Raw genomic sequence first — 144,179 nt, forward strand, 5'->3', positions numbered from 1 at the left:
TACTATTGGTTGTGTAACACAATCGTAGGAAGTGATATTTATCAAATGAATATAAACGATATACATAAAAAAAAAAAATGAAGTATTAACTAATTACAGAAAACAAAACCCGAATAATGCAAAAATATGTAAAATATATTTATGCATTGCACATGTTGCAATATTTGTTTTATTACGAGATATCATCAAAGAGATTCATACTACCGGTGAAGTATCACAATACTAAGAACTCACATTTGATAGCTGATATATACAGCGCACGTCTGAACTCACATTTGATATGTGAGACATACAGCGCACGTCTGAACTCACATTTGATATCTGATATATACAGCGAATGTCTTAACTCACATTTGATATCTGATATATACAGCGCACGTCTGAACTCACATTTGATATCTGATATATACAGCGCACTTCTGTCCTCAGATTTGATATCTGATATATACAACGCACGTCTAAACTCACATGTGATATCTGATATATACGGCGCACGTCTGAACTCACATTTGATTTTTGATATATACAGCGCACGTCTGTACTCAGATTTGATATCCGATATATAAAGCGCACGTCTGAACTCACATGTGATATCTGATATATACAGCGCACGTCTGAACTCACATTTTCCAAAATTCCTAATAATTAATCTCACATTTTTTCAAACATCGCAAATAAAGGCAACAGTAGTATACCGCTGTTCAAAACTCATAAATCCATGGACAAAAACCGAAATTGGGGTAACAAACTTAAACCGAGGGAAACGCATTAAATATAAGAGGAGAACAACGACATCACACTTAAATGTAACACACACAGGACCGAGCATCAGACAAAATCCCACGAGAATAACATATATAACATATTTAACAAAATTCTGAAATACTTTTGATTGAGTAGATGATGAAAGTTAGCAAAATTTCCAAACCAAAAGTATAATCACGAGAGTAAACAATCAAAATCACCGTCTTATTAAAATATCATAAACTTGAAAGCCGATATATATTTCTACGAAACGTGCGTCTCAGACATCAACGAGAAGTGTGTAAAACTACTACTAATATGCTTAAGAAAATTAACAAGTTTAAACAATAGATTAGCTTGAATAGTGTAAGGACCTCACAACTGTTTGGTTTACATTCATTTTGTACCCAGTTTTAAGACATGAGAATTATTTGTAAATCGAAGAGAGCAGTGAACCTATTCTTACCTCTTTAAACGGAATGTAATCGATAATAAAAGTTCATAATCTCCATAGAATGTAAAGATGTATTGATAAAATTCAGAGTATAAATCAATTATAGTTGACCGAAGTTAAAATACAAATTGATCAAAGAGTTATAAATCTAAAATCATTGAAATTCTTTGCAATATATTTTTCTAACCAAATGCAACATTTTGAAATCAATTTATCATTATGATCGATATCAAACTATTTGAGAAAAAAAAACAATAATACGAGTTTTGTAAAGATACCAAAACAAAAAGATATTAAACCAAAACAAATAAGGACTAAAGGTATAGACAAAAGCGACGCAAAAACAATAAAGGTAGCATGAGGGAGTTACATTCCTTAATTTAATTAATTAATCAGTTAATAAAACATTATCTATATTGTCATGCCGATATCGAAGTATACTGTCATATAGGATACAATGAAATGTCAATACACTGTTCTTAATTCAGAATAAGAGTTCAAGAAATCTAACGCAACAAGCGATAAAGTTGTTCTTAGAATATTGATGCTTTCAATAACAATAGTTACATGTTAAAATTCTCACAAAATACATTTGATAATACATTAATCACATATGTAATATAAAAATGAAGAACTGTCACTCAGTCAAGACGTTATACATGGACCTGTAAGATTATATAGACACTCGGACTTTGGTCTTTATCAATATCATCGAAACAAATAATTGATAACTATGAAAGAGATGTTTACATACGAAATGGTGTACGAAAGATACCAAGGTATATTCAAACTCTTAAATCGGTAAACAAAATAACAATGCACTGGCAAAAAAAAAGAAACACCACTACCAGACAAACAACAATACATAAAACACAACATAGAAAACTTAAAACGGAGACAATCAAAACCCAGTCCAGGTGTAATCTAAGGTGCTGTGGAAATCAACAGAAAGCAGAATCTGCACCTCTTGTAGCACTCGTCGTAATGCTAATCTAATCACCAACCCGATGTAAAGTCTAATTCAGATGTGATTTGTGTGTATCCTAAACTTGCTATCTATGATGTGTATTGGTATTGTTATATAATCTAATTTTGGATGTAACGCGTCTTTTGATTGGCTGACGTTATTTTGTTATCAGCCCGTAGACATAATTTAATCAACGTTTTTTCTTGTTTTTTTTTATGGTTTAAAATGGAATTTAGAATTAAATTATAAAAAAAAGGACTGTAATAAAAAATGTGGTGCACACTGTTCAATAACCCGCTACGCGCGTTATTCAGTGTGCACCAAATTTTTTATGTTATTTCTTCAAAGACAGAAAAAATATTACAATATTCCTTAAATATATATTGATATACATGTGTATCTGTTTTTGTTTGATTAATTTTAAATTATCTCCCCTTGACTTAGGTTGTAATTTATTTCGTGATTTTGTCCAACATGTCATGCCTGACCTTTATCTGTTAATGATCTCTGTTGGCCTCTGCTTGTACCTCTCATATTCAACAACATTGTATAGATAGTGATGCATGTGGCTAGAGGAGAAGGCTGAAGCCTTCATTAACCTTATAAATCAGCATATTTAGGTATTCTAATCAAGAGTGAAAAATGATGAGTTTGATATAGTAGATAATTATAATATATCTATATTATACAATAAGCATATCTAATTATTTTTTAGTTAAGACTGCTATTGAAAAATTGAATATAAATACATGTGTTATGAATCATCTATATATTTATGTATCACAATGCTTGTTGGTTTTTTTCAGACGAAATAAAAATAAATTACAAAAAGATGTGAATATGTGAATGTTTAATAATAACTAAATAATCTAAGTTCAAATTGTCCTGCAAATTTCTAGCATAAGCCTGTGTGGCATAATTTATTTACATAAACCAAATTAGAAAACCTGGATCCAAAAGAATACAATGAACAATCTTTATTTGTCTTTTTTGTTGAATTAAAAAAAAATCTTCTATTTTCTTAAGATGTTTTCAGACATCAATTAAGCCTTCCTTTAACGAAACACAGTACCAAATATTGCACTAAAGCAAAAACAGACACACACGCCCATTTAAAAAAAACACTGAGAAAACGGAGTAATCCCATAAAAACAAAAAACAAAATTCCACCACATTATTTATTTCACGTTTTCATACATTTAATAACGTTTATCAACTTGAAACTGTTTTAAATTATGGACTTGATATTAGGCACCAAACATACATACCTCTTACAAGGTACTTAATAACAAAAATATGCTTTTTTTAAACAACGCGTTTGATTTTATTTCATTTGGCATTTAAAGAACATAAATGGGAACACAATCTTCTGGCCTTTAAAGTACATAAATGGGAACACAATCTAAATGTCAATAATAATGTATTTCAAAACTATTTTTGTCAATAATCAAAGGCGATGGGTTATATGTTAATCAAAACCAAAACCACTTGCCATGAAGAAATAATTACTTCAACCGTGCGATATAGGCTTACATCAGTTTAAAGATGTCTGATTCGGGATGAAAAATCTTTGTTTTGTGCTACCTTAAAGCTAGAATTAAAAATATATATGGACAAAGCAGTTGTCATAGCACTGCTTCTTAAATATGTTCATTTACTGTATAAAATTTAAATCAGACTTTAATTAATATCTTGTGACCGAATCTTTTTTTCTTTTAGAATTACCATATTTTGGAACATTATGTTTTACTTGTTATACAAATTGAAGTACTTAGTATCTAAACTCGGAAAAGGTTATATGACCAGAATGGACATAAAAATAGCCAATAGTTATCAAAGGTATCAGGATTATAATTTTATACGCAAGACGCGCGTTTCGTCTGCATAAGACTCAAAATAGTTATAAAACCAAACAAGTAAAAAGTTGAAGTGCATTGAGGACCCAACATTCCAAAAAGTTGTGCCAAAAACGACTAAGGTAATCTATTCCTTGGATAAAAGGGACATAGAAATAGCCAAAAGTGACTTAGTTAAATTTTGCCTATATGAGTTGAAACATCCATGTTTTTTTTTATATTCGGCGAATGTAGGAAGAAGTTATAGATAATGCATATTTTAAAGTTTTTACTAAGTATGTGGGTGTCAGGATTGGTAAAATGAAAACCGACAACAAATACAATTTTGTGCAAATATTTTAGTATTTTCATACTACTTTACCGACCACCATTAAGTTGGATATTTGCTGCCAATGTTTTCCAAAATGATGTATATAAATAAGATTTTCACAATCCTACACACAAATGTGTTAAATCATGTTTGGTAATGACAAGTTTTGTATAATGAAATTCAAGTGACTGTAAAGTAGATATTGAGCCCAGTGATGTACTAGCCATCCATAGAATACATGGGAAAGATGGTTATCAGATGCCTGTCATTGTTAAGGTAAAGAATACTGAAACTAAAATACGGATAATGCGACAATGTAGACGAAAAAATGAAAAAGAAATTAAAAGATGGAAATTAATTAGGTTTTTTTAAGTCTGTTACACCTGTTTATATTTTGGGGAAAATGAACAGCTTTTATAAATATAAATAGACAGATATAAATGTAAAAGATCAATACTGAAGTGTTTCATATCAATTCCGAATTACAAAATCCTGTATATATAGTAAATTAATATACGAGATTATTTTTTTTTTATATATAAATTATACTGTCACTTTAAAGTATAAGGGAAATAACTCTAAAATTTATTATGAAATAAATATGTAATATAATCTCCCCTTACAACATATATTCCTTTACTAGATTTATTCATAACTAAATAATGCCATACTGTAAATATAGATTCTTACCTCAATATGAGTGAATTATCGGAGTTCTCCAATCGAGGTAGTTAAATTATGAAATTTTAAGACCGAGCCTTTGGCGAGGTCTTCCTTATACTTTAAAGTGACAGTATAATTTATATATATAAAAAAAAATCTCGTATATTATTTTACTATATATACAGGATTTTGTAATTTGGGAAATCTAAACTACTTGTCTTTAGAGATCTGGAAAAAAGATGTGTTCTTTCTATGGGACGTCGTCAATCATGGTCGCCTTTTTTCAGTGGAGGATATAATATGTAAATTATGTAACACTGAAGTTGAAGATGAAATTCATTTTCTTCTTCAGTGTCCTGTTTTAGAAAATAAAAGATCTGAATATATAGATTACTTAAATAAGGTTAACAAAAACTTTAAAAGCCTCCCAAATAAATCAAAATTAATATGGTTAATGTCATCTGAGGATAATGTTATAATAAAAAAGTAAGTTTATTATTGTGTACTTTATTCAAAAAGAGAAAATCAATTCTAGATACAGTTTAGTCACCGGTAGTTTGTCCATCTATATTATATTGTAAAACTATATATATATTTATATATATTCATCTTTTTGGCAGAAATTATTTGGGTGAAAAAGACTTGACTTCGTTTAATTGTTAAATAATCAATGTAATCAATATGTAATCACTTGTATGAAATTGAACTTAATTGTACTGCTCAAATTATTGGGCGTCATAATTGACAATAACAAAACTTTGTATTTGTATTGTCGTCACAATAGTAAATTCAGAGGAAAGCAAGAAAATTCGACGTCACAATCGGATTTTAACCAATGAAGTACTGAGATCAAAGAACCACACGTTGATTAATTTTTTTTATACAATGGTTGCAAGAAGTGATAAATTAACGAAGAATTAGAGAAATTAGTTTATACATTCAATGTTGAATGAAGAAAGTAAAATGCGATATCTTATATTTGTAAGTGTGTATGTTTGTGTATGTCTAATTTGTTACAATTGTATATTTGTAGTTATGAACTTGCTAATATGTTTTATAAATCATCACTTCATGGATAATAATGTAATCCAACCACTATTACAGAAACTAGATTGTCAGTCTAGTATAGTTGAAACACAAAAGCAACAGTTAATTAAACAATTTATACAACTCTCGTCATTGCAACGCACCATCCAAGACCAAATCACATCAAACAATGAACGTGAAAAAGAAATCAACTTTCTCTATAATAGGGTCGCTCTACTGGAAAACAGGCTTGAAATTCAGGAACAGTACTCTAGAAGGAAAAGCCTGCGTTTCAATAATGTTGCTATTCCCGCAGACAGAATTCAAGGAGCAAAAATCGTTCATCCAGTCGATACTGATAGCATCATCCTAGATATATGTAACAACAAACTTGGACTCGACATTGGTATTCGAGACATTGGACGATCCCATGTCATCGGCAAGCTCAAACAAGGAAGGTCTCAAGTAATTGTCCGATTTATTTTATACAAAACTAGACAACTGGTATACACAATTTATTGAGAGTACATTAAAGTCTCGGTTTTTTTTTGTTTTTTTTTTTTTTTAAAGGTTCATTCATTCTTATTCTTAAACTTGGAAAACACTGAAGTAAAGATTCATTTGAAAGAAAAATCAATTTAAAAAACAAACAAAAAACAGTAGCTAGTACTGTTAGTTAAATAATACACATTCCAACTTAGTATGTGTGTATATTCTCGATACACAGTTGTCGGAATCCGTAAAACTTGTTTTAATATGTTTTTTTTTATTTTGATTTGTTTTTCTTTGGTTAGAAAGGAACAAAAACTAAATCCAAAAGTGTCCCTAAAATCATAGCCTTTTTGTTACCTTATATTACACTTATTTTGACCTTCACCACTGTATTTAATATTTATAATTGCATGTTATGTTGTTTATATGTATATATTATGTTTATTAGGTGCATCTAAAAATTGAACAATTTTGTTAATTTTATTGCAGGCACTAACTTGACAGAGACCTAATGAGACTCTTTTTTAAAAATAAATAATTATAGCCCATTTCATTAAAAGTCTTTAAAAAAAATACATCGATTGAACATTTCCGTTTGCCGTAAATTTTATGTTTATCTATGAGTACATACTCTAACCAGTCTACTGACCACAGGTGTCAACAATAGATAATTGTGGTTAAGCTCGAGTAATTTACCATTTCGAAACCGTTATACATTGCCTAGAGATTCACGAATTAATTGTAGTTCACCCACAAACAAAATCTAACCGAACTACATACAGATGACCGCTTTAAACTAACATAATACCATATTAAAAAATATTAACTTTTTGATAAGAATAAGAAAAAAGTTAAACATGTCGAGAAATGGGGAAATCCCATATTTCACTTACTAAGTTTTTCAAGCATCACAATTCATTGTTCAATAGTTAGATAAGCCTTTTGAAACAACTATAAATTGAACGGGATTTCTGCAAATTGTAAATTGACGTACTAACCTATTGTGTATCATATCATAATTTGTTATCTAATGTTTATAGCCTGTCTATATAAGTTTTAACTCTATTAAGCTAACAGCATTTCTGGAAGTTTGTGATAATAGTCATAACACAAAAACATTTGTTTTGTTTAGCCAGTATCTGAAAACTTTGTTTTAGATACAAAACTATTAATATGCGGACACTTGGAACTTTCGAACGAACAAAATATTCAAATTTTCAAACATGTTCAGAATTACATAAAAAGGTCAAACAGATTTCTTATGCCTTGATAGAGCGTTATTATTGCTGACACAGGACGTCATCGTTGTCATCAATCCACAAGTCATCGTCACAGAAGTATACGATTTTTCAAACTTTCTTTTTCCTTTTTTACTTTGTCTCCTCTTTGTTCACCTATGATAGCTAGTATTATATTGTATGAACTGTTTGTTTTATATGCATGTCCATTATATTATACTATTATTGTAACTTTATATTGTATTATGGAGAAGACTTCATAAGTATGATTTACTTGTGTCTAATCCATTTTGCTTTAATTCAGCAAATAAAATATGTTTAAACTAACGATATTATCGATGAATGTGAGGGTCTTTTTTCAAAATGCAAAAAAAAGTAAAATCACAAAAATACTGAACTTAGAGGAAAAGCAATTCGGAAAGTTCATAATCACATGGCAAAATCAAATAACAAAACGCATCAAAATCGAATGGACCAGAACTGTCATATTCCTGACTTGGTACAGGAATTTTCAAATGTAGATTTTCAAAAAGAGGGCAGATGTTTTTGATTGGGCTAGGAGTAAAAATACTTCAATAGCGTGGTTTCACGAAACTCATAGAAATAAAAACATTGGAAAATACAGCTGGGAAGATGAATAGGGAAATAAGTGCTTTTTCAATCATAAAGACAGTAAAAGTCCAGGTGTCTCTGTTATCTTTAAAAAGGGTCTGGATTTTATTGTGCATAATACTATTATTGATGATAATGGTCGTTACATTTTTTTAAGATATAACAATTGTTCCACAAAGATAAAGTTTTGTATGTTTGTATGGTAATAATACAGACGAACCTTCAGTCTTTGACACAATAACGCAGTATTTTAACCTTTAAAAACACCAGTGTTTTATTATGTGGTGACTAGAATGTTGTATAAGATAAATTTATGGATACATATAATATTAAACATAAAAGAAACCCTAACTCCCGAAAAAAATGATGAAATCATTAATGTTTTTGAACTACTTGATCATTGGTGTACATGCTATCCAGAAGATAGGAAATATACCTGGCGTCAGTTCTCACCAATAAAACAAAGTCGCCTTGATTATTTCTTAATTTCAGAAGACCTTTTCCATTTATGAAGAATATCATTATCATTCCGGGTTTTAGAACAGATCATTCGGCAATTCTTTTCACTTTCTCAGCTTGTATAGAGAAACGGGGCAAAAGTTATTGGAAATTTAACTCTCAGTTGCTTAGAGATGCAGATTATATAAAAAAGGTTAAATTATGTATTAAGGATACTATTTTAAAATACCATCTGTCAGGTGATATGGAAAATCTTCTTTCTGTTGAGTTGTCATATAATGATCAAACCTTTTTTGAAATATTGACAATGCAGATTAGATCCTTGTCCATAAATTACAGCTTTAATAAATCCGGAGAGGAAAAAAATGTCACTCTCAAACTTGAAAATGGTATTTTATATTTTGAAAGTAATATGAACATTCTCCAAATGATGAGGTTAAAAATCTTTACTTGATAAAAATCTTGAACTAGAAAATTGTAGACAAGAAAGTTGAAGGCTTGCTGCTTAGATCCCGAGCTAACTGACATGAAAATGGTGAAAAGTGTACAAATTATCTGTGTAAATTCGAAAAGAAAAAATTTATTCAGAAAACCATAACATATTTCAGAGCAATCAAAAATTCTGATGGCACAACAAAATTTTTATAAAAATTTGTATTCAAGCAAAAAATTAGATTGCATTGATACGTCATTTTTTTTTATCAAAACATTAAGCTTACGTATTTGGCACAACCTTTTTGGAATTTTGGATCCTCAATGCTCTTCAACTTTGTACTTTTTTGACTTTGAATATTTTGATATAATCGTCACTGATGAGTCTTATGTAGACGAAACGCGCGTCTGGCGTACTAAATTATAATCCTGGTACCTTTGATAACTATTTACACCACTGGGTCAATGCCACTGCTGGTGGACGTTTCGGACCTGAGGGTATCACCAGCCCAGTTTCGGTGTTGACATGAATATCAATAATGTGGTCATTTTAATGAATTTCCTGTTACAAAACTATTGAATTTTCGAAAAACTAAGGATTTTCTTATCCCAGGCATAGATTACCTAAGCCGTATTTGGCACAACTTTTTTGAATTTTTCATCCTCAATCTTCAACTTTGTACTTGTTTGACTTTATGAATATTTTGATATGAGCGTCACTGATGAGTCTTATGTAGACGAAACGCGCGTCTGGCGTAATAAATTATAATCCTGGTACCTTTGATAACTATTTACACCACTGGGTCGATGACACTGCTGGTGGACGTTTCGGACCTGAGGGTATCACCAGCCCAGTTTCGGTGTTGACATGAATATCAATAATGTGGTCATTTTAATGAATTTCCTGTTACAAAACTATTGAATTTTCGAAAAACTAAGGATTTTCTTATCCCAGGCATAGATTACCTAAGCCGTATTTGGCACAACTTTTTGGAATTTTTGATCCTCAATCTTCAACTTTGTACTTGTTTGACTTTATGAATATTTTGATATGAGCGTCACTGATGAGTCTTATGTAGACGAAACGCGCGTCTGGCGTATTAAATAATAATCCTGGTACCTTTGATAACTATTTACACCACTGGGTCGATGCCACTGCTGGTGGACGTTTCGGACCCGAGGGTATCACCAGCCCAGAAGTCAACACTTCGGTGTTGACATGAATATCAATAATGTGGTCATTTTAATGAATTTCCTGTTCAAAAATTAGATTTTTCGAAAAACTAAGAATTTTCTTATCCCATGCATAGATTACCTTAGTCGTATTTGGCACCACGTTTTGGAATTTTGGATCCTCAATGCTCTTCAACTTTGTATTTGTTTGACTTTTTGAATATTTTTATATGAGCGTCACTGATGAGTCTTATGTAGACGAAACGCGCGTCTGGCGTACTAAATTATAATCCTGGTACCTTTGATAACTTTTATACGATGATGACTGATGAACCCATATTTTGACTGTTTTATTAATTTTGCCTGTTTATTAAACGCATCATTTAAATATAACGGAATTTGATGAGATTGTTATTAAAGTGAGAGGGTTAACGCTATAGAACCAGGTTTAATCCACAATTTTCTACATTTGAAAATGCCTGTACCAAGTCAGGAATATGACAGTTCTTGTCCATTCGTTTTTGATGCGTTTTGTTATTTGATTTTGCCATGTGATTATGGACTTTCCGAATTGATTTTCCTATGAGTTCAGTATTTTTGTGATTTTACTTTTTGATTCCTTGGATTGGAATGGTTATTTTTAAAATATTCTTTGAAAAGCTTTAATTTTGGGCCTTCTATATGTAGAAACTTTATACTCAGGGGCGTCAAGTTGTGTTATAAATAATGGACACATGTCTACGTTATTTTCATTAAGAAATAGGTTACCTTTGATAACTATAATTGCAGACAAGGAGATCTTCTTTCTCCTTATTTATTTATAATTGGTGTTGAATTATTATCTTTGAAATTAAAAGGTAATCCTGACATAAGGGGAATTACTATCAATGATAATGAATCACTTTTAAGCATGTACGCAGATGACACATTCCTTATGTTAAATGGAAGGGAATTTATCATTTGTTATTCAGATCAGAAGTAAATGTACTTGTTTTTGTACGTTCAAACTTTCTGTCAGCCAGTGAGGTCTAATATGCAATGTTAAAATGTTCAGCAGAAGAAAGCAGAAGGATTAGTTTCGACATGAAATGACAACCACTTTATTTGAACTTTATCAGTGTTAATACAAAATTGTAAATATAAATCATAATTCACATATGTCACGAATGATTACTTTAAGTCCTTCTCTTATATATAGATTTATATTTATTCTTTTGAAAATATGCTTTCAAAAAAAACTTACAACAACTGTTCAATCTACATTTTAGAAATTGATGTTACAAAAAGAGTCTTCATAATTATGTCTTAGGACACTTATTATCTTCACGTGTAGGTCTATTTATACAATTATAGGAATTACAAATTATGTCATCTTAAAAAGCTTATAAGATGTTAGTCCGAAAACCATGACAACGAAGTTGTAAACAAGACCTCTGGCACTTTTTCCTGATTTTTTTTTATTTATAAATCATGCTAAAACGAAAGAAGAACAGACAAACTAGTTCTTAGCTGATTTGGGTCATAAATTATTACTCCTAACAATACAGAAACAAGTCAATAAATGGGGCATAAGTATTCTCGGTCATTGAAATACCAATAACTTTTTAGTGAATAACCAGATGCTTTGCAGAGCGCAGCTTTATACGACCACAGAGTTTGAACCCAGAACAGTTGGGGCAAGTATGGACACAACATTCAAGCTTGATACAGCTCTGAATTTGGATTGTGATTTAATATTTGACACAACATAGGTTTCTGACACAGAATGAATGTGTTCTAAGAACTTAAACTTAAAAACTTAAATATTTTAATTTGAACATTTACCTATTATGGTCCAATATCCAAAATCTAAATACATGGTTAGATACAGCATATCAAAGAACCCCAAGAATTCAATTTTTGATGATATCAAATAATGTTCAATTTTAGACCCTTTAGAACTCAATGTGGACCAATTTGATAACCGGGCCCAAATATAAAAAAAATCTTAATACATGGTTAGATTCAGCATATATCAAAGAACCCTGTATATTCAATTTTTGTTGAAATCAAACAATGTTTAATTTTGGACCCCGATTGGGACCAACTTGAAAACTGGGCCTATAATCAAAAATCTAAATACATGTTTAGATTCAGCATATAAAAGAACCCCAAAGATCAGAGTTATTTTTTGTTGATTTCAAACAATGTTAAATTTTGGACCACAATTTGGACCAATTTAAAACTGGCCCTATAAGCAAAAATCGTAATACATGTTTAGATTCAGCATATCAAAGAACCTCAAGGATTATTTTTGTTGTTGAAAACAAGCAAAGTTTTATTTTGGAACCCAATTTGACAACTGGGCCTATACTAAAAAAGTACAAGTTCAGATTCAGCATATCAAAGAACCACAAGAATTCAATTTTTGTTAAAATCAAACTAACTTTAATTTTGGACCTTTTGGACCCTAATGTAGACCAATTTGAAAATTGGACCAAAAGTTGAAAATGTACATACACAGTTAGATTCGGCATATCAAAGAACCCCAATTATTCAATTTTTGATAAAAACAAACAAAGTTAAATTTTGAACCCTTTGGGCCCCTAATTCCTAAACTGTTAGGACCAAAACTCCTAAAATCATTCCCAATCTTCCTTTTATGGTCATAAACCTTGCGATTAAATTTCATAGATTTCTATTTATTCATACTAAAGTTATGGTGCGAAAACCAAGAAAAATGCATATTTGGGCCCCTTTTTAGCCCTGAATTCCTAAACCGTTGTGATCATAACTCCCAAAATCAATCCCAACCTTCCTTTTATGTCCATAAACCTTGTGTTTAAATTTCATAGATTTCTATTAACTTATACATAAGTTATAATGCGAAACCAAATTTCTTCGGACGACGACGATGACGACAACGACGCCAAACGCCATACCAATATACGACCAAATTTTTTTCAATTTTTGCGATCGTATTAAAATGTTATCTAGTAAAAATTCAATAGAGTATTGGTATCTAAATAGCTCCAATTGACAAAGTACTGTTGTTTGTTATTTCTAAAAAATGGCATAAAAGAGGTGGAACATATATTCGCATTCTGACTTTTTAAATGCTGTATTGCTCAACAGAGTTCATATTTACGCATCAAGTTAATATTCATAATGTATGATTAAGAAGATGTGGTATGAGTACCAATGATACAACTCTCCATTCAAGTCAAAATCTGTAAAAGAAAACCACTAAAGGTCAAAATATCCCTTCAACAAGGAGCCTTGGTTGACATCGAACAGCGAGCTATAAAGGACATCAAAATTGCTAGTGTAAAACAATTCAAACAGGAACATCAACAGCTAGGTCTGTAATACTTGCCACTGTCAGACATAACATAAACCAAGCAATGCCTAACTTCTTGCAGGTGCATGAGTTTCTCATCTTACGAAGTTTTACAATGTACTCCTTATATAACACATTATAAGATCAGATCTTTAGAATGAGAGTTGATGATAAGGGTTAAGGGTATGCAACTCAGAGATGGTGTGTTGTGTTGTAGATTTGTTCTTTGCTCACAATTTGTTTTCTTACTTGTTGCTAATTTTATCACGGCTGATGGTGGGTACTTCAATATCTATTTGATAAATGGTACAACTTGGATTCTGTTAACCCCCCCCCCCCCCCCCCTGTTTCCATATATATAGATTTTATAAATGTGTACTTTTTCATATATAGTGTACATGTGTAGATAAAATTTGGTGTGTTATGATGTTAGAGTGGAAAATCAAAGTGTCATGAGAAAAATTGGTTGATAAAAACACAGCAAGAAACACTTTAGTAAGATGGCAAACGAAGAAGTTGTTCGAAATTTATTGACCTCTCTATATATTTCTGTTGTTTTCTAGAGCTATGCACAAATCATCAAGCTTGGAAAGGTGACCTATTCTAGCGCCAAGTCATATCACCTTATATTATATAGCAAGTGCACCTTCTCCCTCCCTCATTTGCGTCATAAGTATTTGATACCGGTCCTTCTTATTCAGTCTTGTTTTATCTCTCTGAAAAAATCAACATCAAGTACTTTTACGTATAGTGTTTTATTTTTGAGTTTTTGGTTTGTTTTTTTTTAATAACAAGACAAGACAAGACAGGAACGTACGAATACCAACACTGTCTACCCTGCTATAGACAAGGATTGCTGCTTATCACATACTTATATAGGGACAATAAAGACACTGCTACTTTTATATAAGTTTAAATAAGCAAATATGTCATTTCATATAAATAAAAATTAAATTTTTAAACTACTGGAAGAGGTTTTACACAATGATTGTCTAACCTGTTACTTTAAACAATAGCAACAATAGTAACAGGATAGCAGTTAGAGTAACAGGATAGATATGACTTAAATATATTCTAGACTTATCAAAATAGATCTAAATCATGATTATTATTAAATGTGTAACGCAAATTGGTCATAGTTCATTTAATTCGATGTAAAATACCAGTTGTCTTTTCCTATTTATTGTGTTCTATATGTATACAAGTTTCTCCATAGTTGGAGCACCATCTATTACTTAAAATACCCCTAAAATTGGTATAGTCTTGATTTTCACCCCTTTACGTATAATGGACCGTTCCATATCGTAGTATATAAGCCAGCTCAAGACAGAGAAACTTTGTCAGTTATATGTGGACCGTTGAAGTGTTAACATCAGGATTAAATATTCCAACTGGTAAGTAGAGTGAAATAAGTGATTCCAAAGGATATATATAAATAGTGTTCGGATTTATATGTGGATGTTGCAATAGTGATTGTGATACAATGTATAAAGTGAATCTGATATATATAAGTGATTTGTATTAATGAGAATACAAGGTGTATACTTGCTGGTGTTGCAAGCTGTACTATGTGGAAGTGTGAATACTTCATCAATTTGTATTAGTGAGAATACAACGTGTTTACTTGCTGGTGTTGCAAGTTGTAATATTGTGGAAGTGTATTAGTGAAAGTGCACTGTGTTAAACCTTACCAGTTGGATAATATTCATTGTGTGTGAACTCAAGGAGATAGTTAGTGCGTGAGTTCAGCTGTGTTTATATATATATATTCCTTGTGCATTGAAGGATTTGTGCATGTGTAAAGGTGTCATTGTGTTATTGTGGTTAGTTGTTTAACAAGGTGATACTACTTATTGGTGGACATTGTAAATAGAAGTTGTATATATGTGATTTTGTGTTCATACGTTTTGTGTGATACGTACATGATGCATGTTGCAAAGTAATCTGTTGGTGACATGGTGTAATAAAGGGTCGTATGCATGTTGCATAATAATCTGTTTGTGACATTGTGAATAAATCGGTCCGATACATGTTGCATAGTGATTGCATTCTGTTATGATACAGTGTGTTTATGGATTGTGAATGAGTTACTTCACCTTGCATTTTGATTTATGTGCATTGTGCTGTGTATATAGTTTTTGTTGTGAATCAATTTAAGGATGTGTTAATTATTTTGAATAGGACAACTGGTTGTGGTGAAAAATTGAGTTGAACACTTGAAATCTTGATTTATTCAGATACGGATCCATTGATCGTCCGGTTACACGTTACAAATTTGGTGGCAAGCGGTGGGATTTCATATGTTGATTTTGCTACTGTAAATATTTATATGATTGAACCAGTTGTAATATGATAGTTGTGTTTGTAGTCAAAGTCTTGTACATTTTAGTAAGAAGGAACATTTAGTCAGTTGAAATGGCAGAAAATCTGTTTGATTTGGAAATTGGACATCAAGTGAAATTGAAAAATTGGAATATTGTTTCAGACAAATTTTTGTGCAAATTCATCCTCTTGTTCTTTACAAAAGGAAAATGATTCAGGAATGAAAGATGGTGTTGAATTAATAAGATATACTGTAGTGTTTGGAAGAAAGTAACCGTGAGCCTGAAAAGAGGAAGCATTTTGGGGTAGAGATCAATGTGTATGTGTATATAGTGTACATAGTTAAATTTGAGTCCGTCGGATGGGGACGTTAAAACCGAGGCCCCATGTACAGGCATATGTCACGCCCTGTGCATGTAAAAGACCCCTCCTGCAGATTTCGTCAAGAGAAGGCTCCTTGGGGCCGCTGCAGAGGCAAAATTTGTTAGGGACCGTTTAAATATATTCTTTGGCAGTGACACTGTAAATTACAGACGTTATTAGGAAAGAGGTTCATTGTTGGAAACAGAGATATTTTGAAATAGGAAGTTTTAAATTGTTTTATTCGGAAAAGAAAGAGAAAAACTGTGAATAGTGGTTGTGTACAAGAAGAAAGTTTAATGTGTTTTGATATGGCTGACAGGAATTAGGACATAGGTGGACTTTGTTTCTACGGGTTGTGCCTTGTGATGTCATCAGTTAAGACCTGATTGACAAAATGGTAGGCTGACGTCGACGTTGTGGTCAGCAGATATGTCCAATGGAAATAGTGACTGCACTATGGTAAGAGTTTGGGTATGAAAAATGACCACTTTGATAGATGATTTATCAGCATGTCAGATATATTAAAGGAGTCATGTGAGGACGCATGATTTTTGAGGCGTGGGTAGTGTAACGAAAATTGGTCATAGTTCATTTAATTCGATGTAAAATACCAGTTGTCTTTTCCTATTTATTGTGTTCTATATGTATACAAGTTTCTCCATAGTTGGAGCACCATCTATTACTTAAAATACCCCTAAAATTGGTATAGTCTTGATTTTCACCCCTTTACGTATAATGGACCGTTCCATATCGTAGTATATAAGCCAGCTCAAGACAGAGAAGCTTTGTCAGTTATATGTGGACCGTTGAAGTGTTAACATCAGGATTAAATATTCCAACTGGTAAGTAGAGTGAAATAAGTGATTCCAAAGGATATATATAAATAGTGTTCGGATTTATATGTGGATGTTGCAATAGTGATTGTGATACAATGTATAAAGTGAATCTGATATATATAAGTGATTTGTATTAATGAGAATACAAGGTGTATACTTGCTGGTGTTGCAAGCTGTACTATGTGGAAGTGTGAATACTTCATCAATTTGTATTAGTGAGAATACAACGTGTTTACTTGCTGGTGTTGCAAGTTGTAATATTGTGGAAGTGTATTAGTGAAAGTGCACTGTGTTAAACCTTACCAGTTGGATAATATTCATTGTGTGTGAACTCAAGGAGATAGTTAGTGCGTGAGTTCAGCTGTGTTTATATATATATATTCCTTGTGCATTGAAGGATTTGTGCATGTGTAAAGGTGTCATTGTGTTATTGTGGTTAGTTGTTTAACAAGGTGATACTACTTATTGGTGGACATTGTAAATAGAAGTTGTATATATGTGATTTTGTGTTCATACGTTTTGTGTGATACGTACTTGATGCATGTTGCAAAGTAATATGTTGGTGACATGGTGTAATAAAGGGTCGTATGCATGTTGCATAATAATCTGTTAGTGACATTGTGAATAAATCGGTCCGATACATGTTGCATAGTGATTGCATAGTGACATTGTGTATATGTATTCTTTTATGATACAGTGTGTTTATGGATTGTGAATGAGTTACTTCACCTTGCATTTTGATTTATGTGCATTGTGCTGTGTATATAGTTTTTGTTGTGAATCAATTTAAGGATGTGTTAATTGTTTTGAATAGGACAACTGGTTGTGGTGAAAAATTGAGTTGAACACTTGAAATCTTGATTTATTCAGATACGGATCCATTGATCGTCCGGTTACACGTTACAAATGTTCTGAATCATAAATCCTACGAATTTTCATTTAAATACAATAACAAATACAATTTTTAGCATGGGTGTACTAAAAAATTCGACATTTGTTTTTAAATGACCAATATATTACATTTTGATTTTTCTTAATAATTTGAAAACCATGCTGACCGCATGTAATAATAGGGACGAATACACTGCTGCACAAACTTGTTCAATGTCTCAGATTAATTATCTAAACAAAAAAATAATGATAATTTAGCAATTTCCCTGATTTGAATTAGTCAATCTATAAGAGCTTAATTATATTAAACTGGTCCGCCATTCTATCTATAACCTTGTCAGTGTAGCAGTAAGTGAACACAACATGAGTCCAGTTTATAATTATATAAGACCTTTAATGGAAATAATAATCTTTTTCTTCTGGATGTCATATAAAGGGACATAACTGAAGAATTGTTAAAATGACACTAACCCAATTTGAACTTGATCTAAGCTTTGCCGTGGTTATTTATATCGTGTAAAAGTTTCTTAACATTAAGGTCAGGCTAACTGAAGTCAGAGAATGTTTTTCCATTTACATAGGGGTATGACTCTAGGGTTAAAGTGACGCCACCGAAATTCAAACAGGGTCGGTGTTTGTTGTAATTAGCATTATTTATACGTTGACACTTGGTTGAGGGAAACTAAAGTAAGAGAATAGAAACTAAAATTCACATATTTTTTTCTATTCATAAAGGTGCATAACTCAAGAACAGTATGAGTGACGCTACCGAAATTCATACTTGATCTGTGTTTTGTGGTTATAAGCATTATGTAAAAGTTTCATAACATTTGGTGGAAGCAAATTAAAGTTAGAGCACGAAACTAAAAATTCAGCAATTTTTCCATTTATGAAGGGGAATAACTTTAGTATGGTTAAAGTGATACCCCCAAAATTCAAACTGGATCTGTGTTTGTGGTTAGAAGCATTGAGTATAAGTTTCATACCATTTGGTTTACATTCATGCATACTATATGAGTCTTTTTCCCACCTTGCAATGCAGCACCACCCTTTGTGGTCTTTGCAGTTAAGCTATATACATCCAGTTTATTGCCAATTCATTTCAAAATATTTTGTTGGAATGTTCCTGAGAAGGAGGGAATACATATATTCATGTTTTGTGTAGTTCATTGTGTTGAAATTGTATGTATAAAAGACTGTTGTTAGCTTCTTTCTGATATTCTCTTATATTGAATTTGTACTGAGCTCCATGTGAGCCCATTTGATGGAAATGAACATTTGGTTTACTTTAATGCATACTATATGAGTGTATCTACCACATTGCAATGGAGCACTATCCCTTTGTTGCTTTTGAAGTTAGGCTATACATCCAATTCATTGCCAAATTATTTAAGAACATTTCCATGTTGGGGTGTACCTGAGAAGGAGGGAATATAAAAAAAATATATTTATGTATTGTGTAGTTCATGATGTTCAAAGTGTATGTATATTAGACTTTTGTTAGTTTCTTTTTGTTATTGTCTTATTCATGTCGTATATTGTACTAAGCTCCTTGTGATACCATTTAATGGAAATAAACATTCTTCTTCTTTTTCTACATATCATATTAATGACATAACTGAAGAATGGTTAAAGTGTATATCCAAATTTGAACTTGATCTGAGCTTGTTGGTTATTATTGTGTAAAAGTTTCATAACATTTGGGTGAGGCAAGCTGAAGTCAGAGAATGGTAACTAAATTTTACCAATTTTTCCATTTGTAAAGAGGCATAACTCTAGAAAGGTTGAAGTTACACCACCAAAATTCAAGCTGGATCTGTGTTTTGTGGTAATAAGCATTGAGTATAAGTTTCATAACATTTGGTTGAGAAAAGCAAAAATTCAGCAATTTAAACTTTGACCTTTCTGACCCCTTGTCAGATTTACTATAAATGCTTTAGTTATGTATATTTTGAGATATAAGCCAAAAACTGCATTTTACCCCCATGTTCTATTTTTAGCCATGGCTGCCATTTTGATTGATGGGCATTGACATCTGGGTCTTTTTTGAAACTAGATACCCTTAGGATGATTTAGGCCAAGTTTTATTTAATTTGACATAGTTGTTTCAGAGAAGAAGATTTTTGTACAAGTAAACGGAGGATAATAGACATCAAGTGATGAGAAAAGTTACTTGGTCCTTTCAGGTCAGGTGAGTTAACATGGAGGGACAAACAAACAAACAAACAAATGGACATCCCTATATATATATACATTGTGTACCATTGCTTCAGTAGATAGTAAAATAAGTTAGAAAATAAATCATCTTATTTCCTTTTTCCATGATTCTATAGTTGACTGTTTTTATTTTGTCATAAAGTAACATAAGTGTAGACTGTGTGGTACATGTAATTAAGTAACAATGACTTTGTTGTACATATAATAAAATAACAAATTATCAATTTGTTGCATTTTTGTGCATTGACAAGATACAGAAAACCATGAAGATATTGTTCCCTTTTCATTAATTTATCCCACTTTGACCTTTACTTATAATTACCATTGACCTTTGTATGAAATGTTTAAATCATAAGTGTACAAAAAATAACAGAGGATATATATAATCAAATAATCTGAGCTGCGATAGAAATCATTTTTATGCAAGTGCATGTTTACATGTATAAGACTTTTGACTTTTGATTGATTTTGGAACATCCAAATACCAAACAAAAGATGAACTTCAGTCTGTTTTGCAGTTTGCTTTAACAGAAGGGTTCAAGGAACGAATATCTTCATGTAAATGTTACAAACAAAATATTATAAATTGTAAACATGTAAATAAGACATACAATGTCAGGTCGGACAATAAAACATAATATCAGGTTAGACAATAAAACATATCAGGTAAGACAATGGCTTGTCATCTACATAAGGAATGATACTTAAAACATGATAAATCAACAAATGTTTATACAAGTTTGTAAATCCACAAATGTTTGAACTTGTAAATCCACAAATAATTGCAACTTGAAAATCTACTGAATTTGATTATTTTTTAGTTTAATCCTTCAGTATCAGAGGTAAACTCAAGGATTTCAGTAGCAGATCAACTGGGAGGGTTCCAGGGGTTTGAGCATGCTCCCCCTTTTTTTGACAATCAATGCATTTGAATGGGGATTTATGGTTGGAACCCCCCTTTTTCCTGGGTTGGGAACCCCTCTCTTGAGAATGACTGGATCCACCCCTGAGATTTTCAAAAGCAACCTTGTCAAAGCAATATTTAATAAATAAATTTTGAAATTAGCCAGGGAAACAACCCACATTAGTATTTGAAGATTATGTTTTCCATAAAAGCTATATATACATACAATGATCTGGTTATAATGTGTTTTTACATTTTTATTTACCTTTACATATATCCACTTGAGATATGCAACGTAATAAAATAATTCTGCATAAATCTGCAGATTAGTCAATAAGTTATCTTGGATTTTCAAAGATTGCTTTCATTGGTGTCATTCCTTTTTTTTTTTATTAAAATCTTATAACTTTTAGATATCCTTCATTCAAAACAATTTGAGGGATGCAATGTAACTCAATATTTCTCTATAAAAAAATCATGTGACTGATATTCATTTACTTGACATTGATACTTTGCTCAAAACTGTCAAAAAACAATCCCACACAGATAACACAGATCTTTGTTTCTTAACACTGCAATATACAAACATGATAAAAGAGAAAGAAAAAAAAAGAAGAAAAAACATAACATATGTCTTCATCAAGTGTAAATATATACATGTTATAATACAATGTCACAATAAGACAATAGAATGTAATGACTATTAACACAAACAAACCATGACTATTAACACAAACAAAACCATGACAGCACTACAAAAAGTAACATCTTACAGGACTTTGACATAAATCAATATAACATCATGGTAGCAACAAAATAATCAATTCAGAATAAGTGAATAGTCCACACAGTGACCATACTACACAAATATCCCAAAGGCCAGTTATTTGACCAATATGCATGGGGTTAATTTCTTCAAAATATGAAGTGTATGAGCTGATGACTAGAATGTTAAAAAAGGTTTTCTACAAAAAAAAATTATTTTATTACATTGATTGTGAAGAAATACCGCAATTCCCCAGTGAAATAAAAACCGATTATTCACATGTGCTCAAGGGTACAAAAAATCCAGCAAATATTTAAAAAAAAGATTTTCATTACAAATTTTATTTATTACACAACATTGTAATAGTTGTTACTATATGATATGGTACAAAAATCAACCCCAAAAAAACATATTTTTTTTGCCCAACATTACTTTTAAAATGTTTAAATCATTGAAAAAGCTTCAAATTATCTCCCTTTAGTGAAAAAATGCATTTTTTGGGGCATTTAAATTGAAATATCTTTTATAACTCATCGATAACCTTTATTCTTTTATTTTTTTCAAATAATTGTTGATTTATCCCCATGAGCCCCATTAATCTGTTGTTCAAAGTTACTGGATGAGTATTTTTCTATATTGAATTGATTTCTCTGATTAGTTGTTCTATAAATAATTCTGGAGGTACCATAATTTTGTGACGAAATATTGATGTACATGAACTTCTATCACTGAGGTAAAAAGAAAAGGGGGACTATTTCTTTTTGAATCAGAAATGTAACATGTGTAAATATCTTAACTTAAGTACATTTCAAGAAAGAGTTGGCCAAATTTGTATAATGACAACTAATTTATTTTTAATTTATTTCATAACTCATAAAATATAAAATATAAAAGCAATAGAATTTGAGCTTAGACTTCTACAATGTTTTAATCCAATTAAATTCAGAATATAATATAAATGCAGTTTTACTGAAAAGGTAAATGTTTTGTTCACAGTCAGAAGCTTAAATAAAAGTGCATTGAAACCATTGAAACTGTTATAAAACTTTCTGTGCCAAAACATTGAATGAGTATATGTATATCATTCTCTCAAATTCATAAAGAAAAAGAAAACATTTCATATATAAATGATATATAATGAAATTGAATTACATTACACTTTTGATATAATTTAATTTTCTTTTTTTGGTAAATTTTGTTTCCGTTGTAACTTTTGATTTCTATAAACAGGATAAAATGAACAATAACTGTAACCATGGTAAAATGTAACAAATGAAAGACAAATTGATCAATATTTTTGGCAATAACAATTTATACATAACACACATGTACATGTATTTGACAATCTAGTGGCAGTATAATTGGTTTACACAACAAGGTATATAATACAACCACATACAACAACGTGGGTTCTGAGTATTTCCGTGTCACAGTTTTTGACCAGTGTGTCTCGACTATCATCAGTGTACATGAACAGATATCTATTATTTCTGGTTAGGTGAATATGACTGAATCATTGTACACTAAATCCAAAGATTTGTTTTCTTAACTTGGAATAAAATTTAATCTAGCTCACGCCATCGGGAGTCCCAAACTAACTCCTGCTCAATCACTCCCTGTGTACATGATGTACAGGGTGTTCCCGGTGTACATGGTGTACAGGATGTAGAGTTTGTGATAAATAATTGGCAGTTCTCTTGAAGAGTTTATCAATCGGACCATCAGTTTTCTTCTGATTCGAGTTCAAGAGTTCATCAACCTGACTATCAACAACAGACATTGCAATCAACACCTGGGCAGCGTAATATGTTAGCATGATTATCTGGTGTGCACACGGTACATCAAAACAAAACTTATCCACTGCTATTGTTAGATCAGACAGGACAAAGAACATAGCTCCTATACAACCAAACAGCTTGCCCCAAGTCGTCCATAAATCGTCTAGTAACTGGAACCTAGCTACTGCTCTACAACCCATTATACAAACAAGCGTAATGAATAGGGCAACTAGATACATGTAGGACACCATGTCGCCAACATATGTACTTAAAAGATAGTACACAGCTGACCCAGGAACCGCAATCAATCCGCCAACATACAGGTTCAAACTTTTCCATCCAAAAGCATGTGCGTATTCGATTTGAGCAACTGCAAACAGAACCAATCCAAAGGGCAGTTCAAAGTTTGTAGTTTTAGAAAGGAGACAGAAAATAGCTGCAAAACTACCACATAGCTTGCACCAAGTTCTGAAATCATCGAATATCTGGACTCTAGCGACTGCCCTCCAGGCCATTGTACAAATAAGTGTGATGTACAGGGCCACTAGATACGACATTATACCGTCCAAACTTGAACTTAAAAAGTAGTAAACGGCTGCACCAAGTATTGCAAACGTTCCACCAGCATACAGATTGTAAGGTCTCCATCCAAAAGCACGTGCATATTCAGTTTGGGCAACAGCAAACATGAGTAGTCCAAGTTCAAAGTTCATGCCTTTATGTTTCCATACCAAAAATACATCACCAAAGCATGAAAATATCAGTCCAATCAAAATTCTTCTGGAATACCTGTAATATGATTCGGACAAGCTCATTCCATCCAGTAATATAAATAAGATTAATGATATGACGGGAAGACATTTCAGTATACAATAAACTATCCCACATGCTGCTGGTTCATTGCCATACAAAACAAAGAAAATAGCACAGGTCTTGAAGAAAGGAACCAACTTTGGACCAACACTCTTCAACTGAAAAATAATTGAAAAAAAAATGAGATAATATATATATATTATACATGTATGTAATTAAGTTTTAGAAGTTTTAGCATTCAACCATCCCTTGAGAGGGTACAAAACAGACATGATACATGTATCAGTTGAAAATTAAAGAAAATACAATTCTTTGGAGAAATTAATTAGCATGTTTATAAATAAATCATGTATAGACAAGATTAACAAAGCTTTGATCATTTACCAACATGACCAAGAAGCTTACTTGATAGGCAAATGATAGGATATAAGAAGATTACTTTTTTTAAAAGATTAATTTAGTATGACAGGATACATCATTTTTTAGACAAACAAATATTTCATATTTATTTCTATTATTAACTTAATTTATCTATTCATTCATTTTTGGGTTTTGTCATATAAATTTGAATGACATATTTTATTGTTGTAAAACTTTAAAAAATGCATATTACCGTGCCTGAATACCACACTCCTATGGGTGGGCAGAGTGGACAAGCAAGAAATTTTGCCACCTGGTTCCCACTCCCACTGTGGACAGGTGGACAAAGCAAAATTCACATGAGCTGTAGTACTAGTGTATGTTGTTTTCAGATAATATGCCTTTTTTTTTTAAAGCTTCATGACATTTAGTCGAGGCAAACTAAATTAGAGAATGGAAACCGACTTTGGGACATGTACACAACATGTACAGATGGACAAGGGTAAAACTAAATGCCCCCTCCACAATATATGGTTGGAGCAAAAAAAAGAAAATGTACAAGTAGTAGTTACTTTTAACTATAATGTTATAAACAGCTGTTTTTCAGCATGTTCAGTTACAAATGTACTATAGTGCTCAGAGTAAGGTAAAAAAAAAAGAAAAAGAACAAGGATAAAAATCTATCAAAAATTATAATATTCCATTTAGTGTTACACTGACTATTTGAGTATTTCTATTTCTAAAACAAAGTATATCAGATAAATCTGCATGCTGTTAAATAGTAAACTGTACATTCTATATATGATCATATATGGATATGGTTGTTGTGTTTTACCACGTGACATATCAATAGTTTCATCACATGTTCATTAGTCATTTATAATACTTAAAATGTCTCTGATCAGTGGTGTAATCTATGGGATTGAAGAGATTTTTCACTGATTTAAATATTTAATGTCCTGACTCAAAATATTAAGGCAATCATCGATACATGTGAAGTGTGAACAAACACTTATGTATGGGTTTTTTTTGGGGGGTCAATTTTGGCAACGTTTCAACTTCTGCTCTTTGTTGACGTTGTAACCACTAAAATGCGTTTATATCAGGTTGCATAATCAATATATCAATCTTAATGATCAAAACTTAACTATGTAGAGAAACCCTTTTTTTTTTAGTCGTAGAAAGCTGTAAATTACATGTAATTTATTTGTTTACAAATAAATTAAGTGGGTCACAGAACTGACCTTGAATGGTTATTTACGTATATTTAAAAAGAACAAAATATCATAAAAAATACGAAGCTTTTGAATTGCAATAATACTGAAAAATTACCACTGTCAAAGGTTTTGTCATCGTTGATCTTCTAAGTCTCTCGTTTTATTTAATATTGCAGCACTCTTCCACACAAAAATACAGCTGTTTATTTCCTACTGTTTACATCTGATTACTAAAAATAACGTCACAAAGATGTAAACCCGGGGCTTTCATTGGCTTACTTTAAGTAAGACATCCAATCATTATCAAGTTAACAAACGTAACACTTTCGATTAGAAATGTGTATTCGTTCGATAAAAATATTATCTTTTGACCAATCAAATTTGCCGATTTAAAAATGAAACTAGATGGAGCTGCTGTATTATTCAGGAAGTGGATAAAATGATGGAGAAAAATGGCTTTATTTAAAATAAAAAGTGTCATCAGTAGCAAGGATCAGGATCTTCTTGAGGCAGCCAAATCTGGAGATGTTGAAGCTATTGTTAAAATTACCTCCAAGAAACGTCAAAGTACAGCCAGTCAAGTGTTTACAAGGTGACAAACTGCCCCTCCTCAAGATTTTACTCTACATCCTGTGTTATCTTAACATTTATTTTTATATATTGAATATATAATTTTGTGGTCTTAACCTGTTGAGTCTTAATACAAAATATGCAATACTATGGAAAGGTATCAGGTCTGTTCGCCCTGTGTATGTTCGCCCTGAGTTTTTTCCCCTGAGATTCTGCTCGCCCTGAGATTACGTGCACCCTTTAAAAAAGTTGTAGTTGATGAAATTAGTAGCGGTTACCGGTAAAAATAACAGAACTATCAACCACGTTCACTCGTGATATAGTTTTTCACATTTCATTCATAAATTGCAACAACAAAAAAACCCACTATACTGACCTACCTTTTAAGTGATTGTGGTCTAAATTTTCTATCGTGTGCATTATTTACCATTCTACATGTAGATAAATTTTCCTGTCTACAATGTAAATCTATTATTGTATTTTTCGGAAATTTACTTTCATTCTTAAAATAAAGTGGTCAATTTGCCGTTTCAGAATCTAATGCATTCTGGGTTATATTTTCAAAAACGTACACCAAAACGTTGTGATTGGTTTAAAATGCGCTAAACAATGGAAATTCAACCAATAATGTAACATTATTTTCATTTTGGTGTATGAACAATGAGATTAACCATAGTCCTTTAGATTCTGAAACGGCGAATTATTCAGTTGATTTTAAGTTGTTACAGTTTGAATTTTACCCTGCTTGTCTCTTTTTCATATCTGTATCTCTGAAATTAACATGATAAGGACAAGTTAAAAAAATAAATATTTCAAGACCATAAGCATGACAAGTCAAGGAGGTCGAAAAAAAAGCCCAACTACATGTACATGTAGTAACATCAGTTTGTTAGAGACATAATAGATCTGTGATGTTCTTACTTCTTTGATGTCGTTTATTCTTTGAAAATACTACTAAATCAAATCATACATGTGCCACAAAGTTTCTGAAAAGATATTTTTGCATGCTAGGAAAGAAAAGTATAAATGTGAAAAAATAAAGTTCTTTAATTTTTACACTTTTTTATTTCAGTTTTTTGAAAGGATCAATTAATATCAACTGTGTTGATAGGGAGGGATACACACCATTGCACCTGGCAACACTAAATGGACACAAGTAAGTCATGTAATTCTCACCACTACACCTGGCAACACTTAATGGTCACAATTAAGTCATGTGATACTCACCACTACACCTAACAACACTTAATGGACTCAAGTAAGTCATGTGATACTCACCACTACACATGGCAACACTTAATGGACACAAGTAAGTCATGTGATACTCACCACTACACCTGGCAACACTTAATGGTCACAAGTAAGTCATGTGATACTCACCGCTACACCTGGCAACACTTAATGGACACAAGTAAGTCATGTAATCACATGTACACATGGTACAGGGCCCCTTTTGGACATTACAAAATTTGACTCTATCGTTTACATTTTCATACCAATCCTTCTAATTCTGCTTGCTCTGATTATGTTATTTACAATGTACATACAGTACCTTACATGTAATTTTCACAAGTAAGTCATGTGTTACACACAATTAAACTTTTATGTTAATCCATATATTTTAGCGAATTAATGGGACATTTTATCATCAGAGCATAACTCATTTTAATCTGAAATCTTTTTGCTGAATTTAGCAAAAAACAAAATGAAAAATTCCTATTTTGATGAAACTTATTTATCCTCTAAACATTCTAAATTGGTCATAAAGATTTCCACTTTTTTACAATAATTGGATAATGTTTACAACTCACAAGAAGCATTTAGTAAGACATTAGAGTTACAGGTAAAAATATGTTGGCATGTTCACTGAAGTTTTTTTTTCCCTAAAAAATTGGAAACAACTTTACAAGCTGACTTAACCTACCCCTGATAAATCAAACGTTTTTAAGCAGTTAAGCTGCCTTATGCAAGCACCCTGGATTTGTGTGCTACCAAATAAATGCTGAAATACGTGCCATTGTTATCATCTAGCTGGCTTCTATATTATTTATAACTTATTGGACAGTTTTTTCATACTTTTCATTTTGGATTACAAAAAATATGACCAGAAAAACCTTACAATGATCGTCGGTTTTCCCAAAAGTTTTGAAGTTGCACATAGGAAGTAGAGCACATTAGGAATCCTTATGTAGTTTATTATCCCCTGAGCTTTTGGCTAAGATGTCAAAGAACAAATATATGAAATATTTAATCGCCGAAAATCTCTAAAGACAAGCAGTTAAGATTTCCCAAATTGCAAAACTCGTAGGAATATTGTTTGTCGTCAATACGTAGTCAACTACGTATATAAGTTCAACTGATCACGCTGTTGGCGGCAATTTTGAATTAGAAGACGAAATTTTCGTATCTTTTTAATTTGGACGCAGGGGTTCAAATTAGCAGTGGTCCGGGGTCTGTGACCTTCCACTTTTGCAGTGGACTTTCTACTAAATTACTAGCTACGCCCGACGGACCTTAAAAGAAAATAAAAAAATAACTTGCAAACATTTTTACCAAAGTTTCCTAAAAAAACGATCCCAAACTTATTTTCATCATTACTATTTATGACAGCGATGTTCAATTTGTTCCACCGCTAGCTTTATACAGATAATCGCAGATAAATAATGTGTAAATCCGAGTAAAATCGTATCTCACTTTCTGTCAAAAACAACATTGTAAACAAAATGGCTGCCGCGAGATTACAATATCGGATCTGATTCCGGAATCGGATAAGGGTAATCCCGGGTTTAGGGCTATCAACTAAAAAAATCCAAACAGGTGACAAAATACAGCTATGCATGGTAAATAAATATAAACACTAGAATTGAAAACAAAAAATTTTTAAAAGGAAGAAAAAGCAGAAAATATTTTGTACACCAATTGTAATGTCAAAATCCAATACACGAGACAGCTGGGAACAGTTTATCTAACAATATATATGTTCCTGGTAACAGTATAATTTTTTTTATCAGTGATAAATGTTGGTAATGCATGTTAAGGTGGTACCTAACACTACAGGGAGATAACTCTGTAAAATCAGCTCAACGTTTTAATTACGTTGTGTTGTAAAGGGAATAATAAGCTTTTCAATGATCAAAACTGGTGTTTGTCAAACTACTATATGACCAGTGTAATTTTTCTGACAAAACGGTTGGTTCAAAATTTTAGAAATTTTCATATTTTTGTTAAAGGGTCAAAGTAAATACTTTGTCAAATTTTTATGAAAATTTAACGAGCCAAATTTATTTTAGCGCAAGTGTTTTTTTCATTAAAAAGGGGGGTCCGTCAAGGGGATCCTCTGTCTCCTTACCTTTTTATTTTAGTGCTAGAATTACTAAGTGCAGCTATTAAAAATGACCCTGAGGTTGCAGGTGTAACAATTAATGACTCTGAATTTCTGTTGAGTCAATACGCAGATGATTCTTCCGTAGTCCTGGATGGTAACCAAAAATCCCTAAATCAGTGTTTATACTTGTTTGATAAATTTTCAGAATGTGCTGGACTTAGGTGTAATGTTGACAAAACCGAAGCTGTATGGATTGGGTCAAAAAAGGGTAGTATGGAAAAACTTTTGCCAGAAAAAAATCTTGTTTGGAACCATTCTGGGAGGTTTAAACTACTAGGTATATGGTTTGAACTTGCTAAAATGGATAAAACTCTATGTAATTTTACAGCCAAGATAAACAGTATCAAGTCATTACTCAATACTTGGGCTTATAGAGAACTGACATATATTGGGAGGGTTGTAGTTATTAAGACTTTAGCACTTCCCATTTTGGTCCAAGTTCTGACTGTCCTTCCTAACCCCCCAGAAGGGGTTTTGAGGGAGATTCAGAATATATTTTTTAACTTTCTATGGAAAGGAAAACCTGATAAAGTGAAAAGGGCAGTGATAATGTCCGAACACTGTGATGGTGGTCTTAAGATGCCCAATATTTATTATTTTTGCTATAGTGTAAAAATGTCTTGGCTGTATAAATTATTAGATCCCCAAAACTACTCTCCTTGGAAAGTCTTGCTACTTAGTTATATACAAAAATTTGGGGGGGACAAGATTTTACACTTAAGTCAGGAAGGTTTACTTTATTTAGCAGAAAAAGTTAATCCATTTTGGCATGATATCCTGGTAAATTTTTCCAAGTTAAAAAATAAGCTTAAAGTTGAAAACAATACTGAAATTTTGACCCAGTCCATATGGCTGAATCCAAACATCAAAATAGATGGCAAGATGATTTTGAGGTTCAAATATGTTGAAAATAGTATATTCTTCATTAATGATCTTATGTCAGATAAAAATACATTATTCTCATATGATGAATTTAAAAAAAAGTATGATATCAATACTAACTTTGTAGAATTTTATAGTATTTTAAGTGCGATTCCAAAGAGATGGAAAAGTATGATAGAAGGTAGTTCAAAACTGGAAATTATTGAAAATAAATTAATAGATAAAGTTAAAAAGGAACCAAAATGTTGTAAATTTTTCTATACATTATTTTTGGAGGATAATAAAGTGTTATCTTTATCTTCCCGTGAAAAATGGGATAGAGATTTAGATATGCAGATTGAGGATTGGAATGCTATTTATTCCATGCCCTTCATCATAACCAGAAACTCTTTTCTGCAAAACTTCCAATTTAAGATTGTTCATAGGATTCTACCATGTAATTCATTTTTATTGAAATGTAAATTAAAAGAAACTGAACTTTGTACTTTTTGTTCAGAAATTAAAGAAAATATTTTTCACATTTTTTGGGAATGTAATGTATCACAAAACTTCTGGCTATCCGTTATAGATTGGATTAAAAATTATGGCATTCTCCTGCCTTTCAGTGCAAAAGAAGTCATTTTAGGTGTGTCTGAGGATTTTGTCAACAGTAAAATAGTTAACAATATTTTGTTGTATTTCAAATATTATATATACAAATGTAGATGTAAGAACATATTCCCCACAACATGTGGTGGGGTAGAATATTTAAAATATTGGATTAATATAGAAAAATACTCTGTATGTTTCTTAACCCCTGTACAAAAAGTAAAAATGGATCAGAAGTGGCATTTGTTAGAAGCAGCTTTTATTTAATTTATTTGATTAATTAACAAAATCTTTTTGTAATATTTATATCTATATCTTATTATATCCATATGACTTAATTGATTTATCAAGTATTACTTTATTTTTAAAAATGTGTATCGAATACTGTAGTATGTAATTTCACATGTTTCATCATCAAAAATAAAATAATTACAAAAAAAAAGTGTTGGGTACCACCTTAAATGCTTTTCAAGTTAAACATATTACTGCAATTTCAAGGGGTATTTTTTTCTTCTCAATTTTGATAGGTCAGTTAAAATAGCTGGAAGTTTCATATATAAAAAAAAAGATGTGGTATGATTGCCAATGAGACAACTATCCACAAGAAACCAAAATGACGAAACTTGGTAACGGTCAAGATCCCCACCCCTAAACAATATATAAATATTCATGTATGGGACAATATAACAAATCATATGAAATATAGGTGGAGTTCGTTGGGCCACTCTACCCCTTTCTGTTTGAGAATTTATAACAGTCGAGATCCACAATCTTAAACAATATATATTTATGAATGGGACAATATAACAAATCAAATAAATTATTAGGGGGTCCCTATGGTCACTGTACACCTTTATGTTTGAGAACTTGGAAAAATTTGAGATCATCACCCCTTAACCATATATACTCATGTATAAAACTATATAACAAATCAAATGAAATATAGTCCCTGTGGTCACCCTACCCCTCATGTTTAAGAACTTTGAAACAGTTGGGATCCCCAACTCTAAATTAAATGAAATATAGGGGGATTTCCTGCAGTCATCTAGTTGAGAAATTGGAAACAGTCGAGATCGCCACCTTTAAATTAAACCATATATATTCATGTATGAGAACTAATCAAATGAAATATAGGGAGAGTCCTTAGGGTCACCCTACCCACTCCTGTTTGATACTTAGAAACAGATGAGATCCCCACGTCTCAACCATATATATTCATGTATTGGACAATATAACAAATCAAATGAAATATAGGGGAAGTCACTGGGGTCCCCCACCCCTTCTGTTTGAAAACTTGATAACGGTCGAGATCCCCACCCATAAACCATATATATTAATGTATGGGACAATATAGTCCCTAGGGTCACCCCACACCCTCTTGTGTGTTTTGAGAACTTGTAAAAGATTTATATACCAACACCTAAACCATATTCATTTCTGTTTTTCATTTCAAAAAGATTGAATGACATACAAGGTCAATCTCATAGGCATATCACTTTGCTAGACCCTAACACCTGTCATTTTATTCCAAACTTAGACATCGTGGACTTGGGGTGAAGATGGGAGTCATTTACATTTACTATGGACAGGTCAGTCAGACCTCACAATTGATCCCTGTAGTAGTAAACATTTGTCTGATTTGTGTCTCATAACTTTTGTACTGTAAAACACAAACTCAGTTTTCTTTCAAGGGAAGCAAGTCCATTTATACTTTTACAAGCTCGTACTAAAGTCAACTTAAACTACTAACAGTCAACTAATACGAACAATTACGCTTAACTAGAAGAACTGCAATCATTGCAAACTTGTACCACTGCTGACTCATGAAAGACTCATGACCATTCGTGGTCATGTGCGTTGCTATTGAAAACCTTGATAAATAATGAATTATTTGCCTTAATGTTTAATTCATTTAATTAATTTGGATTAAATGAACATAAATGCACAATTATATATGAATGTTTAATGTTTGTTCTTTTAAATCTTTAAAAAAAAAGTTGAAGCAACATTGCCATAGTTTTCATAATTATGTTTGCCTTGGTTTTTGGTTAACTGCCTACAGTGCTTACAGCGCTTTGATTTGTTATCATGAAAAGTTGCTACATGGAACAAGGTTCAAGGTGAAATTTATTACATGAGACAAGGTTCAAGGTGAAAGGTAATTTATGGAACAAGGTTCAAGGTGAAAGGTAATTTATGGAACAAGGTTCAAGGTGAAAGGTAATTCATGGAACATGATTCAAGGTCCAAGTTATTACATGGAATAAGGTTTAAGTCAGTTTTTCTATTGAAATAAAAATGACTCAAATGACTTTTTCCAGGATTGAATGCAAGTTCATAATGACATGAAAGTTGTATTAACTCAGGTCTTATTTTTGTCAGGTGAAGGGCTTTTGTTTTTATTGTTGTACAGATTATTGTTCTTCATTCAAAATTCTATGTCCTCTTTTGACTTGTCAGACAAGCATATATGTAAAGTATTATATTTTGTCCTCTTTTGACTTGTCAGACAAGCATATACGTAAAGTATATAATTTTGTCCCAATCAAATCTGTCTGACATTGAAAGCCTTATAAAGGATGGTTTTTACATTTTCCCAAATATAGCTTTTAATTCCTAAAACAATGTTGAAATATAAACATTTGTATACATTTACAATAGAATATGTTGGAGAATCAAATGCTTAGTCTTTTCAACCTCTAGTAAAATCAAAGCCAGATAAGACTACAATAATCAAATTGTTAGGGTAATTTGAGAATACATTTAATATCTTCAGTTGTTGATTTTAAGCCAAATGGCCTGATACAAATTATGTCTACACCAGGACATAAACCATCCCAGCATAGCAGCTATTGATTATCAAGTGACAATTCAAATGTTATAAAAATCTTCTGTCAGATAAATCAATAAATGATACAGTGTTATACCATGTATACAGCAATTATTGGCTGTCAGTTAACACAGAGTAACATATGACCATTCATTAGGCTGACAACATGTCCATATTTTTTTCTGCCTAATAAACAGAGCGTCTTACTAATTCATTTAGTACGTTCCACAAAGTTATTTGTTTTTGTGAGAATCAGTCCTCATCATTAGTTCCCTACCATGAAGTCAAAGGTGACTTTGATTTTGCACTCTGACTGTCTGTCATTCCAGCAAATAAGTTTTCCACACTCTTTTCATTCCTGCTTAAAGATATTGATTTGATATTTAATATATTGTTTTATCATGAAAAGTTACAGATTAATTTCAAATTTTGTTACAGTCTGATAATTTTGTGCAGAGTTATGGTCCTTGGACTTAGAAAATTCACTTAAATAATCATTTTCCACACTTTTTTTCGTTATGCTTGAAGGTATCAAAAAAGTTTAAGAAAGAATTTATACAGAGAAATAAATTGTGACTTGGCATGCTACAATGTATCATTCTATGTACATGAAAACTTTCTACTAACTAAGTTTTAAAAATAAAGAGTAAGCTTGGAAAAATGGAAATAATTAGATTCATACTCTTTTTGTTTTCTCTAAAAATGATTTTTATGCCCCACCTTTGATAGTAGAGGAGCATTATGTTTTCTGGTTTGTGGGTATGTTTGTCCATCCATTTGTTTGTTCATTTTTTTAAAGGCAGTGCTTTAAGGCCTGACTTTTAAGTCATGAGGTTCATCTTTTCATACGCAATCCATGCTGGGGGTCTTTTGGCCAGAAATAGATCCGGAAATGTTCGAATTTCTCCTCTTCTTTTTATGGTATGATATGGTTTTTGTTTCTTTCATTTACATTGGGGACTAAAGAAACGATCAGTGTGTATTGTTCGTTTTATAGAACTTGTTATAAGTGTGTATTTTGCATTATAAGCAGTCAACCTGACTACAAACTATCAATAGTTGTATATTCCGTGTGGAAAGAGGTCGGGTCAATTTCAAGTGTTATCTGACATCTAAAGATTCTTTAATTAGTTCAGACGTTGATATAACAATGAAAAGTCGACTGAACATGATTAATATTGCATCTTCTATAATTCAAAGCGGAATTCGGTTTATGAACGAGAAACCGTAAAGCGTTTTCAATTTCGATATTAGTTATGTATGTTATCTACGTATTATCCTGGTTCCCGGTACTACGTTCCGGGTATTAGCTATTTGATATATTTGATGTGTGACATTACAATCGGGTACCAGCCAATCTACGTGTGTATGTGTACATGATTTACCGCCAAAATGACCGACTTAAAAAATAGTCCATAAACGTTCCGTATAATGATATGCAAATTCATAATTAATCGTAACTTTTTTTATCTTTGTATAATTAATATAACAAAATGGATTCCACAAAATTGAAAATAGCATTATTTTACGAGGATTTCTCATATTTTTTTCACTTCCGGCGCAGTAATACGTATGTTTTGAAGAAGCTCGAAGAATTTGACAAAGTGAATTGAGAAGGAAACGGATAGATATACGTTCTTGCTATCAGGTAAAACAATTTAAATGTACAGAACAAACACATTTACTTCACACAAATAGTACAGGCTTAAGCTTTTTATTGTCTAGCTTATACACGACTGTAGTCAAGTGTTTAAACGACGGCGGTGACCTACAAGGTACGGGTCATACTGGGTCAAGTCTAAATATGTAAACACATATCCACGTGCTATTAGGAAGAACGCATCGTAATGCAATATCTACAATTTTTCCTCCTTTATACATCGTTTAACCAGATATATTTCTCCTTTTTACATCGTTTAACCAGATTTATTTCTCTTTCAAATACACTTAAACACGGGTTGTATGTACGTATCTTTTCTAGTGTTTTCTTGTTGTTATTAAAGTTCATTTGTTGATGTTTAGAAATTTTTGAACGACTGAACACAGATGTGAATGAATGCAACAATTATATATACTGAAGACTTGGGCTGCACAATGATAGTGTACGTATATCATACTGATAATCATTCTAGCAGTAATTATGTTAATTTAGGATGTAATGTCTAATGACAGGAATTCATGAGCTATGCCTCAGGCTTTCTGAAAAAATATCAATGACAATGTAAACAGGAACAAAACATTGACATGAATGATGCTCTCTTCTATGTTATATAGTTATTTAGGTATATGTGTTGCACAAGTTTCAATTAAACTTAAGTTATAAAACTTTTTTTCAGGGCACAAACCCACTTTAAAGAGACTTGTCTACTGCCATACCCATCCTATTTTCATGCACCATTTGCAAGCAAGAGACTGAATGGTTTGCAAAATTAAAAATCAGGACGGTGTCCAATTAAAACAAAAGAACTAAACTGGATGAATATTTTAGGAGATATCTAGACATGCTAGAGGAAAGTTTTGATTTGTGAAATTGGTTTTCCTGAAAAGTCATTCATCCTAGCCTGCAGAAAGGAACTATAACTGTCCACCACCAACTGACGAGCTAATGTTGAGCTTCACATATGGAATTACTCAAATACCATCAATGTCTATGTTTTCAGCACAAATTTCACAATTTATGACACAGCTGTGCTTTTTTTTATACCGTTAAAGAGTTGTATACCAAATTTTATTTTTTTATCAATAAATATATATTATATTAATTGTGTCATCTAAGAACAAAGTCTTGTATTTTGCCAAAAGATGCATACCAGTGAATGAAAGTGGTGCAGTTCATTTTGCTTTGGTATATAGAATTGAATTACAATTGTTCATGTTATTGGAATGCATATAAAAATAAGGAGATGTGGTACAATGTATATGATATTTAGTGAGTTTATCAAGCAAAAGTGAATAAGAAATAGGTATAAGCAGTTACAGGTACTACTGTACAATCTCAAACAAGGAGAAAAACGCATACCGTAAAGAGAATTTCATATTTACAAGTAAGTTTTGTTTTTGCGTTGAATAATTTTCTTCTATTGTTTTAATTGCAAATATGGGAAGTGGTTAAAATGCTAATGAGACAGCTGTTATGGCCACAGAGCATTAATTGAAAACTTCTTTTTCGTTCATACCGGTAGATTTTGCCTGGAGTAAGAAACATATCTGCCAACTTTTCAAAATGCACATGGGGGTTTTACGTGAAAGATGGTTCATATAGTCATACAAAACCTTCAAGGGGGCCTTCAAATGGAAGCAGGACAAGTCGCCCCACTGGCTAATCGGCCCACTTTTTAAAAAAACACCACAAACTGATTTATCAAATCACCCCACATGTGAAATTGGTTAAATCATGTTTAATATTACTCCTGCCAACTCGCCCCACATGTGAAATTGGTTAAATCATTTTAAATCAGGGTTCTCACTAAGGATTTTTGAAGGCGAGTCCAGGGACTCGTCATTTTTGGCCATGGTGAGTCATGGTAACTGTGTTCAGTTTATACAAAATATTTCAATATTGATGTATTTGTGGACTCACCAGTTTTGAAAATGGTGAGTCCAGACAGATTTTGTTGAGTCCAGGATTCATGGACTCGCCTTAGCGAGAACCCTGTTTAATATTACTCCTGCCAACTCGCCCTACTTATAAAAAAACGGTAATTTTTAGATTAATATATATATATATATAATTAAAAATAAAAACTCGCACCACTTTAATGAAAACTAATCTACACAGAATACAAACAAACCGAAAATTAATTTAATTACTATTATTGATATATACTGAAGAATAAATGTAAGTTTTGAAGCTTAGTTATTTGCATAACAATTGATAAGAAACCTGTTAATTGTATCATAATGCAATATAAGGAATTGAACTTATATTCAATGGGATAACATCTTTTTCCATACGTGGGGCGAGTTGGCATTACTAAATTCATCCTGGTTAATAATATATTTATCTAGATTTCACCGATTTCCATTAGGTGGGACCAGTTGGCAAGAGTTATATTAACAGAATTTAACTTATATACAATGGGATAACATCTTTTTACATAAGTGGGGCGAGTTGGCATTACTAAATTCTTCCTGGTTAATAATATATTTATCTAGATATTATCGTTTTCTATTAGGTGGGGCCAGTTGGCAGGAGTAATATTAACGGGATTTAACACAGTTCACAAGTGGGGCGATTTGGTAATCCAGGTTGGGGCAGTTTTTTTTTTAAAGTGGGGCGAGTTAGTGAAAAAGTGGGGCTATTTGCTAATGGGGCGATTGTCATGGATTCCCTTCAAATATATTCTAATGTCTTAAATTCTACAAACCACCTCTGTTCTATGGAAGATAATGATATAACTGGACTAGAAATACACACAACCTGTAATTAACTGCCTTTACAGCGCTTTCGCGCTTTGATTAATGAATTTTCTGCTGATAAATAAATGAGGCATATCTCTGTGTCAACAAAATAATTTTTATGTATATGATTCCACAAGTTAAATAGACTGTAAGTAGACTTTGTACATGGTGTATAATCTGATTCACAGTTATTATTTAACTTTTTGTCACTCCTTGTTTTATGACACAACAAAGGTTTAAACAGCTTTATAATCAGACTTGAACCTGGTATAATATATGACATGAAATAAAAGGCCATAAAATGTTCAAGGATAGATTTTTTGTTGTTCAGTGTAATACATTTTGTTTATGGCTTGATAAAGGTTTAATTATTGATGAAATAAGATAATTTTTATTAAGAATATGATAAATATTTAATCTTCTTTATATTCTACTTCTCAATGATAAATTCTTTCCTTATTCAGCGTGACATATTACAATGTATATAGGGAAGTTCTGTCATAGATGATAGAATGTCTTATTACACAATAAAGTTATATCGCTACATGTACTTTGAACTTTTACTTACTGGAATTGTATACAAATATATCCGGTTTATATGATCCGTTCATCCTATATATTGACTCTTAAAATTCAAGAGTTGGTCTAAAAATGAGGGTACTTTCTCTAAAAATGAGGGTACTTTTTATATGGCCTTCCAAATACCGTTTCGATCCCTAACATCACTGAAGAGACATTTATTGTCGAAATCCGGATATGGTGTACTAAAGAAATATTGACACCGAATGTTTGTGGCACAACATCCTGTCCACAAGTTAACAATTTTTTTTTCGGTGACGTATTAAATTTATATTAGGATCCATTTTGTTACATCTTGTGATCAATTTTATTTGGCAATCGTCAATGGCAGTCAGCAGGGTTAAAGAACATCAGTTGTTCGACCTGTTAGTCAAATGCGTTTTGTTTAAATATACTTTTTCACTCTTTTGGTCTTTTGGAAAATGTTGTTTGTGCTGTTTTTAGACCCTTCTACAACGAAATTTGTTTGACATGCACACGTATAAAAACTGCGGTTTTTATCCAACGCAGTCATAGGTTTGAACGTAGTTTTCAATTTAGACTCGTTTATATTTTTTGTTTGGGCATGTATCATATTTTCCCTCCGGTTTATATGATCCGTTCATCCTATATATTGACTCTTAAAATTCAAGAGTTAGTCTAAAAATGAGGGTACTTTCTCTAAAAATGAGGGTACTTTTTATATGGCCTTCCAAATACCGTTTCGATCCCTAACATCACTGAAGAGACATTTATTGTCGAAATCCGGATATGGTGTACTAAAGAAATATTGACACCGAATGTTTGTGGCACAACATCCTGTCCACAAGTTAACAATTTTTTTTTCGGTGACGTATTAAATTTATATTAGGATCCATTTTGTTACATCTTGTGATCAATTTTATTTGGCAATCGTCAATGGCAGTCAGCAGGGTTAAAGAACATCAGTTGTTCGACCTGTTAGTCAAATGCGTTTTGTTTAAATATACTTTTTCACTCTTTTGGTCTTTTGGAAAATGTTGTTTGTGCTGTTTTTAGACCCTTCTACAACGAAATTTGTTTGACATGCACACGTATAAAAACTGCGGTTTTTATCCAACGCAGTCATAGGTTTGAACGTAGTTTTCAATTTAGACTCGCATATATTTTAAACATGTATATATTTTATATATTTGTTTCAATATTGTGATACATGTAATATATATAAGTACGGCAATAAAACTATGTGAATTTTTTACCTTAAGTTTTACAATTAAATTTTGCATTTATGATTATAAGAAAGTGAATGCAACATCAATAATAATCTATAATGTTATCATGGTTATCATAAAGTAACAATTTGTTACCATGTGAACAGATTAAAAGAAGTATATGTGGGCATTTCAAAAGACAAATGTCATATTCATAATATCTTTGGTAGAAACATATAACCTCCAATTTAATTCTTACATACAGATTATGTCTTTTCTTTTATGGATTTAAAGAAAAAGATTGTCATACAATAATTCTGTTAAAAGGTGTCAAAAGTGTACTAAAATAGTTTTAAGTTTCAACCTATTTAATATACATCAGTCAAATTAAAGTTAAATCATTGAAATCCCATTCTCAGAATATATTTATAACATACTAAAATGTCTATTCAAATTAAAATAAGTCCAAATGAAACCACAATTAGAAATGCATGGACTTGTGATACTGTATGATCATTTGATGTGTATTTTAGACAAGATGCCCTCAAATAAACCATAATTATTATCTCCAAAGCATTCTAATGGTTACACATGTGTTATTGTAAATGTTGAAATTTCTAGGTTTGTTTGATTTCAAGGCCATATGTAATTTCTGCCAGTATTGGAATTAATTATGTTGGCAGAATCAGTCACCAAAGGGTTCTCTCTAGTGGCTGCCTTGTTTCCCTTTACAATGTTGACATCCTTTTCTTTTTTTTACACTAAATATGCTTACTCCATGCAAAACCCATCCCCTGAGTAAAGGGTCAAATTGAAGTTGACAATAAAACAGATTCAAATGAGTTCAAATATTGACTTGCAAGCCAATAAAATATCAGTGATGTTATTGAATTTATTTTGACAAATTATAACTTACCGACTGTTAATATACAATGATATAATAGCCAAATATTATTCCATCAGTCAAATTTTATAAATATTTGAAACAAAAATATTAAAGAATATTTTGAATTTATGTCAACTTTATACCTGATAACCTTTCATATTTAGAAATGTGAAACCTTTGTAACTTTTTTACAGATCAGCAGTAGAATGTTTGTTGACCCTGGATGCCTCGGTCAGTTCCAAAGATAACAGTGGCTGTACTCCACTACACTTGGCAGCATGGAAAGGATACGATGAAATCTGTACCCTCTTCTTAACATTTACTAATGCTATCATCCCTATAGATGTACAGGTAAATGTATAATGTTTTGTATGGGGAACCAGTATATATTTCTCCAAAGTTTGCAGCATGGAAAGGTAGCGCTGAAATCTCATAACTTTTCTTTGCATTCTCAAATGCCACCATCCCAGGGCTCACACTACTTCAGAATTATAGGGAGAAGTGACTTCTCTTTTTGAAACTGATAGGGAGAAGTGGTGAGATTTGAAAGAGAAGTGCTCTTTCGCGTGGTGCGCTACAATGTTTGGATTATACTATAGCATATATAGAATAAAGGGTCTTATGTAAATAATGTTCTTTTTATAATGTTCAATTCATATCTGAGTATACAATTAAAGCAACATTTCAAATTAAAAGTTGTTAAGTTTTACTCAGGTTCTTGTGAGAAACTACCAATTAAATATTTAGTATCTAGCACTAAAAAAAATATTTTTTTATCTTAAAAAGGTAAAGAAATTATAATATATCAATTACAATTTAACTCAAAACTATCTTGTGTTTTTCATTAAAAAAATAAAAGTTATTAAGCTGGGCCATAATATATTGATAATAGTATAATAGTCATGATAGTCTCAGAGTTAAACAACTTTAATCAATAGTTTGAAACAATCCATAAAAAATATAGAGAATTATATACACCAGTCAATTAGATGTAACCAAAAGTCTTTTAATTCGTGTGGAATACGTAATTTTCCCCTTTGGGATCAATATTCTTCTTTCAGCTGTTCCATTCTTGCGTCCGTAGTTATTATTGTAAAAGTACGGATTTTGGTCACAGCTGGTCCGGTAGAGATCCGTAGTTTAGAAATCGGTCAATGGCGGACGAATGCAAGAAAATTTACAAAAATAAACGATGTTTGACAAGTTATTTGGAAGGGAACATTACATTTTTAATGCAATAAATGGATTAAACACTTACTGTAGGCAACTTGTATCACGTTTCAATGAAGAAACAAACTTATTTTGCCGCCGAAATATAGGTTGATGTACGTTTTCGAGTATAAACAAGCACCGGAACAAGCGGAAATGCACGAAGTGATAACAAGTTGTATTTTTATCAAATAACATGCTACAGACTTCAAAGACAATGCTTCAACCTCTTTTCTTAAGATAATGAATCGTTTATGTCTAAAGTTCTTTAATATCAATAAAAAATTGATGTTTCATCAACATGGTAAAAATTGAAAATGTCCGATGACGGAAGCGACTGAAAGCGAGTATCATCAAGAACAGGGCGACTTCTTTTTGCTTTTGGGGGTCAGGGAAAGCGAAGTGACGGTCGGGAAAGCGACTTCTTCGCCCACTTCGCCTGGTAGCGTGAGCCCTGCATCCAGTTTGTTCTATATATAGATGAAGTATGAAGTACAATACTTATTTATAATTTCAGAAAAAGAAGTCTATCATGTCTATATATTAATTTAAAAAAATAAATCTTATAAGTTGTTTAGAAACATAAATATAGAAAAAAAATCATTATGAAAGAAGAGAAGTTTAAACATGTTAAACCACCAAGATTAAGTCTACATGTAAAATTTTTGTTCTTAAAATCTGTGTTTCAACAAGCAGTTACTCCAATTTCAATTAGGTTGAGTGGAATTGGAATATTTCTATTCTATAAAACCACTTTTCATAACAGAAAAGAGATATTTATTGTTACTAGTACTTATTCTGAAAATAGTAACACAATATTACTTCCTTGAAATGTTAAATTCTTGACTTTCGCATTGTTTTTCTTCCTGTATCGTTGTATTTTCATTGTTATATGTATTAATGAGAGAAGTTTTATCTCTGACTCCCACTGAAAGTAGCATCAATAAATTGACACAGCCTTTTATCTGACACCAAGACTACTATTTCCTGGATTTCAATGGAAATTAAATTAGTTTTCTTTTATCACCACTTGAATCAATTTGAATGTAAGCTGAATAATAAATTAAGTAGGATGACCCTATCCTTACAACATATATATGAAAACAGCTGATGCCTGCCTCCTGGTACTGGATTTTCTTGCTCCGTACATACCAGTAGCCAGACGTACCCCTCTTCCTCCCTTGAAAACAAATAAGCATTGTTTAAGTAAATATTCTGTTTGAATTGTGACTGTTAAAGTTTAGTTTGTGAGTACAAAAAAAGTCTATTTGGAAATTCCTGGCTACAGGCCTATCATAGAAGACCCATTGCATGGTGGCCATTAGCTGTTTTGGGCTCTTTGTTTGGGGTGTTGTCTCTTTGACATATTCCCTTTTTCAATTCTCAATTTTATGGTTTACATGTTTGCTGTGGTTTTCTTAAAAGAACTGAATTTTATTCTGTACAATCTCTGTTGTGGAAACAGCTTTGTCTGATATATAAAAAAAAGATGTGGTATGATTGTCAATGAGACACATCTCCAAAATAGATCTATATAAAATGGTACAGAAATTATCAACTATGGGTCACTGTAAAACCTTCAACAATGAACAAAGTCCATACCTCATAGTCAACCATAAAAGGCCCCGAATTGACAATGAAAAACAATTCAAACAAGAAAAGTAATGACCTAATTTATGCACTAAAAATGAACAAAAACAAATATGTAACACATAAACAAATCAGTAAGGCAGCAACCATTTGATTTTTTGGGGGGGCTATGGTTTTTTTTTGGGGTACTATATGTACATTGTGTAATGCTAAAATTGAAAGAAAAAAATTGTTTTCGGTTTGTCGCTAAAAAAATAGATCATTTTTTGTAGATTGTCATGATTGTTCTTTCGATGAAGGCAAAAAAAAAGTTTGCACAGAAAAAAAACCCATAGCCCCCCCCCCCCCCCCACAAAATCAAATGGTTGCTGCATAATGTTCTTTTACTGATGTGATGAGTCTTTGGTACATTGAACAAGTGTTTGGTGATTAAAATTTATAGTCTAGTATTTTTGATGCCAGCTACATTTACATGTACAAATGTATAACAAATGTACAATTCTGGTGACCTATTTGGTGGGAAATATGGTGCCCAAGTTAGCCATGTACTTGTTTGCTCAAGTTTTAAACTACACATAATTTGAATTTAATTTTGAGCTAAGAAATTAAGAAAGTGCTGGAGTCCAATATTTGAAAGTTTTCCTGATCATATTGAAAATTGCACAATAGACATGAAATTATTATTTATAAAAATAAGGATGATTTTTCAGCTTATTTGTGTAAAAGGATTATATATTTATATAAACAAAGATAACGTTTAAATCTGATTTATGAGTTGATTGACCTATAAGCTTTATATATGAAGCTTTACCATAAAGGGAATGTTACCTGATAAGTCAATAGGCTTGTGAGTCAGTGACTCATTACAACACATGTGCTGATATGGAATGTTTGTAATGGTGAACACTTTAGATTAACTGTTAAGCAGATAAGTTGTCTGATTGAACTTTGGAAAATTTAGAAACAAATATTGGTTAATTACCACTCCTAATGATTGTAATATTAACCCCTAAATCATACAAACAACAAAATATGACACCATTTGCGAGTATGGTCTTGAGGAAACGATGATAGTCCGTCAGAAGGGGACGATAAATGGCTGACCCGTGTTAAGAGAGAGCCATATCTCTTGCACGTTAAAGACACCCTTGTAGATTTCGAAAAAGAGTAGGCTAATGCCGCTACAAGGCAGCACTCGCACCCGCAAAGTGGAAAGGGATTGATATAAGTTGCAAAACTTGTTTCCCAATCCACTATAAACAAATATGTTTAAACTAAAACAAACAACAAAAGGTTAAGTAATATTTATTCTAGGAGTGTTACATTTTTCTTAAGCTTGTTTCTAAACATGTAAAATGATGAGGGTGGTTTTTTTTTTTGAAAAATTTTAGGTTTAAGAACCAGCTCAAATATCTGAAAATATTGGGGTATGGCTGCCAATAGCAATATCAAAGTAGAAGACTTCAGTGTGTGGATCTAAACAGCTAGAATATAGTATACAGCCTTTAATACTGAACAAAATCCATTTTGAATACATGTACTAGCATGACTAGGGTGTATAAATCGTAATTAAGACAAAATGTGAAACAATTCAAAACAGAAAATCAATTGTCTGATTTATGCTTAAACATCGAACAAATAGCTTGTTTGTAATCATGGTTATACTGTACTGCTAGGATAGTTTAAACTGTTAATTTTCTGTAAATTTTGTTTTAATCCCCAAACAGACACAATCTCATTAAAATTCAATCTCCACATTTGCTCATTTTTAATGCTTAGTCACTGCGCCTCACACAGGTCCATATATCCAGAAATTCAATTCTATATAAATAATTTTTTCAGATAACATTTAACAATCAAAAGACATATATGCTAATAGAATTGAAATAATAAACGGCAAAACTTAGGTTGGTAAAAAACCAAGCAAACAAAATCATAACAATGACCAAAAAGGTATGTTAAGATATGATGTTTAGTTATTTAATTTGTATATCATATGATTTGGAATTATATTTTTTTATTTTAACAGAACAGTCTTGGAGACACAGCCTTACATATGGCTGCCCAATATGGCTACAAAGATGTGGTAGATGTCCTCCTACAGGTAAAACTTCTGTTTCTAGGACAATTTGTTTCTTTATTTTATGGCAACCATATTTTATTAGTGGAGGAAGCCCAAGTGCCAAGAAAAAAACATCAACCTTTGTTAGGAAGACTGGCAAATACCGTGCATTACAGTAGTAACTTCTTAGACCACTTGGCCACCTAGGCACCTGAATTAAGAAGATGTGGTATGATTGCCAATGAGACAACTCTCCACAAGAGACAAAATGACATAGAAGTCAGCATAGACATGATAGATAAGTCATTGACCAGTCCTCAAAACCTATTCTGCAAGTTCAAAATAACAAACATGATATATAGGAACAAATGACAATGATTGATTTACAGGCTCTTGACTTTCAGAATGTGGCAAAGGTTGAAAACAAAGCAGACTGCCCCCCTCCTTCCTCCCTTCTCCCCCATTAAAATGAAAGTTCTAGTATACAAAGGTTCAGCTTTTAGCTACCACTGAAAATAAAATTGCATTACAAGTGCTGAATATTTGTCTGTTATTCATAATTGAGTATAATGTTGATGTTTGAAGTAAAACATAAAGCATCAATGATTGATAATATCACATTGTTATATTATATATTTCAGTACAACGTTGATGCTACTATTCGGAACTTAAAAGATCAATCAGCTTTAGATCTTGCTGCCCAGTATGGAAGACATGATGTGGTTCAGCTACTGGTTACCAAGAACCCAGATCTGGTCAAGCATACAGTCACATCACACTCCCCCCTACACCTAGCTGCCTCGTGTGGACATGTACAAATTATCAGTACATTACTGGAGGCCGGTTATGATATCAATACAACAGTAAGTACCTTTTCAACACATAATTACACTACACTTCCCCCCAACTATCTCTTGTCGACTCCTGTCTGATGACATGTACAAATAATTATTAAATTATAAATGGAAGCAGGTTATTTATATCAAACCAAAAGTCAGTACCAAGCTCTCCTTTAAACAATATAACAACACCATACTCTCTACAAAAACTCTTTCTGGCTGCCTTGTGTTGACAATTGTCAGTAAATTAATGGTATCGTGTAATGCATTAGTACATTAGTGCCTGCCTTTCTGTCATAATTTACAGTCTTTAACAATGGGCAAAGCTCATACTTTATAGAAACTTTAACATGGCAAATCAAAAAACCAATTCAAATGATTAAAAGCAACAGCCTGATTTATGTACAAAACAATAGCAATTCTGGCAAATTGTATCATCAGTGTGTCACAGTTATTTCCCTTTATAACTTGGAAAATTCTAAATATTTAAAGTCACATTGAAGCAATATAGGAACACTGATACTGTCAGTGAAATTTTGAAATTGTTTCATATATATATAATTAAGATGTATATGTAACAAGTGCTAGATATTTGTTGAATACTTTGTTCATTTCATTGCAGACGACCGGTGGAACAGCACTCCATATTGCTGCTATGTACTGTAAAACAGAAGTGGTCAAGTTACTGGTCGAAAAAGGTAAGAAATATGAGTGTAAACTGTCATGGTCAAAATATATTCTTTTCCCCCCTGTGATAATATTTGTTTGTTTGTTACAATTAATGGATTTAGAACAAGTTCCATTAAAAACAATGATTAATTGGTGAAGTTTCACAACATTGTTTTATAGATGTATTTTGCAAGTTTCATGCTTTCCTATTGTCTTCGATGAATAAGGTAGAAATGTGAGTGAAAATAAATGTTTTTACCTGTGCAAATAATAAAAAAAACATTGACTTAGCAGCAATTACTTTTGTAGCACTCATGCTTTGGTTTTATTTATTTCACAACAAATACTCAAAACTTGCAGTCTGCCGAAAAAAAATAACATGCACAAAAAAAGTAAAAACTTTTAATTTGCAGTTTGAAACAATTTGTGCACAGAAAAATCATTCTTTTTTATAATCGATCCAGCAATTCAACCACTGAAGATCCTTTTGAAATCCTCTTTTCTTCACTACACCCACCCCCAATCAACTGCTGCTAAGTTTTTATTAATGAAAAAAAATGTGAAATAATGCAATGATTTGCTTTTGCTTGTTATTTATATCATATAACAAATTTCATTTTAAGAAATGTATAATAATCATTAATTTATACTAACTCGTTTTTTGTTTTTTTTTATATAGATTAGACTTTGTTTTCCCATTTGAATGGTTTTAAACCAGTAATTTTGGGGCCCTTTCTAGCTTGTTGTTCGGTGTGAGCCAAGGCTCCATGTTGAAGGCCATACATTGACCTATTATGGTTTACTTTTATAAATTATTATTTGGATGGAGAGTTGTCTCATTGGCGCTCATACCACATCTTCCTATATCTAACACTTTTATATATGTATAAAGTAAAAACAGAAAAATACCGAACTCCGAGGAAAATTCAAAAAGGAAAATCAAAAATCAAAAGGCAATATATGTATTTGACTCTAGGTATAGATATACATGCCCAGGATGGAGAGGGTAAAACAGCTCTAGAGATTGTACTGAAGAATGACCAGTCACAGCAGAAATATGCTGAAATTGCCAAATTTATCAGAGGTAACATGAATGCATTGCATACAAAAAATATAGAATTTAACTTACTTTCTCAGACAGATATTGAACAAGCCCAACACAAATGTTAGATTTTGCGTTATTGTCTCTTATTATGAAAAACAGGATGAACACAAAAATTAGATTGTACGATACTGTCTAATGTGTTGAAAAATTGGCTCAACCGAAAATCTAAGCTATACAATACAGTCTAATCTTGCAAAAAAAATTTGGTTCAACACAAATAAAATAAGCCTAACATTATGAAAAAAGAGGATCATCACAAAAGTTAGATAGAACATTACTAAAATTTCCTTCATTATGAAAAACTGGCTAAATACTAAAAATGAAATGCATCAAAAAATAACAAGAACATGCTCAATGCTCAATACATATATTTTAGATTGTACATTATTATAAAGTTAGGTTATTATGCAGGCAAGTTTTTCGTGGATTGAGGAAAAATTGTATTAGTGTGGATATTTGATTTCCTGGTTTTGAAAACGTCCGTAGACAAACATGACAAACATTTAACTTTATGTGTGTACCCATGAGATCCACACAAATTGGTATCATAAGAATAATAATACATCCAGAATATAAGTCCTATTTTTTCTCCATAACAGATCACATAATGATATCTGGTGCAGCAGACGACCCTCATGATGATGGTAATGTGTATGACACATCATTTAATGTGAAATCAGCAACACCTCCACCATTAGCACCTGCTGTTGAGGAAGATCTCACCAAAGACCAAACAAGCAGCAGTAAACCAGAAGGAAAGGAAGAACCAGAAATCAAAACCAGACCTGTACCTAAACCCAGACTGTCTCTTGGTGATGCTGTTAGTGATGAGGAGAGAAAGTCTGCCTTGTATACCAAACCCGATAAAACTAGAAATAGGTAAAAATCAACATGACAGGTGAAATGTCAGAAATATATTCTTGCTTCGAGAAATGAATAAATTAGAATGTGATTTGAGGGGTTGAATCATTAATAAAAGTAAAATAAAGAATGAAATTTGTTTTTAGCAGCCAATTTGATTCAATAAAATCAGTTTGAGCTAGGAAATATGTTGATGAATTATTCACTTGCAAATGAATAATCCGACCTCATTAAATCCGTCATCATTTGACTTTCAATTTAACCCATTAGCTAGATATTGATTATGCATGCATAATTTGTGTTCTGCTATTAAAAAGGAAAGAATGTCAACATTGAAAGTGAAACAAATGTGAACTTTTTTGTTGACTGATTTGCTCCGCAAAAATCATTCTTATTAAGATAAAAATGTTTAATTATTTGTTTTATAACATAAAATCAATCAGACATATAAAAATCAAATTGCATGAGGTCACAATATATTTATCATGTTTATATTAAAGTCCATGTTTATATTGAATATGATAATTTAAGTCAAATCTGTGCACAGAAATTTGTGAGTGAGTGCCCCTTCAACAGTGTATACACACAAAAACACATTTAGATATTGATGTTAAAACTTTTGATTCCATGATTGATTGAAACATATTTATTTTATTGTTAACCATGTGTCCTTTTTAAAAAATACATGCATTCACTAGTAAGTAAAATATATCAATATCAACTTCACATGTTCACTTAAATCATGTATAAATTATTGAGATGGATTATATTTATTCCTGATGCTTTTGGTGTATTTCACTTAAAAGGCAACTCTATAAAAAAAATGAAGACATTTAGGTGTCAACATATTTCTGTTTCTCATATTTACCTTATTTGTTTTTAAGATACATAACAGCTACATAATTTTGTGTTTTACAGAATTGACGATTCTCCAGTGTCAGTTAGAAGTATCTCACCTCCTAAACCAGCACCAAGAGAATCAAAAGCTATTTCTCCTGATTTTAAATTTGAACATTACCCACCAGATTTACCAAAGAAAGAAAGAGATTCCGTGCCACCTCTGCCACCAAAGACAGATGATATCCCAATCCTGCCACCAAAAGTTATGTCACCAACTGCTGATATGGTCGTAGCTGATTTACCACCAGTCAGATCTAAAAGTCAAGGTTCATTTGATGGTCCTCCACCATGTGAAGGGGGGACTGTGGATTCAGAATATACAGGTAAACCACCGGTCTGATCTAAAAGCCAGGGATCATTTGATGGTCCTCCACCATGTAAGGGATGGTGTTGATTCAGAATATACTGGTAAAGAAAAATATTCTGATAAAGACTGAAAACTCAAACCATGACTTACCATGTGTTAACAATTATGAACAGATGTAATGCAAAATAAAAACAATAAGCTGTATTAAAAGATATAACAAGATCATAAGTAAGAGATTTTCAGTTCATTAAATTCCTGTTGTATTATTCAAGAAAAATTGAGTTCTCATTTGACCACAAAAATAACAAACAAAATGGCTGTGACTAACTTAATCATCAGATCCTATAGTCTTAGATAATATCTTATTGAGAAATAAGTTTATGATAAATGTAATGTGAACGCTTTCAATGGCAAATTGTGTTTAAAAACTAAAATGTCTAAGAAAATACTTATTGGCACATTATTTTACTTTTTTTAATGGTCATTTCAGAAGATATTTATGCAAATGTAACAACAGGTAAACGTTTCAAAGGTGTTGGATTTGTAAAAACAAAAAATATATACTTAATACTAATGTAAAATACACAATTATAATAAAGTTGATCAACAGTTTAACTGTGAGATACACTTAATTATATATCTAATTTGGCTGCTTTTTAGAAAAGTAACTTAATCCAAATTAATTGAATTTAGGCAAGCTTTATTTGCTGAGATTTGCTTAGAAGTCAAAATTTTTAATTGTTTTTAATTAGAATTTTCCAAAAACAATATTTATAGAAAAATCTTCAGAATCAACAAATTTTGTTATTTTATTAGATGACTGTTGGTCCTAAATATGGACACTTCCAGGAAATTTCTCATTAATTCTACCTGGAATAGGCCTTATGCTTAGTTATGCAGCTAGCTTTTGAGTTGAATGTAATTGAAGTCCTAAAGGGAAAGTATTGGTTATAAAAATGTTGCAGTATAAAATGATGAATATCTTCCTAATAGAATCTTAAATCCGATTTATAATCTACCATTTATAGAACAGAAATAGCACACTCAACATGCTCAATATATTCCGCTGGAAACTACTCGTGAATAAGTGAGATTCTTCATAAATTATTTTGAATAATAAAAAATGTTAGGAGTTGAATAAACCAGACGAAATGAAAGACTGAATGATATTCCTTAGAAGAAACAATAAAGAGTATTGATGCATAGAAATTGAATGAAAAAAAATGTAGAACTGTCAACAAAACCTCAGAATCAGTGCAATATTATTTTGAGTTGAATACATCTTGAACCGATAAAACTAAAATTATTTGATATTTTTCGTGGAAATCAAGATGTCAAATTAAAACATGTAAAAATGCTTCTGAACAGCAACTTTTCAAACCCATTTCCAATTGAAAGTGGAGTTTAAAAACAATTGATTTTTACAGGTCGAGAGAAATTGGAGGAAAGACATAAACTAACAAATTAATAGCATGCATAGCGCTTTATATATACTCATAATATTTGTATAGCTTTTTAAGTTAGGGGACATTATAATTGTCCTGTCTGACTGTTATTTGTTGATATGCAATTAAGAGCTGTGGTATGATTACTAATGAGAAAACAGTCTACATAAGTCAAATAAAAATAGATTAAAAAAGGATACAAATTGATCAGTTTCAGCATTGTTCAGAGCTAAGTAATGTATTTAAAAGAAATAATATTAACAAATCATACTGATGATTAATTCCTGGGTATGTATCTCTACAGACACAGATTAGAAATAATTTATTGGTTATTCACTCAAGACATCTAATGAGAACTTGGTTAAATACAAAGATTTTTCAAAGGTATAATCATAGGAAGGCTGAAAAGTAAAGGTAAAATAATAACAGATAACTGACTTAAAAAAAAGGTTACTGAATGGTTTTATAGGGAATTTTCATCATTGAACCATCAGAAGAAAATGTCCTGTAAATCTGTATAAAGTTGGTTACACTTATTTAAACATTTTAAGTTAAATATTTCTTCTTATAAATCTTTTATTGTTTCAGGATATTTTGTTATGACCAAACCAGTCGATACAGAAGGTTCTACATTAAGTCCTGCTTCAAAAAAGGTATGAGTTAGGCTATGTTCAAAATCAGTTATATTATAAAAGAAGATTCTTCATTTGAGACCAAATTACACAGAAACTATAGGACATCATACAGCCTTCAACAATGAGAAAAACCCATACTGTATAGTCAGCTATAAAATTCCAAGAAACGACAAATTTAAAACAATTCATACAAGAAAATCAACGGTCTAATATATGTACAAAAAAATAAATAGAAAACAAATATGTAACACTGCAACAAAGGACAACCATTTGTAAGTCATTCAAAGAAGCTATAATAAATTATGATAAAATCATCTATTTTTATTTGCACCCAACTATTTGTCATTAAAAAAGTAAACAATATCAAATTAGGAAAATTTTGAGTTAGCAAGTAAACCAAATTTTAGCAGTTATTGAAAATTCAGAAATTATAATGATTTTTTTTATTAATGTTAATAATGTGGCTAGATGAGTGTTAGGAACTTGCATTTTGATATTGTATGACCCTTTCCTGAAATCACAATATATAATTATTCTTGTTTTTTGTCCATTCTTAAAAAAATGCTGTAATAAATGCAAACAATAATTTCTAAATTAACAGTATCAAGAAATAGTAAATGAGGCCATGAATACCATAACTTATTTGTTCTTATAATTAATACATTCAAAAGTGTTTATTGTACAACCCAGTGATAAAAGATATTTGTATTTACAAAATAAATATTGTACAACAATAGAAATATTTTTATTATTTATAGAAAAGACCAGCCAAACCTCCAAGGAAAAAGAGTCCAGCACCGTCCAGGAAGATGGAGCAGAGTCCAATTAACGTTAAAGAAATAGATAAAGAGGAATATGAGACCATGTCTAATGTTAAAAAAACAGAATCTGAATCGAGTTTTACTGAAGACGTTTATAATGCTTTATTTTCTGGCTTTAAAACTGAGTCTAAAGATAGCAGTGATGCTGAATCTATAAATATGAGTACCGCATCTGAATCTCCGTCATGTGATACAGAATATACAAATATAGGTGCTGTTGCTGAATCTCTGTCGTGTGACCCAGAATATACAAATATAGGCTCTATTTCTCAATCTAGGTCATGTGACCAAGAATATACAAATAAAAACATTGCTTCCGAATCTGTTTCTAGTGACCCTGAATACACAAACACAAGCATGGCTGCTGAATACCGCTCCTCAAAGTTAACTGCTGATGATGAAAAAACTGTGCCATTTACCAAATATAGCGAACCAACATCCCCGTCAAAAGACATCAGAACTGAGAGAGTTGAATCTCATTGTACAGAATTACGGGGAGAAATTCAGAGTACGTCTAGGTCAACTAAATTAGACAGAACTTCAACGGGGTTTGGACAGACCAGTACAAGTGATGAAATACATAGTAAAGACCCATTGTCATTGTCTGTGATTGATAGTGAAAGTGATAAGACAATCCCTGAAGTGTTTGACAGTAAGGAAAATAGTAATGACTGTAAAAGCATTCCAGGGACAGAGAACTTATGTGAATCAAATAACTGTGATAGTGACATTCCAGACGGTGATATTCGTAAATCATGTTCTATAAATAAAAGCATTCCTGAAAAAAGTGATTCAAAAGTAGACATTCCAGATAATACTTTACAAACTGAACATAACATTCCAAAAAACTGTTTACAAACTGAAAATAACATTCCACAAAATACAGACATTCCACAAAAAAATGTTGAGACTGAAAGTAGTGTTTCTGTTTTATCTAGTCCAGACAAAGAAAACAAAGGTACAGATAGTGCTAGACCAGAAATAAAACCTCGACCTAAGTCATCATACAAACCCTTGGCTGATTCATCGCCCCCAGAGCTGCCACCAAAATCCAGTCTAAGTGATCTGACCAAAGATTTAGTGGTAGATGAGAAAAGGATTTCTAATGGATCAGGAGAACCAAAGGATTGTGATGAGTGTAAAAGTATTTATTCATTTCTTTACATATTTTATATATGAAAATAAGGAGCACTGGGATAATTACCAATGAGACATCTATAAGCCAGAGTTCTAATAAAGTAGATGTAAGCTATTATAGACCACTCAGGCACTGTAAGGCCTTAAACAAAGAGAAAGCTCTACCTTATAGTCAGCTATGAAAAGGCTCAACATGAAAAATGTGAAACAAGACACAAGAAAACTAATTGCCTAATTTATAACAAAATGATTTGTGAAAAACTTCATATTAGACATGAAACATCTATCTATCCTTTACAAAGATTCAAAGCTTAATTCAAATTGTGTTCAATGATGCTCAAAGAATTGTATCTTTTTGTAGATACTTTAATGTAATTTGTTGCTTATTTGTTAAAATTTATAAAATTGCACAACTTGATTTAAGCATGTTTTTTTTTAATGAATAAGATAAAGATTGGTTCAGTATAATGTATGTTTAACCATTTTGATTTTTTTGTACAGCACCAAAGCCTCATTCATTAGAGTTTACCAAGAAAAGGTTGTCGGAGCACAGATTTCCTACGACGCCAACAGGCTACCCACAACCACCAACACCTGACTTCCCACCTCCGTCCCCACACACAGCAAGGAAGGGGATAGAACAGAAAATAGCAGACATAGAAGTGCCTTCTGTAAGTCAACAAACTAATTCTAAACCAGAAACTGTGAAAGCCATTGTTTATAAGAGATCTTTGTTTTGGTTCAACTTGAATTTTATTATAAAAAGATAGAGACAATTACACATTTTATAGAAGGAAAGATAACTCTTCATATAATTGAATTTTCTCTGTATTTTCAGAATAAGAGATCATCAAGAGATATAGAGACTATTACAGAAGATTTAGTAATGGATGGGAAAACTTCTGGGGATAATTTATCTCAATCAAATACCAAAGAAATAAGTGATCAGGCAAAATTACAAAAAGTTGAGAACATTGTTCCTATAAAACAAAAGGAAAGTACAGAACACATTGAAAGTGAAAGTGAAAGAAGGTCACATGACAAGAAAGATGAAGAAGAAGTTGTTGTTTTAAGGAAGTCATCTCGGACCAGTACAGGAAGTGGAGGACAAGAAATATTAGTTGGGGATGACCTTGAACCTTTTGCTGGTAGGTCAACTTCAAAATCATGTTTCTCACAAACAGTCAACTTGTCTAACTAGCATTGCTAATACCCATATTATGTGCACACTGTAGGGAGGAGGCATTAAGTTTTATCCTTGATTTTACTCACATTTTTATCAAGAGGAAAATGTGAAACTGTTTTCCTTATTACAAATAACAAAAAAAAGGAAAGAGTTACATGTATCCATTATATTAATAGGAGATAGCTTTTCCACAGCTAATCTCTTATATTCATATTTTGGAGATTGATTCCTACCTGATTTCAGATTTTAACAGGTGATATCAAACTTTTAATTTTTCCAAAGTTTGTTGTACAAGATTATATCAGTTTATATTATATTTTTTTGTCAACTACCAGATATCCTTATTTTTACCTATATACAATGTTCTAAATTATTCTTTCAAGATTCAAATGTTCTTTCTTTTTTTCTCCCTCTTGCAAAAATCTTCTCTTTTTTATTCGCTATTTCAGTAAAACTTTAATTTGTGTGAGCAATTTGTAATTTATTTCTCTGCACTGAAACATACTATGCAGCACAGTTTTTGTGTTTAGTTCATGATATGAAATTTTTGCTGATTTATTTGCAAAATCTATCAAATGAACTAACTATTGTACAGAGGTTTTAGCAAACAACATAGGATTTATGAATTAGGAAAGAGTATAAAGTTGACATTACAATAACTCATTTCCTGTCAATAACTTATCTTACAGTTTGTCACTGAAAACCTTCTGGAATATATAAATACACATTGAAGATGTGCTTCTCATTTTGTGTACACATTCAAATAATTTTTAGTTTCCAGATGATGAATCTTAGTTAATTTTCAGTATTTGATCAAGCATTTCAGTTTTATATTCTCCTACAGTTTTTCAACTTTCAAAATATTTGTATACTTGAAGCTAGCTTTGTGTACCTATTCAAATTTTTTTTGCTAATTTTCCAGGGGAGAAACTCAGTAACTTTTTAATGAAAACTTTTTTTTTTGGGACCAGATGCACAGTGTGACAACTAGTGTTGTTTCATTGACCCCCTCATACTTTGCAACATTCTAAATGGCCATTTTCCTACCAAAAACATTTAGGAATATGATTCCCTGTACACATTTGGATAATTTTTGTAGGTTTTCCAGATGGCAAAAGGAGACACAACAAACTCAATGGAGGGTACCCATTTTTTTCTGATTTATTTTTTATAACAAATACTTTTGGGAAATTGAAGATTTTCTTTAGTTTTCGTAAAATTGTAGAAATCCAGTAGATATCACGCTCTCTCTCTAGAACTAGAGTATGTGCTCGTTTGGGCATATCCAATACTAGCGCTATTGTCATTTATATCACTAGTACTCAAGTATGTGCTTGTCTGGGCATATTAGATAATAGCGCCTTTGCCATTTTTATGGCCTTTTTAAATTACAAACTCTACTAGTTGCCTTTAACCTCTTAAGAAAATTTCCCCCTTTGCTGTAGAACTTTGTTGTCCACAAGGGAAAGTTTTTTCAAGTGATTTGTGAAGACAGCACCATAAGAGTGATTTATGTTGTGTATTGACAAAGGGAGATAACTGCTTTATTTTTACTTATTTTTAATCAGATGTTTTATCCCTGCTTTAAGCTGCTTTGAGTAACGGAGATTCTTCTAGCTGTAAGTCAATGATACTTTTGTAACGTTCAATGTTCAAACAATTCTCAACAAAATACTCATTTTATAGAAACCATTAATGTTGTCAGAAGCATCAAAATATTGGATATAATTAAATAAAAATTATCATTCTTGTTTGCTAGCCCATTTTAAAGTTTCACTATGGAAAAAAAAAGAAAGTTAGCATAAATGCTGATGTTTTGGTTTTAGATTTAAGTAAGAAAATCACAGACTTGATATAAATTTTTTTTAAATGCAATTATAAGTGATTTTAGTATTTTTTTAGAAGAAATTACAAACCATTGTGATAATATTTTGTTGAGAACTGTATTGTTGTATTTTATTTTTATTGTGGTTCCGGTTTTTCCATTTTTCTTCCGTTAACATTGTGCATGATTGCCTTTTCGATGTTCTTCCCATAACTACCCAGTTTATAATATGGTTTAGTTTATTTCTTATTTTTAATATGTTTAAAAAGGTCAAAAGTTTGACATATTTTTACTATCTGATTAAGATTAACATTAATCTGTTACTTAATTCTCTTATCTTTCCTTCTTTAAAAAAAGGGGGAGGGTGAGTAATTAGACTTAACTACATATAGCTGTAATAATAACAAAGAAAACTTCTATTGTTTTACAAAGTTTATTGAATAAAATATAGTATATAGTATATATAGTATAACTAATCGCCGTACTTGAATATAAAAAAATAAGACAACGCGTGACCGAACGACGCATGGATTAAACGAGTGCGCAGCATTATTACATTGTCAAATTGCTTCTTTTATTTTAAATTAATGTAGAAAATGTAAGGAACTATATGTTTTTCCTATGCATGTTTTGCTTCGATGTTATCGACGTCTTGACAACGCCTATTGTTGTATGACGTCAGAGAGGGAAATAACCATGTTTATTTCACATGTGAAATTATCGATTTTTATCTAACTGGGAAATCAATGTAATTCATTGCAACCAATGTAATAATATTTGTTATATTCAAAAAGTGTGCAAAAAAATGTGTGCATCAACTGAAGATGAGTGTTTCATTATGAGTTCTAATGAAAAAATAAATTTGGTAGATTGAAAGGGGTGGAAACACATTTGTTAGTTTCTGTTTATAATGTCTTAAGGTCAAGGAACAGTAAATGGGCTATGTCGCAGATTTTGCTAAAAATTTGCATACAACCTTGGCTCGTTGAACTACAACTGAAAATCGAAAAAATAATGCATTATCTCAATTATCATTTGAAATATTACTGATTGAAATGTAACAAAATGGGTGAACATTTGTATAGAAAGCACATAAAATCAGCGAAAAACCTTTTAAAATTTGTCTTGAAAACGCCAAATCTCGAATTCTACTCCATAGATTTTTCTTAAAAAACTATATATTGTTGACACATAAATTTATGTTTTAATGATATAAAGTTATCATAGGGTCACCGACTTCGTTTTTTGCCTAATACTCAATTTGTAACCTTGTTTGTAGTGAAAAACGTCAAAAATCAACGTTTTACGGCCTGCAACGCGATAACGTTACGATTATTTCGACGTTTTGTTTGATTTTTCCACATAGAACGCAACTTTAAATGATGTATACCGTAAGAACGAAGTCGGTGACCCTATCTTTATTTTGCATCATTATAACGGAAATTTATGTATCAACAACATATAGTTTTTTAAGAAAAATCTATGGAGTAGAATTACAGATTTGGCGATTTTAAGACAAATTTTAAAAGGGTTTTCGCCGATTTTATTTGCTTTCTATACAAATGTTCACCCATTTTGTAAGAATTCAATCAGTAATATTTCAAATGATAATTGAGATAAATGCATTATGTTTTCGATTTTCAGTTGAAGTTCATCGAGCCAGAGTTGTATGCCAAATTTTAATGAAATCTGTGACATAGCCCATTTACTGTTCCTTGACCTTAAGTGTTGATATTGCAAGAGAAATGTTCAAAACAATTCCCTGCAAGACATTTCAAGTCCAGACTGAGCCTGTAAATGTCAATGACCTTACTGAATTCTAAAATGTGTCAAAACTGGTATTTTACTCTTATGCATGAAAATACCTACCCATAATATCAGTGAACTACTCAGATTTTTCATTAGATTTGTATATTAATTAATGGATAGCAGCATTAAGTCTTCTGTATTTATTGTATCATAGCAGCATTGCTTACAGAGTTAGAGGAAGACCGTCTAGTAATGGATTGATGCTTTGTGTCATTCTGTCCATCTGACCTTCAGACATTGGGTAAAATTTTGTTGTCAAAGTTGTCTTGGCATCCTTGATTTGGAATGTCCTTTCATTCTTGAAATCAAATTTGAACCCCTGCCTAAGAGATTCACAACTAACATCCATCCCCTTAGTACAGAAGATCTTAGATTTGAAATATTGACTGCCCTAATGAAACAGATATAGAGTTATGTTCAGGTGAGGTCACTGATAATTAGTAGTAAAATTGTATGTTTACATCTGAAATCAAAGATTTGATCTGATAGATATTGACACATTAATACTTGGTCAGATGTTTATTTGATAGTGAAGAGGTAATTTAGATTTGACCATTGATATACCTGTCTAGACATATATAATGAGAAATCCATTTCTTACTTATCTTATTATATATATTCTATTTCTTATTCTGATTGAAATCACAGAGAAGTTTTATCTATTAATATAGAACAGAAATAGATTTACTGAAACAATACTCCATGAATTATATAGAATCATATATTTGATTATAGACAGAATGAATTCTAAAACTTAATAAAAGTTGTAGGAGATAGTGTAAACTAGTCTTGGGCATATTCTGGACAGATTAAAGTCAGGAAAATGTATAATTTTAAATAGAGTCTTTCTTTAAATTACCCAATCATATTATACAATTCATAAGACTTTCTTAGACAAATGGAAGTTTTTAACTTTCTTAGATAACTTCCATCCTTCATACAAAATGTTCTTCAGTCAACGGTTTTACACTCAAATAGAATTAGAGAGAAGCATTTAATTCTTGTTAAATGACTGAAATAAGCTGTTGATGCCATGCTTTCTCCAGTTTATTAACTTTATTCAGGTTTTCATGATGTTGCCTTCTTATAACATTTGCCTTGTTAAACTTACTGGTATTATAAAGAAAGTGTTGAATAACAAGGGGGACAACTTTGGTTTATTTTGACAGTATGATAATATTGTGATAAGAATTATAAAAACATTGATAAATTATTTAGGTTAAACTACATGTAGTAAACAAAAAGGTAGGTCATTTAGATAGTTTTAAGATGGAGATAATTGTAAACATGAGAAAGGCTGGGTAGGCAGGAGGGGATGCTATAATATTTAAAGAACTAATTCTGATGCATTGATGAATAAAAGGGAGGGGGATACACAGAAACAGCAACCTAATGACAAAAATAAACAATAACGTCTGCACACAGCCATCAACAGATGTTGAGCCTGAAATCCCCTCATAGGTTTATAAAGCTGTAGAAAATTTTTGATTCTAGAAAATATTGTGCCTCTTTTTTACAACAATTCTTTTATTTTTCAATTGTATATTATAAAGAAGCTATCTTTAGATGGATGCTCTAAAAGATGTTATCTTTTTAAGTGAATAATTTTACACTAAGTAAAATCCAAAGGCCATAACTTAAACAAAGAAGTGAAGGTGCCTGAGGTTAACTTATGATGTAAAAAAATAAGCAGCTAGCTAAATCAGAAACAGTGCCGTGTTATCACAATTATAACAACATAACAGCCATTTGAAATGCAACTTTAAAAACCACCATACCATGTTTCCTTTATCTGTTAGCACCATGTCAACAAAATGGCCATGAGAACATGCACACGATTTTTAACCCTGAGAAAATGCACATAATTTGTAACCCTGAGACTGACATGTATTTATTAATTAAAGACTAATTCAATGTAACTCCTTTATCAGAGAATCAGACAAACTTCCTATTTCTCAATGATTGATCATGTCAATTTGACAACAAGTTGTATGAACTTTGACCCTGTAGTATACATCCCCTAAAGCTTTATACAAACTTGTGAATGATATTGTTACGTCCTACCAATTAACTTATTCATGTTATCATTGTTTTCTAATTATGCACCATGTTTATAATGTTGTTTTACTATTGTGTATATATAAATAATTATTCTTGTTGACCTGTTTACCTATAGGAAACAGGTTTACATTTGTTTCACATGATTGACTTTATGTTGCTGATTTACCTTGTATGAGTGTATTATGATATCACGTGATTGGTCAGTTCTACTATAAAAGGCTTCTGAAATTACTCTTGGGTGTTCAGTCTGTCGATATACACAGAACGTTACGAACCCTTGGTGAAGGCAGCCATGGCAATTATAATTAAGTTATAATTAATTAGTAGACATTGGTTACAACCCATAATTGTGGTTAAATATACCCAATTATTGTGGTTAATGATAACCAGGAACTGTGGTATAACTATACCAATAACTCTACCGGTTATAGTATCCCACTAAATATGGTTAAAGTATACCAATAACTGAGGTTAAACTTTACCAAGAATTGTGGTTAAAACTATACCAAGAATTGTGGTTAGATGTGACCAGTTGTTTTTGTCATTGTTACTATTACTATTACTATAATTAATGCAGTCGATACTATCCGACCGCTAATAAAATCACTTATCCTTAGAAGATCTTGAGTTATCTAGCCATATTAACGATATTGGTTCATGCTCGCAACTGAGACACTTAATGCACTGAACCCAAAATTGTAGCGAAAGGCGAGCTCGTTACAATATATTTAAAAACAGATTATTTCTCTAACTTTTCAATTGTGAATGGGGTTTAAAAGTTAGACAGAAAATAAACATAACCAAATTAAGTCTTCCACCAAGGACATTTTATTATATTTTCACCAATGTTGTAAAGGCTGGGTAAGTCTGGCTTTTGTTTTGTATTCTTAGTGAAAAACAAAAAGAAATAAAAACTATTTTTTATGATTAAATTGTAAATTTCATTATAATTGGGGAGTTTTACAGACAGAATTTTTGTTTTGTTCTGTTTATGGTATTTCATGTGTTACCCTTCCAGATTGTGATAGTCTTTACAATAGATATATATCTTTAGAAGCATGAATTCTTCTATTAGTAAACCAAAACATCATGTTTTATAATTAAATGACACCCAGGCATTATCAGATGTGAAGTAATCTTAATCATGTTTTGATTGTCTTTTACATAACTAGATGTGATTAGGTATAACATATTTTATTTATGTATCTTAAAAAGATAAAAATCTATACTGTAATCATCCAAATTTAAGAATTTACTTTATTCAACAAAGAAATTTTTTACTTTTAAAAACCAATTAACCTGAATAATAAGCTGATTAAGGTAGTACTAGTGTATTTTCACCTACATTTCTGAAATACATAATAGTATTTGGTCCAGTTATACTTGAGGCGACTTTTTTAATACACATTGCTGACCTGAAAGTTTGTGCCACACTGCTCTCTCCCTTTCTAAAGTGTTACAAGTAAGTCCTGGTTCGTATACACTCTGAGAACACCTATGTTGAACAGATTTTCTTCACTTAAATTAAAAAGATAAGACTTAGTGATAAAGCTTCTCTGAAGTGACTTTACTTATCAAAGGGGATCATTTGTAAGATAAAATAATCTTAATGAGCTTACTTTAACACCAGTTGTCTTGACAAAGTGTGTGAAATTTACACACTAATTATTTACTATAACATTCCTTAGTCTAATGATCCAAATCTTAACCTCTGACCTCTGCACATGCACATTTGACTTCCTATTTGACAGTTTGTTTACAACTTGAAAAGATTTTCATTGAATGTGTAGTACATTATTTAACAGTGCAGTTATTTTAATTGTTACATGTTAAATAGTGGTAGTTATTGCTTACCATAGATAATTACAATTCATCCACTACTAATTATACCTTACAATTTATCAAGTGCTTACAAAGTGTTTTTGAAGTACACGTTTTGACATTGAGGATGTTAATTTCCCATAACTCTGATGGATTTAATTCCTATGTGGATAAAAAAAATTTATAGAAAAAGCTATAAACAGTCAATATAATAGTTTTAATGTGTTTAGTATGATGTGTATTTAAGTTCTACGATTGGACAGTTATAGGAGTAAGATTTCACAAGGATGGAAGGTTACATTGCTGAAGGCATTTAGAAGTTATTACAGGTGTAGCACTTAAGCTTTTCGTCAGCCTCAAGGTGCATTTCTACTCCACAAAAATGTATGTGCAAGTTGTTTAAGATTTTTGTTGCACTTCTGTATAATTGGCTGGTTCACGTCATCGGAGGAGAAGTCAATAACTGTTTTATCTAACTTCTAAATCATACATCTGGATGGTGAATAGAAATATTATGTCTAATATGAAAACTTAATATCGTAAATATTATTGATATAAAACGTATGGATTTATTGGAAGTCAACCATCCTTAAACAAGCCAGACTTCGGTAAATCATTGATGAATGTTTAACGAGAGCGATTATTAGTAAGATGTGCAATTCTTCATTGTGTTTATTTGGATACAAGTTTTTATAAGATTATCGTAAACCATCTGTATTACACAAACAGATAGATATCACCTGGATTATAACACCTGTGATTTATAAATATTGATCAAACAACGGAAACTTATTTCTGTGGATATAGCTTTCTTTCTTCTGTCATGTCTGTGTGAATCAGTTTTTAACGATAAATTGATCTTGAAATTTACGGAAATTATTCCTGTGTATTTCAGCTTGATTGAACACTACAAACCTAATTTAGATAGATCTTCAGCTACTTTCTTTTGATAAAATGACAGAATTTGAAGTGAATTTAAATTAAATTAGACTGACAGTTTGAATGTGTATTTTAGTAAGATAATAAATCTTCCTGAGTTAATTGACCACCTGGATAATTTCTGAAGAATCATTTAAAAAGGATAATTTCTGAAGGATCGTTTAAAAAGGATAATTTCAATTTCTGAAGGATCATTTCTAACAGATAATTATACAGTTTATAAGTAAGTTTTTAGCCTGGCATACTGTATACAGTCCATGAACACCTGAAAAAACAGAAAGAAAATTGATAAAAAAAATTACTTCAAAAAATTTAAGGGGGGGTGGGTTACCTTCTCTCATTATTTACTCAAGGTTGTTTTCTGATTATTTTGTTTGTACACATAGATATAAGCGAGTCAGTAAGTAGTCTGTACATACACTGACATAGCTCTTTGATCTGGTCAGATTAATTGTAAAAAATAAATTAGACTGTTCTTTGTTTAAAGTTTCTTCAGATGAAATATAAAAGGTTATCAAAAGAATTATGGTTTGTGCACCTAACTGCAGTGATTAGTTATCCCTGTAACAAGTCAGGTATATGATATACAATTTCCTTTTGATTCGTCTCTTGCATGATGCATCAGAAAATTAAAAAAAACAATTTTGGTCAGAGATCTTTTAGATCTAGTGTATATGCCTCCTATGAACCTTATTTGGAAAACAACTATACTTTGCTTTTATTATGTCCTTTGTTTTCATTAGTGTTTTGACATGGTATTATTGATGTGGATGTGATAAAGGTAACACAAGGTTGTGCTAAGATTCATAAATGTAAAAACCTGCTTTACCCTTTTCTCTTATGTACATCTAGGCACCTTTCATTTGTGAAAAAAAAAAAAATAGCTAAAATTATCTCTTATAGACTGTTGTAAGAATTACGGATATTGCATGTGGAGAAAGATTGACATTATAAGGTGATTACCTGTCAAATTAACTTCTCTTACCAACATGTAATCAGGATTTATATAACACCTACATCTAAGATACTGCCAAACATTCTGACAACTTTAAATGTATCTTACAATGGTTGTCCTTTCTGTGCAAGGTTTTATGCCACTTCATTGGTAGTTCTGTTAGAGAAAGTAAATCTATTGGTTTGAAGTCTTTAAACCTGACCTGCATACTTGGCATCAACTATTCAACTCGTCTGATTATGGGAAGGGTTACCCCCCTCCCCCCTTTCACTATTTGGTGAACTTTATTTATATATATAACACTTTTTACTAGTCCTACTCCTACTTTTGCCTGGGTGCCCTCTCGTCCCCTACGTTCAGTTAAACCTGCATATCAAGATAGTGGTCAGAACTATAGTGAAACATTGACCTTGAAAGAGAGGTGCCCTTTGAATTGGGGTGTATCCAGGAGAGGGTCATTACCTTGAGGTTTGGCTCTACATTGATGACCTCATTAACAGGTTTGACCGTATTATTTGATAAGCTGGCTGATATTGACAGACCAGAATGGAGTGATTATTTATTGTATTGAGTCTTTGATACTGAATTAATACTGATGTAGTCTCATCAGGTCAGCGGATGTTTGGTTGATATGAAGAATAACCTCCCTTTGGAAATAGATAATTACTTTTAATTTAATAAAGTAATAAATGAAATGTCATGTTGCTGCAGATGTACACAATGTGAACTCCCTTAACATGGTGAATAGAGAAATGAAACTGTAATACAATATCTACACCAGCCAGGCAATATAATAAATTGATTTTTAATAAAATGTTAGCCGATTATTAATTTTGATGGATTTAAGTTTTTCTTGTCACTTTATCAATAGTTGTCTGGGTAATTAGTTGACTTTAAAAGTACCTTACTTTTATCACAGTCTAATGACTTTTCTTAACACTGCCTGTAGCATGTAACTGCACAAAACCGTGACGTTTTCTTAATTGTCCACGCTGACTGTTTGAATGGAATAAAGGCTCTTAGGATTTTAAAGGTATTTAAGTCTTTAATGTTTCTGTAGGATATGTCTGGAGTTCTATAAAGTAAACTTGTGGTGCATTTTGGATTTTACTACATACATATGAACATGTATATATGGAGTTTGGTAAGTAGGTATAGGTAGTCCTAGAGGAGTTTGTACCTGGTCACCTTTACAGGTATGTTAAAGGAGAGGAAATATGTAATTAATTATCTACAAAGTCAAGTGATTACAGATCTTTTTCTTTACTTTGTTTATAATTAGAATTTAAATGGATTTTGCCATCTTGGATGATAAATTAAGTAAGATGGATTCATTGATTTTCGTTGGTACCAATGTTCATGGATTATGGGAGACTTACATGTTCGTGGATATATAATTTAATGGTTTTGACATAGTATGTAATACAAGCCTATAGGAAATTTGTTATTCGTTGACTATTTAATTTCGTGGTTCATCTGTACCCACGCAATCCACAAAAATTGGTATCCAACAATTAATAATGAATCCACAGTACATGGTTCCATCTTTTTCACCTGTCATTGCTATCTGTCAGATGATAAAGTATAATATACTTCTTATCCTTACATGTAAAATGGATTCAGGTTGACATATCTGATGAGAAAATTTGAAATTAAGTATTTATATTTTGAAATGGTCAAATTAAAAGTTTGTAGTTTTATTTCCAATTTATTTATATTTTTTTCACATCCCTTTACGGTATTGCTGTCTTTAATACAGGGAAGTTTTGGTTTACCTTCCTCTGCAATTATGATTATAAAAATTGCAACTACTATCATGACTATAGCTTTCAAATGTTTTGATATGGTTGCTACTGATGATTTTTGTGTGGACATTAAGTTTGCCTCATGCATACATAAAAATAAGCTAGTGGTTAGCTTTGGTCATTTTGTTTTTCTATAATCGTGGATTATAAAATCCTTATGAACAAAAACGTCAGTAGTAATCAAATACATGATGTTAATAAGGATGTGACACAAATAAAAAAAAGCGTGGAAAAAACCCTGTCGAAAACGGAATGACACAGGAAATCGTAACATTTCCTCCCTAGCATTTGAAACATCAAGTTCATGAAAGAGATTATAATCTAACAACTAATTATAAAGTAAGTTTTAATTAAATATAGATTTATTTGGTCTTTTTCAGTTAAATATCACATTTATATGTTTTTAATCCTGGCTGCACTGAGTCTCTAGGAAAAAGATGGTTTCAAGATTGAATTAATTCTGCAGCAATCAGTAATCTGATAATCTCAGTGCAATTTTGATGGGATTTTTTTCATAGTGATATAGATTTTTTATAGAAGTCAATATGTATGATAGTATATGAAGCCAAAAGAATATGTATATAATGATACTAACCAATTCCATTATATTATTTTATTAACAGATTACCAATAGATATAATAAACATGATAAAGAGATGTGGTTACGATGGCCAATGAGACAACTATACACAAGAGTCCATTTGACCTGTATTTAACCAACTATAGTTAAGTCACACTGTACCAATCTTCAATGATGAGCAAATCCCAACGTTCTCCTTCTCGTCATCACATTTTATCTTTTAAGTGACTTTAAAAGATGTGATAGATATATCCCTGAAACAACAACCCCAAAAACAACAATGCCTTCTGATAGGATCTATGCAATTTAAATGCATTGTATTATTGCTTTGAATTTTCTTGTCAATGTTTATTTTTATAATTTAAGTCAGGGTTTCTGGATAAAGTTTCCAAAAATCTATTTATACTGAATGATAAATGTTGTCTCTGACAGTTTACATGTGTAACAAATTAGCTAATTTAGTAAAATATCCTTGAAGTAAACAATCATTATTAAGTCTATTTATCATAGTCTGTCTGTTTGGTTCAGATGAGGGGATTTCTTACTATGGATGTGCTATATTTGGCTATGGGGAAAAGTATTTACATATGATATATATATTGACTTTGCTCTTGCAAATTTTCTAAATAGAAACTTTCTATTTAGAATCAAACTCAAAATATCCACATCTATAATGTTGAATAGTCTAAATCACTCTTAAAATGTATTGCTTCCTGAAAACATTGATAATAAAATAATCCTCAAAATGACAGCAAAACCAAAAGTAGGCTTGAGGAGTACCGGTGATAATTTCTGTAATTATGAGATTATATATATTGTAAAACAGCTAACTGTTTGCTCAGTTCTCACCTGAGTGTAATAAGTGGGCAGTTCTGCCATTGACTGAACCGGTTAGACCTATAGAGCCCATGTAAATGTTAAGAAATTGACTTTGACAGGAAATTAATAAGGAGAAGTTAAGACACTCATATCTTATCATAATATTACCACTTATTATTTGTTGAGTAAATATATAACTGCCTATTACAGTCAACTTTAAAAGTCTGCATATGTCCTCCTCTTAAAAAAGCTGTTTGAAGTCAATACCGGTAATACAAATTTTAAAGAGATGATCAAATAGTTGTCATTATTCTACAGAAGCCTAAATAATTTGGTTTGTTGACACATCTAATATTTTTTTATTTACTTTGATAAGGAGATAATGGTCTTATTTATTAAAATTCAAAAGTGTTTACAAAGTATTAAGGGAGAATATTGGATTCTTTTTTACGTAGACTATATACACAAAGTCACTTGCCTTGCAATAATTGGTTTCAAGGACAAGAGACAAGAGTGCATCAGAACTGTAAACTGTAGTATTCTGACAAATAAACCTTTAGATTAAATAAACAAAGCTTTTATTGTTGTTCTTCATCTTGAAAGTTACTGGATGAGTTTCAAGATCAGAACTGTGTCCAGATAAACAGTCAAGCTGTAATTTACAGTTCTTAAACATGGTTGAAATGATATAGGGGGGGGGGGGGTATGTCATTAAGATTCTCAGCTGAAACCCTACTTAAAACCAGACGTTTATTTTTTAGTAAAAGAGCAAAAGAAAAAATTCTCTTTGATCTGAGTGCTGGATCATTTGTACATGTTGTATATTATTATGCTAAATTTCTTGTGTAATTTAATGTCTTTGACATGACCTTTCATTAGTATTCACTGCCTTGTTTCTGGTGATGGGCAGTTCACAAAGATTTACATAGATCTGTTTTACCCTAAAGGTGTTTTTTTCTCTATTTTTGACATGGATTTTTGTGATAATTACTGATTGATTGATTGACAGGTAAAACTACCTGTCATAAACAGGTAAGGTAGTTAATTACCTGTCTTGTTTGCATTATAAATTAATTTTTAGTCACAAAACTCATAGAATATGACAAATTGATTAACCAACAAAACTGAACTCAGAGGAATATTCAAAATGGAAAGTCTCAGTGATGCATTGTGCTTTTTATAAAGCTAACCATGCAGACTGTTAATTTATCTTTTAATAATATATCTTTTTGATTGGACAACAACGCTAACCATATAAAATTGTCTCAGATGAAGAAAAAGTAAATTAACAAAAATGCAAAACTTCATCTTTTCATCCCCTTGCTGAAAAGTGAGAGAATAATTGAAATTTCTATTATAAAATATTAGTAAACTTGGTAAGAAGATGAAATATTAAATCACCACACAAAAACCATTGATATAAGGAAGTCATCAGAGATGATATGACAGGAAGGACGTTGCTTATTGTCCAGTGGAAATTACTACACTACATTTGTATATGTACAGATGGGTGTGACAAATTATATATTATCTAAAATTATAAAAAAATAGCTCTTTTCAACATATTTTACCCAGCAAAGCCTAAACCAGAATGAAATGCGTATTGTTTTCTCAAGTTAATTGTAATTCATTTTGTTTTTATCTGGGCCTTTTATAGCTTGATATGTGAGTTTTGGGGTCTTCTCATTGATGAAGGGTGTATGATGACGTATGGTCTTTAGACTAACATCTACCTCATTTTGTCTTTGGTGGATTAGTCTCATTGGCAGTCATACCACATCTTCTTATTTGATATTGAAGGGTTTATGGAAATGTATTTATATGTACACAACACTGAACTCTGGAATAATTAACTTATATATGACCACACAACTCAATAAAAGGCTCATACAATTAAATTACCAGGAACATAAAATAAAACAGGATTTGACATTATACTGTTTTATAAAATCTATAAAATATTAATAAAACTTGAAATGCAAAAGACAGTTTAATTGAACTTAATATTTTTTTATTTGTTTTTGTCATGGGATGTATGAGAAAGAACTTGAAGAATGCAGTTTACTATTTAATTAAATTTTGTTACAGATGAAAGAAATTTGAGTATCTATAAGGACATAATTGAATCATTGGTCTGATGTCTTTTGTTTTGATGTGGCATGATGAATAATTGTATTAATGGAAACTTCATCCTTGGAGACCTTCCAATTTGATCATAGATAATATTTACTAATTATACTTGATAAAAAAAAAGGTTCAAAGATGATATAGGAAGAAGTAAATAAATAAAGTGAATAAAAAATTTAAAAAACAGTTAGTGAATCTAAAATCTTTTAGGTTCTGTCTATGTTCTGTCTTTCTCTTTTGTACTTAAATCTTTTTCACTTTTCAATGGGTAACATATTTATTTGCTGTAACAACACCTCTTCCAAAGGGAGGTAATTTTAACAGTTTCTGATGCTAGTTTTGAAATTCTTGTCAGTCTTAATTATTTGGCATAATTGATTGTTACCCATTTTGACTCCGTGTTTTATTGAAGCATGTATTATCCCAGTGATTCCCCTTTTTTTAACTCCCTTGAATTATTTTGAATATAATTACAGTTCATTTTATTAAAAAAAAACGTTTATTGGATGTGATGTAGTATATAAATAACATTTAGAGTAAATAAGACGTTCAAAAAAAGTAAATGTGTTTTGACTTTAATAAGATAGGTACATAATAAGTAAATGTGTTTTGACTTTGATTATGTGTTAATTCTTTGATGAATAGCCTTAATTATGACTTTTATAGGTCTATAAAACTTAACAGAGCTATAGGTTACTAACTGAAGGAGAAATAACACTTTGTGGATAAAAGCATCTCTCTCTTTAATGCTTTTCTTTATATTGTATACTCCTCAATGGTTTGCTTGTCACCATGTGTACATACTTAAATGTCTGCTATAGCTGTATTCTACTAAATAATAAAGCAACCAGTTTTATGAATAACAGATAATTCTATTTCATGTCTCAATTTTACTTCCATCTAAGGAAGAATAAAAGTGTAAATATTTCAGATGAGACAGAAGCCTAACAATAGAACAGGCAAGACATATCTCTGTGTAACAGTCTTGTTCTCTGATGATTTTAGATTGTATGACTTTTGCCTTACTTTGTCTTAATTGCTTAGAATCAATGTAAAAAATAGGACTGTGTTTGGGAAGTTATCCTATTATCAATCATACCACACTTCCATATATTCCTGATTCTTGTTTGTTTTCTCTGGGCTTCCTCATTCAAAAAAGACTGAACACCACAGAATAGCACAATAGTGCTGAAAGTAGCATTAAACACTCAATCAATCAATCAGTATATATACTCCTGATTAAGCATATATATCATTTGTTGAAACAGTCTGATATACAAATAGTTGTTTCTGTTTATTTCAGTAGCATGCTGTTTCCCTAGATATAATAATGTTCATGTTAAAGTACACCCACTCTGTGTTAATGTCTGTCTAAAACAAAAAGTTTTGTAGTAAATTCAGAACAACAAATTACTTCACAGCTTCAACATTCTGATCCTATATTAAACTAATATACAGTTATCTGTGCACCAAAACAAAATCATTTATATTTTATTAATTACCTGCAATGTAACTTAAATCCTTAAAGTATTATATTAGGGGATCTGTATTGACAATTTATTTTGGAGGTGAAAAAAAAAAGGTTGCCTATCACATGCCTTAAGAAATTGGGCAAAATAAACATGATGAAGGCAAAATTTAGTTTCTTATCTCTATGGTTAATAAGTTAAAAGTTTGTGGTAACATAAGACTTTTTGTCTTTTTCAAAATAGAACAACATCTACTCAGGCCAGCCATAATGGAATGACTTGACTGTTGGCATACTTAAAGGGAACATTAAGTTTTGAAATTGAAGCCTTTAAAGGCTGTAATGTTTAAGATATACATGGAAGTTAAGTCCATCCTCTTTCATATCTGAATTATGTTTTACTACTGGTATAGTCTTATGACATGTAATCCCTTGTCAGATATGATAAAGAGAAAAGCTATCTATATAACAGAACGTAATCATGTTATGTAATTGTGTAATGAATAATTTAAATGGAGGATTGTTCCTATAATTAGAGTCTTACTTTGATAGGGGAGTGTAATGTTAAAGTAATGGTTGGAATTGTATTGCATCTTCATTACATGCATATTTACCTACATAAATTAATTAGAGAGGTTTAGCTAGCTATAAAACCAGGTTTAATTCTTTATAAGAAAATGCCTGAACCAAGTAAGGAATATGACAGCTGGTATCCATTAGTTTGGTGCGTTTTCAAGAGCTTTTGAATTTGGCATTTGATTATGGTCTTTCTGTTTGAATTGTCTTTTTGTAGAATGATGCCTGTTTTTAATGCACCACCTACGATAGTAGAGGTGGCATTTTGTTTTCTGGTCTGTGGGTCCGTTCATTCGTCCATCTGTTTGTTCGTTCGTCTGTTCGTCCGTCTGTCCGTTCGTCCCCCTTCAGGTTAAAGTTTTTGGTCAAGGTAGTTTTTGATGAAATTAAAGTCCAATCCACTTGAAACTTAGTACATTTGTTACCTATGATATGATCTTCTTGATTTTAATGCCAAATTAGAGTTTTTACCCCAATTATACAGTCCACTGAACATAGAAAATGATAGTGCGAGTGGGGTATCCATGTTCTTTAGACACTTTCTTTGTTCTTCCTAAAGCAATCTGTGAAATATACAAGAAAGCCATCAACAGTTAGACCACTATGACTGTTTGATAACAGGTGTATAATGTATTGACAATCTAAGAATGCTGACAGAAAATGAATGGAAATTACTTTTATATCAAATTGTATATTTTTAAAACAAAAAAAAACAAATTGAAGTATTTTAGATTTGTTATTTTGACCTCATCAATCCTGCATGGGTGATTGGTTGGTTATTTGAAGATATACTATAGACAGATGTGTTTGACGTTATCATTCAATAAGATAGATATGTATATAGTAAGTAATCAAATAGATATACATCATTCTCTTCTGGTTATCTTGTTCAAACATCTAAAGTCAAACTTTCAATTTCTGTGTTAACAGAAGTTTTAGATTTTTTGTTGAATTGATGAGCTTGAATACAGTATTAATGCATCAATGTATCAAAATGTATGATAAGGAGCCTGTGAAGTTAGCAGGATAGACTAAATTAAGTAAATAAAGGGTAAAGGACATTTTGGATGCGCCTGTCCATAGTCAGAAGCCTGTAATTCAGTGGTTGCATTTGTTGATGTGTTCATATATATTTGTTTTTTTTGTTCAAGTAACAGGCCATTAGTTTCTCGTTTAATATGTTTTACATTTGTCTTTTCAGGGCTTTTTTTTTATAGCTGAAATGCTCATTGTTAAAGGCTGCAGGGTGTCCCATTGGTGTTAATTTTTGTGTCATTTGGTCTCCTTTTTGGCATCTTCTCTTTATGCCCCATTTATGGTCGGTGCGTCCGTTTGTCCCGCTTCAGGTTAAAGTTTTTGGTCGAGGTAGATTAGTAAACATGTTCCCAATGATATGATCTTTCTAATTTTTATGCCAAATTAGAGAATTAGCCCATTTTCACGGTCCACAGAACATAGAAAATGATAGTGCGGATGGGGCATCCATGTACTTATATTCATGGAAACATCTACAGAGTCTGGGAGCTGCAGATAAATCAGTGACAGTAGAATAAAAACCGAGGATTTTGGTATCAATCCTTTTGCTAAGTTAGTTCTTTATGAAGTAGTTGGGGAAGTTATGTTTGTCTTGTTTTTGTCTTTCTCTCCATTTCACATGTCAGTTTCTCTCCAACTTATGTAATCTCTGCCTCTTTTTAAAAAAAAAAACCCTACAGACTTCTTGCTATATGGTCCGAGTACACAGTTATCGTCCTTTGATTTTCGTTGTCCACGAATATAGTCCTTAGTGTGGACAGTGTGTTACTTGTCAATATTTGTTATACCCCTTCCAAATTTATTTCTTCATGTTTTATGCCTCATATAGCAAGTTGGGGGATGAAATGACACTGTAAAAAAATTTGGGTCATAAATATTTAAGTAAAGTAGTGATTAGGTCCAGCTGAAAAAGGTCAAAAATTAGCACTTCGGAAGGTGTCAAAAGATTTCAAGACCCCCTTAACATACAATTGTCCATATTTTGAGTTAGAGCTGATGAAGTTTTCTATAATTTTGATATAATTTGTCCCAAAAGTAGTACAACACACTGTAAAAATATTATTGAGAAAGCGCAGGTGGGATTTTTTTTATTTACATTTATTGTCTAAAAGAAATGCACTACGAAATAACTGTGTACTCGGACCATATAATTCATTTTAGTGCCTTAATAACCATGCAAGAAGAGTTTTATGTTGTATTTTATGTATTTTTGATATTTTAATTTGTTTAACAGAGTTTTTACAACCCATCTTTATAGATAAGGGGTGCTTTGAAAACAATTACTGTATGATTTCTGCTTTTTATGTTGACTAAAGTTTTTACCATTAGCAGTAATTGTATGAAGTGTATCTTTATTTTGCCTACAAGTTGAAGTATCTCAAATTAACTTGGTATAATGATGTTTCATAAGTAAGAGTAAAATCTATTCTGTCATTTCTTGAATGTTCTTGAAATTGAAATGCCATAAGAAAAGCAAATTGCTGTATGTTCCTTTCAAAATGATTTGTGATAAATTTCAATATGACTTTTGATGACTTATTTGTTTTTAAAAGTAGTTAGTACAGAGTGCAAGCTGCATTTTCAGAAAAAAATATATATTTCATAAGCATATATATGTTCTAATAAAACTTTTTTTTTTATCCTGAGTTTCCTCCTGTTTTAGAGTTTAATTGCCAGGTGTTGATTTTAAATTATCAAACAGAGATTGATTTATGGGATATATGTATTTTGAAACCAATTAACCAATTATTTGGTACAACTTCTAATTTTAAGGTTACCATAAGGCATGTAAGGGTAGTTGTGGGTTGTTTGAGAAAGATTATGATGATGAAAAAATGTTGATATTCATAAGCAAAGAAGAAGTTTTTGAAAATAAAATCAACAAAACTGTATAACTTTTCCTCAGACTGTTACCAACTTTCTCCCTCAATTGCAATCAGTTCATTCAGTGATGAGGCTATGGCTTGATGGGAATTACAGAGACAAAAAAATACTGCTGAGAACTTCATTATTTCTGCATCAATTCCTTAAGTACACCAAAAAATGTGCTGTACATTAGTAGAAACCTAAACAAACTACAAACATGACAGAGGAAAAGGGAATCCTGTTTATATTAATGAGTTTATGATGTTTTTGATTCTGTGTGAGGGGGTGGTTTATAATGTTCTATGGTTTCCTGTTCCGTCTGACTACCATGTATCAGTGATTGTGTCTGGCAGATTTTCATTCAAAATCAGTTTACAAAATTTAATTGATACCAGAAAATTATGTTTGTTCATTAGCCAATGTTAGATATAATATCTTATTAAGATGTTGATAGTATGATTGTTGATATATTATATTGATTTTGTCTGTTTTATATTCAGTGTTATATCATATTTACATGGAGTTGCCATGCTAAATTGTCTTCAAAACACTATTACATTCAGGTGTCATCTCAATGAAAGCTAGTAGTGTGGTGTTTTACTTACATAACTGAAGGCCACTTCAGGGGTATTTATGTTGTAAGCTTCTGAAAAATACCTATACCACTGTCCCAGGTTAGGGGGAGGGTTGGAATCCCGCTAACATGTTTAACCCCGCCACATTATTTATGTATGTGCCTGTCCCATGTCAGGAGTCTAATTCAGTGGTTGTCGTTTGTTTATGTGTTACATATTTGTTTTTCGTCCATTTTTATACATAAATAAGGCCGTTAGTTTTCTCGTTTGAATTGTTTTACATTGTCTTATCAGAGCCTGTTATTGCTGACTATGCGTTATGGGCGTTGTTCATTGTTGAAGGCCGTACAGTGACCTATAGTTGTTAATGTTTGTGTCATTTTGGTCTTTTGTGGATAGTTGTGTCATTGGCAATCATACCACATCTTCTTTTTATGCCCCAGCTACAATAGTAGAGGGGCATTATGTTTTCTGGTCTGTGTGTTCGTTCTTCCGTTCATCCATCCATCTGTCCCGTTTCAGGTTAAAGTTTTTGGTCAAGGTAGTTTTTGATGAAGTTGAAGTCCAATCGACTTCAATCTTGGTACACATGTTCTGTATGATATGATCTTTCTAATTTTAATGCCAAATTAGAGATTTCACCCCAATTTCACGGTCCACTGAACATAGAAAATGATAGGGCGAGTGGGGCATTCGTGTACTAAGGACACATTCTTGTTTATATTAAATCTAAGTTGAAATGTTATTTTCCAAAGTTTTAAAATCATTTCCATTCTTGCAACTGTGTTTTACATCATTGTACTGGCATACATGTGTCATGTGATCTCATGCATGGATGTATTGTGAATGTTTACCAATGATAGATGTCTTTTATTTAGGTGCTTTGTTTCACCCTTGGTTTAAGAGCCTCATACTAGAGTTTCCTGTCCACTCTGAGTTTTATTGTAGTTGTCCTTCAAACCTTTTATTGTTACCATTGTTTATGAAAGGAAATAACAATTACATACTTAACATGTGACCTATTTAAATCCTAAAACTCTGATAACATTTTAAAACATCAGCAGTTAGAACTAGGAAGAAACAACCACCTTAAAACACAGAAAATAAAAAAAATCTATGAAATACAAAATTTCAAGTTTTTGGTATAGGTAGATGTAAAGTTTCGTAACTCTTGTTATTTAGGGTAAAAGAAAAAACTATGTGAATTAAGTTTTTTTATCCTACATTGAACTTTTGATGTTGTCCCTAACTAAACAGAAATTATTATTCAAAATGAGAATGTGTTTTTGATAAAGGTCATGTAAGGCATGCTTAAAAAACACCCAAGGTTGTATTACAGAAGTTGTCTAATGTTGACAGACCTACACAAAACAATGTATTTGATAGTGCCTTTTTTTTCAGGAAACTTTGTATGTCATGCTTTTATAATCCACAATTGTTTATTTTTTAACACATTTTATTTTATCATTTTCAGGTCTTTTGAGAGGATCAGTAATTGGTGGACCAAGAAAAGTTGTTTCTCAAATTTATGAACATGTGGCTGTGCCACTCAAAAGGACAGGTGGTAAGAGGACCTCACTACCACTAAGCAATATGACCTTTGAACCTGTAATGGAAAGAGAAGAAGATGGTGGCCATGACAAGAGACCAGACGTTGATAAGTCACATGACTTGAGACCCATTAAACTCTCAGGGATGAAAGAGGATAGCTCATTTGATGATAAAGATGAATGGGACCAGGTAGGCTATAGTTTGGAATATCACTGATTAAAACCATGACTTGTGAACACTTATTAAAATCATAACTTGTAAACACTGATTAAAACCATGACTTGTATACACAGAATTGTTCAAATAAATGGCATACATATTGTGATTCTGAAAAAAAATCATATGTATTGTAAAAGCTACATATAAACTGCAATGAAGAGAAACAAGATTTCTCTGTGCAAAGGAAGGATTCTTTCTGTTATACTAGGAAACAAAATTAATCACTCTAAGAAAAAAGTAAAAGCTCTAATTATTTTTTTTCTAACATATTGCAGACATTCATTTTTTTTTTTCATCTTTGAATCTATATACAAAAAAGTGAAATATTTACTGTATTATTTAAAGAACAGATTAATTTGAATCCGTCCATGAATAAATAATGTGTATTGAGTAATTATTGACCTGATTTACCCTTTACAGATAGCAGACATTGTGTCAAGTTTTGGAGGGAAACTGTCTCATGATGAATCTGTGTCAGTTAATGACACGGACATGAACCATCTTTTAGAAGGTACAAACAGTCTGGTGATCCTGAACAGTGACTGGTTCCCTATTGACTAATTTAATGTTTTGTTGCCTTGCTTGAATATTTGCTTGAGAAATGATTTTATCAAGCCAATTCTTCAGCTCTTTAACACAGAACAAGTAGTGCTTTAACTGAAAGCGTAACAGTTTAAAATTATTATTTGAAGGTTATTTAGCAATCAGTATTGTAGACAGGATTAAAGGTCAGAGGGGCACACTTTTATGAGGAAGGGCAGGTTATCACCTTTCTTTGAAATAGACAAAAATGCAATTGATTATAGATTTATGCTTTTGATGGATTTTTTTTTAATTTAATTGAAAAAGCTTATTCTAAAGCTTGAACAAAATTTTTTCTCATTGAAAAGTATGTTCCATCTGATACAAAACTATAGAGGAGTGATGTGCCCCTTTATTTAGGGCTAGCTAGAACACTGGCAACGCTTTAAACTAAACTCAAATTGCTTACTGCAAGAGCTTTGGCTTTTCAGAATTGTGTCTAATGCCTCAGCCAATTAATTTGACTTTTAGTAATAGATTTAAAGAATGTGCAAACATGAGTAAAATGGCAGAAAGAATTTAGAGAGACAAATTAATGAGCAGGAAATATTAGGAGAACGAAATACATCAACATATTTGACATTTCTCTTGGCAATATTCTGGTAATATAATTTGTAAAAACTCCCATTACATAATATACATCTGTGTTTATATAGCTAAGAACTGGCTTTATAAAACAGAATGACTTTCTATACATTTTTAGGTGGAATGTTTACGAACTTTAAGCATGTTGGGTATAATGTTCTTTCTAAAGAGCAGTCATTCTGGAATGTTTTAGACCTAGCATGTTAAATCACTTTCCACTTCTTACAGGTACAGATTCAGCATGAATAATGTGCCTGTTTAGGGGATGCACCTGGGATGGATTTGTAAAGGTATCAATACTGGCGGCTCCTAACCTTATTTTCACATGTTGCCTCCTGTATTGGTTCTTTTACGGTAAATAATCCTTTTCATCCTAGGTGCATTCCTGTTGATTTTCACAAGTAATAGTTTATCACACTTTGATGATTATAAGTATAACTATTTTCTTAATTTAAGGATCTATGTATTGATAACTTTAATTTAAGGATCCATGTATTTGTAACTTTAACTATAAAAGATACTCAAATCCTTCCTAGCTGATCGAGTTTCCTCTTGATTATAAAGTCCTTGGACTTTTACTTACTAACTCAGCATATAAAGTTCTGGGACAGGTCAATTTCTGTACCTACCAAAGTATACCATCATTTTCGTTCAAAAAGAAAAATTCAAAGACCATCTTCTAAAAATGTTTAAGTTACATAATTGATAAATTTATTTTATTATCAAATATGCATTAAAAATGATCAAACAAGAAAATCAATTGAGCATATTTTAAAAAGACGGATGTCTTTTCATGTTAAATTCATATTTTGCAAAAATATTTCTAACTGTTGCAAGTGTGGTAGACATTTATTTGTAGTGACATCTTCATCTTCCATTACTTTGAAGAAAACAACAGGATTTTAATTTTTATTTCAATAATAATAAAAAAGATCATATTAAATTAGAAAAGATTTTGTTTATCTTTATAGTGTAATGATCTAATAAGTAAAGTGATAATATCTACAACTAAAATTGAGTTTAATCAGGAAATCTGTCCTTTATTCAAGTATCCACCATCGTGTCCTGTTGTCTTCTGCTTGTGTGCATGTCTCTGGAATGTTTTAAATTTATACAAATCTTGTAATAAAATCTAAGAGATGGATCGGATTTCTGTTAATATTTCGGACCAAAAAGTAAGTCTTAAAAAGTATTAAGGAATTCTTTTTTTTTATTCGAAAATGGTTAAGAGTTTAACTTGTAATTAACAGATTAAAATGTTTATTTTCACTTAGAATTTGTTTACAAGATTAAATTTTGAATGTGGTAGATTTACTGGGATCAAAAATATTAAAATAATTGTAACTCTTAAATGACAACTTAAAAGGTTACTGTGGATTCATTTATTTTTGTGGTTTGAGGAAAACTTGCATATTTATGGATATTTGTTTTCATGGTTTGAGGAAAACTTGCATATTTATGGATATTTGTTTTCATGGTTTTGGCAAAGTCTGATTCCTTTAGAAAATTTGTAATTCATTGATGTCATTTAAATTTGCAATTCCCCATCACCCACAAAATCCACGAAAAATTGGTATCCAATGAATATAAATGAATCCACAGTATGTGAAGAGGGAAAAATACCTGTTTTTGAATCTTTATAAAGATTGTGTTTTTGATCCCTGTAAGTATTGACTTAGTTCACCCTCTGGCATGTAAACTATCACCTGGCGTATTCTACTCTAGATTGCTGACATTATGGCCTCCTTTGGTTCAGGGATAGAAAGAGAATCAGTGTTTGTAGAAAAGTTTGAAGCTTTGTTTACTAAACATCTGGCTGCTCCAGGTAAATTTAATACTTACTGCTAAACATTTGGCTGTTCCAGGTAATTTACTTACAGCTAATAATTTCAGGCTATTTCACATTGTTTGACTTCATGTTATCATCCTGATCTAGAAACATTTGTGGTTCTCCCCAGCAACCAAATAAAACACATCAACCATCACAGCTTAATTTAGATCTAAAGCTTGAGTTTCTGCCTAACAATTGGCATAGCATTGGCTTTATGCAGCTTACAGTATTATTCCAAGTTCTTAGTACATCAACTAATACATATAAAGTTTTGTGTTTTGATAAGTCCAAATTTAAGTAAACACAATTAAAGATAGAGATACACATAGTTAATTATTAGGCTGAATTTTATATTTTTACAAACATTGTAAATTTTCAGAGCCAAAATACTAAAATAAATAATGTTTCACTTAAAGTAGTAGATTGTTAGTATATTTTAGTAATTATTACCTTTACAATAGTTTTACTTGACAATAATAGAAAATGATACCAGGTGAACATCATATGAGACAGCAAAACAGCAGCAAAACAAAACCAGAAGAAAACATTTGGTCTGATAGTTTCTCCGCTAATTTGAAGAAAAAAAATCATAACAGTTTCTGAAACTAATTTGGATTGGAGGAGTGCATGCTGTTGTCAAGTGTTGCTAGAAAGTATGCTCTTGGATGCCCAGCTTCCATTTTAAACCAACACTATTGTATATATATGACCTAAAGAATGATACGATTTGTGATGCAAGCTTCTTTAAACATGCTAGCTATTATGTACTCATTCTTTTCTACTCTATTGACAGGTTCAAATGCCTCAATCCATAGTGTTGGAGAATGGTTGGAGTCCCTTAGTTTGGGCCAGTATGAAAATACTCTGTATGCTAATGGCTTTGATGATACAGATTTTCTGGTAAGTCAGCTGTTCATTACAGACAGATAGTCAGACTTGCTTAAGGTTTCGTTGAGGTACAAAATTCACCTTAAACACAAAAAATGTCAAGGACACACTTAGAATGTTAAGGACACTATTAAAAGTCACAGACAATATAAAAATGCTAAAGATTGATAAGATGTGTCTACTAAACAAGACTCTCCCATTGCAATTGCTTGGAAAGCCCATATAAGCCACTTACAGACCAGTGGTTTGTCCCTAGCAAAATATGACTAGATCATTATTAGAGCATATTAAATATACAAAATCCAATGTCTTTTTATCAGATATGAGATATAGAATATTCTAGGTTGCACTTTGTAAATACAGCTGTTGCTCAAAACACGCCTCTTTTGGGGAGTAATTGAATATTCATAGAAAATAAATTTTGTTCATATACTGGTTCCCAGTTATGCTCTCTGTGTTCCATATCACAGAGACAGAACTTGGGAATGTTCCCAGTAAATAAACAGGTGCATATTGTTTACATTGAAATCTGTGGTAACCTTTCATTTGAGGTAGGGGAAGTTAAGAACATTAGTGTAAGTTTAAACTCTGAGACGTTCAGGGCATATAAACGTTGAAAATATGCTGCACAGCCCTATATTTTGTGGTGCATATGAACTTTGAATTCTAGGATAAGTTTTTTTTCAATGCATCATAGTAAAAGTGGTACAGTTTTAGCCGTAAAAGGAGTTGTTGACCTTCTGCTGTTGTTTTTTTATTTGGTCGGGTCGTTGTCTCTTTGACACATTCCCCATTTCCATTCTCAATTTTATCCTATGGGAAATTGCATTGTGAATATTTACAGAAATGCAACCTCTAGTGTATGGACAGGAGACAAAATGTACCTTAATGTTCTTCTAATAAAGTATGTTCTTTTCCCTACTGTCCATTTTTGACATGTAAGTGAGACCCCTTGAACTAATAATTGAATGATCAGAAATCTTGGAATACTAGTAAACATAAATATAAATGTTCAAACAAAAAGGAATTAATGAATTATTCGAATATTATACAACTGTACTTATACAAAATTTTATAGATTGTAAGATACAAAACTGTTTGTTTTTTTCTAAAGGGGGAGAAAATCATGGAAGAACAAGATCTGGAATCTATAGGTATCTCAACATCTGACCACAGAAAGAAGATACTGGACCAGGCAAAGAGACTTCCACAGATTAAACCTATAAGTATGTGGTATAAGTTGTAATATATCTACTGGCATAGTATAATATAGATTTAAGTGCTGGCAATACATAGTTTCCTTCAGATAAAATAATAAATATGTAACGAAGCACCAAAAAAAAAAAGTGAAACAATTTTTAAATTTTATGTATGATAAACTTGATATTTTATTCCTAGATAAATACACTGACAAAAAAAATCACAATTTACATCTTAACCTAGATCAGTTGTCCTTTTCTGAGAATCCTGTTAAAATCAAGGGCAGATAATTATACTGAGTTTAATAGGACAATATGTGTATTTTGGACTTTTCAAAAAAATAAGATGGATCCCCTATTTTCATTTGATATTTCAGAAGTATTTATGAAAGAATTTTATGACCCACCTACGATAATAGAGGAGCATTATGTTTTCTGGTCAGTTCGTCTGTCTGTTCGTTCGTCTGTTCTTTCGTCCCAATTCAGGGTTTAAGTTTTTGGTCAAGGTAGTTTTTGATGAAATAAAAGTCCAAATAACTTGAAACTTAGTACACATGTTCCCTATGATATGGTCTTTCTAATTTTAATGCCAAATTAGAGTTTTTACCCCGATTTCACAATCCACTGAACATAGAAAATGATAGTGTGAGTGGGGCATCCATGTGACATATTCTTGTCAAATTTTTTGTATTTATTAATAAGAAGATATGATCATATGAAAGCAGATGTAAGCAACTTTAAGTCAGTGAATGACCTTCAACAATGAGCAAAAACCATACTCCATAGAAATCTATTTTAGAAACCAATACAATACAATATAAGAATCCACTACAATATTTTAATTGCCATCAACACCAAATCTTGTGATATAAGGCTTTAAGTTGAGATTTATAGATTCTTCAAATATTAGGATAATGTTTGCAAAGCTGTTTATTACAGATGCTGATTGTCCACCAGTGTCCGTGGAGGTTTGGCTGAACAGTTTACGATTACCTCAATACCTAGATAAATTTATATCTCATAAATATAATACAATGGAGAGAGTTTTACAAGTCTGGGAGTTGGAACTCAGTACAGTAAGTAAAACGTAGAGAGTAAATAAAGCTAAGTTTAAAAGTAGTTTTTATGACAGTGGTGAATCTCAAATACTTAGAAGGAGTGTTCATTTACAAAACCAGATTATTTACTGACGATCCATTTATTTTTCGTAGGAACCAATTTTTGTGGATTGAACAAAACTTATACTTTCGTGGACATTGAAGTTCGTGGTTCTGCCAAGTTTTATACAAGCCTCTGGAAAATTTGTTATTCATTGAACATTTAAATTTGTAGTTCAACTGTACCCATTGTCTTTAACAGTGTTTATTTGTTTTCAAGGGGGCGTCGTCGGAACCCCCCTGGCTACGGGTATGAGTACCCAGGGTTAAGAATATGTCAGGTATTAGTCAATAAGACAGTAACCTAAGATATCTAAATAGAAACATACATTCTGCCATAGTATACAGGTGTCCTTACAATGGGTCAGGCTCTTAATCATCTAAAGTTTGTATAATTGTGTATACTAATTATCTTTATTGTTTTCCAGGTTTTAGATCTTTCATCAATGGGTCACAGAAAGAGAATATTGGCCTCATTAGGGGACAGATCTCCTCCAGAACGACAGTTTGCTTCATTGGTAAAAAACTTTATTAATGAGCCATGTTAGAAAATATACAAAAGTAAAACAAAGTAGACCCAATTTCTTTTCACTTTTGTTTGAGGATTAAAATTGAAAATTGTGTGTCAATTCCTGGTTCTGCCTTGATTTTGCTGTGATATATTTCATGTAAAATAACAAATTCACATCTTAAGTAGTTATCAAAGGTACCAAGTTCTATTTCAATAAGCAGTAGCAGAATTTTTCACTTTAACAGTGAGCTCAACATTTGTAACATTTTGTGTTGAGGTAGTCACGAGTATCTGCGGTTAAGAGTTTATTAAAAAAAGAACATATCTATCTTTTAAATTCATTTTCTAAAGACGAAAAGTCAACAACAAATATACCTGCATATGTTAAGATTATATAAAAGGTCATCAATTAAAAACTTGATTGGAAGCGGAGGTATACAAAAGATAGTTGGTCAAGTTTTTAAAGTTTTTTACAAGATCTTTGCTTAAGGGGAGTTAATTCTTTACAAATCTTTTTGCTTGTACATTATACCAAAATTAAAACAACTAATCTAACAAGGAGCAGAAATATGTTTTATTAAGTTTTGTCTTGCAATTTATGACTGATTTATTTATTTATTACAGAAAAAGAAGAGTCGAGTAGAAGATCACCAAGACAAGAAATCTCCATTTACAGACATCAACTTGTTCAAAGATTATACTAAAGTTAAACCATTAACCTCAACCTCTGAAGAGGACAAGTCTTCCAAACCTCAGACTCCATCTGTGGAAAATAGTGATAATGACGAAGTCTTCCATAACAATGTACAGGTACTACATTCCCCTCATAGTATATAATTAGAAATGACTAATTTATGAACATTTTATAAAACTGAAGAAGTTAAGGCTCTTTGTTTTGACGTTAATTAGTTTAGATGTCAGTAGGTGAAGTATAACTAGTAAACTGGTCCATAAATTACCATTAAAGACCCATAACAGTCTTAGACCTACCAACCATTGATGTTGCTGCTGAACAAAACAATATTGTGGATTCAGTTATCTTTCTAGGTTCCAATTTCGGTGGATTTAGGAAAATTAGCATTTTGGTAGATGTATGATTTCATGGTTTTGCCAAGAGGGGAGGAGGTCATTTTCACTTTTATCATTTCAGAGAAATAGTAGTTGATTGTCAAAAAAGAATTGTTGGTTTCTGGTTAATAAGGGAAAAACTTTCAAGATTTAAATTTTAATAACATGTTTTGGATCGAAAGTTCAGTTTCAATTTTCAGTTCTAAGTTGTAGAGTCATGGTACTGAATTGCTAGAAATTTTGTGAATTTTTTGTTTTACTGCTAAAAAATGGAAAACTTTTTTTTCTTGACTGATTGAAATCCTTAAGTAGTGTTTAACTGAGATTTAGTTTTGTAGATTTGATTTTACTGATAGTAAGTGTTGTTCATGTTGTATAAAACTAACTTATATGTTTTTCAGGGTAAGAGTATAAAGGACACATCGATACACATCCGACCTCCTCACCAAGCCAATACAACAGCTCCTATAAAACAGTGGCGCCATCGTCCAGAGATGTTAATCAAAGGATGCTGTAATTATACAGCGCAGGTGAGTGAAACAGTGGCAACATCTACCAGAAATATTTTATTCCACAACATGTATGCAAATACATGTAACACGTACATGTTATGAAATCAAATATTTCTGGTAAATAGCAGCCACATCAATTGAAGATTATCATAATCATGTTGTGTCTTTGTAAAGTGCAATCACCTTTGCCTTTAGTTAATTATTAGCTTTTTTACTAAGGATTTTAGTTTGGAACTTTAGAATGTATGTTACTGTATATATGTCATTGTTGCGGTAATATTTAGAACTAAAGTTATCTCCCTTTGTCCATAGTTTTAGTTGAACAAATTCTTGAAGTATTGCATTTCAATGTTAAACACATTGCAATGTTTAATTTAAAGTTCCCAATGCTAAATGAATGCAATCTTTACACTTGATATGTTCTTGTCTCTAGTTTGATGATATTGAATTGAGAACTAAAATGTTTTTGTTTATTTAGCACTTTCTTTTATCCTTAGATCATTTAGTTTAGAATATATAAACAACTTATTTGTTTAAAATTTACATTTGTTTGTTTCTGTATATTTTCAGTATCTTGGATCAACTTTGGTCAAAGAATTAACTGGTACAAGTTCTACAATAGAAGGCATCACAAAGTTAAAGGTAGGTTTAATTCTTTACAAGGTCATGCTCCGTCTAATGCTGTGGTACTGGTAGTTAATTTGCTAGAAAAATATCTTGAATCATGCCTGCCTTTATCACATCATAGCAAAGCAACAACTTTATAGAGCAGATGTGCATTAATAATCATAGGTTGTTCAGCCTGAGTGATTTTTGTTTTGACCTCTTCTTTTTTCTTGATAAAGGATATTAACTAGAGGATATCATTGTTCGTTGATGTTATAAATGGTGTATGATTCAAGATTTCTTTTCTGGTTTTATCGATAAACTTTTGTTTGCAATTTGTAAGCGTGTATATCTAGAAATTAGAACTGCTAGTTGAAACATTTAGTTGGAATTAAATTATATTTAAGACTTCATTCAAGTTTTTAACTGTAAATGGAGCTTCATTTAGAGAATAGCCTTAAGTAGCTTTTAATTGCATCACATGTTATTAATTTTCCTTTATTTTAATGTAACACTTTGTTTAATTACTAACAGACTAAGTTTAAGAGGAAAATTCAGGTTTGTTGTAAATATCAGTTGGTGTCAGAAGATGTCTGCATGCATTTAACCTTGTTTAAATTTTAAATTGTTTTTTTACAATCATTCTTTATTTAAATATTATAAAATAATCCTTTAGTCCTCACCTCACCCAATATATTTTCACTTTTAGTTCGTTTTATGTTGTTATATTTTTTCAGCTTTTCCCTTTATTTTGTTTTTCATTAAAGGATTGAGTTACCTCCCCTGTGCCATATATCATGTTCCTAGTATCATGTTGTGAAATCTACCTTCTTGTTTTAAACAGTTTAACATGTTTACTTTGATTCAGTTCTGTTTTTTTCTTGTATTTTCCTCCATTAATTGTGGAGCACCACCCTAAGGTATAGTTCTTTGATATAAAGCAGCATTTTGTTCGAAATGACATAGTTTTCTGTTCTTCAGATTCTGGAAAGATAAGTATTTGTAAACTCAAAATTGTCTTCTTTCCCCTGTCAACAAAATCATTTATTTATAGATATGAGGTCAAAGTCTATAAACTTCAGAAGAATAGAAGTTTGAAGGAAAACTAGCTTCTGTTTCACCAAAAATTGTAGGCCGCCATGTTATTTTATAAGAGGTTCATGGCAATTGAAATATTAATATTTTCTGTCTATAAGTTAACATTTATATAAACCTACAGAAATAAAAACTAATTTATAATACAATCTGATGGAACCATTGTAAAGTTGTAGGAATATTAACGGAGATTTATTGTGTATGTATTGTGTATTTAGGCACACAGTCCCCGATTGGTAAATATTTACACAAATTATATATGTCAGTATTGCTTATGTACCTATATCTAATTTATTAGAATTACAAACAACAACAAGTGAGACTATTTTATATTTAATTTGCTGGCTTGTTCAATGAACAATTGGCATGTTACTATGATTTAGAGTGGACATATTTTTACTGAAGACTTTATTCTTCTTTTCTATTTTTACTGACTGTTATTTTTGTTTACCTGACAGTGGATGCTCTGACTCATTGAATGCCTTTCATGTATACACATCATTAAAATAACAGTATCTTCTGTTCAAATTTTGATGATTTACCAATTTTCTTTTCATTTCTTTTCTATCTTGTAATGATATATAATATACCATATATCAGAAAATAAAGACAGTCATACTAACATACAATTTTGAGTTATTTATAATACAAGTAATACTGTATTCATACCTGCTAACCTTTTAAAATGCACATGGGGGTTTTACGTGAAAGATGGTTTTTATAGTCCTACAAAACCTTTAAGGGGGCCTTCAAATATATTCTAATGTGGTTTTTTGGTTTCTTCATGCTTTAACAATCTCATAGCCATTGTTAAATTACTTGTTTTCTTAAAAGTAGTGGACAAAATTGCTCTTACCATTTTTCCATTTGGGAGCCTCCATGGGGGAAATCCCCCACAAATAGTGACAGTTGGCGGGTATGTGTATTATACATAGCTGAGTATATGTGATAGGTTCTTGTAAAAGGTTGTATTGAAGATAAAGCTACAGTCTCCTAAATATGTGTTTGCCTTATTTAGACCTGCAAAGGAAAATAATAATGTAATGCATTTTTCATACATAAGAATCTGTTGTTGGTTTACACATCTGGATTAGTTTCTACTGTAAAAACCTAAAAAGACAGTCTTGTCAGCCATTGAATGTCTACTACATAAAAAGTAGTTATTTATACTGAAGAATCATATCAATAAATCTACAGTTAGATTATACAGATATATATACAAATAAGAAAAGATGTGGTATGAGTACCAATGAGACAACTCTCTATCCATGCCACAAAAAATAAAAAGTTAACAATAAAATGTCAAATAACGTCCTCAAATACAGACTCAGTTCATACAGAACACCAGTAGTAGAGCTTATATACATTCCCTCTTATATGCTATAACCATCAAACTGCTTTAAATTATTTAAAGGTTCACACCAATGTATCTTTTAATAAAATATACTTTTGTTAATTTTATAAGCCATATATTCCTGTACCAGCCTTATTAGATAAACATGTTTTATAATGTACATGATAATTTATTTAAACAGTTTTATTTTAACAGAAAATTTGACCCATACTTTATGTGACTTCTTTATTGTGCTAGTCAATGAATGAAGTAAAAACAGCAAGAGTTATCCCTCTTGAAACACTTAGTAAGAATATTTTACATGAACTAACAAATGAGCTAAGAGTGAAATAGAAGTAAAGTATTGCTGTCAGAGATATATTATTTTGACTATGTATATTTTAGAAGAGTAACTGTGATCAGCCATATAATTTTGTTTGGACTTGTTAGAATGAATAAGGCCTTTAGTTTTCTTGTTTAAATTGTTTTACATTGTCTTATCCAGGCCTAATAGCTGACTATGCTGTATGGGCTTTGTTCATTGTTTGAAGGCCATATGGTGACCTATAGTTGTTCATGTCTGTGTCATGTTGGTCTCTTGTGGATAGTTGTCTCATTGGCAATCATACCACATCTTCATTCTTATTAAATTCTCAAACACAGGATGATAGTTATAGAAATAAGGCGATGTGGTATGATTGCCAATGAGACAAATATCCACCAGAAACCAAATGATACAAAGTTAACTATTAAAGGTAAACATATTTGAGTTCATTTTCAAATGGATCTTAGTTGTAGAGAGGTTTGACAAGTGTTATCCACTGTCCTATTTGTAATACATTTCCCTGTGTTAATTAGATTCAGTTTGAATTTGTTCAGGTTGAGTAAATTTAGGAAGTTAATGGTTTTGGATAATGAAAATTCCTAGAAAAGATCAGCTCTCAAGGGGAGAAAAACAAATTTTCAGCATTTTCCTGACTGTTATTGAATATGGTTTAATGAAATTGTTTGATAATTTTAAATACAAATCCAGTTTGAGTAGGACACATTTCATGTTTTACAAATAGAGTTATGCCCCTTCATGTACTTAAGAATCAGCTAAATTTTAGTTTATTGCTCAATAATTTGGATATTATAATCATTTCATTTGTAATGGTGTATGTTACCAATAAGCCAAATTGAATAACAGTTTGACAAAGTTATCATATGTTAGATTCTATAGTTGCGCCTTCTAAATTTACATAGTGGGAAAAAGAAGTTCAAGATAGGGTTTTGTGTTCAAAACTACTGTTTAGTGCTCTTTTGTTCATATGTATCAAAACTGTTAATAGTAGAGGTTGTTGCAGTCGATTTATGTTGCAGACAAACACTTTTAAAGTTGGGACAGTTACAAAATAACTGCAGCAGTGAAATTTAACAACTGTTACATTTTTAACAAACATTATCAGTTTTAGAACGACTGTTACTGGTATGGACAGACGTTTTTTCGTCCAGTAGTGAATTTGTCTCACCTGGCATTAATGTTAGAAAAACTAAGGATTTTCTTATCCCAGGAATAGATTACCTTAGACGTATTTGGCACAACTTTTTGGAATTTTGGGTCCTCAATGCTCTTCATCTTTGTACTTGTTTGGCTATACAACTATTTTGATCTGAGCGTCACTGATGAGTCTTACGTAGTCGAAATGCACGTCTGGCATATTAAATTATAATCCTGGTACCTTTGATAACTAATTAGAGAATAAGTGAGACATACATGCTGTTGCAGTTAAAGTCACAGGGGGGAGTTAACCATTTTTAAATTTTAAGAATTAGTCATACAAGCCAAACATATTGTATTGGCAGTTAGTCGATATATATTGTACTGCATTAAATGTTTTTTTTTAAATTCTAACCTAGGAAAAGTTTTATGACTAATTTATGTACACCCATTTTAAGTGTACCAATTGATACTTATAATTCCTAATTAATTGCTTTATTTGATTTTCAAATTAAATGAATAGTAATTGATGGTAAATTTTGTTTACTCTTTCAATTAGCATTACTGGCTTTGATCAGTCTATTACCACGTATAGCTACTCTTGTTAATCTATGATCCGTGCCATATCAATTTCATTTTCACTGTAAGGTTCCGTGATCCGTGCTGGAATCTGGTATATTGGGCATTTGATAACTTACACAACTATGAACTAAGTTGTATTTGTTATATACATTAAACAAACTTATATCTTTTTCCCTTATTTGTGATTGCTCTTCGTTCATGCTGCTTTGAGCGATTATTCCACATTCATTCCCAAACTGACAAACGGTTGCATACATCATTTCACTAGGCAAATCTAATGTGTATTGGACCGTGAACAAGTACCATCTATATTATGATGACATCAAATTGTGGCAAGATGATTTAATTAATCGCCTTAATTACTTCTCATTCTGGTGTACGTTTCTCCATTTCACATCATATTTGATGCCCGCGATGGAGAATAAACGTTCCATACTTTGAAGTTTATGTGAAAAGCTTGATTTAATATGTACAGAATGCTTGATCATTAATTTTTCCTGTTTTTGAATAAGTCTGTCTCTCCATGAAGAAGTCGCCATTAACTGACCTATACAAAATGTTTGTAGTATTGGTTTAGAAATAGAAAATCAAAGGATGTTGATTTCGTCCTTTCTGATTGATGTTGATTTGGGAATTTCTGACATTATTGGATTGTATGCAGCGCATCATATTGTATAGAAGTAATGAATCCTATTTTTCCTCAGCAAGACTCATCCAACCTTACTTAACTCAATTGAGCGTACCTACGATTTTACACAAATCAGTGTCATTACTTTGCCTCTATTATAATAGATGACCCGCACAATGAAAATTAAATTTTCTTCTTCAGTATTATTTGAGTAATTCATCTTATAAAAGGTTTAATTTCTTTCTCTTTTTATTCCGTTGTAATCTGATTCTAGGCTTTTGAATACTGAATGAAATTGACATTTTATCAAAATAGATTAAATATCAGATTCTTGTACAGAAATAAATCTGAATGGAGAGATTCTCTATCAAGGTTTAAAATATAAATTAAAAAAAATATGTGCAAAATCTCAAATATCCAGCCTTACCAATCTTAATGAATTTTACTTTGGGTGGTATGACAAAAAATTGAATTTAAAGTTTCAGACCAAGTGCATTGTTTCTGGGAGCCTCTTTTACCAAAATTTCTAGTTGAAAACTTTATCACCAGGAAGTAAGATCAAAACTGAATTTTTGGGCAAACAAATGCTTGAAGTGATAATCAGATCATCAAGGTCATGTGATTTAGGAGACTAGAATAAGATGCTTCAGAAAAATTCATCAAGAAGGACTTTATTGGTGCCATTTTTAACTATATGAATCAAACAACACTGCTTTTATTTAGACGAACTTTCAAGTGCATAATCAGGCCTGTAGCCAGGAATTTCCAAGGGGGGGTTCATATGACTCACCAACTTGACTTTAACAGTCAAAATTCGAACAGAACATTGACTTTAACAGTGCTTATTTGTTTTCAAGGGGGGGGTCATACGAACCCCCCTGTCTACAGGTATGATAATAGCGAAATAGTATGATGTGTTTGGTACTTAACACCAATGTCGAAACTAGGTCAGTTATAGTGATATACAAACTCAAAAAGTGAGAACAACTACAGCTTATATGAAATGTTTACAATTTGAGCTTTAAGTAAAGTGACTCGTTTAAATAAGGTCTGCTGAAATACTTCAACTTTTAATTTGATCTCACCACAATTTATCTACAAACCAAAATGAACAAATTTGACAAAAGAGTTGTGAGCATTTTAAATTTCAAGAAAACAGCATAACTGGATAATTATAACACCTTTTAATATAAGAAAACTGGGTTGAATTCTCACAAATAAGGTTATTCTTGTCAACTTCTATTATGTACATTTTTCAAATTGGAAATCTTCAAATGTATCTACAAAATGTCTTGAGCCTTATCATCATCATCATCATATAATGTACCAATTCCAAATTAGGAATTTAACCAGTTGTGGTCACTTTCTACTTTCATCTTGAAGTCAGGTCTCTTGTCATCTGGGTTGAAATTATTCAGAAGATGAATCAACTGAATACAATTTAGAATTATGATCCATGACCATGGTAAAAGAACTTAATTTGGAACTCATATATCTATTTTTGATTACTATATATTTGTGTTATGGGGTTGCTAACTTTTTGACATACAGAACATATCTCATTTTATTTTATCAACTAAATACATTACAAGAAAAAAATTAATTATAGAAATGGGCTATTTTCATGTTATCATGATGAATGTGAATCTTGTCCGCGGACAAAAGGATTAAATCAGTGATTGACACTTTGGCATGCTGGTCTAGGAGCCACCATAGATAATAGTTTTCTCCTGATAAAATGTTAAATGAAGCATAGATATATTAATTCACATCAAGACATTCATCTTCATATTTTATATTTCACCATTTTCACTTTTGATGGTTATGAAGTGTACGTCTCTCGTAAGATTGGATCAGCTGACTCGATCGTTTCCATCGGAGATCATCAGATGTATTGATATCGTTGCTATTTAGCGGAAATCTAAGTGTTGATGAATGTGTTTACAATGATGACATTGGTAGTAGGGTCGTAGATGTCATATGCCTTTGACATTATTCCCAAATCTCGTCATCAATATGGGAAATTAATATATGATGTTGCTTAATGAATCTTGCATCTTATACAACTCAGCACAGATAAGGATGGTGCATGTGTTTCTTTTCTTTAACTTTCATTTCTTTCTGTTCCAAATAATTCATTTCCGACAATTTCCAGAGCAAAAATTAATTTAAAAACAGTAATGACTTCTGCATTCATTTTCAGAATCAGTGAAGCGTTTATGATAAAGATATATAAGGATATAAATCAAAGAGCATTGGTTTAAAGATGAGGCTAATGATGTTGTATTCTTCCTTTTACTCATTAATCATTTTGATGAAAAGATAGATTGTTAAAGTCATTCCCTACATTTTCCTGTTTAAATTTGATAGTGAAATCAGAAATAATCCATGCTTAACAAATATAATGACATTGTAAAGATCAGAGAATTTTCTGCCAGTTTAACCAACAAAAAAATAAATGTTCTATCATGCATTTTATTTGAATTGTTTTTGAGGTTGATGCGGTATGAAAAGTTCTTAAGATTTGAGTTTATTTGTAAGCAATAACATTTTAATTACACCAGAATTTCCATTATTGAAAGGTTAATATTGTATTTCTTTCAATTAGAAAGCTTTAACTACATTTCTTTTTTTTTAGTTACGTTAAAGTCTTTCCAAAAAGTTAAACATTTTTGTCTTGTTATTAATTTGTTCCAAGTATCTAAAGAAGCAGTTTTCGTTTTTAACCTCAAATTTATCCTTCAACAATAAACATTTATATCAATAACCTATGTAAATTATTATTATTATAGTTTATATTACACATACATATAGATGTACACCTTGAAATATACATGTATTTATACAGGGAAAAGTACAAGATAAATTAATTTCAATTGTTATTTGCCTTATTAGCAGGTACAACAACAAAAATCATTTAGTTGTTGATTAATATTTTTTGCTATCCTATACTTACTCACCATTTGTTATTTATTCTTCAGAAATCAGCTGATGCCATAGCAAAGATCCCCACCATTATGTTGTCAATATCATATCGAGGGGTCAAATTTATAGATGCCAAATCAAAGGTGAGATATTTATGTAGTATATAATAGAATTTGTCCCAGTGCTTGTAGTTTTTCAATTACAGGTTTTTTGCCTGAGATAGAGCTTTCACATGTTTATGGAGAGTTGTCTCATTGACACTCATACCACATCTTCTAATATCTGTTATAAGACTATATATATGTTTTTGTTTGCTGTCCTCTTAAAAAAACACTTACTATTAGCAGATGAATTATTCAAAATAATGTTTTTAAAATAATTTTACAGTGAACATGCAATATAATCCTAGAAAAAATATGTTTAATTAACTTACAGTAACTCATCTCTCATATGTTTTTGCTATTTTAAGAAATTGTTTGTTTGTAGCATATCTTTTTATCTGTATAAACTTTTTCTTTAAACTGTGAATTATGTTTTATCATTTCAGAAAGTTATCTGTGATCACGAGATAGTAAACATATTTTGTGCATGCCAGGATGCAGAGAGTATGAACTTCTTTGCATACATCACACGAGACAATGAAACTTGTAAACATTATTGCCATGTGTTCAGTGTAAGGACTGCTGTAAGTATACACACACTAATACACACACACACATATACATCACAAGAGACAATGAAACTTGTAAACATTATTGCCATGTGTTCAGTGTTAGAACTGCTGTAAGTACACACACACTAATACACACACACACACACACACATACATCACAAGAGACAATGAAACTTGTAAACATTATTGCCATGTGTTCAGTGTTAGAACTGCTGTAAGTACACACACACTAATACACACACACACACACACATACATCACAAGAGGCAATGAAACTTGTAAACATTATTGCCATGTGTTCAGTGTTAGAACTGCTGTAAGTACACACACACTAATACACACACACACACACACACCTACACATCACACGAGACAATGAAACTTGTAAAAATTATTGCCATGTGTTCAGTGTAAGGACTGCTGTAAGTATACACACACTAATACACACACACACACATATACATCACAAGAGACAATGAAACTTGTAAACATTATTGCCATGTGTTCAGTGTAAGGACTGCTGTAAGTATACACACACTAATACACACACACACATATACATCACAAGAGACAATGAAACTTGTAAACATTATTGCCATGTGTTCAGTGTTAGAACTGCTGTAAGTACACACACACTAATACACACACACACACACACACATACATCACAAGAGACAATGAAACTTGTAAACATTATTGCCATGTGTTCAGTGTTAGAACTGCTGTAAGTACACACACACTAATACACACACACACACACACATACATCACAAGAGGCAATGAAACTTGTAAACATTATTGCCATGTGTTCAGTGTTAGAACTGCTGTAAGTACACACACACTAATACACACACACACACACACACCTACACATCACACGAGACAATGAAACTTGTAAAAATTATTGCCATGTGTTCAGTGTAAGGACTGCTGTAAGTATACACACACTAATACACACACACACACATATACATCACAAGAGACAATGAAACTTGTAAACATTATTGCCATGTGTTCAGTGTAAGGACTGCTGTAAGTATACACACACTAATACACACACACACATATACATCACAAGAGACAATGAAACTTGTAAACATTATTGCCATGTGTTCAGTGTAAGGACTGCTGTAAGTATACACACACTAATACACACACACACATATACATCACAAGAGACAATGAAACTTGTAAACATTATTGCCATGTGTTCAGTGTAAGGACTGCTGTAAGTACACACACACTAATACACACACACACATATACATCACAAGAGACAATGAAACTTGTAAACATTATTGCCATGTGTTCAGTGTTAGAACTGCTGTAAGTACACACACACTAATACACACACACACACACACATACATCACAAGAGGCAATGAAACTTGTAAACATTATTGCCATGTGTTCAGTGTTAGAACTGCTGTAAGTACACACACACTAATACACACACACACACACACATACATCACAAGAGACAATGAAACTTGTAAACATTATTGCCATGTGTTCAGTGTTAGAACTGCTGTAAGTACACACACACTAATACACACACACACACACACATACATCACACGAGACAATGAAACTTGTAAACATTATTGCCATGTGTTCAGTGTAAGGACTGCTGTAAGTAAATACACACTAATACACATACACACATATACTAATACACATACATACATCACAAGAGACAATGAAACTTGTAAACATTATTGCCATGTGTTCAGTGTAAGAACTGCAGTAAGTATATACACACTAATACACACAGACACACACTAAGGTACTTACTTACAGTCACATACAGACACTTATACATCCTTGACTCTAAAATATTTGGGTTTGAGAGTTTCTATTGGAGGTAAATCATGAAATGTGGTTGTAACCCATAGAATTATAAAGTGTTATTTACAAAATTTGTTTCGCACAAAACACATTCATAATAAAAAATGCTAGATTCTAGCAGACATGATATTTTTTTCATGATTTTATATTTTTCCTCAAATACAACACTTATGTTTATTGCTTTATAGAGAAATCTTTGTGTAAAATGTTGAAATTACATGTATACAAAATTTTCAATTTGAAACACAATATTGATAGAAATAATCATAGAAATAGTGGAACATGTTTTTTCTGGGTATGTATTCCACCAAGTAGAACATTCTCCCAGGGAATTAGACCTCCTTTATTATGTACATTTATACAATGTGAGATATAATTAGATCAGTAACAAGGACTTTTCATGTTACTAATTGATAGTCCATTCAATCTTAAAGTAATCCAAGCGAGAACCACCCTAAATGACCCCGTGACAGAAATCACACAGTTTTATTATCCATCATTAGTGTAAAAGGCAGGTCTTTATGCATTGAAGGCAAAACTGCAAACAAGAAATTAATTATTTCTATTGTCATTGCTACAAGAATTTCATTAAATGATGTTTCGTCCATTGGTAAATCTGTAACGTTGTTATCTCCCTTTTACTACTTAAACCTATGCATGGTTACACACTGTTCGCCCGATTTACCAACAGTTTTCAGTTTGTCCAATTAATTTTACCCATCATTAGGTAAGGGAGGGAAGCCTTGGCGATTCTACATCTGTCTTGACTATCGGCAGGTTTTAATCGCCATCTGTCAGCATACTTATAGTACCTGTCAACATTTAAATCCTCGTCCACGCTTATGTCAAAAAGTCTCCTCCTATCATCACAAAAATTAATTTTGTTTTCAACATTTTGCACCTGAAAATCTGCTTCTACTATTTCAAATTTAACTTTGTTTTCAACATTTTGTACCTGAAATACTTTTGTCAGATGATAGTCACATGTAATTAAGAAGTAAATAATCCAATTATATTTCGTCTTTATTTAAAAAATGATATGAAGCCTAAATGATTTTAAATAAGTGAAAGGTCATTGTATATTGATTTGTGATGAGATAAGATGTTTATATGGTACGTGGGTGGTATAGCTAGGTATAGTTAGGTTCTCCCTTGGTTATAAACGATAGTAATGATGGCAGTTAACAAGGATTTAACAAGTCAAACGACTAACAGCTTTATCTTTATCAACAAATAATTGGTGTAAACAGTCTTTTACATGCAGAACCAGAAAAAATCATTTTCAACTTTTGTTTGTGCATTCCAAAATAAAATTTCTTCAAAATTTATGTTTTGAAAACATGTTTGTTTTTGATTTGCTGAAATATTCGAAAACATCACTGGTTTTTAAGCAAGTTTTTGCCTGTGTGTAAAACATGTAAAATGCACAACTTTCTCTTTTTATGCTCTTTATATAGAGGTTTCACATAAGATAAATACTAACTTGGTAAGAAATATATTAAATGTTACCCTCATAGTAGACTTTATAATAGACATTCTTTCCCTTGTCATTGACTTGTCTGCACCTATTCTTATTGTCAAAATGTCTGAACAATAATGGTTTAAATTGTAATAAACTACGACATAATTGTAGGGTTAAATGTCCGGTAATATTCAGATACCCTTTGGCTTTATCGATGTGTCCTAGACTATGCCTTAGTCAATTGCTTTAATTAACGGTTATCCAAATAGGCACTTGTTGGCTTCGTATGTTATTTATATTAAATAGATTTACTGTATGTTGGCCTTACAAGGGTATTCAAGCATGGATTCTGTGTAAGGTTGGCTATTTTACCCAAGATCATTTAGTATTTTGAAAAAAATATGAACAATAAACAAAAAAATCAAAATTATACTTCAAAGAAATGTTTGTTTTATTTGTTGAATTCTTGAATTAGTTAAAGAAGAGACATTTACACTGTAAATAAATCAACCTAGTTCAGATTTACATGAAGGCTTTCAATTAAAACGTAGCAATGAGGAAAATTTGTTTCAGAATTTATAAACAATCATTTATTAATAAATTATCAACGCAAATTGAATCCAAAAAGTGAAAATGCCATTCATTTAAACAACACCCCCTCTTTTTGGAATATATTGTGTATTCAATGACCTGTATCTCAGGCAATCTCAGTTGTATATGACATTGACATTGTTTAAATACTCCATATTGAAAATTTGAGGGATTTTTATATAACTTAATAAGTTTGCTTGTAAGGAAACTTGAAGTGCACCAAGAAAATCTGCGGTATCTAATATGCAGAGCTTGTATTGCTGTCTTTTCATCATGAACAAAAGTGTCCAGTGTTACACAGAAAAGCAAGTTTGAAATGCATTTTCTGACAATGGTTTTATTTTATTTGTTCAAGGGAATTCCCCCATCTATTATCTAACTAAAATAATAATAAAACAACAGATTACATACAACTGACATGTTTTTAACACTCCTTATTTCCTAGAAATGATATATGACTAACAAAACCTGGCTATAAAGAAAAGTCATAAGCATTGTTGGGGAACAATTGGAATAGCTTTTATACAAGAAATTTTATTTATAATTTCCATTACGTTATTATGCACTAAAATCACTTCAATGACAAATTAGCAAAATTAAAATGAATCCATTAAGATTAAGCGTCACAGGAGATTAAGTTTATCCCTATATGGATTTATTAGTAGTGACCTACGACTCCTACCGAACAGGCTTTATACCCCATGTGGGCATGACTTTTGATCTCGCCTTTGAAGTCTGGTTGAGAACTGAGATTTCATGCAATTATTGTTGTCGACTAACAAACCATTACGGAAAGCTAAATAATTGTATTTTAAGAGTCGTTGTTGGATTTTGTTTTATGGTAGATGAACATTGTATTGTAGTGGTGTATTATTGGCCAAGAACATCTTCCCTCTTTGATCTGCTCCCTGCAGGGCAAGCTTATGCTAAGTACACATGGCTGCTTATTGTTGGCTGTGTTACCCAACACATTTATTGACTTGTTAATAAAGCAATATCTGCATTTGGTGCACTTTAATTTCCTCACATAACTAAAATTAAATATACATGAACAAGAATTCTGTTGAAGATATTATTTATCTGACATCATATCAATGATATAAATGTTTAAATGTAAATTTTGGTTAACGCAGGTAACATTTTCTGCAATGATGAGATTTCTGTCAAGAGATATTTGAATAATGTTTTGGTAATTGTTGAAATAAGTTTTGTCTTGGGCAAATACTATTCCAACAAGACCCAGACTTATAAATGTTTAAATAAAGCTTTTTCATAAATTAAACTAACCAGTCGCAGCAAAATTTGAATTTAACATTTTTGTTTTTTGTTACACTTAATTAATCTGATTATCTGTATATTGTTGTAGGATTTAGCTAGAGAGGTGATTATGACTCTTGGAGAAGCTTTCGAGGTCGCTTATCAGATGGCTCAGAAAGAAAAAGCCGCAGAGGAAGCCAAAGAGTTTGAACGAACACTGAGTCAAAGTGATGCAGACGATTCTTCACAGAGTATATCATCATCAAAAGCTTCGTTAAATACTGTATGACCTTGAGAAAGAGGAAGTAAAAGGTATGAATTATATATAAGTAATGATCGTCCAAAGCTTCGTAAAATACTGTGTGACCTTGAGAAACATGAGGAACTTAAAGGTATAAATTATATATTAGTAATTATCATCCAAAGCTTTGTTAAATACTGTGTGACCTTGAGAAACATGAGGAACTTAAAGGTATAAATTATATATTAGTAATTATCATCTAAATCTTCGTTAAATTCTGTATGACCTTGAGAAAGAGGAAGTAAAAGGTATAAATTATATAATACTTTAATAAACCATTTAATACATGTGTTCAGATGTTATACAGCTGTGTACATGCATTACACTTTACAAATTACATATAATACAAAAATAGATGACAATTTTATTTGATTTTTCAATTCACCTCAACTCCCACTCACTCATTTTGTTAATAGCCATTTTATTGCGTAAGAAAACAAAAACTTATTTACGTGATACACAGATGTCAAATATTTATTGCTTGGTGCACTGGTTCTGACCAGTTTGATAATTTTTTATACTAAATCTAAGGAGTGCTTAAATTCCAGCTTGTACAAATTTTTACCCACTAATGATACTGTAAATTAAGAAATAATAGCGATGTTTTTAATATTGCAAAAAATGCGACAGGGTTATAATAGCAATAATTGAAACTCGTTACTGGTTTTGGAAGACCATTTGATGTTGGAGTCTAAAATTCCAAGTATATTGCACTTAAAAAATTAATATAGATTTTGTAAAGAAAATTTTCCTGGTGTTTTTTTTCTCATAAAGATTGGACAAAAATGCAGACTATTGTTGTGAACAATATGACTTAAGATTTAATTATCAGCAAATTAAACAGAGGATGTTAACTGGTCAGTCTCTTTAAGTCCAATAAGGTATATGTGAAAAATAATTTCTATGATGTATTTTTTTCTTTTGCATTTTTGGGGTCAATCATTTCATTCTTAAAATAAAAATATATAATGGTCCACAAAGATCTGCTGGAGTTATCTTCCTTTGGTTGTAATCTTTTCTCATTAAATCAACACAGGCATATCATAGATCTTCTGTATCATATAACTGTTTAGGTTACATAAAAACTAATCAACCATGATGATTCACTATATTACAATGATACGTGTAGGGGTTACATAAACGATATCAACATTTACAACCTCAATATAATGTCTAACCTTAAAATATACAAAGGGTGCGTATGATGTAATTGATAAGCAGTTTTCTATTTTATTACAAAAAATTAGTAGTGTAATGATTATTAATTCTATATTTAACATGAATAAAAGTGGGAAACGAAAACGTCAACAGTAATTAAGAGATATTAATGTTATTTAATTTTGACGTAATGTCAATGCATGCTATTATTTTTCAAATCTCGTAAACATATTCTATTGTACAAACTCACAGAAAATTTGATCGGACAATGACTATAATTGAATTGCTATATATAGGTCAACCACTGTAGTGACGCCATGCAGGATCTTGTCGATATCAAAACAAAGCCTCTATTCAGAACCTTCCAACTTTGACGGGGTTAAATTATATCAAATTAATTCCGAAAGGCATATTTTACCATGTTCTGGATTTATAAGTTGGAACCTAATACTCGCCATTTCGTATCTCGTTCGGCTTTAATAAATTAAATTGTTTTGACCCTGAAAGTTCTGTGTACAAAATATTTATTATAACTTAAGTTTAAACATCGCTTCACTGCGTTTGGCATTTAGGTATTACATTTTTTCTAGTAGGTGGAGTTATGCAGATAGGGTGTTTTTATGTAAATGATTTTTTTGCATATTATTTTCCTCTGCAATATTTTACGATGATATTATACAATTTGCAGAGTATGAAATTACATTGAGAATATTCTTTTTGTTTACGTCAACGCTGTGTTTGGCATATGACATGCTGTATTTATCCTCGTTCAAACTTAGTTGGTAATTATTTTGACCCGAAATCGGTCGATTAACGATCTTCATGCAATTTGTGCAGGACGCATATTATCACTGGTTTTATAATGATTGTTTTTGACCTAAGAAGTGGTTTATACAAACATGAGGTGCAGTCACGCGATTGTCATATCGTGTTCGAGATCTTGTATGTAACAAAACGCATTTTATGCCTGTTATAATGAACAGAGTATTTTTAATGTTAAAATATTAATCATGGCCTTGTTGTGTTTGTCAGTTATCAATGAAAATAAACAAGGTGAACTGTTTTCAAAGTGAAACCTGAGCGAACAAACGATCCGCAGGGAGTGGGAACCAATTGTTATGATTGGAACAACATATTAATAATTTTAAAAGTTGGAATTGCATAGGTTTAAATTGATTTCAAATGTTTGTTAATATTGTTAAAAAATAAAGAAATTTACAAAATTAAAAAACAAATTTTTACAGAAAATGATGGTCCCCATTTCAAGAGATCATATATCCTTACCAAAAATGTCATGATAATCATAATTCATAAACCTGTTGTGAGAATCAGCTGCCTTGAAAAACAACATAAAACTGACAAAAATCAGCTGCCTTCAAAGACATGATTTAAGTGGCACAAAGTGTTCTATTGTAATGTAGGAAATAGAATGTAATTTCTTGTGGAAGAGAGTTTCAGATGTCCTCATTTTCAGCTTGCAGTTCAAATATAATCAGGATATTTACTGTATTTTTTGGTGTGAAAATTTTAAAGTTTTTTAGGCGAAAAAATCAGCGAAATTCGCATCTTAGCTTCCTTTCCTTAATGTTAGTAAGTAAGTAAGTAAATAAGTTAATTTTATTTAGAGTCTGGCATGATACGTACAATTCAACAAGGTAAACATGAGCTCTGTAGAGCTCTTAACCAACTTGATATTTAAAATAAATAACAGCCTCTCAAGAAAGTGGAAGTTCTCAAGGTGTTAGTTATGTGTATTTTATAGTGACCTGATTTATTTTAATAGCCCAAATGTAGGTCCATATTTCTGTATATTTGCTAATGTTCTTTTGATTTATAATAAAAGTATCAGATCATGATCACAAGAAAGTTTCAAGTAGTAATCTTTGTTAATAAGAAGCTTGAGCTTAAATTGCTTTGTTAAAATCTGTTGAGACTGTTGTATCTAATTATCTGAAAATAAGGAAGAAAATGATGGTAGATTGTTTCAGGGATGGGTAGCTGGTGTTTTTCTATAGACATGTTATGTCTGACTGAATTAAACAAACATTTTAATCAGTTGTGTTAAATGAAGTAACGTTGAGTTACAATGATGAGGGTCATTTAACATTCCTGTTGTTGTTATGGTATCTTGCCATGGATTAATGTTATACTATGCTTTCAATAGATGTTGACTTTTTTACAAATTGTTCATCATATTAAAGTCTGTCATGGAAAGATTTAAAACCAATCAGATAATTATGATATTTTCTGCTGGTAGTTTGATTGTATACATATTAATATAGTATGGATAATAACAGAAGTGTGCCACAATAATACAGTCAAGTAGCTGTTTGTTTAATCTTAATTCTAGTGTGATCATTGATGATTGCCCAAAGATAATCAAATATATAACAAGATACTGGTCCGTTGTTAAGTATAGGGATCTGTTACTCTCTACTAACTTTGAATTCATAATTTCCATTACTATAAACCTGTACTGAATTGTCTTCAAGTTTGAAAATGAGGCATCTCCAAAAATATTGAACACAACACCATTGTTTGGGTCTGTTAGCTTTGAGTTTTTTAACTAAATATGGTTAAAATTATTTCCAATCAATCAAATTGCATTGAAGTAAGATTAAAGATCAAAACAATTGCATTTGAAAGTTGCAATAACAGAATGCAAATTGTACATCTAGAAAACCAATTATTTAAAACTTGTCTCGTTATGTTACCCTATATTGACACAAATATAAATGTTCTTTTCCAGGAAAACGGTCAGCTGTTACCATGAATGTAATAATTGTATGTGATACAACAGTCGGGGTCAGTTATCCAGTGGTCAGTATTGACACCAGAAGAGGCCTTTTAAGGAAAATTTGACCTTACATTGAATATTTGTTCATTTAAATAGTTATATCAGTGGCAAAATTGATAAAGTAGATAAACTACAGTCAGAAATAACAGCGCCATTTATTCTGTATATGGATCTCAAATCATCATAGACTCTTCTAATTCATGCTTAAACTTGTCACAAAATACATTGTGATCACAAACCTACAATTCTTGTACAGTGCCATAATTATTGATTAACAAAATGCTGTATGATTAATTCATTTAGTAATTGTCAAATGTTTGGGGAAATACTTGTACTTAAATAAGAGTGCTACTTAAATACAAATTTGAAGACAGCATTTATAAGAGGTGAAAAATGGTAGACTAGCAAGGCATGTGGCATTCAAATATGCAAAGCAGATTTAAGATAGTGAATTCAGTATAGTTTTTTCTTCAAAAATTGATATTGAAACTTTTTTTGAGATGATAGTACACCTTTTAAATGGATTCTAATAGTGCAGTGACACAAATAATGATAGTCATCTTCAGAATATAAATGTATTTATAGCTTTTTCTAAACAAAGTGCAATGGGTGATTTATTTATTGATTAATTCATGTCTATAAATGATATATGTAAATTTTGTGTATATAATTGTTTATGAAATTTGTGCAATAGTTTGCCATGTTGTTTTTGTTAATTAGAAACAAACAGATATACAGTTAATGGTTATGTTTATTGTGAAAACAAGGATTTTAATTTATCAAGTATGGAAATATTTTGTATAGTTGCTTACATCTATTTCATTTGATCTCTAATGGATATTTGTCTCATTTGCAATCATACCACATTTCCTTATCTTTATACTTCTTAATTGAATAGAAAAGTGTACATGTTCTTTCCAGGGGCGGATCCAGCCATTTTAAAAAGGGGGGGTTCCCAACCCAGGACAAAAAGGGGGAGGGGGGTGTTCCAACTATATGTCCCCATTCAAATGCATTGATCGGCCAAAAAAAAAGATAGATCCGCCAATGCTTTTATATAATGTCACTTGTGTTACAAACAATATGGTAGGTATGTTTTATAGGGGAAACATATGAGCTCCGACGGATAGAAATGGACCTTAAATTATGCAAGTGAATATAAATATATATACATTAGCATATTTCAACTTGAAATAAAATATCTATCAACAGTCTGTAAATGTTTGAAAAGTGAGTTATTTAAGAACCATATAAAACAGCCAAAATTCATCTTTTATAACAGATTTGAACATGTTAAATGTCCCTAAAATTCTATCAAAGTTGTGTACATGTACATGTAAATGTGCACTTGCATTTCTATAGGACACAGCTTATATCTTACAAACATTAGTCCATTTAAGAAATATTGGTCAAGTTGTTTATTACTCAAATACAAAATTTTATTTTACTCTAAAGAAAAGCCCCCCCCCCCCCCCCCCCCCCCCCCCATAAGAAAGCCCATTTGTTTGTGTAGATTGTGACCATTAAGTGTATATCTTGTTTGTTCTGTATGTATTGTTAATGTACAAATTGTTACACACATTGTTTCAAATAAAAAAATTGTTTATATAATTAATAGAAAAAGCTAACAAAATAGTCTGAATTATAGGGAATGAGAGTGTTAACCTTGGAATACTGTACCTTTGTACACTGAAAATGTTATTTATATTGGTGTCCATATTCTGATAAATGTTCAATTGGATAAATTTGTTATAATTATATTGTTTGAACAATATTTAGTTCTGTAAACACATATGATTTTATTTTATAATTTGTATGAAATTATGTTTTTTTTAAATATCAAATCAGCGTCTTCATGTTAGCATAAATATTGGACCACCATTTGACCACCTAATAGTGAAGTCATAAAAACATTAAAAAAATCCTGAAATTTGTATTCAAACACTTGTACCCATGACCTTACCAACCAGTTTCTGCAATTTGTTTCAATTTGTAGCTAACATTTATATTTTGAACAAAATAATGTAAGAAATGATGAGACACTTAATTTTCAAGTTATTCTAATATTAATATTTATGTTTTAATTATTCCTGGTATATATTTCACAGAGAATCATACCTGTCAACTTTTAAAATGTCCATTGGGTTTTTAAGTGCAAAATGGCACCCATAGTCCCACAAAACCTTCAAGAGGGCCTTCAAATATATGTTAATGTTGGTTTTTGGCTTCTTCATACTTTTACAAGCCTAAAGCCATTGTGAAATTAATTTTTTTGTTTGAAATGGTGGACAAATTTGCTCTTTCAAAATTTTCGTTTTGGAGCCTCCATGGTGGAAATCCCCTGCAAATAGTGACAGTTGGCAGGTATGGAGAATAATTGTTAGTTTAGACTCTGAGTTTGAAATGTATAGTCAGTACAGATTGAGATTTAATGTTGGTTTACAAGACTATGTTTACCTTACCTGGGACACAAACAACAGTATTGGGTAGAGTCAAGTTGAGATGAGATTCTGTCATTTTGTTTGACATTAGATGTCATGTGATCGTCACACAGTGACCACATGACTGTCACATGTACTTAGTTATTTATGTTGGAGTTATTTTGTTATGTTTAATCAGATGGTGCTTAGTTTAGATATATTTATATAGAGATTTATCTTCATTTAATATTAACATTCCCCAAACATTGATTTAATTCCTTATTTTAATACTTTATTCCCAGCTTCAGACCATTTCTCATTATTGAAAGTTTTATCACAACAGCTATTATCATTTTGTTCTCAGTAATCTACTTTTTACAGAATAAATTGATTTTATTTCAGAGAGACATCCTCAAGTATATTTATCCAGATCTCTCAGTTTATGATCTCTTATATATAGATATATATACAAAATAAGAAAAATCTTTTATAATTGGAACCAGTTTTGATATCCAAATTGACATACAACATATTTAAATGAATAAATATACAGATATGAGGGGGATAGGATCTTTATCAGGACTCCAGGATGGGGTGTTTTTAAGATGGGATTTGGGGATTGACCCTTTTGGGATCCAGGAATTCTTTTTTTTTGAATTTCAGGAACTCCAGATTTCGTGTTTTAAGCCTATGTTTTAGGGGTTTTGTGTATTTAAGTAGATATAAGTATTTAAGCACTGGATTTCGGATTAGGACCCCTCCTACCCTCCCTCAGATATTAATTATATAAATATTTTAACAATTTACTGATTTGATGTTCTCCACATTAAAACCATGGGCCAGATTTCTACGTAAATAAATCATTGTATTGAACAATAGGATTACATAATCCTCAGCTAGAAAGTACCAGTATAGTACTTGTATATAATTCCAGATAACCGATACAGATTCTGTCTGTTGGTCATAACCACACTATTAAAATGAAGAAGATACTTCACATATATTAATAGCATGCGGGAAACACAAAAAACTAAAAGATTCTTTAGCAGTTAAAGATGGTATAATCCTGACTTAATAGACTGGTGTCGTGACCTGTATTTATTGTGTATTGTCTACCAAACAATAGACATTGAGCGACCATCTGTATATTGTCTTAATGGGTTTTAAAGAAGTTTTTTAAAGTCTAGTCACACTGGTATAAACATTGTATTTTTTATCTTTCCAAAACCTTTGGAATACACAATATCATCTATTATATATACTGAAGTAACATTAACATTATATAGCTCAAGAGGACCATGACCATGATTTTAAACATATTTATCTTCTTTTAAAAAAAAATTGAATTTAAAATTAGCTTTAACCAGTTTAAGCATTTTCTTTTGAAAGTGCCAGTATGTAGACATTTAACTTTTATTTGATCACCTTATGATATTGAGGGTTTTATATACATATACAGGTTTATACAATGCTTATGCTAAGCTTACACTCTAAGGAACAAAATTTATAAAACTTTCATTATGTATATACTTGTCTTTCTGATAAACTGTGGGAAAATCTCTTTTAATGTACAAGTGTTGACCAGTGGTCATCTCAGATATATCACTAATATGAGTATGAGTATATTGACTTGTATTTTACCATGTAATCTACATAGACACAATAGCATATGAAGCTTTGCTTAAATGCCACAATATGAAACTTCAAATCTTAATCAAGGTGTGTATTGGTAAAGATTTTACAAACATGTTGAAATTGGTCATTTGATTGAATTCATCATAAACAATAAAAAGTAAACTCTGTAAGTAAAGAAAAATTAATATTACTAATGTTGTCAATAAACCATTCAAAAGGTTATACAAAATCCTATTGGATGTTCTCTGATTATTCTACAAATTCACTATAAAAAGATACAAATATCCATCCTCAAAAAAATTCATGTTTTATTCAATTAATTTCACACTTATGCATTACTCAATCTTTTTTCAATTGACCGATTATTTATTTGATAAAATGATTTTTTTTTCAAAGATTTCAAATACTTATATCTGATTACTAATTAGTTACTCAATACACTTGTATTAAGAGCATCAGTTGTTGGTTTACCTTGTAATAGAGGGAATCTTTCTATTGTAATTGATTTGAAGAATCAAATTTAATCACATTGTAATACATTGGATAAAGTTTACTTGTTTACTTTGTAAAAGATTTAAAGGATGACCTATTTACCATGTAATAGATTGGATACTTACTTATTTACCTATATATGTCACTTTACAACAGCCAGTGATATAACACGACCAGCATTTGTTTCATTTATATTTGTTAGAGTTTATCAATGCATTAAAGTGTGCATCTCACAGCAAATAATGCAAAACGAATAAAATTTAGATGAAATTTTTGTATTTTGTCATTTACTTCTTCCATGTGTTCTCCCTGTAATTCTGATAATTTTGGTTTGAACTGTGATTGGTTTGCATCCACTGGTGTCGGTTACATAACTGCACACACTGATAATGCATAGTTCTTAAGCTTTCTATTCAGAATGTTTGGTGACAATCATGTATAGCACACACATAACTGCTATAGTATAGGACTGGCTTCATTATTAAAAATACTCGGTGCTTAGATGTTTTCACATCAGAATCACGACACATTTTCTTGTCTGCAATCTTAAAAGGATTTTCTTTGAACAGGACATAACAAACATCGAAAGTATACAAAGCAAATATAGATAATTTACAAGCCAACAGCAAATGCAGCTTTGACAAGCCCACTAGAAGAATGATTCTTTTAACATGCATAGCTGGCCCAACAGTTAAACTTTAAAACCAGCATAGTTCACAATTTATCTACATGAATATACATGGTGGTACCAAGTCAGGAATATGGCAGTTGTTTTCTTTTTGCTTGACCTTTTGATTTTGTCATTTGTTAAAATGGGAGCCACATGCTAAGCAGGATTTGCTTACCCTTCCGGAGCACATGAGCCATCATCTAAGTTTTTGTTGGGGTTCATGTTGCTTTTCTATGTTGAGTTTTGTGTACTATTGTTTTTTTTCTTTTGTAGCCATGGCTTTGTCAGTTTATTTATGATCGATGTGTGTGAAGGTCCTTTGGTATCTTTCGCCCCTCTGCTATCTTTCATCCCTTTTAAAAAGACTCTGTTTTAAATGTTCATTATATTAAGTTGTAAATGTTATTTATTCCAATAATTGTTTAGAATAGATTTGATCACCATGAAACATGTCGCTAGTGAATTTAACCACCGACACATCGTATCACTCGTCCCATTCTTGGTGGTGACTGTAAAACCTATATAGTGCAGATGTCGTTTTCTTGTCCATTGTAACTGAGGATTCAATTTTTAAAAAGTAAAAGATACCAAGGGACACAACAAATCATTCCTTAAAATTGTAAAAATGAATGACATGCTAGGTTTACAAAACACTAGAAAGCGAACAAAATAATCAAACAATACCCGGGAGTAAATCGAGATGCTCCGGAACGGTCAACAGGATCTGCTCAATTTGTGACACCTGTCGTGTTACTCATTTTCACAGATGAAATTCAAACATCCAGTGATGTCTGTTGAGTTGGCTATTCTACTACATTATCACCGGCACAAACGATTATTACATCGTTTAGCCCTTCTACTAAATCGAACGTAAAAATTACATATTAGTTTGTTTTTATAGTGATGATTATTATAACACATTATTGACTGCTATCTCCCTATCTTTAACATTTTTACCTATTATGTCTGTTTGTTTTCATCACGCATTGTTGTCAATATAATGTACTGTCATACAAGTGAGAGGTTAAGTCAGCTATAAAACTTGGGTTAATTCCCATTTTCTACATAAGCAAATGTCTGTACCAAGTCAAGAATATGACATTTGTTATCCATTCGTTAGTAGTGTTTGAGCTTTTGATTTTGCCATTTGATTAGGGACTTTTTAAATTTTCCTCGGAGTTCAGTATTTTTGTGATTTTACCTTTAAACTGGTAAGTAATATTTATGGAAGTTCACGTTTTCAAAGTTTCTGATGTTGACGTACACTATAACATATAGGAAACAGTTTGTTCTATTGGTTCATATCGTTTAGCTTTGTCAATTTTATGAATTTTCCCTTTTTGAATTCAACTCGATATTTTTGTTATATTTCTTTTCTATATGTCTGATTGTACAATGTGTTTTATATCCTTTTCTTAAAATTTGACCACCTGTGTATCATATTGATGTTCAAGTTGTCATACCCTTCCTCTATTTCACACAGGTGAATAACTATCTTTTTCTATACTCCTTTTGACATAAAATCCACTTAAGTATAAATATTGAAAACATTTCTATCAACATACGGAACATCTCATTACTTCTATTCGACCATGATTTACATGGTGGCAGTTCATTTCCACTGCTTCAGATAGTTGAAGTCAATAAATATAAAAAGGTAAATAAAAGAGCAATCGTCTTCTGCCTTTTTATGGAACAAAACCAGATGTTTTTCCTCAATTACAGGATAAAAGGAGGACAGATGTGACTAAAACATGTCTTAATCTGTCTTAACATGTCTCTTTTATTTGTTCCAAATATTTACAAAGATGAGCCGTGCCTTGTGCTGTATTAGCACAATTTTTCTATATAATATCATTAAACTTGTAACTTTCGGAACTTCTTTATTCCCATTCATTACTTCTCATCAGTTTTAATCAACGTATAAATAAAGTCGGGTGCGGCACACGTGCACGAGATTACATTTGTTTAAAAACAAGTCCAATTTTGATTAAAAAAATTCACAAATGCACGCGATGCATGATCACACACGCGCGTGCTGTGGTTTAACCGTCAGAAAACATCGCCACCGTAATCAAATATGCCTAATAATAAACATTTATTCAAATTGTTTAAATTATAGTTATTCAATTGCTAGAAATTAAGATGGGATGACAACTCATTTAAAAAGACCTATCAAAACATTACATATCTTTGTTATCCTCAAATCATCTCCTGTTTTGTAATTTTTTATTTTCATTGAAACTTATATACAGGAAACTTTTAATTTATAACATTAACGGTACCAATTTTTCTGCACCAGATGCGCAGATACATGTCTCTTCAGTGATCCTCGTGGCCAAAATAAGTAAAATCCCAAGCTTATATAAATGATGAATAGCTATAATCCAAAAGTTCCAAAAAGTATAGCCAAATCCATGAAAGGAACCAGAGCTTTGCACGAGGGAGATACATTCCTTAATTTATAATTATTTTTAATATTTTGTAACAGCAAATTTAATAACACAAAACAATCCGTATTTTCATGCCAGTATACCGGTAAATCACCCAAACAAGACAAAGGCAAACAGCCTTACAACATATATCCGTTTAATACCAACAAAGAAGATCTAAATGTTTCAGCCTAAAACAATGCCTTTTTAGGTAAGATACTGCGAAATGGACGATAACGATTGTTTTTATGACCGTCCAAATAAACGGATTATAATCAAATAAACACCATCTCTTACAATGGAAAAAAATGTTGATTCAGAAATCAAACGTAAATTTGCCAGAAATTTTCAGATTTATATCTGAAACAAGTTTGAAAAAGATAATGACATCTTTTGATCTTAGTTTTCTTTTTTCTTTTTATCTTTTATTGCATTTATGTGTTCATCTTTCTTTGTATGCATTAGAATCATACCGTATCAGCTTGGTAAATGAGTGTTGATAAATGTAAGTTTTTGCCGTATTCAACAACCAATTTTGGTATGTGTCTTGTCTAAACAAGCAAGATCCTTGAAGATCATAAATATATCTGCATTTTACATATCAACAATATTCATCTGGAAGTCTTGTTATTAATGGAAATTGTCAGATTTCATAATGCAATATTATAAATCATCGAAGTTAACTTTGAGATTTTGAATGCTAAAGACTTAATTGTGTTGCTCGGATTGCCAATATGGAAATCAAAGGAGTATGACGGCCGGGTGGTCTATCTATACATAAAACCTGTCAACTCATATAGAACTAAATAACATACAAAACATGATAACATACAAGCCATTTCTTCAGAAGAAAAGGCCATATTGATAACACTACTGTTAAACCTATTAATATTTCTACTAAAGATGTTTTAATGTTTGTCCCCTATTATATATTTTGATACTATGAAATTTGAATTGCTTTAAAATTCAATTAGATGATGTTACTGAAATCAAACCATCGTCGAGGAATAAAAGCTTCAAAAACAACCTACAATTTCTATAAAGCAATTTACAAGTTCTAATTGGATAATTATGATTCAGTTTGATACCACAAAGCATAAACAGATACCGCCGGCTGAAAAGAAACGAAGTTGACATCCGTTCTAAAGTAGGGAACGTGGTGCTTGTTTTACACCACTTTACGTCAGATTTCGGAGGATTAATAAACACCTCGATTTGTAATACTTTTCAAATTTGATAGATTTTGGGTGGCCACTTAAGATCGCGTCATTTCGTATGATACAATGTAAGTCACATTTATCGGATTAAGTTTACAACTTTTTAATTTCTTGTGTCAAAGGTTGATGCCTCATTTGAATATAATAGCTAATATGAGACACCCAATGCAGAATAAGACGCTTTTAAATATGGTAAATGTAAATAATGCACAAAAGTGAAATCAAATCGAAATCATGTGTTCCTGGACATTTTTTGAATGAAAAAGACGATTTCGAACACACACGAAAAAAGATCGTAACGTAACAACTTTTCTAATCAATGTATGCCAAAAAAGAGGCTGATATAACTATATCTGAACATTCTCAAACTAACAGTATACAACATATGACTTTTATTTTTTTTATTCGAGCGTCACTGATGATGTTATTGTAGACTGTAGGCGAATCTCACTGGTGTCTATGATATTTTTTTGTAAAAACTAAAAATATTCGAATAAACAATAAATGATCATAATTACGTTTTGAAAACATATTTATATCTTCAATGACCTCACAGTAGAGGCCATAAAACCAGGTTCAACCACACATTTTTCTTTAAATATCCTCTACCAAACTGGAATATGGCAGTTGTTATCAAATAGTCCGTTTCTATTGGTAATGGCATTGTTTTTGTTGCAGTTCAGTGTTCCAGTTGTTTGTTGATTCCGTCTTATAGAGGTTGATTCCATCGATTTTTTTTGTAACCCGGATTTGTTTTCTTTAAAACAGGCACATGATAGAAGTTGTCCATTCTTTGGATGTGTTTGAGTTTTTGACTTTGACATTTGGTTAGGAAAAAGTCTAGATACTTTTTGTTTTGAATTTTCTTGAGTTCAGTGTTTTTGTGATTTTTACTTCTTCTTTTTATAGATTATAGATACCTTTATTGAGCAACACTGACAAAGGCATTGTAGAATTTTAAGGAACTGATTCAGATCACACATCAACATTATCAGCATATATCGAAAACAACAAAAGGCAAAAAAACTATTCGATCACTAATAGGTTCATATTTCTTTTTATTATTTTTAAGTCTGTATTCGAAATCACGTTTTTCTGGAATCGTTTTGAATGGAAAAGATGATTAGGACAAAAGAAATGTAACGCAACACTTTTTCTAATCAACGTATACTAAAAAAGAGGCTTACATTTCTTTATCTAAACATTCCCAAACTTACCACTTTATTTGTACTTTTGACTTTGATGATTAAAACGTCACTGATGTGTTAATTGTAGACTGGGGGTTTTAAAACCAAGTTCGATTAACAATTTCTTCATTTAAATATCCTGTACCAAATCGGGAATATGGCAGTGGTTAACAATTAGTATTCTTGGTATGATGACGTTTGGTTTATTTTCCAGTGGAGTTTAATATTCCTGTGGTTTGTTAGTTCCCTCCTATGAGTGACATGATTTCATTGGCTTTTGTTTTAAACCCTGAATTGTTTTCTTTTAATATATTTAAGACCTTTAAACAGCCGTATGGTGCTGTTGCTTTTATTTGGCTACACTGAAAAAGGAACATTTAGTGTCAAATATCAAACCATTTGCAGTAATGTCTTAGCAAAAACGATAGACATATTTAGATATGCCAAACATGTGTAAAACAACAAAGAGAGGCGGAACATATTGAAGAGATATTCAAATCAAAACAAAATACGCGAGGTCCAAAGACAACCAAATACAAATCCTTCACTCGTTAAATTTGATCTGCTGAGGTTGCAAAATGAGTTGTGTTAAAATAATATTAGAACTTTGTTGACAATTGAAAAATATATGAACCCTTTTTAACAATGATAATATATAATGTGGTAACAAAGAGTCTGTAAAGATCCGTTGTTAATCGAAGCAGAATTCTTTGTGTTCGATGTTAGGACAACTAGTTTAAAGAAAACAGTTAAACAAAAAAAGATCTATAATTTGTATTAACAAAACTAAATTCTAAATAAATATTACTATATAAGATCATATAGACATATATAATGAAACGAAATATTTTTACTGAACATTCTTTCGGGTTATTCGGTGTAAATGTAACAGTGATACTGGATGGATTGCTGTACACAAAGTGTTTTGTTAAAACAGCAAGAGGTGCAATAAACATTAAACAAATATTAAAAGAAAAAGTGGCTTTGTTGTGTTTCGTGTACACAGTCAGTGTTGCTCAATAAAGAAATTTAACGAAACTAGTTTTCATGCAGTTCATGATTAATTTTGACGTTTTTGATTTATCTATTCGAGTTATTATTTCCTTTGCAACTTCGTCAAAGAGCATGCGGCGAATTTTGTATCTGAAATGTGTACGAGATGGACTTTCTTATGCAAATAGAATATGTTACTGAAATGTTGGTCATTTATTTAAAATCTGGATTCTTTTGTATTTAGTTCTTGACGATACACGATTTTTTCTGGGTACAACACGAGATAAACTTTTTTCCAATTAACTTAATTCACAATGGGACAATCATCTAAAAGCCTTCCAATATCTTTTCGAGAGCTATGTGTGAAATTTATATATTACTGTTAACTATCTTGATTTCTTTTTTTAAGACTATACCAAATTAAAAACGCCTAGAGATGTCTTAAAAAAATTAAAACAACAAGTATAAATTAAATGGGTTCAAAACGCTTTTCTGGATTTTTATTCATTAGGAACGTCCAAAGCCGAATATTTGAAAGCCATGGATGAATAAAACTGAAACAGTTCAAGAGCTTTATCAAACATTACCTAAATAATAGCAAAATTTTCAAAGGCCAACCTTGTCTGAGGGAGTTGAAAGTTAGTTTCCATATAAATCAAAACTGCATTGTGATATATTTCGATAGTATTTTATAACATTATGCTTACTATAAGCCTGCTATCTTTGATGAGTTTTATGTATTGATTGAAATGAATAAGATGGAGTTGCTCAACCAAAATCAGTTTTATCAGACGTAATTAAGGTGGTACCTAACACTACAGGGAGATAACTCTTAAAGTTTTTTTTATATTTTTGTGAAAGGGTCAAAGTAAATACTTTGTCAAAATTTCAAGAAAATTAAACGAGCCAAATTAATTTTAGTTAAAGTGTTGGGTACCACCTTAAACCAACGAAACCAATTATTTTTCATCAGTATTTCATTCTTGATGCAAAATTTTTGAAAAAAGAAAATCTTATACAAATGTTAAAGAACTGATAAAATAAAAAAGGAAATTTGAGCGAAACCGAGTTGTGCATGAGGGAGAAATGATTTCATAGTTTGATAAAATAAAATTCAAATAAAACATTATCAGCAATAATAGACCATCCGGGCATAGGTATCAAATAGTAGTAGTTATAACGATAACGATACCACATGTAATGTTCGGGATGCACTTTTCGTTTATCAATGTCTTTTTCAGTGATGAAATAGAGGTTAAAAAAAAACTTGAAAATCCAAAACCTAATAAAAACGGCGAGACTGATTAAACAAAAATAGAACAAGAGTAAAGACGATTATTCGCTATCTTTCGCCGCTCTTTTGTCTTTCAAATGCAGATAAAAATGTTTTTGACACATCTTTTAAAGCAGATTTATTTACTGCCAAATAGTTATCAAAGGTACCAGGATTAAAATTTATTACGTCAGACGCGCGTTTCGTCTACATAAGACTCATCAGTGACGCTCATATCAAAACAATTGAAAAGACAAACAAGTAAAAGATTGAAGAGCATTGAGGACCCAAAATTCCAAAAACGTTGTGCCAAATACGGCTAACTTAAAGTAATCTACTCCTGGTATAAGAAGTTTTGAAAACAGGAAATTTATAAAAATGACCATATATTTGATATTCATGTCAACACAAAAATGCTGACTACTGGGCTGGTGATACCCTCGGGATCGACACGGTGGCATCGACCCAGTGGTGTAAAATAGTTATCAAAGGTTCCAGGATCATAATTATATTAGCCAGATGCGTTTAAAGATGTTTAAATATTATTTTTAATTTAAAATTAATATAAACAGAATAATATAGATCAAAGAATATTTAGACCAGTATATGGAATAGGGCATACTGCTGTTCTCTTTGTTTAATTGAAGTTGTAATATTTGTTTGCGCCCAATTCACTTTCAAAGAACATAGCATTCATATTTTTGGTCAAGTTAACGTCTTGTAAATAATGATGCGACAAATAGAAGCATGTAGGTATAAATATCAAAACAAAATAATGAGCAAATAAACCCATCCTAGATGCTAGACAGAAATTGAGTTTTATTTTCAGAGTAAAAAGATTAAGATTAAATCAAATTACTAAAAAGCTGTGTGATAGACGTAACCTTTAGAATAATTCACAGTTACCTAAGCCCTACGTTCTTCTGCTGTATTGTACGAACAGATCATGTTTGGCATATAGAACATTATAAAAAATGGAGGAGTTCTTGATGCTTAATCTTATTAGCAGTTATTTGTCAGTAAAATTCTATACTAACTATTTCTGTAGTACAGTTGTTGAACAGAATAATCAAAATATTACATTGGCACATGTTTTAAATTTGAATAAGATTATTTTTATCACCAGCCCAGTAGCCAGTACTTCGGTACTGGCATGAAAATACGGTTTTTATGTGTTATTAAAATTTGCTGTTACAAAATATTTTAAATTATTATAAATTAAGGAATGTATCTCCTCATGCAAAGCTCTGATTTCTTTCACGGATTTGGCTATACTTTTTGGACCTTTTGGATTATAGCTCTTCATCTTTTATATAAGCTTTGGATTTCAATTTTTTTGGCCACGAGCATCACTGAAGAGACATGTATAGTCGAAATGCGCATCTGGTGCAAGAAAATTGGTACCGTTAATTGTATTACTACTACTGGGTCGATGCCTCTGCTGGTGGACTATTAGTCCCCGAGGTTATCACCAGCCCAGTAGCTAGTACTTCGGTACTGACATGAAAATACGGATTTTTTGTGTTATTAAAATTTGCTGTTACAAAATATTAGAAATTAGTATAAATTAAGGAACGTATCTCCCTCATGCAAAGCTCTGATTCCTTTCACGGATTTGGCTATATTTTTTGGACCTTTTGGATTATAGCTCTTCATCTCTTATATAAGCTTTGGATTTCAAATAGTTTGGCCACGAGCATCACTGAAGAGACATGTATTGTCGAAATGCGCACCTGGTGCAAGAAAATTGGTACCGTTAATTTTATTATTAGAATAATTCACAGTTACCTAAGCTCTACGTTCCACTGCTGTATTGTATGGACAGATCATGTTTGGTAAATATAACATTTTAAAAAATGGAGGAGTTCGTGATGCTTACTCAGTAAAATTCTACACTAACCATTTCTGTAGTACAGTTGTTGAACAGAATAATCAAAATATTACATTGGCACATGTTTTAAATTTGGAATAAGATTAATTTTTTTTCTAAATTGCTAACACTTCTTACTGTAAAGAACACAAAAAAGTTCAAGGAAAGAACACGACACGATAAAAAAAAAAACTTGTTTAATTTCCAAAAATCCTTTTGGTTTACAATTCTTTACATCATGTAAATTATAAATATGCATGTGTAATCGCCCAAGATTACTATAATTTTCATTGTCTTTGAAAAATTGTGCATAAAGCGTCATCATGTTATTCCCTGAGCTGTTCACGTTTTCTTTGTAACTACAATGTAAGGTGCATGTAAACTGTATGAGAGGTGCTAAGCAATGTTGTATGCCGCTCTCGCTTCATTTCATTAGGTGATTTTTTAAGAGTGTCAGAATTTTACAATGTAGACAATTCATCTGTTGTTGAAATATATTAATCCGCTAAAACCCTTTTGTGACATTTCTGCGCACGAAATGTAAATTATGATCCTGTCATTATCTGTTTTTATTTCTATATTTAATTTTCTGCAGAGTGATTGTTGTAAATGTTTATAGTATAATTATTAATTGTATAATTTTCTTTAATACCTGTCAATTCACTACATGGGATTTGCATAATTCAGATGACATAATAATTTGCATATTTCTAATTATGACAATAAATCTGAGTTAACTACACAAGACGTACACTACATTTACTGAAAACGTTTGCATACAAATCATAAAAAACATATTTACATAACTGGATGTTTTTAAAGAATAAAAATATAAAGAGGATGGGGCAATTTTTCCACGAATAAATTCCATAATAGTTTACAAATTAGAAGCTGTGGTATGTTTGCCAGTGTAGTGTTTCCGTTTCGAATTTTCCTTTGAGTTTGGTATTAAAAACTCATTTTTCTGAACAACTTATTTTAGAAAACCAGTCATCCTGTCATTAAAAAAGCAGTACATTAGATTCAAGTGAGTATAGACCGAAGGTCTATGGGAGGCTCAAAACTGTATCTTTATAGAATGAAAATGCTTAACTGTAAAAGAATGAAATTGTTAACCAAATACAAAGTTTCATTTTATATACATTTTAATTCTACATAAAAGAGGGACGAAATATACCAAAAGGGACAGTCAAATTGTCTTTAATGTATATATTATTTTATTTGATTAAAGATATCCTTTCATTTAAAAAGTTGGCAAAAATGTAAATTTTCAATCTTGTTTTCAACAGCCTTGTGTGTCGCCGAACTGCATTCTTATATAATGGGAATTTGTAACATAAGTGATAATTATTTTTGTTTATTGTACATTAGCTTATTACCAGATTCAGGGAAAATTGCACCTAGATCCTTGAGAGAAAAAAATTAAAGGGGAAATTGTCTTTACTACTTAATGAAACCCAGAAAGAGGAAATTGGCCCAACCTCTTTGTAAAAGACAAAGTTTCAGGAGATTCGGTCTTTATCTTAAACTATTATTAGAGATACATGTCATAACTTAAAATGTTCATTCTGCCTTATTGTTTATATTCGGCATTTTCCAAATTTAGTAGAAATATCTTAATTACTAACTCTCACCATTACAAATTGTCTTATACTGCGGCCATTTGTCATTGTTTATCTCTTGATTATTTTATCAGATATTGAATAATTCGGTCTTGATAATATCCAAATCATATCTACCAATGAAGACAATAATGAAACTAACTGCTCAAATAGTTAATTTAAATTTATGATATCATCAATTTATTTTTTCAAATATTATTTTCTCTTATTCAAAACCAATTGAAATCAAATATTCAAGTGACGTATAAAAGAAGAAAGACTTCTAAAGAGGAACAAATATTTTTGTCACATACCAAAGTATGTTTTTCGTTTGCAGTTGTTTCGATATCAACGAAACGAAAGTGAAATGATAAATGGAAAACGGCAAATATGAATTTAAAATAAAATAAAATAAAATAAATATAAAGATGAATTTTAATCGAACTAATAAAACAAAATAATGATAATTTATTTTAGATAAGAAAATAAGTTTTTATTAAAATGTGAGAAACGGCCATATTTGATTTTTTGTCTGCCTTATGCAGTAACTACATTGAAGAACCAGTGGTGGTCTTCGGCTGTTGTCTGCTCTATGGTCGGGTTGTTGTCGCTTTGATACATTCCCCATTTCCTTTCTCAATTTTGTGTTTATATAAAGAAAGAATATTTATAAAACAAATAGTTATATATGTACAAACAATTATCTATTATTTAAACAAAGATTTGTTACTTTGTTCATTCACATATAAGTAAAGTTACTGTATAAGAGACACCAGTGAAAAACATACCTTGTGCTTAAGAAAATAACATCCGAAGTTCAAAGTGCGTTTCAATTAAATATTTTGTACTATATTAGAATTCTAACTAAAATATGCCGCCTTTGATTTTCTGGTAGACTTGATAAAAGAAATATGCACCAAAAGCGCATATGTGAAACCTTTATTAAAAGCAAAACATATTTATACAATGTTGTTCTTTTTCTTTATTGTCGCTCCATCGTTTGGAAGCATATTTAAATGGGATTTAGAAAATTGCTTTTATTGTATATGTTTTTTGGTCGTGATCTAAAATGATATTAACAGATTATATTCAAATGATGCCTCTCAAAAGAATAAATAAAAATAAATATTTTACCCACCAAGTCGTGTTTTCCGTTTACCATAATTAAGTTACAAGTATACTATTTAGATAAAATTGCTGAAAATATAAATCATAAACTATCTCTTCAAAAAGAAAATAAAAAGAATGTATTTATAAACTTATAAAACTGGTTATATTTGTCTTTGATGAATTTTTAACATAGGAAATTATTTTATTTCATATTTCATTTGTATACAATAAAAAGCTTGCGTAAAATATTGAATTTTAAATAATCCGATACATTAAGAACAAATGGCATAAATAAAATAAAGGAGGTAAAATAATAAATTAATGAATTTTATAGCATTAATAAAAAAATATATTAATATGAAATTTTCACGGTTAATTTATTTTAAAAGTGGTATTGTTAAAAACTTCTATCGATGTGGAATGGTAAAACAGATAATAATTCAAAAAAATTAATTGTTTGTTTGTGCGTAAATATTGAGATATATATATCTTTGACTAATTTATTATTAAAAAACGTTTTGCATATGTACGTGTGAGACCTAGGGGGTTAGGGACAAAATGATTTGGCATAATATTATTTGGATGTGCGGTTTCAAACCACAGATTATTTCTGTATGATTTCGTTTGATCTCATTACAATGGTGTTAAAAACCCAATTTTCTTTCATATATTGCACCAATATTGAGGGCAAATACATTATTTTGATATCAAACTTGCTGTAATACGTATTGGAAGCCCTGTTCAATTGTAGATTAACCACACACGCTGCCATATATGTTGTATATTATAATCATATATGAATAATATATAAATTTATCTTATAACAAGCAGATTTACAAACATTACACAGACGCAACAGATTGGACCAAGTTCACCTAGTTAGAACAAGATTTTATTTTAATTTATTATAAAAATTCCATAAAAAATAATCCTGTAAGACTTATTCTAGTTATGAAAATGACAGACCTGGTAACATTAAGGATATAATGCATATGCATAAGCTGAGTATAGAACAACTTCCTGTGTTGACATTAGTCAAGATGGCGCACTTTATCTGATAGCTGAAACTAGTTAATTTAACGCACGTTGATCGAATTTTAATTAATATTTAACCAGCGGAAAATAAGAAATCAGAATAAATTATAAATGCCTTGAAATAATTTAGACCTAAAAAAACAATATGTAATAGTAAAAGGTACCACACATGATAATCTATACTTATTTAATGATTTCTTTCTTTTACACTGCTTGGTATTTTTATCTTAAAGTCATAAGAAACGAGTGACCGGTGAAAAATAATGTTCTTCCAATTCTTGAACTAATGCATACAAACATAATAACCTTAGTCTTCTGTGCACGAATTTATTATTTTTTTCGTGTAAATTTCGTATAATCGTCAATATTTTTTCAATCGGTCAGTGCTGTTGTGAAAATATGGCAGGTAATTAAAGTTCGTGTTTTGAAGCCGAAGTTTAACGATGGTCACCTGTTTGTCAAAAAATAAACAAAAAAGCATGGAAGAGAGCACGTGTTTAACATGTAAATTCAGTTAATAGTTTATTTTAAGGACATCCATGCGTATTGTGATCACCGGATTTTTACGAGATGGGTCACACTGAGGTAACTTTGCATACGGAAAATATTTCGGGGGAATAGCTTGCTGGAAGGAAGCAATTAGAATAAAGTAAACTTCTTCTAAATATGAATGAATAAAAGAATTTTCTTCAGAAAAAAGTATCTGTACACAAGTTTTATAATGAAAACTATCCATTAAGTTATAAAAAACATATGCATTATTTTTTTTTATTTGAGGTTTCTTATGACTTTAAACTTTGAAAAAACATTTAACTTAGATTCATTTACCCTATCTTAAACCGAGACGAGCTCAGATGCTCCGAAAAATAGGCGCATCCTGTTCCGTATGTATATGTGTTGATCACGGCATTGTCAAATTCATTTACAAAAGGGGCGAACGATACCTGAGGGACATCTAAACTCATAGATCGAAAATAAACTTTTTTGGATCCGAGCGTCACTGAGAGTCTTTTGTAGACGAAACGCGCGTCTGGCGTATGTATAAAACTTAGTCCTGGTATTTATGATGAGTTTATTTTGTAGGACGTCAACAGTTTGGGAAAAGTTGTCAGTTTGACCTTTCCATTTATTGTATTTACGTTAACTTCAACTATTTTTGTAAATAGCACATTGACTGTCAACAGTTGGATACCACTACTGTTGACTGTTAGAATCAGTAACTGCTAATTTATAGAATCCCCTATCGTGGAATGTTGGTCTGTAATGTTTGCCAGTTTGTCGAAACCACAATTGTTGACTACAAAAGACGTCGACTGTCTTTGCGTCGATACCAAACTAGTCGTTACTGACTGTCATTACCGGAATTTTGCTTCTGTTGACTGTATTATAGAGATATCATAAGAAAGTGAAATCACAAAAATACTGAACTCCGAGGAAATTTCAAAAACGGAAAGTCCCTAATCAAATGGAAAAATTGAACGTTAGAACACATCAAACGAATGGAAATCCACTGTCATATTGCTGACTTGGTACAGGCATTTTCGTTTAGGTTATTGATGTTAAATTCACACTAATCAACTAAGAATATACAAATCAAGGTGTAACACAAAATATGAGAGAATTACCAAAAAATCTTAAAGTGGAGATTTCTTGGGGGTCCACATGGTGACCGTCTCCTGGTATCCATGTTTCTCCTCATGTGAAACTATACTTAGACAAGTGTCACAATCGGTATACTCCCAGAACATACAACTGTTCTGCTAAATTAGGAAATATTTCTGCGAGGACAACCCTGTTAATGAAATTCGTACAGTGTGAACATACATGAAACTAACGTATTCCCTGAGATAATTATACGACATAGACAGCGAACAGTCTAAGGGAAAATTCACTGAGATACTAGTCAAGGAAATGCATGCACTCAATTAAATGTGGATAATGCGGTGAACAAACATCATCAATGTGTCTTAAAGTAAAATTAAAAACAAAAAACGTTACAGGTTGCTTTTTTTGTTATCCTTGAGACGATTCTGTGTGCATTCTGATTCATATGATTCAATAAAAAGTTCTGTAGTGGGGATGCACTGTTTTTATCCGTGAGAAGGTTCTGTGTGCATTCTGATTCATATGATTCAATAAAAAGTTCTGTAGTGGGGATGCACTGTTTTTATCCGTGAGAAGGTTCTGTGTGCATTCTGATTCATATGATTCAATAAAAAGTTCTGTAGTGGGGATGCACAGTTTTTATCCGTGAGAAGGTTGTGTGTGCATTCTGATTCATATGATTCAATAAAAAGTTATGTAGTGGCGATGCACTGTTTTTATCCTTGAGAAGGTTCTGTGTGCATTCTGATTCATATGATTCAATAAAAAGTTCTGTAGTGGGGATGCACTGTTTTTATCCTTGAGAAGGTTCTGTGCGCATTCTGATTCATATGATTCAATAAAAAGTTCTGTAGTGGGGATGCACTGTTTTTATCCGTGAGAAGGTTGTGTGTGCATTCTGATTCATATGATTCAATAAAAAGTTCTGTAGTAGGGATGCACTATTAGTCAAAGATTTTTTAATCCTTGAGAAGGTTCTGTGTGCATTCTGATTCATATGATTCAATAACAAGTTCTGTAGTGGGGATGCACTATTGGTCAATGTTTGTTTAAATTTCTGTTAACGTTTCTTTTCAAAATAATAACACAGCGTCGACTGCAGTAACCCCAATTTATTTACTTTTTTACCTTTTATTTCTGTTTGTTTTGTTCACAAATCTATGTTAATACAATGGAATTGTATACGAAAGTAATTCATGTGAGAGATTTAGTTAGCTATAAAACCAGGTTTATAATCCACGGTCGATGTGTATGAGCTTTTAATTTTGCCATTTGATTGGGGACTTTTGGTGAGGTTGGTGTTGCTAAGTCTTTGGTTTGCAATGTTGTGTGTTGTGTACTATTATATGTCTGGGTTTGTTTTTCTATTATAACAATGTCGTTTTCAGTTTATTTTTGAGTTATGAATTTGAATGTTCCTCTGGTATCTTTCCCCTGTCTTCGCTGTTCTGGTCATTTTTGATACAATCAAATGTAGGAATGTTTCTTTTTCATCCATAACATTGCGTAAACGACTTTTATGTCAAGATTATGTGTTGATGGTATGTGATAATCCTATTATTGAATGTTTGATTTTCTTTTCCTCGTTTTCCTTTTTAACTATGGCTTTGTTAGATTTATAATTTTTGATTGCCCTATTATATACAGTCCGCCAAAAGTTAAGCACCACCGATGTATAACTGGCAATATATATTTTTAAAAATATTTATGTTTGGTGTTATGAATTGCCTTCAACATACTCTAAGAAAGTTCATTACGACCAAAAAGATTGAACTCCGATTCACCAGTCAAGAAACTTTTTATTAAAGGACATTTGCACGTTTCAATACACTGTTTCTCCATGTGGTCCTTTAAGTGTTCGAAAATTGTTCAGTCGACTTCATAGAAGCAACCGACGAGCAATTTGTGTTGTCAAGAGACCTGCCCTAATATGCAGGCACTGTACAGGCAGGTTTCAATGGGATAATGACTATCTTTGCTTGAAAGTGAGAAGCTGACAAGACACTCATTGCTAAGATGAGAATCAATTTCTGTTACGACCAGTAGACGCCATTACAGAATTTCGCTGGAAAATAAAAAGGCCTATGACCAAAACAACATTTGTCAAATGACTACGTTCGGTGTTGGTGGTGTTACAGTACGGAGTTGCCTTTTATGTCGTTGTAAGCTGGGTGTGCTTTTTCTGCAGGGTAACATTAATTGACAGACATACATATATTTGGTGCCAAGAAACATTGTAGTCCCTCATTTTGATAATCCCCCCCAACATAATCAAAACCCTTGTACATGGACTACAACGCTAGACCACACAGGGCTAGGATTGTAACCGAGTCCAAAGAGCAAACAGTCATTTACACTATCTGTTGGCCTTCCATGTATCAATGCATAAACCCTATCGAACATGTTTGGGATGCCATTGTCATAAATCTCAATCGCAGAGATCCAACTTCACACAATCTCGATTTAAAAGTGGCAAAATCGATGAATGGAATATATTGCCTTGTTTAAATTTTTTGAAGGCTTGTACGGAGTATAAAACGTCGTGTAATGAAACTGTACCGGAAGTGAGGTTGTTACACATGCTATTGACTCAAATATTGACATTAAATTTGCCGAACATACCAAAGATTATTTGTGACCATAAGTGACCAAAATTATATTTGTGCTTTGTTTATGGTAAATATAAACAAAACTGCATCACGAATGTTTTCTTTTTTTCGTGGAAGAATAGATGTTTTAAACTGGAAAAAATTTTGATGCAATAAAAAATAGGTGGTGCTTAACTTTTGGCGGGCTTTTAAGGCAAGGTTAAAACTCAGTATCATATTCAATTTTGATACTAATAATACTTTGATACACAGTGTTCCACAATTGTCATTGAACAAACCAATCGTTGCTCGACCAACCAAATAAGCCAATGAAGAACACAGATAGAAGATATCTGTGTTTACGTCAAAGCGCTTTCCTTTATTTTTGCTAAAGGTGTTGCCTTGTTATCCTTTCTGACTGAAAAAATCAATTAACTATTCACAGATTATATATTGTGTAATTCTATGATGTTGTGAATAAAACTTTTAATTTGATACTCTAGTAGCTTGCTTGATCTTGTTTGAATAATATGCGTATTTGATGTATTTTTAGGCTCTAAAATTAACTTGACCTTGAAACTAAAATGTGGAGGGACTTTCCCAAAAATCATTTTATCTGCCATCTGCTTCTTACAAGAGAAAAAAACAACTAATCAAACAACACCAAAAACTAAAAAGATTAAATTTAAGCCAGTGAGGCGTACTGTTAAAACAATGACTGAGCAAATATATACTAGACAAATTCAAATTAATACATATTCATCAAGGGTATTGATTATAAACCGATTAATTACTATCTATCAACAATAAGATATTATGATCATTTTGTAAAACATATCAGTTAAGGACATATTCTTCTTTTTAACATGTATATTCTTAAAAAGATTAACCAATGAAAAAAACAATGCAACCTTAGTATACCGGTGTTAAATAAAATACAAGGAAAATCATATTGTTCAGTGGTTGCCGCTTGTTGATGTGGTTCGTTAGTGTCATTGATTCTCTTTATATAGATAGACCGATGGTTTTCCCCTTTGTATGGCCAAACACTGGACACATATTGGGCCCTTAATAGATTACTGTGTAAGTCAAGGCTCCGTGTTGGAGACCGTACAGAGACCTTTAATGGTTTACTTTTACAAATTGTGACTTGGGTGGAGATTTGTCTCATTGACACTCATACATTTGTACCAAATCTTCTAAAATCTACCTTATTATATTATTAAATTGGTTTCTATCTGGGACGTTTGTTTTTGTCTTCACAAATAAGGAAACTAAAATGTCTCCTTTGTTGAAACATTATTTCTATTTGTATTTTATATTGCTTTCTTTGAAGTAAAAGAGGGACGAAAGATACCATAACTCATAAATCGAAAATAAACTGACAACGCCATGGTCAAAAATGAAACAGACAAACAGACAAACACACGTACACATGACATAACACAGAAAACTAAAGAATAAGCAACACAAACCCCCCAAAAAACAAGGAATGGTCACAGGTACTCAGGAAAAATAACCAATATGATTTCTAGTCCAGCATGCTAAACATTTGAAATTTCAGACATTATTCAATCTGCGTATTCATATGATTAAAAATAAACATATATTGAACAGTGATATATAACCCTTGTTATAGTGCATTTATAAAACACATTACAACGATACTTCCAAACTAAAAGCAGAAGTTCAAAATAGATTATTTAGTTGAAACAAAATAATTTCTGTTGTAGAATCGAATTTTACAGACGAACATGATGGGGATCACTAGTGGAGCTGGAATTTTTAACCTATTAGAGCTTATAAAGTCCCTCCATGTGGATAAGGTAGGGTCGTGTTTTGTGAACTGTTTTTTTTTTTTTCATTATTAATGTCTTTTTGTATGATGTTGGTCTTCGAGTTTTAAATTGCTATTTTTGTATATTTTCCTGTTTTCAAGTAAGGTTTTTATCCAAGACAATTGGTAATCATCAATTCAAACCTGTTGAGTAGTTTTGAAATATACGTCTATCCACTGAATATATACACTGTATTACTACTATATAGAGACTGAATTAATATCTAACATATGGATCATGCTTCATCATGTTTTTAAAGTCAAATACTGCCAAATGTAAGATTGTTTTCAGATACCCCTAATGCTTTTTAACGGTGATATGATGGTCGTTTAATACCTGTAATATATATTAATGAGCTTTTCGCTGAACTCATTTGCTTGCAAATTTTTTCATATATCTTTTGTAATTCAGCTATCGAGATAAAAATGGAGATTTCTAAATTTAAAAAGGTTACTTTTTTCAATTGTTAACGTGCTTTTTTTTTTTTTTTTACAAGAAAAAAATTGTTGAACTTCAAATCAACACACTTCTAAATTTTATTAAATTCGAGATGTATATACTCTTGCATATATTCATTTCTTCGTAAAGAAAGCCGAAAAATACCGTAGGAAATTCAAACTCATTAGTCGAAAATAAACTGAAAACTCAATGGCAAAAAAAGAAAAAGACAAGCAAACAAACAATAGTATACAAAACACAACTTAGAAAAATACAGACAGACCAACACGTGCCCCACCAACTCGGGTTCTAACATAGATATTGTAGGTATTTTGCAGTACAAAGAACCACTATTGTTAAATCTTTTCAATACATTTGTACTTCAAATGCAGATTTTTTTCTTCTCATCAGTAGCTTATAAAAATTTTTTTTTTTCTTTTAAGACAATAAAACCGTATAAATTATTTAACTGTACATGTAATTACTCTTCTAACATGCACCTGTTAACAATTTTACAATGTGATACATTTTATGCAACAAAATTTATATCCTACCTTTTGTTTATATGTTTTGTATAAAGATATAATAAACTATAAGGAGTTATAATTGTCAGATATTTGTATGTGTGTATTCTATCAGAACAGGTGTAAAACATACACCTTTCGAGAGACAAATGATGATATTTGTGGTCCATCTGTTTTCTTGACATGAGGTATTACTACTAGTATAACTGACATATTACTTACCACACATTATGGCCTCTCTTATAAATTGAAGCAGAAAACTTAAAAAGACGTTTTACTATTTGTTTAACTTAAGGTGTAAAGGTCACCGTGTGGTCCATCATTTTACACGAATCATGTGATAGTTTGTAAGTGTTAACGATAATATTGGCCCTCTAGTACACCATGATGGACTGGTGGCATAGTCTGTACCCTCACGGTAAATTATGACTATATTTTATAATATCTGTCGTTTTGTGGGGTCCCAATGTATAGGTTGTTTGTAAGCATTGTTGATGAATGTGTTGTTATAGACATAAAATGTACAAAAACGACAGCATACTTTGTCGTATGAAAGTAAACTATTTTTCGTTTATTAACAATTCTATACATATGTTACTATAAAATGTGAATGAAGCAAGCGTATTTGCACGACAAATAATCACTTCAGTTTTGTGTACGCCAGACCTTAAAAAAATAGTATATCATTTACTCATTTTGCTTACTTTTGTAAACTACGGTTCTTTGGGGTTTTTTTTATTGAGCATGCTTCTTGAAAAAAAAATGTGATCACAATTAACAAAATGCAACTTCACCCCTAGTGAAGTCCGTAATTGCTACCTGAAACACAAAACTAATTTGAATGAAAAACAAATAAGGAGTTCAACAAGGTATCATAAAGACGATAAACGAGCAGACACATTCTTTTTTTAAAAGATGTACGTTAAATATATGTACTGGTTTTTCTTTAAGGAGTCGTCTGTATACTTATTTCATTCCAAAATGATGCCGTTATATATGTTAGCGGCAATAAGTGAATTTAGGCATTAAGCTTAAATCCTAGGCAATAAGCTAACGCCTAGGCATTAAGTTATTGCCTGAAATTTCCAGGCATTAAGCTTATTACCTGAAATTTGGTGATTATTATTCATCCTATTGCCGAACATGATTTTAGGCAATAAGTGAAATTTTAGAATTCATGTGTTTTTAGTGATTTTTCCGAATTAGACTATTTACCGGATTTGTAATCACATAAGCAACACGACGGGTGTCACATGTGGAGCAGGATCTGCTTACCTATCCGGAGCACCTGAGATCATCCCTATTTTTTGGTGGGGTTCGTGTTGTTTATTCTTTAGTTTTCTATGTTGTGTCGTGTGTACTATTGTTTTTCTGGTTGTCTTTTTAATTTTTAGCCATGGCGTTGTCAGTTTGTTTTAGATTTATGAGTTTTATTTCGTCCACCTTTTAAGAAGGTATGACATTTTTAACATTGGTGGTTTTAAAAGGTTGATAACTGAAGTCAGCGAGGATGACGAGGGAAAATTTAAAATTTATTTCTTCCTAGAGGAACTTTATGGTATTTTGGAAAAGGCACATAAAGAAACAGGTCATGGCGGCAGAGATCGCATGATAAAACAACTAAATAATGGATATGCTAGCATTTCACGTGATGCAATTGAATTATTTCTGTCACTTTGTGAAAATAGCAATGTGAAAACAAAACATATACGGAAAGGAGTAGTAGTGAAACCCATTCTATCTAAAGACTTTAACAGTAGAGGACAAGTTGATTTGATGGATTTTCAATCAAACCCAAATGGAAACTATAAATTTATTATGGTTTTTCATGACCAGCTTACAAAATTTTGTAAGATTAAAGCCCTTACCTCGGAATGTGCATCAGAGGTGGCCTTTAATCTAATTGATATTTTTACAATTTTTGGTGCGCCCCATATACTGCAAAGTGACAATGGTCGGGAATTCACAGCTTTGGTCATATCTGAGTTAAAATTAATGTGGCCAGAACTTGTTATCTTTCATGGGAAACTGAGACATCCCCAATCACAGGGTAGCATTGAGCGATCAAATTGAGATATCCATGACATGCTAACTGCATGTCTGAGGAACAATGAATCAACAAAGTGGTCAACTGGTATCAAGTTTGTCCACATTAAAAAAAAATCAACTCTAAACAACGGCATTGGAAGGTCCCCCTATGAAGTCTTATTTGGTAAATGTGCAGAAATTGGATTAACATCAGAAACCAAATTCCGAAAGAAATGTGACCTTAGAAAAGGAAAAGGACTTACTAAAGCTCCAGACATAGTCTGTAAATGACCAACCTGTAAGTGAAAATGAAACAGAAAACATTGTCGATGCCTCTGATATAGCAGAATATATTGCAGAACCAAATGTGGAACCTTCTACTTCAATCACTGATGAGTAATATTTCATGACTCTTAATATAAAAACATATTTTATCTGTGATATTATTTCCAGTAGATGACATTTTAAACTTCAGTTATCGTTATGTTATTATGTAACAAATGTATAATTTTAATTTAATTAAATAGATGTTTTGTATTTACTCGCATTTATACTTTAGGCATTAAGCTTAATGCCTGGACACAATTTTCAGGATTTAAGCTTAAATCCTAGGATTTAAGACTAATGCCTAACATGATTTAGGCATTAGACTTAATGCCTAGGCGTTAGCTTATTGCCTAGGATTTAAGCTTAATGCCTAATTTCACTTATTGCCGCTAACATATACAACATATTTGTTTTTATGTCAAGGTTTCGTATGTTTATAAAATTGTCATAAGAAACTATACCATTTTGAAATTTTAAAAAAAGTGTTTTGAAATATTATGTAGACGTGTATGCATTTCAAGCTCCGATAAAGAAGAAACTACATATCCGCATATGTCTAACACGGGTTGAATGAAATTACGAAAGCTAATCAATCAATTAAAGACTGCACACAAGTATGCCACAAAGGGTTAAATTTACACACCTGTGACGGGATTGTTTCCCTTGGTTAATGTGGTAGATACTTAGTTAGCCTAAGCGGTTGAGGTTAGGAAATACTTATTTAGTTCATATAAAAAAGAAGATGTGGTATAATTGCCAATGAGACAACTCTCAACAAGAGACACAATGATACAGAAATTAACAATTATAGGTTACCGTCGGTTTACGCGATTTGATTATGAAATTCAGGCTCTCCAGTTACACACACCAATTATCAAACATCATCGGCAGTTTGTGCATTTCCCATTTGATCTTAGGGCCTAGTCGTTTTGTATATCATGAACATGAACTGATATCATACATCGAAAATATTAGGCAATGACGTATGACAGTGCAGAAACATCACGTCTTCATTTGTATCTGTCAACCTTTCAATGACATACACGAGACGTCATTTCTATAAACGAACAACTATCACAACATTTTGTACTCATAAAAATAGTTTTACTCACTAATAGAAGTAATTACTTCTTATTCTCGAATCAAATGCATAGTATTAAAAGCAAATGATATTCTAAGTGATAGGATTAATAGGATAATTACCGATTCCATTGTGGTCCCATGGAACACTAAGTAAACGTACGATTCATAAAAAACATAAACATAAACTTCCATATATTTTATACACAAAGTAATCATACGATATATATATCTTTATTCTCATAACCCAAAGTACAATGGTACAGAGACATATACAAATAAATTAACATAGTATAAATTTTAAGTACAAATGTAAAATAGAGACATAAAGTGATTACCCAGGAGATTCTAGGCATTTAATAATAATTCTTATAAACTTGCACAGATTGTTTAGTTATACACAAAGTAATCATACGATTGAAACAGAATATTAACATCAACTTTAAAAACACTCCTGAAAAATAGGAAAAAACAAGATATTATATAACAATGTTAAACGGCAACGATTAAAAATTACATGCCAATGACATGTTAATTTATTGATTAAAAAATGGCGAAGGAATATTTAATTGCAACATCACCTTACAATTAGTAATTATCATCCCAAGGTAATGGTTTTTCAGTAAGGTACAGATGAAACCACTTTTCATTTTAAAGCATAGAAAGGTACGATATGAAGAAATCCAACAATCCATAAGAAATCTCTCAACTTATAAGGCATATTCGTACAAATAGATACCAAATTCCGACAACAATCGCAGTGGTAATAAAGATTTTTTTTTATCTTTTATTTGTTTTGAATAGTTAAGATTTAACATAAATGTACCTCTTCACTACCACCTGACAATGTATTAAAAAGGTTACAATATAGAATAAAAATGAGTATACAATTTATATCACTGACAAATTGCTTTTTACAATTATAGTATTTAAGGTTACACATAACTGACATAAGTTTTATTTTGTAATATTCTCTCTCCTTCTCTCTAACTTTCTCTCATACAATGCAAATGCTCTTTGCTCATTTGTTTTGCTACAATATGTATTTTGACTTACATTTAAGGTGGTATCTAACACTACAGGTAGATAACTCTTTAAAATCAGCTAAACGTTTTAATTACGTTGTGTTTTTAAGGGAATATTAAGCTTCTCAATGATCAAAATTAGTTTTTGTCAAAATGCTATATAACCAGTGTAATTTTTCTGATAAAATGGTTGGTTATGGTCAAAGTAAATACTTTGTCAAAATTTAATGAAAATTAAACGAGCCAAACTAATTTTAGTGAAGGTGTTGGGTACCACCTTAACAAAATATATTTCAAAGACAAAAAATCAACGTCTCAAGGATAAATTTTTGCTCATAATATATATAAAAAAGAAAAAGAAAATTTCTCAATTATATGAAACAATAATTAATTAAATATTACATATTAAGGAGACCAACATTTTTCACACACTTGGACTCTTTTATTTTTCTCTCCAATATTATGTTCAAGAAATTGGTATTTCTTTATTCTATTCTTTAACCCAACCATATTTGGTTTTGTTTCATTTAATATACATTTGTATATATAATTCTTTGTAATTATGACTAACAGATTCAGTAATAAAATTTCATGTTTGCAACCAAGAAACACATTTTCTTTGTTAAGAGCAAAGTTTACAAAAAAGGGATTTACTGTATTTGAAAAAGACTGCCACAATTGAAAAGTTAGTGGGCGTTAAAACAAATGTGTTCAATGGTTTCTACACCAAGATTACAAAAAGTGCACCTATTGGTGTCTTTTAATTTAATTTTGTATAAAAAGGTATTAGTTGCTATGATTATATGCAAACATTTATATTGCAAAGTTCTTAAATAAAAACTCTACAGGAATTTTTGGTTATCCTGAAATATTCTGACCATTCTGTTGTATCAATAATCAACAGTTCTTCCCATTTTGAAAATTGGACTGTTGGTATTTCAATAACTTTCTTTACTGAATTTTTATAAACAAATTTGGCTTTCACATTACCTTTGATTATCTTTAAAAAAAAATAACCATTACTAGTATCAGGCTTATCCAAATATTGCTTTAAACAGTTCTCTTTAAGGCTTTTTTTCATAGTCTGAGGGATTCTGAAAATCAGACCATGATATTTGATAAAATTGTTGATTTTTACTCTTTCTTGAAATTGTTCAAATTTATAAAAAATCATATTTTCTCTATTAACTAGGTCACTCACTGACTGCACACCTCCTTGTTTCCATTGAATATAAAATTGGAAGTCATCCAAAGAAGAAAAGTTCAAAATATCTAATGATAAAATGTCACTGACACAATTCTCAGTATTAGTATTTGCGATAGAAAAGCATAGTAAATAAAATTGAGAATGGAAATGGGGAATGTGTCAAAGAGATAACAACTTCAGCAAGCCCCTAAACAAATATATACTAGTTCAGTGATAATGAACGCCATACTTATTTCCAAATTGTACACAAGAAACTAAAATTAAAATAATACAAGACTAACAAAGGCCAGAGGCTCCTGACTTGGGTTAAACATGTTTGTGAGATCTCAACCATCTTTCCAGAAAGGATTTTTACATTTTTTAGAAATCTCAAGCAGCGTTTCTTTCTGTAGATGTAAAACCCTTTCATCCCCATACTGTGTGAGGTCTGCCAGTTACAAATGCTGGCAGCCACTACCTAACTGGGTTTGACATCAGTCTTTTTATCGAACTAATTTTTTAATAGATATTAGGGAATGAAGATGTACCATATTAAGTCCACCTTGTGAAATATCACCAATAAGTGTTTTACGCTTAATTCTGTGTGGTTTTCAATTTAATATAAAATTATAAAATAATGAAGTGAGCTCGGTTAACCTGGAGTGTGATAGGTTTGGCAATGCAGTTATCAAGTATACCAATTTCGAAAGAGCAAGTGATTTGAATACTGTAATTTCCCCCAATAATGTAAGTTTACCATGTTGCCAGCTTTGCAGGATTGTAGAGACTTCTTTAATTTTCCTGGCAAAATTAATTTCTATGATGCAGTTTAAATCTAATGAAAATTCAATCTCCTAAAGTTTAAAGTTTGAATGTGACCGATGAAGTTTTTAAGTCAGGACAAACAAATTTAAGAAAAAAACACAGTTTATAGTTCTCTATGTGACACCTCCATTTCGAATACCAAAGACTTACCAGCGACACTCAAATAAAAAAGTCGAATTAAGTACGAAGTTTGGGAACATTGGGAACACAAAATTCCACAAGGTTCACTTACTCCTTTCCGGTGTTATGTTTCTTAATTTCAATCAATATGAGACTGATCTTACATTTAGTACAGGGGTTTGTTTGGTTTGTAATTTTCTACGGTTTTGTATTTCATGTCTAAAATATCTGCGTTTTCTTGTTTTAATCATTTGATGTTTCTATACATTTTCGGATTTTCTTTCCAATTATATCTATGTGTATGTGACTTTTACAACGTCACATATATATGCTTGATTATAACAATAGAAAACCTTGTCACCCTTTTACGTCGTGTTGACTTTGGCAACTTTAAACTTTGTGTACTTAACAATGGTTCATTGTTATGACCTTTGTTTAAAAAGTCTGTAAATGTGCATTATATTCAAACGAAAGGGTATTTTCAAGACAGCATTCTATTCATACAACCCAGCGATCGATAAGACCTTGTTACGGCATGATTTATAGCTCTGTTGGCAGATATGACAGGAATATCCTAAAACAGGAAGCTTATGTTCCATGTACGAAAGTGCTGTTTTCTTGCCATCTTTTCAAAACTTAACATCGTGGAATCATACTTTAAAATGCACTCATATTTGTTTAGTTCAATTACGTCACTAGGCAATAATGCTACTTATTTTGTTGATCTGTTTCAAGTTTATATCTCTTATTCTATGATATATTCTGACATTTTATTTTATTTTGTTTTGACCGCGGATCTACATAGAATATAATTATGGCGCATTTTTTTTTGCTATTGAACTGAAAAAAAAAGAACAGAAAAATTAGAAAAAAAACCTTCTCAGACTATTACCAAATTAAATTGTGTGTCCATACTTCAGTAAATATTTTAAAACATTATCACTGTTTACTTTGTACCATCTTCATGAGCTCGAGAAAAAAACACTATCAAAAAAGCATATATACCAGAACAATTCAAAGTTGTTTTTTTATTATCATTTTTGTTAATTTTTTGTCCTCTTGGGTACAAACAAAAATATTCCTGTATCAAATTATATGCCAAACATGTTCTGGTAGTAAATGACGATTTTACAAATATTTCATACTTGTCCTAATTTTATTTGTTTTGGTCTTTGTATTTTTAAGGTGTGATTCATCATTAAAAAAATCTATTTTTTCATGTGCCATTTTATAAATACTTCCATCATTTTTGCTATTGCAAAATCGATGGCTAAAACCTGTAAATAAAAATATAAAAACAACTTCTCCTTTTAATACAAGTTTCGGAATTTTTTTTATACATTAACAATGAATAAATAAATGAACTATTTACTAAATTAATAATCATATTATGATAAATAGAAAATGTTGATAATGAAATTTCAATATTGCGATTTACAATGTATGACAATTATCCTGTGCAAATATTAAGGTTTCATCTTTAGCAAATTTCAAGCATGCTAAAGAAAAATATATATTTTTGTTATCTTTTTTTTTTTAGAATTATACCAAAACTTGTTATTTAGACTTTTCTTTAGACAACATTTTTCACTGACTTTATTAGATCGTCCAACAAACTAACATATGTTTACTTACAAAATACTAAATCGAATCTCTATAAACCCTTAAAATCTAATTTATTGAATATTTTATTATGAACTATTGATAAAGGAATAAGAATTAATTACACCAACTTCAAAGCAGAATAATTTTACGTTTTTAAAAACACATCAGACTGTTTCAAAAATCTTTTTATTAAGGATTATTTCAAAAAAGAAATTAATTCACCTATGAAAGGAACTTTCCACCCAATTTTTCTGAAATGGAAACTATTTTAAAATTGTGAACAAAACAATTTGTAATTTCAAAAGGGGGATTAAGAAACCCCGACCAAAGAAAATTTATAATAACCTAATCTTTTTGAATTAAAAAAGATGTAAGAGAAGTTTAAGATGATACATTAAGTTACATATCCTCTACACAACAGTCGTGTTATGTAGATCCGACCGTGGAAACCTCGAGTAATTATGTAATATTTAATTCAGTTGCTGAATTTTATGATAGTCAACGTTATTTGAAAACCATACATTTATTAATGGCTCAGTATTTTATTTAGAAAAAATAAACACGTGGTATTTTTTTGATGATAGAAAAGAATTCTACTAGTTGATAAAATAATATTACGAAGAATAAAGTAAAATCACAAAAATACTGAACTCCGGGAAAATTCAATCGAAACGTCCCCTATCAAGTGGCAAAATAAAATGACAAAATACATCAAATGAATGGACAACAACTGTAATATTCCTGACTTGGTGCAGACATTTTCAAATTTTCAAATTTCAAACCAAAGTACTATTTAGTAGAGGAAAAAAAGTAAAACTTACAAAGTGTGTGAAAATTCCTACGTAATATAAATCAAAACATGTATGAGAAAAATGACCGAATTTATTTCCATTATTTGTATTCCTAACATTTACTACATTTCCCCCGAGTATTCGGTGCAGAAAAACAAATCAAATATTTTTTTACTATTTAAATATGGTGCAACTGTACAAATGCATATTTTGACAGGTTTTATACAGCAGACAAAAGCCGCCCACTTTTGCATGTTTAAAGTCATCGATTGTCATTTTGGTGCATGGAATGCACAGTTTTTAAAATTTGTTAACTGTGCAGAAAATTTGTTTGTTTAAAATTTCAAACCGTATTGCAAATGGCGGATAAATTCTTATTAAGAATTGCATTAGTGTTTTATTTTACATATGTAAAATTTCACACCTCAATGTGTGCTGATTTTAATTTATTAGCAATTAGCAATTTTCAGTAACATGGATGTAACATATTCTCGACAAAGACACAAAACAATGCAAAAAGTAAACAAAGGTGACATTTACCCCCTCATTTATAAAACAGTTAGGTTAAAGAATATGTCTAAGATAGAAACTTCTTAAATTATTGAAATATAACGACAAGCTCACATGAAAAGCGGAAGTAAAGAACAAGTATGTTGGAAGTTACAAAATGAATTTTAATTTAAAAAATAAAGACATAATGACCTGATTTTCAACTTATTACTTATGAAACCTTTCTAAAATTATAAAATTACAACTAAAGTTGACAACAGCAAGAAATACACATTCCCGTTTAAAAGCTATACCATGAAGCCTACTAAACAGATCAATGACAAATTAAACAACATAAACAAAACTAAAGAGACATGGTGGACATTATCGTCCATAGAAATTAACAGATCATTTGAGAGAAAATCAAACTCTGCAATGACCAACAGCTGATTATAGTTTAATAAAAACCCTGCAATGACCAAAAGATGGTTATAATTTATTGGAGATGGGCAAACAGAAAGCTAAAACATTTGAATACGATGTGCATCTTCTATGTTGTTTCTGTGTACTATTATTTGTCTGTTTGTCCTTTTCATTTCTAGCAATGGCGTTGTCAGTTTATTTTAGATTATTGAGTTTGCCTGTTCCTCCAGTATCTTTTGTCCCTCTTTTTCTAAAGTTATTGAATTCAATAAATCTAAGAACGAACAATGCCGATGCAGAGTTCTGGTTCTTGAGGTTTCTACCTTTTACATCGTGCTTGCTGAAGGTAATATACTGGTCGACTATAATTAACACGTTATTTTTAGCAGAACCTCTGACATTATTTTGATGTCTTTAGTTGATACGGGGTGACATTAAAAAGCCATTAAATTTGAAATTAGAGTAGCAGAACAAAACTACTATGTTTTTAAATAAAAAAATACAAAAAAAAAACAAACGTTAAATCAACAACTAACCAAAGATTTAAGCAAATGTCTCAAAAATATGAAATTGAAAAAAAACAAAGATCCTTCATCAACAGCACAAAATTGAAATACAATTTTACAGTAACAGGGGCACAACTTGTCCACATAGGAATGCTTACTTTGGCGTGACGATTAATTCATTTGTGAAATATAAATTGTATTTCTAACATAATGATTGATTTGGATGTCGATAGTTAAGAATCAACCAATAAAAACTCTGTTTGTCTTTTTCATTTTTAGCCATGGCGTTGTCAGTTTGTTTTAGATTTATGAGTTTGACTGTCCCTTTGGTATCTTTCGTCCCTCTTTTATACTTACCATCTTAGTTATATCAATAGACAAGTTTATTATATGTTTTTTATTATATTATATAACCATATCCATACATTTCATACTCTTGAGCTGAAATAAAAAGTTTACCCAAATATGTTGAAAGGTAGAAATTATTTTATTCTTTAAGGTGGAGTACTAGTAGCAAATTTGATGTATTTCTTTAGACTTATTTACTTCATCATGAATACAGGGCTTCCGTATTCGATGATGAAGTCAGTTAATTAACAAAACATTTCATCACAAAAATAAATAAAAATACATATAAAAATAAATAACATTGTCAATTAAATATAGGAAGATGTGGTGTGAGTGCCAATGAGACACCTCTCCATCCAAATAATAATTTTAAAAAAGCAAACCATTATAGGTCAATGTACAGCCTGCATAGTACTGAATGGGTTCTTTTACTATATCCATGTTCAATTCATGAGAATATTCCATTTTATGATTTTTTTATCAGTTGTTAAACTCCTTAACACAATGCTTTGTGGGTATTTCCGGGTCTAACCTTTTTCTATCTGATTCGTTACATTTAAGGATGCGTAAGTAATGTGATGTGATTCTTCCTAAATAATAAGATATGTAAATATTGGGTGAATTTATATAATTTAATGAACCTTGACCAATGTTTGAAAATATCTAAATTAAATTCAAAATTATAAGAACTATTTATTGTCTCCCCTTGAATAGCTATCCTTCTAAACAACCCGGGTGGTATAAACAATATTTGACAACAGTAAAACTTCAAAAGGTAAAAAGTGCCAATGCAACTTTCCGTAAAACGTTTGATCATTATTACTCAATTAAGTCCATCTAAACTATTGACGTAAGATCACTAATCACCCATGATCCTATTAGAAAAGCATAGAAGTCACACGGTCCGCAACGGCAGTGTAATGACTTGTAACTCGGGCTTTATTCTTGGTCGTTTTCTTAATAAATCTCATGCTGTTTCATATGCCTTTAATGTTTTGAAATATAAAATACCTCCTTGGTTGGAAGTACGGTGCTCATCATTGCATGAGAAAGTAATTACCTGTAGGTATTAGGATATATTTTACACGCTTGGTCAACTCTCAAACGTTCATCCAAACGGGAAGTTAGAAAGCAAAAGTAAATTTTAATGTACTTAATTCGCTACAATAAATCAGGACTATAGTAAAATCAGCGAGTTGACGAAACACGATAAACTTGCTAAGTAAAGTTGAACCACAGCGTGAGGTTCGTTGTGCTTTTGTGAACGAAATTCGCATCGGTTGTCAATTCCTCCCCTAAATCTTTTGATCTCATCTTAAAAAAGAAAAATATTTTATTTTTTAGTGTTTTCAATAATTGTGTATCAAGAAGAGAGTCGGCCTACATTCTCCTGAGGGGCAGAAACTTGGAGAACTTTTACGACATTTTCAAAGGACAACTATCAATGCTGGTAATCATCGAACCTTGCTAATCAACGAGATGAATGCTGCAATTTACAAGAGTGTTCAAATAACCAGAAAAGCAGCTTAATATTTTAACAAAAGTTATTGAATTAAAGAGCAAAATGAATATAAATTTAGATTTTCAATATTAAAAGTAAGGCAAATATCAGTAGAGCTCTCGAAAATATTCCTTACAACCATGTTTCCTAAACTAGGATTTCACATTTATTTAGCAGGTGTGCAGCAGGTACAACTGCATGCACACGTGCAGGACTTGTTAGACGCATCTTTATTTGACAAAGACTCCCAATTACGTGCTTGATGACGTGTAGTTGAACATGCAGTTATTACGTCTGCACGAGAATGTTATTGTTTGATCTAGAATTATTAATACAGTTGTCAGTCCAACGCCATTTTGCCAAACAGAAATATATACCACCCAGTACACAAAGAGAAAATTACTGTGCAATATGGACTGCATTTTATAAGCATTTTTCTAATTTGGTATGACAAGAAAGAATATAAATAAAAATATTAATAATCAAGTAAGTCTTAATAACGATTTTCAGAATTTATAAAAAAAGAGGGACATTCAAACTATTAGATCGAAAACAAATTCACAACGCGATGACTTAAAAAAGACCCCAAAAAAACCCACAACAGACAATACTACACAAAACACAATATAGCAAACTAAAGACTAAGCAACAAGATTCCCCATCAACAAATGCGGGTGATCGCAGGTGCTCCGGAATGGAAAAGAGATCCTGCTACACATGTGGCACCCGCCATGTGTTATGGTTGTTAGTGAGACAAATCTCCCTCCAAGTCACAATTTGTAAAAGTAAATCTTTATAGGTCTTAATGTACGTAGGTTAATTATGTCTTTCGTCACAAATGTTATAAACAACAAACATCTTTTTCAAAAAATTATTAAATGGTTTCAACCTTCAATTTTTAAATTCTTAGTTATCCCAAAACATGGCCAAAAGGAAAAAAGATCTGTAATAGTAAAACATCATTACAATAGTTATGGAGACAATCACTGATGGCGTTTAGGTACGAATGTCCGACGGAGTATGTCATATGGTGGGATTATTCTGTTTATAATGTTATATTCACATTTTAACACCTAATATTTTTTTTTTGTGTATTTACTGTCTTCTGATTGGTTAAAATTATTAGTTTTATTTTCAATGTTGTCAATTTTGATGGCGACACGCCCACTCTGAAGTTGTGTATTCATACGCCAACATGTGTGTACGTTATTATTGTTAATATAAATAATATAAAAAGTTCTTTGAAACTTATTTTTGATGGAAAATCTATTTATAATGAATGGCAATAATTAATTTTGATTTTATTGAACCATAAAACTAATTTTTGACTCTTCACATTTTACATAATCCGCTTCGCGAATTATTCAATGTGAAGAGTCAAAAATTAGTTTTATGGTTCAATAAATTCAAAATAGATAATAGCCATTCATAAATTAAATTTCAAAATAGGGATAATTACATCAAATATGTTGTGTTTTTCAAGATTTACTTCCAAATACAATAATATATGGTGACGACTATTTGATGTTTTTCTATTGACGAGAACACCACCATCTACTTTCTCTATCTCTCCACTGATTGCTGAATTCTTTTTATAGCACGAAATACTGTTTATCAAATTTATGATTA

At 31.2% G+C, this 144,179-nt stretch overlaps 2 protein-coding genes and 1 long non-coding RNA gene across 10 annotated transcripts; 2 read left to right on the forward strand and 1 right to left on the reverse strand.

Moving 5' to 3' along the window:
• Window positions 1-20,482: 20,482 nt before the first annotated feature.
• LOC134684268 (lysoplasmalogenase TMEM86A-like) lies at window positions 20,483-26,469 on the reverse strand. The gene is made up of 2 exons (XM_063543543.1): window positions 26,328-26,469; window positions 20,483-24,793 (listed from the first exon to the last, which is right to left on the reverse strand). The coding sequence occupies exons 1-2, from the start codon at window positions 26,346-26,348 to the stop codon at window positions 23,654-23,656; spliced, it is 1,161 nt and encodes a 386-aa protein (XP_063399613.1). The 5' UTR covers window positions 26,349-26,469; the 3' UTR covers window positions 20,483-23,653.
• A 119-nt stretch (window positions 26,470-26,588) lies between these two features.
• Window positions 26,589-101,505, forward strand: LOC134684267 (ankyrin repeat and SAM domain-containing protein 1A-like). 8 transcript variants are annotated; one of them, XM_063543535.1, is made up of 29 exons: window positions 26,589-26,804; window positions 27,855-27,938; window positions 41,697-41,853; window positions 46,331-46,405; window positions 47,005-47,226; window positions 47,825-47,900; window positions 48,848-48,955; window positions 49,576-49,855; window positions 50,756-51,060; window positions 51,535-51,561; window positions 53,078-53,142; window positions 53,883-55,089; window positions 55,584-55,753; window positions 55,921-56,230; window positions 57,858-57,887; window positions 78,004-78,269; window positions 81,192-81,291; window positions 82,091-82,197; window positions 83,300-83,411; window positions 84,324-84,460; window positions 84,970-85,059; window positions 85,677-85,862; window positions 86,522-86,650; window positions 87,203-87,274; window positions 87,773-87,796; window positions 95,338-95,424; window positions 95,829-95,966; window positions 101,222-101,402; window positions 101,480-101,505. In XM_063543535.1, exons 1-28 carry the CDS (start codon window positions 26,665-26,667, stop codon window positions 101,399-101,401), a joined length of 4,884 nt encoding a protein of 1,627 aa, XP_063399605.1. In that variant the 5' UTR covers window positions 26,589-26,664; the 3' UTR covers window position 101,402; window positions 101,480-101,505. The 8 variants fall into 8 exon arrangements, with proteins under 8 accessions (XP_063399605.1, XP_063399604.1, XP_063399607.1 ...); XM_063543534.1 differs by lacking the exon at window positions 101,480-101,505 and having other exon boundaries at window positions 101,222-101,425; XM_063543537.1 differs by lacking the exons at window positions 87,773-87,796; window positions 101,480-101,505 and adding an exon at window positions 88,552-88,569 and having other exon boundaries at window positions 101,222-101,425.
• On the forward strand, window positions 35,258-37,229 carry LOC134684269 (uncharacterized). Its single transcript, XR_010101228.1, has 2 exons — window positions 35,258-36,115; window positions 36,804-37,229. It is a non-coding gene; the product is annotated as an uncharacterized LOC134684269 (long non-coding RNA).
• Window positions 101,506-144,179: the final 42,674 nt, after the last annotated feature.

The sequence above is a fragment of the Mytilus trossulus genome, chromosome 9 (assembly GCF_036588685.1).
Source record: "Mytilus trossulus isolate FHL-02 chromosome 9, PNRI_Mtr1.1.1.hap1, whole genome shotgun sequence".
NCBI lineage: Eukaryota > Metazoa > Mollusca > Bivalvia > Mytilida > Mytilidae > Mytilus > Mytilus trossulus.

Excerpts from the sequence above, each read along its gene's own strand:
- LOC134684268 (XM_063543543.1), bottom strand. The coding sequence starts at position 26,348 with ATGACAAAACCTTTGACAGTG. Across the intron at positions 24,794-26,327 it reads TGACAAAACCTTTGACAGTG|TTGAAGAGTGTTGGTCCAAA; the intron begins GTAATTTTTCAG and ends ATTATTTTTCAG.
- LOC134684267 (XM_063543535.1), top strand. The coding sequence starts at position 26,665 with ATGGCTTTATTTAAAATAAAAAGTGTCATCAGTAGCAAGGATCAGGAT. Across the intron at positions 26,805-27,854 it reads GCCAGTCAAGTGTTTACAAG|TTTTTTGAAAGGATCAATTA; the intron begins GTGACAAACTGC and ends TTTTTATTTCAG. Across the intron at positions 55,754-55,920 it reads CAGACATAGAAGTGCCTTCT|AATAAGAGATCATCAAGAGA; the intron begins GTAAGTCAACAA and ends CTGTATTTTCAG.